Source organism: Choloepus didactylus, chromosome 2 (genome assembly GCF_015220235.1).
Source record: "Choloepus didactylus isolate mChoDid1 chromosome 2, mChoDid1.pri, whole genome shotgun sequence".
Classification (NCBI taxonomy): domain Eukaryota; kingdom Metazoa; phylum Chordata; class Mammalia; order Pilosa; family Megalonychidae; genus Choloepus; species Choloepus didactylus.
Window position 1 is genome coordinate 142,030,241 of NC_051308.1, and position 144,179 is coordinate 142,174,419.

Consider the following 144,179-nt stretch of genomic DNA (forward strand, 5'->3'; position numbering starts at 1 on the left):
TGTGCTGATGTGGCTTAGGCACCATGTCATATTCTTGTGTCACTTTTGTGATTTCTATTGAGAACATACCATACATGTCCTCTGGCTGACTGCCTGAACTAATTCCTACAATATCACTCACTTCTGTTTTCTACTTCCTTTTCTCTTCACCCAAGTGCTCTTTACCATGCTTTTATCTTAGGGAATGAATGGTTAGGTGGTTGTGGGGAAACACGAGGTTTATACTGGTCAACTGCTATTCTTCTAGCCCTTTTATCATGTAGGCATGGTTTTGTAAAGGATATTTTTACATTTCATCATTCATTCATTCATTTATTCACCCAACAAACATTTAAATATCTATTATGTACTGGCCACTGTTGACAATATAAAAGCAAATGAGGCAATCTCTGCATTCTAAGTCTAGAGAGTAATAAAAGGAGACAGAAATATAGATCAGTAGGTGCACTAAAGAGTCACAGATGATAGGGTAGATGTGTGCACAAATTAGAGGGGAAAACAAAGGAGGGGATGACTGAGTCTACTGGAAGTTTCATCAAAGACTTCTTGGAGGAGGTGACCTTTGAACTGGATCCTGACTCATGGGTTCAGCAGCATTCAATGCAGGGTTGGGAGTGGGCTCATTGCCAGAAGGGAAAACCGTGTAAACAAAGGTACAGAAGCATAATAGAGCTTAGTCGGTTTGAGGGAAATGCAGGTAGTTCAGTTTGACTGGTATATAGGTTGCCTAGGAGCAGAGAGAAAATGTAGATGGAACAACTAAGGGGATCATAGCAAAAAGACAGGTGCAAAATTTGGTCTCATATTGCAATAAGGACACTCTTTCCTCTGAAACTAGATGTAGATATGAAAACTTTGTAGGGGTAAAGGTAATTGTTGAGGGAGTTGACTCTTGCTAACATTCATTTTATCTAATTGCTAAGTGGAAGAAATTTGATGTAAGTCTGTGACTCTTTGTGTGTGTTTAGGGTGGAGGATGCTTGGAGCAGATGGAGTAAGCTTGAGGGATTTATAAAATCTCCATAACTTCATTCACTGGGTCATGTTTTTCTGTCTTTTGCCAGTAAGTTTGATTACTTCTAACTTTAGAATCTTTTTAGTTTTTGATTGTATGGTGGTTTGAATCTGATGGACCCCAGAAAAAAATTATGTTCTTAAAGTTAATCCATTCCTGGGGGTGTTGACCTATTCTAAGTGGGACATTTTGTTTAGGTTATTTCAGTTGAAGTGTGTTCTAGTTTGCTAATGCTGCCCGGATGCAAAACACCAGAAATAGATCGGCTTTTATAAAGGGGGTTTATTTGGTTACACAGTTACAGTCTTAAGGCCATAAAGTGTCCAAGGCAAGTCATCAACAACTGAGTACCTTCATTGGAGGATGGCCAATGGTGTCCAGAAAATCTCTGTTAGCTGGGAAGGCACGTGGCTGGCATCTGCTCCAAGTTCTGGTTTCAAAATGGCTTTCTCCCAGGACGTTCCTCTCTAGGCTACAGTTCCTCAAAAATGTCACTCTTAGTTGCTCTTGGGGCGTTTGTCCTCTCTTAGCTTCTCCAGAGCCTAAGTCTGCTTTCCACAGCCGTCTTCAAACTGTCTCGCATCTGCATCTCCTCTCTCAGCTTCTGTGCATTCTTCAAAGTGTCCCTCTTGGCTGTAGCTCCTCTTCAAAAGGTCACTCACAGCTGCACTGAGTTCCTTCTGTTTGTCAGCTCATTTATATGGCTCCACTGATCAAGGCCCACACTGAATGGGTGGGGCCACACCTCCATGGAAATATCTCATCAGAGTTATCACCTACAGTTGGGTGTGGCACATTTCCATACAAAAAACCTAATTGAAACATTCCAACTTAATCCCCACTAATATGTCTGCCCCACAAGATTGCATCAAAGAATATGGCTTTTTCTGGGAGACATAATACATTCAAACTAGCACAAGGTGTGCTCCAGGTGGGTCTTAATCCTCTTACTGGGTTCCTTTATAAGAGAAGCTACAGACTGGAAGCAACTAAACCTGAAATAGAATGGGGAGACCAGCAGACGTGCCCATGTGCCTTGTCATGTGACAAAGGAGTCAAGATCACCAGCAGCTGGTCTTCAGGGAGTAAGTGTTTCCTGTTGATGCCTTGATTTGGATATTTTCACAGCCTCAGAACTTTAAGTTGTAATTTAATAAATCCACATTATAAAAACTAACCCATTTCTGGTATCTTGCATTTTGGCAACTTTAGCAAACTGAAATAGACTGCTTGGAAGATACTATGGGGTTTGACAAGGAGAAAGAAAAATAAGAAAGGAGTTCAGCCCTTGTGCAAAAATGCGAAGGAGGCAGAATGAATGAGTAATTGATAGATAAAAAGAAATGGGAAGAATATACCTACAAGCCTGGCTAACTAGTTCCTTTTATGGGAAAGGGAGGGGAATAGGATCACTTAGCAACTCAAAATCAGGAGTTAAGAGGAAAAGTACAAGAGATGGGTACAAATGATTCATATACTTCTTGGTTATGTTGGGGCAGTGTTATGTATAAAATTGCAAGTTAAGGACATAACAAAATAATTGGCTTTGCTGCTAAAGTAGCAAGTGGTCATTTTGATGGATTAAACCTATAAGACAAAAAAATATGTAACTCTGTGAGTGCCCTACAATGTCTGGAAGGGTTGCAAGTATCATTATTAAACAGAAAACAATCTTAATACTATAGCCACTTATGATTCATACTCATGTGGCCCTGAAAATGTGGAAAACATTTATTTCTTTCCTTTCAGATCTTCTTAGGTCCAGGCAGAGTCAGCCTCAGATGGGCATCTTGGAGGTCTCTTCCTGGCCTCCTTTTCTCATTTTTCCCCTGCTTCTCTCTGCTACCAAAACCAGGCCCAACCCCTGGTGCTGACTCCATCCCACTGATTCTCTATAAGATCAAGCCTAAGGACACTGTCCATGGCATTGGATCCTTCCAGTCCTCCTAAGCATGAGCTGAGATCTTTCAAATAATTCTAATATTGGCAATATTTATAGTGTCTCATAGCAAAACTTTGTTGCCTTATTATGTGGAAAGATTCCCACCAGGAAAGAAGAATGGAAGGAACAGAGGGATCAGAAAACCCCGTAAAACCATAAAAAAATGAACTGAAATTCAAATAAAATTTTAAGAGGATTAACACAAAAGAAGGGTCTTTTTTATTTCTAGCACTTAAATTAAGTTAAAGCCTTAAATAAACCTCAAATTTTTGAGTTCCTAAAAAGAAGAAATGAAAATAATTACATAGTGTCTACCTCAGGGATTGCTTATAGTGAGTATGAATGTTCAACAATTGGTATTGGATTCTTGGAATAATGTATCAAGAAGGGTTCTGATGCCGTGTCTGGTTCAGTGGTAAAGAGCACTGCTTAATGATGACTGTTTAGGTGTGGATATACAGCTTTTGTAATGTGCATTTTCCTAACTCTAATATAAGACATTAAAGTAGTGTCATGAGCAAATTTTCAAGATCACTTTGGTGTCAGTATGATGAAATATATGTCATGAAATCATCACAGCAACACCTAATAGATGGGGAAAAAAAAAGAAATAAGGGAACAGTAGGAGCCATTGTGGAAAGATGGGAATGAGCCCTTGTGTTTAATGGCTTGGCTTAGCTGTATTTGCTGGGAAAGCAATGAGAATGTTGTAAGTGGGGCCGGGTGATGGAGTGCCCTAAATATCAGAAAGAGTATGGGTTTACTTCTATAAGCAATGGTAAATCACAGTACATTATTGATAAAAGCAATACTTTAGGAAATTAGTCTTATGTCAGAACATTGTGGGCAGGACTGATGGGGTGACGAGAGATGAAGTTACAAAGATTAGACCGCTACTACTACAGTTGAAAGATTTTCAGCATAGTGATAGTAGACACCTCTTATTCAACAATTTTTATGTTCATAATCTCATGAGTTCAAAAGTTTCAAATCTCATCATTAATATTGTCTAAATCATGTATGTATAAGACTCTGGGTATGATCCATTCTCGGGCAAAAATCTCTGCATCTTTGAAACTATAAAACAAGTTATTTGCTTCCAAAATGCAAAGGTGAGTAAGACATAGGTTAATAGACAGACATTCTCATTTCAAAAAGGAGAAAATGAAAGGAAGGAAAGAATCGATGGTCATACGTAATTTCAAAATTCAGCAGGGCAAATTCTATTAGGTTTCAAATCTTGGGAATAAGCTTCTATAGCTTGAAGCTCCACCCCTGGGACCATAGCTCTGTCCCCTGGGCCTGAGGTCCTACTTTCAGAGTTATTCTGCCTTTTTCATGAAGGGAAGTGCAGGTTTGCAGCTGGGCAGTTTTACCAGCCTGTTACCTGCCTATAAAATTATGGAAGCCTGACAGCCTTTCTTCATTTTGTTCTGTCTTTGTGCCTTCCTGTTCAAGTTGGTACTATTTCTGCCGATATAACATTCTTAAAAGTCTTGTGGGTCTCCTGTGGAAGTCATGGGGATTCATGCCATTATATAAGAGGATCCTCCACAGATCTTTTTGGGTAATGCCATCTCTACCCTTGGCTTCTGCTGAGATGGTTGAGGGGACTGAGTCACACAAGCTCTTCACCACTAGAAAAAGGTTGCTCAGCTATCCCTTGGCCTTCTCTCTAGAGCATGCTTTCCTAACAGTGAATCTCCTAATTTTGACATTATTTCTAATCTGGAAAGTCTGAGAATTTCCCAAATTATGAAGTCTTGGTTCCTTTTTCCATAGCAGTTCTTTCCTCTATTCATTTCTTTCTGTCATATTTTACTATAAGCAGCAAGAAGAAACCAGGCTGCATCTTCAATACTTTGCTTGGACTATATAGTGAACTCAGTTTTTGAATGGCGAGATGTCCAATTGCCTTGGAAGCGGCCAGGAAAATAGGACATACTTTATTAATATCTAAAAGGAGAGTCACATTATGTTGAGTAATTTAAGGATTAGGTTGTGCTTAAAAGTACATGTGAAGAGTCACTTGAACTGGTGGGCATGAAACTGTGAAGAAGAATGTTGCTACCACTAATCTAATGCTGAGAATGCCTTCATGTTGTCAGAGAACATATAAAAAATGAACTTAGTGAACAGTTTATTTTGGAACAATTACTTATTATTTACAGCACTGGGAAGTCAGGATATTTCATTTACAAACCACCACCATCAAAACATTTTTTTTTATTTGCCTTTAACTACCAATTAAATATTTATTTTGTGTCAGGCATTGTGCTTTACAAAGATTATTCCATTTAATCCTCATGAGAATCCATTAATATAGGAGGAGGAAGCATAGCATAGAGAAGCCAAATAATATCAGAACATAACAGAGCCAGGAGCAAGTTTTCGGACTCAGGACTGAGTCTAAACTTACTGTGCACTTAAATATTATGTTTCTCACAAAATTATTTGAGCAACAGACTCTTCAGTGTGGATGCTCAATGATGAATTTTTTTTTGTTTTAACTTATTTTTTATTAGAGCAGTTGTAGGTTTATAGAATGCTATATATATATATTTTAAACAACAATAGTTGGTTCAAGTTTTTGCCAAGTATTTATAAGCAAGTATATCATAATGCTCACCTCTTTAATTGTGGTGAATCTGAAAAAAAACAAAAAAAAAAACAAAAAAAAACCTTGAAGCAGTACCTTGACTATATTTCACATACTCAGAGAAATGGCTAGATCACAAAAAAGTGGTAACACCTTTCCATTAAGATCTGAGTCAAAGTAAATATCTGACATTGGCACAACCAGGAAACCCAGTGATTTCCCACTGCCTTCCCTTTCTTTGCTCTGTTTTCCCACATGTCTCCTTCCCATTGTCTCCCCTCCTCCTTCCTCTTTCCCCATCTAAGTTCTCTAGCTTTTGATCAGAATGAGTTATTCCCTGCTTCCATGGCCATCCCACCCCGGCTCCCCTAACATTTGTTTTCTTTTCCTTCAATCCTTTTTTGTCTCTGTTGCTTCTTTCAGTCCCTGATTTCTTGATCTTTCAATCCAGGCTTCTTTATTTCTTCTAATTCCCTTCTTTGCTTCCTCTTCATCTTCAACTTATTGTCCTGATATAAAAATCCTTCATAATTATGCAGCATATTCAACTTATTTTATTCAATCCTCAGATAACCCAGTGAGATATACAAGATGGGAATTATTTTTCTTTTTTTAGAGATGAAGAAAGTGAAGTTGAAGGAATCCAGTTAAGTGACTTGCCCAAGGCCAAGAAGTGGTGGAGCTGTGGCTTGAAACAAGGTTTCCTTAGACCACAAATCACTGCCCCTCAAGTTTCAGCTTAAAATTTTAAAATTAAATTAAATTGGATTTTTTCTAAGTTGATTGAATAGTTCTATATTATTAAAGTTGTGAAATATTTTCCATTAGCTATAAGATAAAAAGAATAAAAACCAAACTTTTTAATCATGTAAACAGTCTTTGATTTCCAGCCTCCATGTCTTCAATATATGGATGGTTTTTAATAAATCTCTTCAGCTAACAATTATGGAATGTACTTTCCTGGATACGGTTGTCCTATGTAAAACAGGGGTAATATTAGTCTACTTCTTGGTATAGCTGTGAAGACTGAGTTAATACGTGTAAATCACTTAAAGGCCATGGTACATGTTCACTAAATGCTGTTCATTATTACCACTAGGTGGTGTGGATTGGGCGAGATCACTGTCCTAAAAGAACTTTGGTCTTAAGGAAGTTTTTTTGGGGGGAATTAATTCCTAGTCAAAGACAAGAAGAGACACACTTCTTGCAGGGCCCTAATTAATACACTCCTTTCATAAGTCAGTGAACAAAAGATTTATAAACCTAAGTGCCTGACATCAATCAAATATTTTTCAACAAATTTTTTTTTCTGTTCAACTTGAGATGATAGTAAGATAGTACTAAGTAAATTTCTGATGATGCTTGCTCTGAATTTTCAACCCTTCTTCACTCATGTGGTTCTACTCTTTTGCTTTAAAGATTCTGGGAATGAAGATTCAGGGAAAAAACTGTCTGTCTAACTGTACATATCATGGGCAAGACCTTGCTTCTAAGGGTGAAGGTGACTCGAATCTTTCTAGCTAAGTGAACAAAATGTATTTTTTTGTGTATGTGACTTGGGGCTTTCTCTATTCTGTAACAGAAATATAACAAAGTATCAAGCATTTTCATTTCCCAGATTCAACAATTATCTCTGGAACTTGGAATAACCTGAATCTATCCAGGTTGCTTGGCCTGTGGGTACAGAATTTTACAAGGGTTTCCAAGCACAGGAAGATAAAACAAATAATCATCATGTAGGAAAAAACTGATGAGCTCTGCTGAAAAGAAGTTTAAATGCTGTCAGAAATGCTTAGAAAAATGAGAGATTATTTCTAGTTTGGGGAATACTAGAACCAGTGGTAGAAAAGATGATGATAGAACTGGATCTTAAAGACATTAGGTTTCTGAAAATGACTGAGAGTTGGAAAGAAATTCCACACAGAGAAAATGTTCACATAAAGGTGAGGTGTAGGGTGTGTGAAGAGGAAGAGTGGGAAAAAGGGTTGGGAAAATAGGTTGAAGCCAGACTGATAGCTCTGAATTTTGACAATCTGTCTACCGAATCAAGACATTCATCCATGCAGTCAAAAGTAGGTAAGTATGTCGGTAAAGATGTTTTGAGCAGTAGAGTTCATGATGGGAGTTATACTTTAGAAAGAGTAACACACTTGTGAGATGGCTCATCAGGTCTCCCAACTTGAAGTAGGGAGACCATTTAGTAGGCAATGACTACAGTCCAGCTGAGAATTAAAAAGGACAAAAAGACAGTGATGGTGTGGAGATGGAGAAGAAAGCATGAATTTGGCTGTTTGGATGAGATAAACCTAATTAAGGCTAAGTGAGAATAAGTCAGGTTTAGATGGTGGGTTTTGGACTTACCGAGTTGAGGCAAGGGTCTGTTCAATTGGAGAAGTTATATTTGAATATAATCTTTTATGAAATGCTGAGTATAATAGGAAGAGAAGTTTATTAGTTTGGCTTATCATACCTCATTCAGACTCGGCAATGAGGCTCAGAGGAGAGAATTAATAGTCTAGGTTAGAATCCTTGTCTCTGCCACATTTCTGTGCTTGACCTGGGGCAATTTATTGGCCACTCAGATTGTTAGCATTCTCAACTATAGAATGTATATAATAATACCTTTCTCCTGGAAATAGAGAAATGTGTATATAGAATGTGTATAATAATACCTATCTCCTTGGTGTGAGAATTTGATAGTATTAATACATGTGCCTTGGTCAGAACATGTGGTGAGTAAATGGTAATTTTGTTCCTTCTATACTTTACCTTATCCATTCTCATTTTCTCATGAATATACAGTGGCATTTTCCAGCAGCTACATGGTGTGTTACATGATAGTTCAATAATGAATGGAGAAGCAGATATGAGAATCCAGCTGTTTTAGATTAAACTAGGCATTGACACATTTTACAAAAATTTAAACAATGCCACTTTTCTTACTAAATTTTTGGAAAAACAATCATAAAAGCAACAATACAAAGTGTCTATTAAACTGTAATATGTTTTTGTTGTTTGAAAATGAATTCATGAATAAATATTTAAAAAGTTCTCAGTTTTGATTTTAATTTTTTTTTCCAGGGGCTGGGGTGGAAATAGGGAGTAGGAAGTATAACGCTTAAAATGTACAGAATTTCTATTTGGAAGGATGGAAATGTTTTGGTAATGGATGGTGGAAATGGCAGCACAATGTGATCATAACTAACAGCACTGAAATATATATCTGGATGTGGTTAACAGAGGAAATGTTAGATTGTGTTCTAGTTTGCTAATGCTGCCAGAATGCAAAACACCAGATATGGATTGGCTTTTATAAAAGGGGGTTTATTTGGTTACACAGTTAGAGTCTTAAGGCCATAAAGTGTCCAAGGTAACACATCAGCAATTGGGTACCTTCACTGGAGGATGGCCAGTGGTGTCCGGAAAACTTCTGTTAGCTGGGAAGGCATGTGGCTGGCGTCTGCTCCAAAGTTCTGGTTTCAAAATGGCTTTCTCCCAGGACGTTCCTCCCTAGGCTGCAGTTCCTCAAAAATGTCAGTCTTAGTTGCACTTGGGGTATTTGTCCTCTCTTAGCTTCTCTGGAGCAAGAGTCTGCTTTCAACTGCCGTCTTCAAACTGTCTCTCATCTGCACCTCCTGTGCATTCTTCAAAGTGTCCCTCTTGGCTGTAGCTCCTCTTCAAAAGGTCACTCACAGCTGCACTGAGTTCCTTCTGTTTGTCAGCTTATTTACATGGCTCCACTGATCAAGGCCCACACTGAATGGGTGGGGCCACACCTCCATGGAAATAGCTCATCAGAGTTATCACCTACACTTGGGTGGGGCACGTCTCCATGGAAACACTCAAAGAATTATAGTCTAATTAGCACTGATAAGTCCACCCACACAAGATTACATCAAAGATAATGGCATTTGGGGGAACATAATACATTCAAACTGGCACAGATTGCATATATGGTTCTAGAATAAAATAAAATAAAAAAATCCATGGAACCTCACAACACAAACAGTGAGTGAGCCCTAAGTTAAGCCATGGATTATAGTTAATGGTACAATTATAAAAATGTGGCTCCATCAGTTGTAACAAATGTGTCATACCAATGCTAGGTGTTCAGTATTTTATGTATGATTGTTCTGTAAACCCAGAAATTCTCTAATTAAAACAAAAACAAACAAAACCCCCCAAAAGTCAATTTATGAATAAATATTTAATTGTTTCTCAGTTTTAATTTTAATATGATAAGTATTGCTAGATATAACCTACTTGAACAACCATCTTTTTAGGGTGCACAATAATTTTTGCATTGTAGAGGGACCCTGAAACCAAACAGTTTGAGAAATGCTGATTAAGAGGCATGAGAGTGGGATCCAGTAGGATAGTTTCAACTTCTGAAAATCTGAGTGCCTCTGAGCAATATTAACAAATTTGCTATCCTTTGTGACAACTTACACAGTTGATGAAGAAAGAGCTTGGTAGAGGTGAACTTCTGGGAAGGAGTGATAAGGGGAGGATTATAGAAGAGGACTTCAGGGGAAATATCAGCCTGGAAAGGGTGGTTTTAGTTAGAGCCAACAGCTTCCTAAGAGTGCTTTAGGATGTGAGATTATGAAAATATATTCTAGGAACTATTTGTCTTATAGACTTTTGATCATGCTTTTGGCATGCCAAGTGTCCATTGGGGAATATTCCTGGATAGGTCTCATAATTATAAAAGCTATGTCAATGCTTGAGGGTTTAAATCGAAGGAAAGATCAGCTAACTTAGTTGAAATTCACATTCTAAGCAATTTTAAATAGAAAAAAAAACACTTCTGGATCATGTTTATTTAAAGGCCCCTCTTTAAAATAGTGTAGAGAAGTCTTTTTGTTTATTGTGATTAGTACTTAAGGAAAAAGATTACGGTGATGGCATTCTTTCCCTTCTCTTCTCTTTTTTAAAATGGTTTTAGTTTATTTATGAGTATTGGTTGACATTCAGACAGAGATCACAGTTCTAGGTGTGTGTCAGTCTGTTTTCCAGTCTGGGCACGTTACTCATGGTCTGAAGTGGACTGTTGAATGTTTTCAAATTCATTGTCTTTTCCTAGCCCTAAAATTTTTCTTTTGCCAAACAATCTTGTGAAAACCAAAGATTAATGCCTTAAAAATAAGCAAAAACAAACAAAAAAACCTCAAATATTTCAGAGTAAATTTCACCAACTAAAAGAAAGCTTTTGCATTATTTTGCAGTTACTTGCAATAGTTTGCTAATTACTGCTATTCTTTAGATAGGGTGGCTAGATAAAATAAAGGATGCCCGGTTACGCTTGAATTTCAGATAAACAAGGAAACATTTTTAGTATAAGAATGTCCCAAATACTGCATAGTACAATACTTATATTAAAAACAACAAATCATTTTAAGTAAAAGTATGTCTCAAATATTGCATAGGACAATACTTATTTGACAAAGTGATTCATTGTTTATCTGAAATTCAAACTTAACTGGGCATCCTGTATTTTAATTTGCTAAATGTGGCAACCCCACTCAGGTTGCCAACAAGGTTCTTTTTTTTTTTTTCTAATTCAGTTTTATTGAGATTATTCACATACCATACAATCATCCATGGTGTACAATCCAGTGTTCACAGTACCATCTTATTGTTGTTCATTCATCACCCCAATCTATTTTTGAACATTTTCCTTACACCAGAAAGAATCAGAATAAGAATAAAAAATAAAAATAAAAAAAGAACACCCAAATCATCCCCCCCATTCCACCCTATTTTTCATTAAGATTTTGTCTCCATTTTTCTACTCATCCATCCATACACTGGATAAAGGGAGTGCGATCCACAAGGTTTTCACAGTCACACTGTCACCCTGGTAAGCTACATTGTTATACAATCGTCTTCAAGAGTCAAGGCTACTGGATCGGAATTTGGTAGTTTTAGGTATTTCCTTCTAGCTATTCCAATATATTAAAACCTAAAAAGTGTTATCTATATAGTGCGTAAGAATGTCCACCAGAGTGACCTCTCCACTCCATTTGAAATCTCTCAGCCATTGAAGATTCATTTCGTTTCATTTCGCATCCCCTTTTGGTCAAGAAGATGTTCTCAATCCCATGATGCCGGGTCCAGATTCATCCCCGGGAGTCATATCCTGCATTGCCAGGGAGATTTACACCCCTGGGAGTCAGGTCCCATGTAGGGGGGAGGGCAGTGAGATCACCTGCCAAGGTGGCTTAGTTAGAGAGAGGGCCACATCTAAGCAACAAAGAGGCAGTCGGGGGACACTCTTAGGCACAATTATAAGCAGGTTTTGCCTCTCCTTGCAGCAACAAGCTTCATAGGGGCCAGCCCCAAGATAGACGTCTCAGCACATCAAGCCGTCAGTTCCCAGTGTTTGTGAGAACATCAGCAACAATCCAGGTGAGGAAGTCCAACACCTCTTTCATCCTCCCCCGGCTCTTCAGGGGGGCCCCCGAATATATATTTTTATTCTCCACCCAAAGCACTTTAAGATGTGCCAACAAGGTTCTTTTATTTGTCTTTACTTAGCATTATATAGTACCAGTATATATTTTCAAATAATCTTGTAGCTAAAGACAAAAACATAATTTTCTCAGTGAAACAACTACTAGTTGGCAAAAGTGTTCCTTTGTGTAAAACAGAACACAAAATTTGCAGAAAAGGAGTTCTAAAACTAATGCTGGTTGTGCAAATAAAGTTACGCTGCTAAGTTTCAGAAAATTTTCCTTCTGACTTCTAGGTAAACTGGCTCCACCCAGCTGCTGAAATGTGATACGAGTTGTAACAAAACCGGAAGTTGGCTAGGCTGCCTTTGCTTCTCAAGGTAAGTGTCTCCTGCTCTCTTTTCTTCAAAACTCTTTGAAAAGCGTTTGAAATTGGAATCCAGCTAAGAAACTGAATTGAGAGTAGGCGGCTGTGCTGACCAGGGCAGTCGGAGATCCAGAGCTCATGCTTTATTAACAAGTTATGTTCTGAAGCTTGCATTGAGCAAATGAGGGTTCGCTAACGAGTTATGTTAATAATGTGTTCCTGACTTTGACTAACGTGCTTTAATCCCAAGAAAAGCGTGTTAATAAGTAGAGACATGTTTCGAGATCCTGAAATCATCGACTTTATTCGTTCACGAGTGTTTTTTTTTAATTTTAATTTTATTTTAAAGTATGGGAAATTCCTTCATATTTTAAAGCAATATGAAGGTTACTTAAAACCTTACTTGTTTTTTAAATTGTCTTTTTATCTAGAAATGTTAGCTTTTCTCCTCTCCAACTCTGGTGTGCCTTTAGAAGTTCCGAAAGGATTTTCTGGTGTTTCAAAATGTTACCTCTGTCTGTAGGATTTTTTTTTTTTTTTCTTCAAATTGTTTTACTGCCTTAGGGGAAAGGAGAGAGCTCTATTTGTAAATGTGTTATCAACAGTGTTTTTTCACAATGCTAAAATTTTCAGTTCAGATATTTTCTTTCACCCCTCAATTAAAAAAAAAAAAAAAAAAAAAGTGAAGGATTCCAGTATTGTACTTGGGTAGTGGAGAGCTGGGAGCTTAAAGTTGGTTTATTGGTTTATTGAAAACAGTGAGCTAGACTATATATTTATTTATGTATTTGTGTATTTATTCTATGGTTATATAAATCCCATAAAATTTGCCATTTTAATCATTTTTAAGTGTACAGTTCAGTGGCATTAATTATTTTTACATTTTGTGTTACCATCACCACCACTTATTATAAAACAGAAACTCTGTATCCTTCAAGCAATAACTCCCCATTATCTCCACTGCCCACTCCCTCCCCCAGGCTCTGATAACTCTAATCTACTTTTTGTCTTTAGGCATTTGCTTGTTCTAGAGAGTTCACCTAAGTGAAATTATACAATATTTGTCCTTGTTGTGTCTTGCTCATTTCTCTTAGCATTTTGTTTTCAAGGTTCATCCTTGTTGTTGAGCTAGACTTTTAAAAGAATGTTTTTGTTCAAAAGCATGGGATCTGGTAAGTTCTTTAGTAAGCCAATATACTGATTCTTTTGGTTGTCTGTACCTTCTGTTTAACACCTGGTTATTTATGTAATGTCAGATTCCCTTGAAATTTGATTAAAAATCACATAGTGTGAGTGCTGTTTTCAAGGTTTTCCGCTTCAGAGGGAATCTATGTGTAGATTGCCTGTGTTGCTGTCCAGGAATTTGTCATAAGACACCAATTGTGGCAGAAAATGCAGTACATTTTATTAGCAAAAAAGGTTGTTAGTGGAGGTTCTGAAAACAGGGAGATTATTCCAGACTGTGAGAATTAGACTTGAAGGAAGGAAGGCAATTTTTATGGAAGACCTCGTCTATAGTGGTCACTGTGCTAGATGTTTTATATATGTTATCTTTTTTAATCCTCACAAAAGCCCTTGATATTGGTGACATTGTCTCTATTTAACAATGAGAAAACTAAGACTCAGGAAGATTAAATAATCTATCAGTCACTAAGGAGGTGCTAGCAGGATTCAAATCCAGGTCTCTGAGATTTTCATAGTTCACCCTGCATCATAGGGCACAGTAATTGATACCATTTTTTTTTAATTAAAGTTTTTTGAGATATATTGACAAACCATACAGTCATCTGCAGTGTACAGTCAGTTGTTCACAGTACCACTATATAGTTGTGCATTTATCACCACAATTTTTGCACATTTTCATTATCACACACAACAAAGAATAAAAATAAGTTAAAGTAAAAAAGAACACCAAAACATCCTCCCCATCCCTTCCTATTATTCATTTACTTTTTGTCCTCATTTTTCTACTCATCTGTCCCTACACTGGATAAAGGGAGTGGTAGCCACAAAGTTTTCACAATTTTCCATTTCTGAAAAAACATCTGGATTTTGATAGGGATTACATTAAATTGGTAGAAGGGCTTAGAGAATATTGTCATCGTAACAATATAAGTTGTCCAGTCTCTGAATGTGGGATAGCTTTCCATTCATTTAAGTCACCTTTAATTTTTTTCAGCAATGTTTTGTAGTTTTCAGTGTAGAATTTGGTTAAATTTATTCCTAAGTGTTTTATTTTCTTGAATTCTTCTATTGAATCTGCTTTCATAAGTGGAATTACTTCCTTCATTTCATTTTCAGGTTGGTCATTGCTAGTGTATACAGATATAGCTGATTTGTGCATGTAATCTTGTATCCTGCAACTTGCTGAATTTATTATCTCTAATAGTATGTATGTGTTTTTGTGTGGATTCTTAAGGATTTTCTATACATATGATCATGTTTTCTGTGAATAGCAATAGTTTTACTGCCTCCTTTCCAATTTGGATGCCTTTTATTTCTTTTTCTTGCCAAAATGCTTTGGCCAGACTTCCAGTATAATGTTGAATAGAAGTAGCAAAAGTGGGCATCAGTGTCTTGTTCCATATCTTAGGGGAAAGGCTTCAGTCTTTCACCATTGAGTGTGATGCTAGCTGCGGGTTTTTCATTAATGCCTTTTATCAAATTGAGGAAGTTCCTTTCTATTCGTAGTTTTATAAATTGTTTTTATCAAGAAAGGGCACTTGATTTTGTCAAATGATTTTTCTGCACTGATTGAGATGATCATTTGTCTTTGTCCTTTATTCTGTTAATAGAGTGTATTACACTGATTGATTTTCACATGTTGAGCCACTCTTGCTCTCCTGGGAAAAATCCCACTTTTAGTGTTCTGCTGGATTCAGTTTACTAGTATTTTATTGAGGACTTTTGCTTCAATATTCATATGGAATAAAGTTCTGTAGTTTTCTCCTATTGTCTTCATAAAGAGTTAATGCTGGCCTCATAGCATGTGTTAGGAAGTGTTCCCTTCTCTTATTTTTTTGGAAGAGTTTGAGAAAAATAGGTGTTAATTCTTTAAATGTTTGGTAGACTTCATCTGCGAAGCCATCTGATCCTGGGGTTTTCTTTGTTGAGAGGTTTGTCATTACTGATTCAATTTCTTCAATTTTATAGGTCTGTTCTGATTTTCTATTTCTTCTTGAGTTAATTTTGGTTGTTTGTTTGTACAGAGATTTTTGTGTGTTTCTTTGTTTTTCATTTAACACATGCCCATTTTTTTATGGGTGAGAATTTGATGGAAAATGGAGGTCCTAGTTAGAAGGGAGAGCATGAGTAGAAAAAAGAATGGAGCTTATTCTGGAAATTCCAAATAGTACATTTTCACCAGAGTATAGGGAAGCAATTCCTGAAGTGTAGGTTGGGTCATATAATACCAAACATTAAATGCCTAATACTTTTGTCCTTAATTTAGTAATTCCTAGGAAGCTGTTGAAGGTTTTTGAGGAGAGGGGTGATATGATGAGAACTGTGCTTTAGGAAAATGGTCATTTATGTTGTGCGGGACAGACTAGAATGCAGATACAGAATCAGCAGGTCCAATTGTGAGAGTGTTTTATTAATTTAGGTGACAGATAATGAAAGCTTATGGCTTGGAGGTAATGCTGGAATAGAAAGTAGAAGACAGATATAAGAGAAGGAATAGAAAGTAAAAGAGTGCAAAAGGAGTAGGTGAGTGTGTGGTTAGGTGAAGGTAGAATCTGCAGATTGTCTTTGGAAGTTGGGGTCCAAAAGAGTATTTGGAGCAAAGTCTTGAGTTTGGGGGTTCAAATCTTGCTGACTAGAAATATGGTGAGCAGACCACTATCAGGATTAGAAAAATCAGGTGCAAGAACTCTTCTGGAAGAAGAGATGAGTTGCATTTCAGACAAACTGAGCTTATTGCCATTCAAACAGATTCATACACAATTGGAGATTTTAAAGCATTGTGGAGATGTGGAGTGGGGCAACTGAAAGATTTGGGAAATATCCTTGGAGGTGATAACAGAGCCTGCTAAGAAAGGGGAAAACAAAGAAGAGGGCCAAGGGAACAAGTATTGGGGATTGTTACCTTTGTGTAAGGGTCATGAGGAGGAACCAGAGTTAAATAAAATATTTTTATAGTGACTATTTCTAATGTTTGACTTTGGTTCTAGTAGACTGCCCCTCACTTTTCCCCAAAGTCTGTTTTCACTTTTTTCTTACTACATCTGATCCTTATATCACTCCCATTCAAGTCATGCTCATTCTGATTGTATTTACTGTGTCAGCCCTAAGGGTCTGATTTGAAGCTGTGGATAATTTTGCGGTTAAAACCTCAGGAAATAGGCCTGATACCATAATTTCTTTACACCACTAATTTGCTGTGAGTTTGCTAAGTGTCTTCATCAGTGCCTCTTTTACATATTGGGATAATAATATCCCCTTCATGTGTTGTTGTGAATGCAGGAATCCGTTGACATTATGCCTGACACATTGTAAGCCTTCAGTAACTGTTAGGTTTTCCAAGATCTTTTCTCCCATCCCTCTAAATTACTATAATGAAATGCATTTTTTTTTTCTCTTTTGTACCTGTGTGAACTTAGGCAGTATTTTATAACCTTTTTGAGTCTCAATTTCCTTACCAGTAAAAATCTTCCAAGGATCAGAGGTCGTACATGTAAAACACCACTGGGTTGCCTAGAATAGAGCAGGCATTCAATAAGTATTAACGTCATTTTAATTACAGATTAATGGTACTTGCTTTGATTTCATCTATTAGTTTTGTGTCCTAGAGATGGGTCCATTTCCACTTAGTGCCTAATTTTGTTTTGAGGACATGTTTATTGTGAGAGCCATATGGCACGATCCAGATGAAAACTCTGTAACATGTGTTTTAGTTTTCTAAGCTGCTTAAAGCAAATATCATGCAACAGTTTGACTTGAACAATGGGGATTTATTAGTGTACAGCTTTGAGGCTTGTCCAAAACAAAGCATCACCAATGTGATGCTTTCTTCTCAAAGACTGGCGGTGATCTTTGGCTCCTCTGCCACATAGCAGGGCACATGGCGGCATCTACTGGACTTTTCCTTTCTTTTTGCATTTCTTTTTTTTTTTAATTCATTTTTATTGAGATATATTAGCATACCATGCAGTCGTACAAAGTGTACATTCAATTGTTCACAGTACCATTACATAGTTATGCGTTCATCACCAAAATTAATTTTTGAACATTTTCATTACCACACACACACACAAAATAAGAATAAAAATTACAATGAAAAAGAACAATTAAAGTGAAAAAGAACACTGGGTGGTTTTTTTTTTTTTTTGCCCCCATTTTTCTACTCATTCATCCATATGCGCTGGACAAAGGGGAGTGTGGTCCATATGGCTTTCCCAATCACATTGTCACCCTTCATAAGCTACATTTTTATACAATCGTCTTCAAGATGCATGGGTTCTGGGTTGTAATTTGATAGTTTCAGGTATTTACTGCTAGTTATTCCAATTCATTAGAACCTAAAAAGGGTTGTCTATATTGTGCATAAGAGTGTCCACCTGAGTGACCTTCGGCTCCTTTTGGAATCTCTCAGCCACTGAAACTTACTTCATTTCCTTTCACATCCCCCTTTTGGTCAAGAAGATGTTCTCCATCCCATGATGCCGGGTCTAGATTCCTCCCCAGGAGTCATATTCCATGTTGCCAGGGAGATTTACTTCCCTAGGTGTCAGATCATCATCTTGCTTCCATGGCTTTCCCTTTCTCTCTTTCTCTCTGTGTTTATTTCTAAAAGACCTCAGTAATAGTGTTAAGACACGTCCTGAATGAGGTGGGTCACACCTTAAGTGAAGTAGCCTCATCAAAAAGTCCTATTTACAATGTGGTCACATCCACAAGAATGGGTTAGATTTAAGAACATGTTTTTCTGGGGTACATACAGCTTCAGACCACCAAAACATGTAACATATTTTCCCCATCTATTTTTCCAGAGAATGAATGAAGAAAATAAAAAAGTTACTTGTTGATGATGCTGTGAAGCCAGGGAAACCAAGGTTAGATTATAGAGTTCCAAATTACTCTTTCTGTTCAGTGGCTTTCTCTAACTTTTCTTTTACTTTCTCTTGCTTTCACTCAAACTTAAAAAATCTTATTCCAAACTCTTCAACTACTAAGCTGTCAAGTCTGACAGATCTCAAATTGGTATTCAAGTTACCATTTTTTACGCTCTTTGTTTTTTTAGGATCTTCTCTGAAAATGTCATAACTGCATTTGTTAATTTAAAAAAATCATTTTTTTTTCTGTGTTTCCTGCTGTAAAAATGGAATCTGAAACATTTTTGTCTGGAGAAATGGAAATACTTGACCTGTTTTTCAGTTTGCCCATAATTTGAGATTCAGCTATCAAAGTCAATTTAATTCTTCATGTGGAAGGTTTCTGTGAAGGTAAAGTTAAATTACTGGAAAGAAGGAAAGCAAATATTCTGAAATATTTGAGAAGGCTTGAACAAACTAAATACAGGACAGATGCGAGTAAAATGTGAAAGTGTTAGTTGTCTACCTACAATGGAGTTCACAAGAAATTAGTACATACTGGTGATATGGAAAGTTAATAGTCTTGATAAGTAGCAGCAATGACCATTTCTTGACAAATTACTATTTTTAATCATTGAATTAGATACCTTTACATCCATTCTCTCTGGAGCTTTAGTTCTATGAACGAAATCTCTGCATTGCTACTCAGACTCTTTTTAGACTGGACTTAATGTTCTGAATTAGGTAGGCAACTTTAGATTTCAACCTTTGTCACAACATGCCCTCCACCTGTTTTGTTCATTGAAAAATTTGCATCCTTATTGGTCCTGTTTACTTTCCACAGACTTATTTCTCTAAGTAGGGAGCAATGATGTGGAGTGAAATGAACATGGACGTCAGAGTTAGATTTGGATTCTTATCTTAAAAGTATGCACATTTTATTGCAGATTCCTCAGCTTCAGTTTCCTCCTCCCTAAAATGAAGATAATACCTGCTTGTTGTAAGGATAAATCAGATGTAGCATTTAGATGCCAGGCTCTCACCAAATTAGTTTCTTTTCCTCTTTTGCCTTCTAATAACCCCTTTCCTCCCCCTCTGTAGTAAAACTAATTATTTCCTTTGTTTTTGACAGAGAAATTTCATTGCTTTCCATAATCACTAATGCTCAGTCTTAACTCTTCTAACGTTATCCATCTTCTCATTCTTCTGTGGTTCTACCTATTTTTGCAAAGTTTTTTTTCCACCTAACTCACACTCCTAATACTACTGCAGGGTGAACACCTATTTCCACCTTTAGCCCCAGTCCCTCTAGGTGTTTGGTTACAGTTCAAAGCCTACCAGATCTTAGCTTACAGATAGGATGGGGCCCCCAAATTAATTTCTAATTCAGTTTGGAATTTCAATTCTATTTTTTAATAGAAGCAATAGTATTCTAGGCCAAAAGCCTAGAGACAAAAGCTTGTTAACTCATATATTAATTAAAATACTTTATATTTGTAACAAAATAAAAATCTGATACCATTGAATTCTAGTAATAAAATAAACTTTAAAGCAATATTCAGTAAGAAGTAGTTTTTTTGCCTTGAACATTGTGGAAATCAGTTGGTGGAAATTCTGAAAGTAGTTTTGATATGCTTTAGTGATTGCAGTGATTTTATATTATGGTTAATAAAAAAAACAAACACCTTTTTCTATTCGGAAGATCACTGTGAGAATTCTAACTTACTTTTAGCCATATTTATGTTTTTCTGTTTAGCTATGTTTGTGTTTTTCACAAATGAAATGAAAAGAGAAAAGGCATTTTTTCTGTAGGATAAATTCATCTCTCATTTCCAGAAAGCCACCCTGTCACTTGGCCTGTTTGTTCTTTCTTTAGTTCTGAGAACTCTCCTTTTTGCCAAAAACCTTGATAATCCTAATTCAGAATATCATCCAAAGCTAAAATCTAATGATTAAGGTATGTTGTAGAGTAGTGCTTTTCAAACCCTGGGTTAAGATTGATTGGATAGTTGTGAAATAACAATTCTGAAGGATGTAACCAGCATTAAAAATAAAAATAAAGGAATGTATAGAAAATATATGAGTTTATCACGTGTTAAAGATAAATGTGATTTCATGAACTGTTTGTTGGATTGCAATGTGAAAATATTTCTTACTTTGGGTTGTGGTAAGAAAAATTAAAAAAACCATTACATATGGCAGCAAAAATACCCTTTTCCACCTTATTTAGATATTTTGTAGCTAACTACTTTGGGTAAGTTTTGTTTTTTGTGGCTTATTCTTCATAACTAAGAAAATGGTGTTTCTCATACCTATGGCCTAGAATACTATTGTTTCTATTAAAAAATAGAGTTGAAATTCCAAACTGCATTAGAAGTTAATTTTGGGGCCACAGCATATCTGTAAGCTAAGACCTGGTATGAGTCAGTGAAGACACTCAGTGAGTGTTTATGCTTATATCTTGGGTGACTTAGAATAGATAGTACCTGCCTGAGTCCCCACAGTTTTTTTGTGTTCATGTTAACTTTTAAGCTCCTTTGACACCTTAATTAAAAATTAATGACCAACAGTAAGATCTAGAGCTTGAATGCAAGATAGCTCCGCTTTATTAGTTATTTGCTAGAGTCACGTCCCAAGTGGGCCTTTGCTGCTGAGAGGCCAGAGGATGCAGGGTATGTTCAGAGGCCTGAGCTTTTTATTAGGGGCTTATTTACAAGGAAATGGAAGTCAGGCACGTTGCCTGGATTCAGGAGTGTTTCCTGGATTCAGGAGCTGCTCTGAATGGCAGCAGATTCAGAGCTCAACGTGAAGATATTCTGCAAAAGCAGGGGATCTCAGGGAGTAGTTTATAAGGGTTAGGACAAAGACATTCCAATGGGTAAGCAAAGGAGCAGGGGTCTTGTGACATTCTGACATTCGGAGGGACTGATTGAAGTCAACAGGGAAGGAGGATTATACGTTACCTAGGGGAGTTTCGGGGAGAAGGTAAGCTACCGATCACTTTTAGCCCTGGAGGCCTGATCCTACAAGGAGAGTAGGTCAAACCTTAACTGCCCTTGGTCAAGGAAACCGCTGTGTGCCCAGGCTTCAAGGCACTTGGGGAAGGCCCTGGGCCCTGGGCTCCCGCAGCTAGCTTAATCATTTGACATGGTTTTAATATATATGCTTTCCTCCAGATTTTCTTATTTTCATATTTTCTTGGGGTCACGTTAAAAAATATGTTTCATGATCAGTCTATTTTAAAAAATCCTTCATTAACACATACTCCCTCTTATTTATTTTATTTTTTTATATTCAATTTTATTGAGATATATTCACATACCATACATTCAAAGTATACAATCCGTTGTTCATATTAACATCATATAGTTGTTCATTCATCACCCCCATCTATTTTTTTGAGCATTTTCCTTGTACCTGAAAAAATGAAGATAAGAATAGGAAAAAATAAGAGTAAAGAAAGAATGCTCACATTGCCTCCCCCCCACCCTATTTTTCCTTTAGTTTTTTGTCCTCATTTTTCTACTCATCCATCCATACACTCGATAAAGGGAAGTGTGATGCATGAGGCATTCCTAATCACATTGTCACCCCTTGTGATCTATATTGTTATACAAACATCTTCAAGAGTCAAGGCTACTGGGTTGCAGTTTGTTAGTTTCAGGTATTTACTTCTAGTTATTCCAATACATTAAAACCGAAAAAGGGTCATCTATTGGTGCATAAGAGTGTCCACCAGAGTGACCTCTCAACTCCGTTTGAAATCTCTCAGCCACTGAAACTTTATTTTGTTTCATTTCACATCCCCCTTTTGGTCAAGATGTTCTCAATCCCACGATGTCGGGTCCAGTTTCCTCTCTGGGAGTCATATTCCACGTTGCCAGGGAGATTTACCCCCCTGGGTGTCAGGTCCCACGTAGTGGGGAGGGCAGTGATTTCACCCACCAAGTTGGCTTAGCTAGAGAGAGAGGACCACATCTGAGCAACAAAGAGGTACTCAGGGGGAGACTCTTAGCACAATTATAACCAAGTTTCATATTCCCTTTTAAATGAATTTTTTATATCTATTTTCAGTTGGATTTTTTTGTCTTATCTAAGTTCTAATCTGTTTTAATAAATACATTGTTCTGATTAGTATTACTTGCCTCTTTGGTCCACAGTCACTTATTAATTGTATATTAATCTGAATACAAGAATTTAATATATGCTTAATTACAAAAGTAACTGTTTTGAAGTTTTATTTTTATGTGAGGTGTATGTGGAAAATGGTGTAGATAATTTTTATACCCTTCTATTAAGCACCTGTCTTTGAGGGAAGAAAGAAAACTATATAAATCTCATGAAGTTTGGGAATATTTCAGTTAGAGAATCAGGATAACCTCTCTTTTAATCTTTCAGACTAACATATCTATCTTTGTCCTGGAATGACAAAGTGCAAGTTAAGATATCTTTTGTTTTATCTTTTATATTGGGTACATGGTGCAACATCAACATTGAAAACTTTCAAAAACTGTGCATTGCATAATTGGTGGAAGTTTTTCCTATGCTTAAAGGATGACCTCATAATAAAATAGCTTGTTAGGTGGTTTCCGTAATTTTAGCTTAAACTTTTTCATGAATAACTCCTTATTCCCTTTTCTATCATAATTAGATACAATTTATTACTATAGGTTGACTAATTAATTAATATGTTAGTTTGAAAACAGGTTGCTCCTTCAATCATTAATTGGAAAGCTGTCAGCTAGCCATTGTAATGAAAATGAAACTTCATCTTGAATAGTCAGCATTTGACAGAGGACAAAGAAATTGCCATTATCTACTTCTCTCTCTGACCTTGCTTGTTATATTTTCCTAATGAATGTCATGTGGTGGTGACTTAGTTACTTCTCCTTCCCAGCCTGTGCTTCTTGTTCTAATAATTCCTAATATGCATCTCCACTCTGCTTTCTTAGAACCATTAAGTTTTAGAGTTGAACATGGCCTTGAATTTCTTATGGTTCACCAGCTGTATTTTGCAAATGAAGAAACTGAGACTTCGAGAGAATAAATGACTCATTTGATATTATTCAGCTACTTAGTGCTTAGCAGAGACCTAGAATCCAATGTTGTTTCCACTGCCATCTGACAGGAAGTCAGTGATAAATAAATATTTGTTGAACTTGAACTAACACTTGCATCATACCATTCTTTCAGTAAGTGGCACATTATTGAATTTAGTCTTTGTAACTTGGTCAAGGTCACATGGTTAAAACTAAGACCTCAGTCCTCTCCAGTGCATCTTGATAGGTCCTGAAAGGAGGATCTGGAAGCCAGATGTGAATGGAAAATTCTGACACTGCTCCATGTTGGAAGTTCCATGTTGGAATACGGTGGGCTGATAAGACCTGTCTTGAGAGTACGGGTCGGGATAGTGGTGGTTCAGGCATTTGGGCAGAGGAATTCAGCTGCCTGGGTACCTGGAGTGTAGTCTAGAAGCACAGGCTCTGGATAGGCAGATCACCATGACCATAGTGGGTGCAGAGTGGGACGCTTTAAAGACTTCTCTTACCTGGGTCTAAAGACAGTACTGCCTTGAAGAATCAAAGATTTTGACTGGAGGTTGGAAGGAGTACCCCACAATGGAGTAGCACCTCGATAACCCTGTATAATTTTCATAAAAACTTAGCCTACATTGTTTCATTTTATCTCCAAAATAATCCTGTGAGATGGGTTGTTATCTTTTTAAATAAGGGAAGGAAAAAATCTTTTTACTTTGAAATATCAGCATTACAGAAAAGTTGCAAAATAGTACAAAGAATTCCTGTATACCCTTGCCAAGATTCTGTTAATGTTTGCCCCATTAGCTTTTTTTTTTATTATATTATATTTTATTTTTTTTATTTTTTTAATCTTCATTTTATTGAGATATATTCACATACCACGCAGTCATACAAAACAAATCGTACTTTCGATTGTTTACAGTACCATTACATAGTTGTACATTCATCACCTAAATCAATCCCTGACACCTTCATTAGCACACACACAAAAATAACAAGAATAATAATTAGAGTGAAAAAGAGCAATTGAAGTAAAAAAGAACACTGGGTACCTTTGTCTGTTTGTTTCCTTCCCCTATTTTTCTACTCATCCATCCATAAACTAGACAAAGTGGAGTGTGGTCCTTATGGCTTTCCCAATCCCATTGTCACCCCTCATAAGCTACATTTTTATACAACTGTCTTCGAGATTCATGGGTTCTGGGTTGTAGTTTGATAGTTTCAGGTATCCACCACCAGCTACCCCAATTCTTTAGAACCTAAAAAGGGTTGTCTAAAGTGTGCGTAAGAGTGCCCACCAGAGTGACCTCTCAGCTCCTTTTGGAATCTCTCTGCTACTGAAGCTTATTTCATTTCCTTTCACATCCCCCTTTTGGTCAAGAAGATGTTCTCCGTCCCACGATGCCAGGTCTACATTCCTCCCCGGGAGTCATATTCCACGTTGCCAGGGAGATTCACTCCCCTGGGTGTTTGATCCCACGTAGGGGGGAGGGCAGTGATTTCACCTTTCAAGTTGGCTTAGCCAGAGAGAGAGGGCCACATCTGAGCAACAAAGAGGCATTCAGGAGGAGGCTCTTAGGCACAACCATAGGGAGGCCTAGCCTCTCCTTTGCAGCAACAGTCTTGCCCAGGGCAAGTCCTGTGGTAGAGGGCTCAACCCATCGAATCACCAATCCCCTATGTCTGTGAGCACATTAGCTACCATCAAGGTGGGGCAGGCCAATACCCCTGCATTCTCCACCAGCTCCTCAAGGGGGCTCTGCATATTTTTTTCCTTGTTTTTTTTTTTTATAAACTTTTTTTTCTTTTTTTTAAATCAACTGTATGAAAAATAAAAAAAATAAAAAAATAAAATTAAAAAAAACATACAATAAAAGAACATTTCAAAGAGACCATAACAAGGGAGTAAGAAAAAGACAACTAACCTAAGATAACTACTTTACTTCCAACATGTTCCTACTCTACCCCAAGAAACTAACCTAATATAGCAACATTTCTGTGAACTTGTTCCTACTATACCCATCAGAAATTAACAGACCATAGTCATTCCTGGGCATTCCCAGAACGTTAAATTTACCCATGATAGCTTATCTGTTCTTCTTGGATTATTGTTCCCCCTTCCTTAATTGCTCTCTACTGCTAGTTCCCCTACATTCTACATTATAAACCATTTGTTTTACATTTTTCAAAGTTCACATTAGTGGTAGCATATAATATTTGTCTTTTTGTGCCTGGCTTATTTTGCTCAGCATTATGTCTTCAGGGTTCATCCATGTTGTCATATGTTTCACGAGATCATTCCTTCTTACTGCCGCGTAGTATTCCATCGTGTGTATATACCACATTTTATTTATCCACTCATCTGTTGAAGGACATTTGGGTTGTTTCCATCTCTTGGCAATTGTGAATAATGCTGCTGTGAACATTGGCGTGCAGATATCTATTCGTGTCACTGCTTTCCGATCTTCCGGGTACATACTGAGAAGTGCAATTGCTGGATCAAAGGGTAACTCTATGTCTAGTTTTCTAAGGAACTGCCAGACTGACTTCCAGAGTGGCTGAACCATTATACAGTCCCACCAATAATGAATAAGAGTTCCAATTTCTCCACATCCCCTCCAGCATTTGTAGTTTCCTGTTTGTTTAATGGCAGCCATTCTAATTGGTGTGAGATGGTATCTCATTGTGGTCTTACTTTGTGTCTCTCTAACAGCTAGTGAAGCTGAACATTTTTTCATGTGTTTCTTGGCCATTTGTATTTCTTCTTCAGAGAACTGTCTTTTCATATATTTGCCCATTTTATAATTGGGCTGTCTGAACTATCGTCATTGAGTTGTAGGATTTCTTTATATATGCAAGATATCAGTCTTTTGTCAGATACATGGTTTCCAAAAATTTTTTCCATTGAGTTGGCTGCCTCTTTACCTTTTTGACAAATTCCTTTGAGGTACAGAAACTTCTAAGCTTGAGGAGTTTCCATTTATCTATTTTTTCTTTTGTTGCTTGTGCTTTGGGTGTAAAGTCTAGGAAGTGGCTGCCTAATACAAGGTCTTGAAGATGTTTTCCTACATTATCTTCTAGGAGTTTTATGGTACTTTCTTTTATATTGAGATCTTTGGTCCATTTTGACTTAATTTTTGTGTAGGGTGTGAGGTAGGGGTCCTCTTTCATTCTTTTGGATATGGATATCCAACTCTCCCAGCCCCGTTTGTTGAAAAGACCATTATGACCCGGTTCACTGACTTTGGGGGCCTTATCAAAGATCAGTCTGCCATAGATCTGGGGGTCTATCTCTGAATTCTCAATTCGATTCCATTGATCTATATGTCTATCTTTGTGCCAGTACCATGCTGTTTTGACAAGTGTGGCTTTATAATAAGCCTCAAAGTTAGGGAGTGTAAGTCCTCCCACTTCATTTTTCTTCTTTAGAGTGTCTTTAGCAATTCAAGGCATCTTCTCTTTCCAAATAAATTTGATAACTAGCTTTTCTACGTCTGCAAAGTAGGTTGTTGGAATTTTGATTGGGATTGCATTGAATCTGTAGATGAGTTTGGGTAGAATTGACATCTTAATGACATTTAGCCTTCCTATCCATGATCATGGAATATTTTTCCATCTTTTAAGGTCCCCTTCTATTTCTTTTAGTAGAGTTATGTAGTTTTCTTTGTATAGGTCTTTTGCATCTTTGGTTAAGTTTATTCCTAGAAACTTGATTTTTTTAGTTGCTGTTGAAAATGGTGTCTTTTTCTTGAGTGTCTCTTCAGTTTGTTCATTTCTAGCATATAGAAACATTACTGACTTATGTGCATTAATCTTGTATCCTGCTACTTTGCTAAATTTGTTTATTAGCTCTAGTAGCTGTATCATCGATTTCTTGGGGTTTTCCAGATATAAGATCATATCATCTGCAAACAATGACAGTTTTACTTCTTCCTTTCCAATTTGGATGCCTTTTATTTCTTTGTCTTGCCAGATTGCCCTGGCTAGCACTTCCTGCACAATGTTGAATAACTGGTGATAGTGGGCATCCTTGTCTTGTTCCTGATCTTAGAGGGAAGGCTTTCAGTCTCTCACCATTGAGTACTGTGCTGGCTGTGGGTTTTTCATAGATGCTCTTTATCATATTGAGGAAGTTTCCTTCAATTCCTACCTTTTGAAGTGTTTTTATCAAAAAGGGATGTTGGATTTTGTTGATAGCTTTTTGGCATCTATTGAGATGATCATTTATTTTCCCTTTTGATTTGTTAATGTGTTGTAATACATTGAGTGATTTTCTTATGTTGAACCATCCTTGCATGCCTGGAATGAACCCCACTTGGTCATGGTGTATGATTTGCTTAATGTGTTTTTGGATTTGATTTGCAAGTATTTTGTTGAGGATTTTTGCATCTATATTCATTAGGGAGATAGGCTTGCAGTTTTCCTTTTTTGTAGCATCTTTGCCTGGTTTTGGCATTAGATTGATGTTAGCTTCATAAAATGAGTTAGGTAGTGTTCCATTTTCCTGGATGTTTTGAAAGAGTTTGCATAAGATTGGTGTCAGTTCTTTTTGGAAAGTTTGGTAGAATTCCCCTGTGAAGCCATCTGGCCCTGGGCATTTATTTGTGGGAAGCTTTTTGATGACTGATTGGATCTCTTTGCTTGTGATGGGTTGGTTGAGGTCTTCTGTTTCTTCTGTGGTCAGTCTAGGTTGTTCATATGTTTCCAGGAAATTGTCCATTTGCTCTACATTATCCAGTTTGTTGCCATACAGTTGTTCATAGTATCCTTTTATGATTTTTTAAATTTCTTCAGGATCCGCAGTAATGTCACCTTTCTCATTCATTATTTTGTTTATATGGGTCTTCTCTCTTTTTGATTTTGTCAGTCTAGCTAGGGGCTTGTCAATCTTGTTGATCTTCTCAAAGAACCAACTTTTGGTGTTATTTATCCTATTGTTTTTTTGTTCTCTATGTCATTTATTTCTGCTTTAATCCTTGTTATTTCTTTTCTTCTACTTGGCTTAGGATTGGTTTGCTGTTCATTTTCTGGCTTCTTTAGTTGATCAATTAGTTCTTTGATTTTGGCTCTTTCTTCCTTTTTAATATATGCATTTTGTGTTATAAATTTCCCCCTCAGTACTGCTTTTGCTGCATCACATAGGTTTTGGTATGTTGTGTTCTCATTTTTCTCTATATATTTAGCAATTTCTCCTTTAGCCCACTGATTGTTTAGGAGTGTGTTGTTTAACCTCCAGGTATTTGTGAATTTTCTAAGTCTCTGATGGTTATTGACTTCTAATTGTATTCCACTATGGTCAGAGAATGTACTTTGATTAATTTCAATCTTTTTAAATTTATTGAGCCTTGTTTTATGTCCCAGCATATGATCTATTCTGGAGAAAGTTCCATGAGCACTAGAAAAGTATGTGTATCCTAGTGATTTGGGATGTAATGTTCTATATATGTCTGTTAAATCCAATTCATTTATCAGATTGTTTAGGTTTTCAATTTCCTTATTGGTCTTCTGTCTGGTTGATCTATCTATAGGAGAGAGTGATGTGTTGAAGTCTCCCACAGTTATTGTGGAAACAAAAATTGCTTCCTTTCGTTTTGCCAGTGTTTGTCTCATGTATTTTGTGGCATCTTGATTGGGTGCATAAACATTTATGATTGTTACTTCTTCTTGTTGAATTGCCCCTTTTATTAGTATGTAGTGGCCTTCTTTGTCTCTCAAAACATCCCTGCATTTAAAGTCTATTTTATCTGAGATTAATATTGCTACACCTGCTTTCTTTCAGCTGTAGCTTGCAGGAAATATTTTTTTTCCATCCTTTCACTTTCAATTTCTTTGCGTTCCTGTGTCTAAGATGAGTGTCTTGTATGCAACAAATTGATGGTTCATTTTTTTTGATCCATTCTGTGAATCTGTATCTTTTAATTGGGGAGTTTAATCCATTTACATTCAACGTTATAACCGTGAAGGCATTTCTTGAATCAGCCATCTTCTCCTTTGGTTTATGTTTGTCATATATATTTTTCACTCTCTCTATTAATACCCTTTAATGTACCCATATTGAATCTCTTTAGTACTGAACCTTTCTCCATGTCTCTCTCTCTTTTCTTTGTTTCTCTGTCTGTAGGGCTCCCTTTAGTATCTGAAGTAGGGCAGGTCTCTTGTTAGCAAATTCTCTCAGCATTTGTTTGTCTGTGAAAAATTTAAGCTCTCCCTCAAATTTGAAGGAGAGCTTTGCTGGATAAAGTATTCTTGGTTGGAAACTTTTCTCATTCAGAATTTTAAATATGTCATGCCACTGCCTTCTCGCCTCCATGGTGGCTGCTGAGTAGTCACTACTTAGTCTTATGCTGTTTCCTTTGTATGTGGTGAGTTGCTTTTCTCTTGCTGCTTTCAGAACTTGCTCCTTCTCTTCCTTATTTGACAGTGTGATCAGAATATGTCTCGGAGTGGTTTTATTTGGATTTATTCTATTTGGAGTTTGCTAGGCATTTGTGGTTTGTGTATTTATGGTGTTTAGACGTTTTGGGAAGTTTTCCCCAACAATTTCTTTGAATACTCTTCCTAGACCTTTACCCTTTTCTTCCCCTTCTGGAACACCAATGAGTCTTATGTTTGGACATTTTATATTATCTATCATATCCCTGAGGTCCATTTTGATTTTTTCAATTTTTTTCCCCATTCTTTCTTTTGTGCTTTCATTTTCTGTTCTGTCATCTTCCAGGTCACTGATTCATTTTTCAACTTCCTCTAGTCTTGTACTATGAGTATCCAGAATCTTTTAAATTTGTTTAACAGTTTCTTTAATTTCCATAAGATCATCTATTTTTTTTTATTTAGTCTTGCAATGTCTTCTTTATGCTCTTCTAGGGTCTTCTTTATGTCCTTTATATCCTGTGCCATGCTCTTCTTCATGTCCTTCATATCCCATGCCATGGTCTCATCGTTCATCTTTAGTTCTTTGATTAGTTGCTCTAGGTACTGTGTCTCCTTTGATCTTTTGATTTGGGTGCTTGGGCTTGGGTTATCCATATTGTCTGGTTTTTTCATATGTTTTAAAATTTTCTGTTGTTTTGGCCTCTTGGCATTTGCTTAACTTGATAGGGTTCTTTTAGGATTTGTAGACCAATTGAAATCCTTATCTCTAATTTGTCAGATCTACAGCTTCGTGGAGTACACTTTCTCTAACTAACCAGCAGGTGGCGTCCACGAGCCACCTGTTCCCCTCAAGCCAGTTCTCCCCTGCTTTGCCTTTGTGGTGAGTTGGGGAGTGCGTCTTGTGGGGTCCAATTCGTGTACCAAGCTTGCGTGTGTAGTTGGTATTGCCCGCCCTGTATATGGGTCATGTGTCTGGGCAGTCAGGGATGGGGGGCGGCTCTAACAATCAAATCTCCCTGGTGTTCCTGGAGATTTAAAGCTGCCGCAATAGTCTAATCCTTCGATTCAGTCCTGCCACAGTTTGTCTCTGCCACTGACCCACAAGTCCTTGGTATGGCCCCTGAGACTTGTGAGTGGGTCCCTCTTCCAGGCCATGTGCCCCCTGGTACTCTGTTGAGGGATGACTGTGCTATGTCACAGGTGAGTGCCATCCCCCCAGGGCGGTTCTGGGCTACAGGGCTGTGTAGGGAGGCTCCCAGTCTGCTGAGCAGATGCCCCCCTTTTCTTGGGAAGTTGTGGTGTTTAGTGAAGTTTCTCAGCCACTGGATTATTGCCTTTTGTCTCAGAGCTCTCTTAGTTCTGCTCTTGTCTTGACCTGCCCAAATTGCAAGTCTTTGAGGCTTTCTATATTGGGCTTCTTAGAGTAATTGTTTTAGAAAAAAAAAAAAAAGGGCCCTCCTCACAGATCTAATGGGTTATTAAAATGCTAGCAATTAGGGCCATTAAGGAAAGGTCCAGGGGGCAGAGAGATCAGTTTTTCTTTGGGATTTGCATATGAGCCTCAGGGCCTGAGCTCTGCCCTTTCCCTTTCTATGTTCACCAGAACTCCAAAAAGCCTCCGCTTTTCTTTTTGGGCTTTTCTTGCTGTTTTTTGCTAGCCCTATCTCCTCTCTACTGGGCTGGCTGCTCTCAGATTCTCTGGTGTCTGGTCTCAGTCTATCTGTGGTTGGAGTTTGGATCAGTAGAATGAGTTTCTGATAAGAGACGCCACTGCAGTTCTCCCTCCTCGTTCCCAGTGCTGATGGCCCCTCCTCCTACAGGACTGAGCCTGGCAGGGAGGGGTGCGGGTCCCCTGGCCACAAAAACTTACAGATTTTACTGATGTCAGCAGTTCCACGTTTTCATGAGTGTTGTATGAAGTATGCCCAAAGTCAAATTGCTCTGAGGTGTCCGGTCCACACAGTTCCTGGCTTTCTACCTACTTTCCTGGAGGAGTAACTAAAACGTACACCTCACCAATCCACCATCTTGTCCCGCCCCCCTCTATAATCTTAATTATCAGGAGTAGTTTCTGTTATCATTGGGTATTTATTATCTTAATTTGCCAGGACTGTTCAGACAAATACCTAACACTGATTGGATTAACAACAGGAATTTATTGGATCACAGTTTTGGAGGCCAGAAGTACAATATCAAGGTGTCAGCAAGGCCTTGCTTTCTCCTCAAAGTCTGTAGTGTTCTGTTGCTGGCCTGCTGTAACCTTTTTGGTTCCTTGGCTTGCATTTCTGCCTCCCATCCCATGGCAATCACTCCCTTTGCTTGTGTCTGCTCTTCCAGTTTCCACTGACCTCTGGCTTCTCCCTTTGGCCTTCTCTTTATAGGGCTTCCGGTAATATGGATTAAGGCTCACCCTGATTTGGTTGGGCTTCACCTAAATTGGATCTTAGAAGATCTTATGCACAAATGAGTCCACACTTTAGCTGATAATATATCTTCAAATGGTACCATTTACAAATGGGTTCACACCCATAGGATGGGGATTAAGATTAAAACATGCTTTTTGTTGGGTACAGAATTCAATCTATACCACAGGTATATTTCCTTCCACTGTTTGCTAGTTCACTTTACCCCATATGTTAAGTATACTCTTTCTCCCTCTCTTTCACTCTTTTACTCTTGGTGGATGCATGCTATGCACATCCACATACAGTTGCTGTATCTCTCCACGTGTGCATACATGCACAGTTGTCTAAAACTCTTTGGGAGGATGTATTTTATAATTCATCATATGTATATACTATATACTACAATTTAATGGTTCTGTAATTACTAGAGACTGTGTTTTGTTTTTGACTTTTTACAATTATACATAATGTTGCAGTCAATATATTTGTACATGACTATTTTTCTGCATTTTATATTATTTTCTTGATATTGAGTCCTAGAAATGGAAGTACTGGATCAAAGTTTATGAGCTTTTTAACCTTTACATACTGTCCAGTTGCTTGTCAGACAAGTTGTACCAGCTTAACTAGCCAGTGTGTTGAGAGTGCCTATGTCACTGAATCCTCGTCTGTGTTAAGTAATATCATTTTAACAGTTGCTAATTTGTTACATGAAAATGATATTTCAATTCTTTGCTTACTGGCAAGACAGTATTTTTCTCCTTATGCTTATTGGTCATTTATGGATCTAATTTTGTAGCTTGTCTGTTCATGTCTTGTGTCCCATTTTAAACTGGAGTGAAAGAATTTATTTTTAAAATGATATAGATACTTGTGGATATTTTAAAAAAGATATATGTAGAATAACAAAATTTTTGTATAGTTAAAACTTACCAGTCTTTTATTTTTTAAACTGATTTTTGAATTATTACATTTAGAAAGTCTTTTCCTAGTCATTGGTTAGAGAAATATTCATCGGTATTTTCTTTGCTATTAATTGGTTTGATTTTCTCTTTTAATTTACATCCTTAATCAAACAGATATTTATTTTAATATATTCATGTTAAGTGATGTGTGCCAGTTTTTTTTTTCCTTTCAAATAACATGTTTTCTCAGCTTTGTTTGTTGAATAATTCTTCTCTTTATACAGATATAGGATGCTTCTTTCCTTTCCCCTATGATCTTTGACATATACTGAAAGTTTATCTATTTATCTCTAGGTTTTGTTTTAGGGCTGTATGAGAGTTTGAAGCTGTATGTACCCCAGAAAAACATGTTCGTAAATCTAATTCCTCTGGGTGTGAACCTATTGTCAGTAGGACCCTTTGATAAGGTGACTTCAGTTAAGATGTGTCCCACCTCAACCAGCATGGGTCTTAATCCAATTCCTGAGGTCCTTTGTAAATGGAATGAAGAGAGAGAGAGAGAGAGTGCCCTGGAGGCAAGAAGCTGCAATCAGTGGAACCCAGAAGAGAAAGGAGAGACCAGCAGATGCTGCCATGTGCCTTGCATGTGACAGAAGATCCCAGGATCGCTGGTAGCCAGTCTTCAGGAAGACTATGTTCCTATACCACTCCATCCCCTCACCTTTATTAGTTCTTGTCAAAAATTACATGCTTATACATTATGAGTCCCAAAGCACTGGTTTGTCATTACATTTTATGCATTTGTCTTTTAGATGCTTTAGGAAGTAAAAAGTGGAGTCTCAAACCACAATATGATAGTACTGGCATTTATATATACCCATGTCATTACCCTCACTGGAGAGCTTTATTTCTTCATGCAGCTTCAATCTATTGTCTACTGCCCTTTCCTTTCTACCTGCATAACTCCCTTTAGAATCTCTTGTGGCAGCAAATTCAGGTATTTCCTTCTAGTTATTCTAATACACTAGAAACTAAAAAGGAATATCTGTATAATACATAAGAATAACCTCCAGAATGACCTCTCGAATCTATTTGAAATCTCTTAGCCACATTTTTTGTTTCATTTATTTTCCCCCTTTTGGTAAAGAAGACTTTCTCAATCTTGTGATGCCAGGGCCAGGCTCATCCTGGCAGTCATGTCTCACACTGCCAGGGAGACTTACACCCCTGGGAGTTATGTCCCATGTAGAGGGGAGGGTAGTGCAGAATTGGCTGAGAGAGAGACCACATCTAAGCAACAAAAGAGGTTCTTTGGGGGTGACCTTAGGCACAATTATGAATAGGCTTACCTTTTCCTTTGCAGGAATAAGTTTCATAAGGCAAGCCCCAAGATTGAGGGCCTGACTCAGTAAATTGGGTGTTCCTAATGCTTGTTAGAATACCAGGAATTCCCTAGGTGGGAAATTTAATGTTTCCACATTTTTCCCCAGTCCTTCAATGGGACTTTCCCTATACATATTTTCAGCCCAAAATATTCTGGGATGTATCAGGGTATTATGTTAACCTGTACAGAATAACAAAATCTCATTCCCTATTCTAGATTCCATGTAATTGTGTGTTGTTTAAATAAACTGACCATACAGGTTAAACTAGATAGTGTTCTTCAGAGAATATAAATTTTGTTCCAAATAAACATCTCTTAAATATCAGTTAAAACTCAGAAATAGATGTGACTGCTGTCAGAGCTTACAATCTATGAACCTTTACAATAAGCCTTATTGAACATTCTGTACTCCTGCATCATTGATGGCCCAATCTTTGCTCATGTGCTATCCCTTGATAACCTATGCTCTCAAATTCAATTATCAGCATTGCTCATTATAGTTAGTTTATATTAGTGAGGACTTACAATATTGTCCTTCATTTCTGGCTGATTTCACTCAACATAATGTCCTCAAGTTTCATTCACCTAATTGCATGCCTCACAACTTCATTCCTTCTTGCAGCTGCTCAGTAACTCTGTTTGTGTGTACACCATAGTTCACCCTTCTGTTCATCAGTCCGATGTACCCTTAGGCCACCTCTATTCATTGCACGTCGTGAATACTGCTGCCATAAACACTAGTGGCAGCACTTACTGTTATTGGATCTTCCTTGTACATGACACGTGGCTTCTTGCAAATTTCAGAATTCTTTCAGAATTCTTTATCTTGACATTCAGTAGTTTGATTATAAATATGCCATCATGTGAGTCTATTTGGGTTTATTCTCTTTGGTGTTCATTGAGCATCTTAGATGTGTAATACTCATGTCTTTTGTTAAATTTGGGGAAGTTTTCAGCCATAATTTCCTTGAGTATTCTCTCTGTCCCTTTCTGCCTTTCTTCTCCTTCTGGGACTTCCACAATGCATATATTGGTGTGCTTGATGATATCCCACAGGTTCCTCAGGCTCTGCTCACTTTTCTTTCATTCTTTCTTCTTTTGCTCCTCAAGATGGAATGATTCCAATAGTTTTATCTTCAGTTCACAGATTTCTTTCTTCTGCTGGCTTCAATCTGCTGCTGAACCCCTCTAGGGAATTTCAAATTTCTGATACTATGGTCTTTAGCTCTGTTTGTTCCTTTTCATAATTTCCATCTCTCTGTTGACATTCTTTGTGTTCATCTATAGTTTTTATGATTTTCTTTAGTTTCTTTGTCATGTTTCCATTAGCTATTTGAACTATTCAGGACCATTTTTAAAAAGGCTTTGATATTTTCAGGTCTGATTCTCCTCTGATGGGTTCTAATGGCTTTAATCTTCATCTTTGCCTGGGTCATCATTTCCAGTTTTTTTTTTTAATGTTTTGAAACCTTTGTCCAAACCTGGACATTTGGATGTTTTAATGTGTCACTGCTAAAATTTAGACTCTGCAGGGTCTGGTCCTTAAGCTTGTATCCGGTTAATTTTAGGAACAAGTTTTCCTTGAATGCCAGGAGCTAAAAAAAAAAAAAAAGGAAAATGCCCTTCCTGGTCTTGCAGATTGACCTGCACACATGCTCTCCTTTATGGCTTATTCATCCATGGGTCATATGAGAATAGCTTCAGGGCCAAAGTGTTGGGGGGCCTTCCCTGATCTTTTCTGAGCATGCACCTAGTCTGGGGCATGCATCTGGACTGGGGCATATGCATATGTGTAGCCCTAGGAATTCCCCCATTGTACCCTGTTACAAATGTTCCCTCTTCCCTAGGAAACAGTTTTCCCTCAGCCCTCAGACTGCACAGGCCATCAATCTCTGCTCCAGGCAGTACTGCTCTCCCACAGCATTCTGTAGGGAGCTCTGTGTGGTGCCTTTTAACACACAGAGCAAGTTCTAGGATGAGTCCCCTCAGGCCACCACCAAGCAGATTGGACCAGACATACATGCTCCCTGGATGTGTACAAGGGCCACTCTGCTCCCTCTGGAAGTGGGACCAGGAATTCACACTGGGAGCACGGGTGGGCTCTGATGGGGGAAGGTCCACCCAGTGCCCACAAGATCCTATTGTTTTTTTTTTTAAATGCAGTTTTATTGAGGTATATTCACACGCTGTACAAACCATCTGAAGTATAGAATCACTGGTTCACAGTATCATCACATAGTTGTGCATACAACCCCATGATCATTTTTAGAACATTTTCTTTACTCCAGAAAAGAAATAAAAATAAAAAACTCAAATCCTCCCATACCCCATATGTGCTCCTATTATTGACCTATAGTATTGGTTTGGTACGTTTGTCACTGTTGATGAAAGAGTATTAAAATATTACTTTAGCTATAGTCCATAGTTTGCAATAGGTACGTTTCCCCCCATATATTCCTCTATTATTAACTCCTTGTAAAACTGTTGTTTAGTTTGCTAATGCTGCCAGGATGCAAAACACCAGAAATGGATTGGCTTTTATAAAGGGGGTTTATTTGGTTACACAATTACAGTCTTAAGGCCATAAAGTGTCCAAGGTAATCAGCAATCAGATACCTTCACTGGAGGATGGCCAATGGTGTCTGGAAAACCTCTGTTAGCTGGGAAGGCATGTGGCTGGCGTCTGCTCCAAAATTCTGGTTTCAAAATGGCTTTCTCCCAGGACATTCCTCTCTAGGCTGTAGTTCCTCAAAAATGTCACTCTTAGTTGCTCTTGGGACCTTTGTCCTCTCTTAGCTTCTCTGGAGCAAGAGTCTGCTTTCAATGGCCATCTTCAAACTGTCTCTCATCTGCAGCTCCTGTGCATTCTTCAAAGTGTCCCTCTTGGCTGTAGCTCCTCTTCAAAAAGTCACTCTCAGTTGCACTGAGTTCCTTCTGCTTGTCAGCTGGTTTTTATGGCTCCACTGATCAAGGCCCACCCTGAATGGGTGTGGCCCACACTTCCATGGAAATGTCTCATCAGAGTTATCACCTAGAGTTGGTTGGGGGTGCATTTCCATGCAAACAAACTAATCCAAACATTCCAACTTAATCCGCACTAATATGTCTGCCCCCACAAGATTGCATCAAAGAATATGGCTTTTTCTGGGGGACATAATACATTCAAACCAGCACAACTGTTGTACATTTCTTCTAGTTCATGAAAGAACTTTTTTATACTTGTGCAGTTAATCATGGACGTTGTCTACCACAAGATTCACTGTGTTAACATTCCCATGTTTTAACCTACAACTTTCCTTCAGGTGACATACATGACTCTAAACTTTCCCTTTTACCACATTCACACACCATTCAGCACTGTTGATTATTCTCACAATAATGTGCTACTATTACCTCTGTCCATTTCCAGATGTTTAAGTTCAACTTAGTTAAACATTCTGAACATATTAAGCAACGTCATTCTATATCCTGGTAGCCTATAGTCTATATTTATGTCTATGAGTTTTACGTATTATAATTAGTTAATATCAGTGAGATCATACATTATTTGTCCTTTTGTGTCTGACTTATTCATGGAACATAATGTCCTCAAGGTTCATCCATGTTGTTGCCTGCTTCAGGAATTCATTCTTTCTTATTGCTGAAAAATATTCCACATTTTATTTGTCCATTCATCTGATAATGGACACTTGGGTTTTTCCATCTTTTGGCAACTGTGCATAATGCTGCTATTAACGTCAGTGTGCAAATGTCTGTTTGCATCCTGCTTTCAGATCTTCTGGGTATATCCCAAGTAGTGGGATTGCTGGGTCTTAAGGCAAATCTACACTTAGCTTCCTGAGGAACTATGAAATTGTCCTTCACAGCAGCTCTGCCATTTTACATTCTCACCAGCAGTGAATCAGTGTTCCAATTTCTCCACATCCTCTTCAACACTTGTAGCTTCCTGTTTGTTTAATAGAGGCCATTCTAATAGGTGTGAGATGATATCTCTCATTGTGGTTTTGATTTGCATTTCCCTCATAGCTAGTGAAGCTGAACATCTTTTCATGTGCTTTTTAGCTATCTGTGTTTCCTCTTTGGAAAAATGTCTGTTCATGTCTTTCACCCATTTTTAAGATGGTTTGTCTTTTTATTGTTGAGTTGTATGATTTCTTTATATATTCTGGTTATCAAACCCTTATCAGATATGTGGTGTTCAAGTATTTTTTTCCCTTTGAGCACTAAAGTATTCACATTTGAGGAGTCCCCATTTGTCTATTTTTTCTTTCGTTGCTTGTGCTTTGGGTGCAAAGTCTAAGAAACTACCACCTATTGTAGATTTTGGAGAGGTTTCCTTACATTTTCTTCTAGGAGTTTTATGGTACTGGGTCTTATATTGAGGTCTTTGACCATTTTGAGTTAATTTTTCTATAGGGAGCGAATTAGGGGTCCTCTTTCATTCTTTAGGTAGGATATCCAGTTTTCCCAACACTGTTTATTGAAGAGACTGGTCTGTCCCAGTTGAGTGGACTTGGGAGCTTTGTCAAAAATCAATTGACCATAGATCTGAGGGTCTGTTTCTGAACTCTTGATTCAATTCCATCGATCAATAGGTCTATCTTTATGCCAGTACCATGCTTTTTTGATCATTGTGGCTTTATGGTATGCTTTCAAGTCAGGAAGTGTGATACCTCCCACTTCATTCTTCTTTTTCAAGGTGTTTTAGCTGTTTGAGGCCCCTTACCATTTCAAATAAAATTGATAATTAGCTTTTCCATTTCTGCAAAGTAGTCTGTTGGAATTTTGATTGGTCTTGCATTGAATCTGTAGAACAATTTGGGTAGCATTGACATCGTAACAACATTTAGGCTTCCAATCCATGAATATGGAATGTCTTTCCATTTGCTCAGCTCTTCTTGATTTCTTTTAGCAATGTTTTGTAGTTTTCTGTATACAAGTCCTTTATATCCTTGGTTAAGTTTATTCCTTGATATTGGATTCTTTTAGTTGCTATTGTAAATGGTTTTTTTTTTTCTTGATTACCTCCTTTGATAGCTCATTACTGGTGTATATGTACTGATTTTAAGAAGTCTTTTTCTATTTTTGGTGCTCATTTTGTTACTGTAGTCCTTTAACTGTTTTCTGGAGCCCCAAGAAAGAGGTTTCTGCTCATTCTTGTTGGTTGTTTTAGTTTTATTTTGTACTTTACAGAAAAGTTTTATTTTTTTTATTGAATAGGATTCATATTTTACATGTAAGATTAATCCTCTTCCTTTTTGCATTGTTTTTTTACTTTTTCCTATTGTTTTCTGAGTTGTTGCTGTCATACAGAAACACTATTTAGAAAATTTTTTGTTTTAATCAATTCACATTACTGAATTATTTATCAAGAGGTGATCTGGCGATATAAAGATGTCAGTTGTTCAATGAAATAGCATATTTAGATATACAATTATAGTGTCTGCAGAACAATAATTTTGTTTACTTTCTATTAATTGTTCTTCTTGTTTAAGCTTCTTATATTGGCCAGAACTTTAAAATCAAAGTTGAATAATAATGGCAGCAGTAGGCATGCTGGTTTTTATTCTTGCTTTTAAATGAACTGTTTCTAATATATTGTCATGAGTTATAATGTTGATTGTTGGTTTGATCCCTGCATTCTTTGTGTGTGTGTGTGTGTGTGTTCCAATACAATTTTATTTATGGACACTGAAATTTTAATTTTATGCACTTTTCAAGTAATGAAATATTATTCTTTAGATCTTCCCCCCACCCATTAAAACATTCTTAAAACATGGGCTATATGAAAACTGTCAGTAGGTTGGATTTTGCCCACAGACTGTAGTTTGCCAATCCGTATCTTAGACAACAATTTCCTACTAGGCATTCCCAGACTTGTCCACTTAAAATCTCACTTAACTATTCGCCCCTCTTTCTTCTGCATTATCAATATCTCCCCCTCTCTACTGGATCTCTCCATCAGCCCCCAAACATGATGTTATTTCTTCCATGTTAATAACAAAACAAAACAAACCCCTCTCCTCCCTCCAACTGATACCCTATTCTCTTTAATAACAGAAAACCTCTTTCTTAAAATAATTTTTTATTGTAGAATATAACATATATACATAAAAGTGGTAACTTTCCAAGTGAAATTTAACAAGTTGTTAGAGAACAAATTTCAAAGAATATTGTAGGCTACAGTTCCACAGTTTCAGTTATTTCCTTGTTATGAAATATAACATATATACAAAAAAGGTAGTATCTTTCAAAGTATGCTTTAACAAGTAGTTATATGGGAAATTTCCGAAGTTGTTATGAGTTATAGTACCATAGTTTCGGTTATTCCCTTATTATGAAATATAACATATATACAAAAAGATGATAGCTTTCAAATTACAATTTAACAAGTAACTATAGAACAAATTCCAAAGGATGCTATGTGTTACAGTTTCACCATTTTAATTCTTTTCTTCTAGCTATTCTAATACCCCAGCAACTAAGCAAAAGCAAATTATATAAAGATTCAGTATTCATAATCCTTTGATAAATTCCACCATGTCTGTTGCTACCCCTTCCTGTAGGTTAATCACTTTTCCAATCTTCAGGGATATCTGGGCAGTGACTACCCTAAGTTGTTCATGTTAAAAAGGGGTGTTAATGTCCATGATTAACTATACAAATATTAGGAATCTCTCTCACAAACTAGAGCAAATGTGTGACACTATAACTAGAAGTTAATAATAGGCATATAGGAAAAAATGCATACCTATTGCAAACTGTATACTACAGTTAGTAGTATTTTAACATTCTTTCATCAACAGTAACAAATGTACTATACCAAAACTATGAGTCAGTAACGGAGGGGTGGTGGTTAGGGGTATGGGAGGATTTGAGTTTCCTTTTTTTGTCTTTATTTCTTTTCTGGAGTAATGAAAATGTTCTAAAAATTGAAAAAAAAATTAATTGTGGTGATGGATGCACAGCTGTATGATGGTGCCATGGGCAATTGATTGTATACTTTGGATCTTTGGATAGTTGTATGGTATGTGAACAATCTCAATAAAATATATATGGGGTGTCAACTTTCTGAGAAAAGGGGATGTATCTAGTGATGTTCTTTGAAGAGGCTATTGCCTCTGGGTTTTGGGACTTAGCTGGCATAGGAGTTCTTTGGAGAATTTAAATTTCTAAGGAATAAACTTAGTAAGTGAAACCTTTATAGAGTTTCAAAAGGGATCTGTGTATTCCTTTAAGGTTTTTGGGACTACTGTTGACTTGGGCTTATCATATTGTGGTCATTTGGCATATCTAGATGAGGCTTGCATAGGAGTAATCTCCAGATTGCCTCTTGACTCTATCTGAATTCTCTTAGCCACTGACACCTTATTTTGTTGCTTTTCTTTTCCCCCTTTTGGTCAAAAAGGCATTCTCAATCCCTTGATCCCAGGGCCAGGCTCATTCATGGAATCTGTGTCCCACATTGCCAGGAAGACTCATTCATCTGGGGGGTCGGGGGTCGTGTGATGAATTTATTTGCAGAGGTAGGCTTAGAGAAAGAAAGTCCACATTTGAGCAACAAAAGAGGTTCTCTGGAGGTTACTTCTAGGCATAATTATAGGTGGACTTAGCCTTCCCTTTACAACCATAAGTTTCACCCAAGTAAGCCTCAAGATTGAGGGCTTGACTTATAAAGTAGGGAGTTTCTAAGTTCACATAGTATATGTTATGTCCTTGATAATCCATCCATACTCACAATATCATCACTTAGTTATATAATCCTCTTCACTTCCCAAAACATCTCACAGCTCTTGTCAGCCCTTAATTATTTGTCCCTAGTATTTGTGTAGTACTAGTATGGTATTCCTATTAATTGTAGCCCCTAGTATACAATATGTAGATTTTCCCCATATACCCTTCTGTTGTCAACTGTCTGTGCTAGTGTCATACTTTAGAAGTATATCATGCAAGCCCCCATCTATATATGTGGGAAACATGCCCTTAAACAACCCCTTTCAATCTCATTTGCCTTCTATACGGCTCTTATAATCCCATTAATAAACAACCATCATCCCTATCCATTACCATACTTTTGAATTCACTATTATTAACATATCGGAACATATTAGCTTATCATTTCCCTTAACTAGCTACTGTCTATCACTAGGTTGCCAATATTCTATATTATAAGACATTGATTATACATTGTTCAGAGATCATAGAAGTCATAACATACAATATCTTTCCTTTTGTGTCTGACTTATTTCCCTCAGAATTAGATCTTCAAGGTTCATCCATGTTGCCACATGTTTCAGGACCTTGTTGCTTTTTATTGCTGCATAGTATTCCATTGTATGTATATACCACATTTTGTTTACCCACTCATCTCTTGAAGGACACTTGGATTGTTTCCATCTCTTGGCAATTGTGAACAGTGTTGCTGTGTACATTGGTGTACTAATGTCTGTTCATGTCACTGCTTTCAAATCTTCTGGGAAGTGGAATTGCCAGATTGTAGGGTAATTCGCTACCTAGTTTTCTGAGAAACCGCCAAACTATCTTCCACAGTGGCTGTACCATTATACATTCCCACCAGCAAAGAATGAGTTCCAATTTCTCCACATCCTCTCCAGCATTTATTGTTTCCTGTTTGTTTAATGGCAGCCATTCTTATGGATGTGAGATGGTATCTTGTTGTGGTTTTGATTTGCATTTCCCTAATAGCTGGTGAAGATGAACATTTTTTCATGTGTTTTTTAGCCATTTGTATTTCCTCTTCAGAGAAATACCTTTTCATATCTTTTGCCCATTTTATAATTGGACTACTGTTGTTGAGTTGTAGGATTTCTGTATATATGCAGGATATCAGATATATGGTTTCCAAATATTTTCTCCCATTGGGTTGGCTGCCTCTTCACCTTTTTGACAAAGTTTTTTGAGGTACAGAAGCTTTTGATTTTGAGGAGTTCTCATTTATCTATTTTTTCTTTCATTAATTGGGTGTAAGGTCTAAGAAGCGACCTCCTAATACTAGATCTTGAATGTTTCCCTACATTACCTTCTAGGAGTTTTATGGTACTGTCTCTTATATTGAGTCTTTGATCCACTTTGAGTTAATTTTTGTGTCCGCTGTGAGGCAGGCATCCTCTTTGGTATGGATATTCAGTTCTCCCAGCCCCATTTGTTGAAGAGACTGTTCTGTACAGTTAAGTGGGTTTGGGGGCCTTATGAAAAATAAGTTGACTGTTTATCTGGGGGTCTATTTCTGAACTCTCAATTCAAGTCCATTGATCAATGTCTTATCTTTATGCCAGTACCATGCAGAAAACCCCTTGAAAGAGTTGTTTATGCTTACTCTTTCTAATTTCTCTTCCTATTCTCTTTTAAACTTCCTCCAATAATGTTTTTACTCCACCATTCCTATGAAACTGTCCTTATTAAGGTCCCCAATGGCTTCCATTTTGCAAATCTAGTAAATTCTCAGTCCTCGTCTCATTTGCCCTAACAGCAAGTGAGATTTGGCCAGTTGAGCATTCCATATTGTTTGAAACATTTTCTTCTCTTAGCTTCCAGGACATTCTACCATTTTGGTTTTCCTCCTACTTCACTGACTTTTCCTTCTTAATATCCTTTGCTGAGTCTTTCTCATTCTGTATGGTTCAATTCTTAGACCTCTTTTCTTTCCTATCTTCACTTCCTTACTTTCCTTGTGATTTTATTCAGCCCAGTGGTTTTAAATACAATCTGTACACTGACAACTTCTCTATTTATATCTACAGCCTGGAACTCTTTCCTGAGCTCCAGGCTCATATATCTAATTACCTACTACTTGGATATCTAATAGGCACCTGATACTTCATCTGTCTAAAATTAACCTCCTGATCTTCCCCTCAAACCTGATCCTACTGTAATCTTGTGTATCTCAGTTAATGGTGACTCCATTCTTCTGGTTAGAATTTTGGGTGATTTTTCAGTTGCGAGTGATGGAAGGAAGAGTCAGAAATCGGAGTCCATTTCTGCTATCATCAGCACTATGCCCTTTCCTTCCTTAAGTTCAGGGTAGTTGTATAAAACCAGCTGGCTGGCTGCTGCTTCTCTGCAGGTCTGAATATTTATAAGTGCAGTGAAGTTCAGTACCATCGTGCTCTGCATCTACCAAGCTTGCCAAGGATCCCTGCATTCTTGGACATATATTAAAAGTATTCTTGTATTAATAGTTTGGAAAGAATTAAAAAAATGAAACATCAAATTTTAGTAAATTCAGATTGTTTTTAAAACCATGGGTTTTAAAAATCTTGCTACAACTTTCTACTTTTACTATATCACCTATGAAGTTTTTGCTTTTAAATTTTCTTGTGGTTTTCTTTCCTTCTTCCCTGTCTTCCTCCCTCCCTCATTCCCTTCCTTCCTTCCTTCCTGTAATCAGTTATTGCAGACACATTTGAGACCTTCTTATCTCCCTCCTTCAAAGGTAGCTACTATCTTTCATTTAGTCTTTATAATTCTTGTGCATGTCTTAAACTTTTACTACATAGTCATATAACCAGACACATTAAATAGTATATTGCAGGCTTTTAAATTTTCTATGACTTGTATAATGCTGTATGCTTGGTTAACATTATGTTTTGCATATTTATCCATGATGGTAGATGTAACTTGAGTTCCTGCGTTTTAACTGCAGAGTCATATTCAACTCTGTGAATATCACACAATTTATTATTTGCTTCACTAGTTTATGAACAGTGCTGTTGGAAATTTCAGTAAGATGTGATGTTAGAGTCTTGAGACAGAAATTATTCTGAATGCTGGAACCCTCAGTTGTTGCTGTTAGGATTTCAAATTGGTTAGATGAAGGCCATCACATTATGGAGAGAAATCTTTATTTAAGGTCAATTGATTGTAGATGCTAATCCCTTCCATGACATACTTCCACAGTAACAAGTAGGCCTTGATTTGATTAAACAGCTGAGTACCATAACTTAGACAAGTTGACACATAAAATTAACCATCACAACATATTAATCAAAATTTACTAATTACATATTGTACAGGCCATTCTTTTTTTGGGGAGGGTGGAGGGGCATCTTTGTGGATCACAGTATTGCCTTCCAGTACCATTGTATTCTTATCTTGTTTTTGCTTTATCTGTCTTTTGTGCCATGTTGTTTAGCCCATAAACGTTTATGGCTGTTGTTCCAGTTTGCTAATTCTGCTGTTATGCAAAATACCTGAAATAGATTGGCTTTTATAAAGGGGGTTTATTTGGTTACAAATTTATAGTATGAAGGCCATGAAAATGTCCAAACTAAGACACCAACATGAGTATACCCTCACCAAAGGAAGGCCAGTAGCGTCCGGAAAACTCTGTCAGCTGGGAAGGCACATGGCTGGCATCTGCTGATCCTGGGTTGTGTACCAGCTCCTTTCTCAGCTCCTTTGCATTCTTCAAAATATTGCTCTTGGGAGTTTTGTTCTCTCTTAGCATCTTTGGAGCAAACACTGGGCTAGCATCTCCAGAGTGTCAGCAAAAGTCTGCTTTCAGTGGCCACCTCCAAAATGTCTCTCTGAGCTGCTCTGTAAAATGTTACTCTCAGCTGGTCTGAGGTCCTTCTGTTTGTGAGCTCTTTTATAAGACTCCAGTGATTAAATCAAGACCCACCCTGAGTGGGCGGAATCCATAGCTCCATGGAAGTAATTTAATCAAACGTGTCATCCACAGTTGATTGAGTCACATCTCCATGGAAACTGTCAATCAAAGGAGTCCAACCTAATCAACACTAATATATCTGCCCCCACAAGATGGCATTAAAGAACATGGTGTTTTGGGGAACATAATACATCCAAACTGGCACAGCTATTATATCTTCATTTTGGATTTTATCTTTTATTCAGTTATATTCTTTGTGCCATTTAGTGTTGTGCCTACTTTATCTGATAATAATAGTATGGCTGCTTTCATTTTTTTTGTTTTGTTATACTTTTGTCCTACCTTTTATTCTTATTCAGTCAGTTGTTTTTTAAATATCTCTTGCAAGAGGTATATAATTAGAATTTTTTCTTTTAAATTCTGTTCAAAAGTAGAATATTTTCATATATTTTCTCTGCCCTTGCATGTCTGAGAATATTTTGTTGCTTTCGCCTTGAGAGACAGTCTGTCAAAGAAAATCATGTACACAGTAAACCGTGCATCCACTACACACACTCTCTCATATAAAGCCTAATGTTTATTGAACTCTTAATATATGCCAGGGAAGTACTCTCTTTCTCTCTCTCTCTCTCTCTCTCTCTCTCTCTCTCTCTATATATATATATATATATATATATATATATATTTATATATTTATATATTTATATATTTATATATTTATATATATATATGTCCTCAAAAAGGAGAGACAAGGTAGGTATTATTCTCATTATTCTCATTCCCACTTTACAGATAGGGAATGGAAACATCTCGAAGTGAGTTGATCCCACTAAGGCTCACTATCTAGTTGTAGGTAGTGGGTCCTGGGTTCAGATCTAGGCAGTCTTGCCCCAGAGCCCATGCTCTTAACCGTTGTGCTCTGCTGTCCCCAGGCATAACCACAGGTCACTATATATCTTTCCAGAACTTTTCCCTTGACATGCAAATATTTACATATTTCTTCTTACACCAGATTGGGATTATACTATACATAATATTCTGAGGTTTCCTTTCTGCGAACAGAATTCCCAAGTCATGTCCTTTCTACCCTCAGGTTTCTGTGTTGCTGTTTTGTTTCTGGTAGAGACTGAGGCTGGCCTGATTTCTATGCCTTGTAATTAATGGATTATGATTATTATTTTGGCCTAAATATTTATAGTATCTTTTTTGTTTTGTTTTGTTCTTGAAATACAAATATTTTGCCAGGAAAGATTTGAGTATAAATATTTTGTTTTTCCTGAAATATGATGACTTCTTTAGTTAAGTAGACTAAGGCCCATTTTTATCTCTAATGAATGTTTTCATTTTACTTTTGATTCTTATTAGTTTCAGGTGTTCTGACTTCTTTTTCAGGCATCTGTGTTGCTCGTAGTTTGGTGTCTACTATTTTCTGTTTTTACGCCTGAGTTCTAACTATTTTCTCCTTTGACTTTTTTTTTTGTGTAATGAATTCTCAGAATTCTCCTCAAGTTTATCCTGTACCCAGTGTTCCATCTCCAATGTGCATTTCAGTTTTGCTTTTGCACTTTTGGGTTTTCTGAAGTCTTTTCTCATCTTACTCTGTTTTTTCTTCTTAATTAAAATGATCTCTCCTTATGACCCTCTGTTCTTATTTCATAGAATCAAGAAAATATGGCTTTTTATTGAAACTCTAGCAGTTATTTTCTTCAATATTCTGTTTCCCATAGCAATGAACCTTTTTCAAAGTAATGTTATCCTCTGAGTCTGCCGAGAAATCATGAGCTTCTCTTATGCTGTAAATGTTTTTCAGAGGTTCTTGGTTGTATTTCTTCCATTTGTTTGTCCTAAAATGAGGAGAATTCTGCCCAGCTTCGAGGTTTGACAGAAGATAGAAGTATATAATTCTCTTGGACTGAATGCTATCTTCTTGATGACTCCTGGTATAGATGAAGGGCTGGTTAAAGTCTGCAGTTCAATTTCTGGTGTCTAGCAGGAATTCCTGTAGTGTAGCTCTGGTCCAATGTGGGATCTTTTCTCACACCACTATCGATTTACAGGAGTATAAGAACGATAATTTGTTCTAGTGATTCTATGGCTGTTTTTGTCTATGACCAGATGTATCAAATAAACAATTTCCTTCCTATGGCAAATGATTTGCTTCTTGGATTCTTCCCATCTCCAGTCTATCTACAGTGTTGACTTTATTACTACCATGTCATGTGTCCCTGCCCATCTACCTCCAGCCTTGTTGTATTCTATGATTTGCAGGTGCCAAATATATATGCGTGAAATGAAGTGGTTATGTGGACTAGAGGAGGGTGGGACTGACATAAAGTAGTTGGTTTTCTAGTAGGCAGATGCTAACAGGCAGATGAACTGTGTGGGAGGAAGAAGATTTTATGGGGTGACAGCTGTGTTTTTTAATGCCGATGTATCTGGGATATAGATAAAGGAATATTTCACCAATTCCAAAGTTTTACTGTTGGTAAATGGTAGAGCTGAGATTCAAACCCAGGTCAGCCTTTGCACATCACATTCTTTTTTTTTTTTAAAAATACATATTTGAGAACATGGTTAGCTGAAAATGGAAAGTAAGTAATTATCTAAAATTACTGCCAGATGATACGAAACTTTTATGTTTTGTTTTAATTACCTTTGAAAATAATGTGCTTTTTATCCTCTTTTTGAGATGGCAGTTCCTGGATTTACCCTTAGCGTCTTCATACTTCTTTTGCACATTAGTTCTGTGGCTAATTATCCCAATGGAAAAGTAACAGAGTCATGCCATGGAATGATTCCTGAACATGGTCATATTCCACAGTCTCATCCTGTTCACAACATTTCGGTAAATCAGATGACATTCCGACCGGGAAGTCAGCTCAAAGGTACTATGTTGGAATTAACTAATGACATTTGTAGTTTCACTCCTTTACTCTTCATTGAATCTTTATTTTTATTATTTGGACTATTTCATTTAAATGTCACCTGTTTTTTATAGGATACCATTATCTTATACTTCCTATTTTTGTGTTCAAGTTCTACAGATGACAGTATTACTTAAATAGTATGCCAATTCCCCATTCAGAACAGGTTTTAAAATATGTTTTTGTCATTATTTGGTATATCTTTATCAACAGTACTATTAACATAATGGAAAAGGAAAACAAGGCTTATTTTATCTGGTTTAAATATAATAAACTCTTGTCCTTTTCAATATGGGGTAATATCCTGTGTTTCCCTGATTATTATGGTAGGATATAGATGTGTCTATAACAGCATTTAACAAACAGTATATTGTGCAACTCTAGGAATGCAAAGTATTGATAGGTACTCTCTAACCAAAAGGGTATATAGAAAATAAGTTTGGAACCCTCTGTGTGTTATAGCTGTCTTTTTGAATTTCACTCTGCATGGTAGGATATTAAAGACCTTGAGGAGTTTGTGGTAAAGAAACAAGTATTTACTTTCATCTAGAATTTTCCAAACTAATTGGCTTCATGGACTGCTGCCTCACAGTCAAGCATCGTTTATTCCTGTGGAACAGCCATTAACATCTCCCGGAGTGAGCATCCTATGTATCACGGCTTAGAACTTGCCTATAGAGTGATTCCTACTGTTTTTTCCTCCTGAAATAGTTCTGCATATGTGCACCGACTTTACCTGTGATCTTTGACAAATAAGTCCTTTTGGAGTGATACTATAGATGCTGTTGTCTACAACTTGTGTTTCTAGCAAATTTGTTTTGCTGGACAGTAAATCTATATTGCTTTCTTCTAGCTTTTGTTTTCCTGAAAATTTGTTACAAATCCTTCTTTGTTCATTTCAGCATGCACATTTTCAATTACAGAATTTTAGAGCTGGAAGTGATTTTATTTGTCATTTAGTTCCCCTAGAGATTAAGAAACTTATCAAAGTTAATGCATTCAGAACTGGGTGAATCCACATCTTTAGAGTCTTCACCCTGTACTCCCTCTATATTTTTCTAATCCATAAGTTTAAGAAGGGCCACATTCATCCCTAACTTTAGTATCATCACCTATATAATGTTCTGTGCTATTTATAAATGGCCAAGCAACTCCGTTTAGGTTAGCACACTCCCCATTAACACGTCTGAATCCTTCAAGCTGAAATGTAGCTTATTAAATGCTTCCCTTTATTTCATTTATTCTCTAGTTTAATTTATTTTAGGGAATAATAGGATTTGTAATGACTTACAATTGAAAGAGATTTGTGGAATAATGGGGAAAATGGGAGGTTGGAATCAGACCCTTCTTTGAATCTTGGCCCCACCACACACTAAGTAAAGCCTGAGTCTTACTTTTCTTATTTGTAAAATGAAGATAATGCCTCCTAAGTGTGTGCTGTAATGAATGGTTACCGTAGCATAGAGGCTAGGATTTGGTTATCAGTAAATAAGTGGTAACTAGGATTATAAAGTGACATTACACTGTAAATATTCCCTGGCCATATTAGACTAGTTTGTACCAATTGTTTGTTTAAAAAGAGTATTATTCTTCCTCTTCTTTAATATTAAAGGATTGCATCTGAGGGCTCCTTCTAAGAATTTATCAGAAATCGAGTTTAACAGTGTAACTAATGGCCTAAAAATGTAATCCTGGAAAATTTAGTACTGGTGAGGGATAGATTAATAAAATTTATATGTACTGTATTACATTTCAAAGAATGAGATTTAAGTAAAATTTACTTGATAATAAAATCCTATTCAATTTCAGTTGAAAGAATGCTAGGCATACATGATGAATACACAACAACCAAAAACATCCCTATAGATAGTACCAGTAAAGAACAAAGGAGTATTATTTTAGCCCGGCCCTTAAATATTTTCTAGGAGGTATATAATTTCAAATTTCATATGGAATTTAAATATCTTCAATCCATGCTTGTTGTTAGTTGGACAAATGTGACCTCAAATTACAATAGTCTTAAAAGTGTAACTTCTTTGACATGGTTGTGACTAGTGGTGAGTGCCTCTTCTAAACAGTCCTTTTTGGAATGTTGCTAAACTTCTTAACCCATCTTTTTGTCTGTTTATCAGTTACTTTGTCAGGGTCACAATTTAAAGGCTTTCTCTTAGAAGCTCGTGATGTCAAAGATTTGAGTGGCCCTCCTATTGGCTCCTTCACACTGATTGACCGTGAGATGTCCCAGCTTCTTACCTGTGAGGATAAACAGGTTTGAGTTTAGTTTTTTCTTTTTTTTTGTCTTTTCATTTCTTTTTTTTTTCACTCAACATACTGTTCTCAAGGTCCATTCACCTAGTTGCATACCTCACAACTTCCTTCTTGTAGCTGCCCAGTATTCCAATGGATGTATACTCCACAGTTTGCCGTTCGGTTCATCAGTCAGTGTACCCATAGGCCACCTCCATCCATTGCTAATCATGAATACTGCCGCCATAAACACCAGTGTGCAAATGTCCATTCGTGTCCCTGCTCTCAGTTCTTCCAAGTGTATACCTAACAACAGGGTTGCAGGACCCTATGGCAATCCGACACTTGGCTTCCTGTGGAACCACCACAGTGCCCGCCAAATGGGCTGCACTGTTCTACTTCCCCACCAACGGTGAATAGGTACATCCCTCTCTCCACATTTTCTCCAGCACTTGGGTTTAGTTTTACACTGATTTCTGTCAGTTTCCTTAGGTCTTTTCACTACTGCCTGCAAGATAAGCAATGAGATTGCCCAGGTATTGCAGACATCGAAATAGATTTACAGTGATCGAACTTTTACCTTAATTTTACTCCTCTCAAAATGTTTTTTACATTAGCATCCCAGAAAAAGACATGGCAGTAGTTTGAAGAGTTGATAACTTTTTATGTTTTATATCATATTGGCTCTTATAATATTGATTAAAAAAAAGCAACTTTTTTAGAGCAGTTTCAGGTTTACAGAAAAGTCATGCAGAAAATACAGAGTTCCCATATACCCCCACCTCACATACACAGTATATTGATTTTTGAGGGGTGTTAATATAGATGATACAGTTCAAGAGTGGACAGGGTTCTAATTTTTGCCATTCATTCATACCAGGAACTGTCCTGAGTGCAAGAGATATGGTGATGAATAAGACTTACTCTTGTTGCCTGAAGAACTCATAGCCGAATAGGACAGACACATAAGTAGAAAAGTATGATAACTTAGGTTTAGAAGTATATACGAGGTGAATGGAGAGCATGGCAGGGAGTACAGTACCAGACTGGAGGGAGTTGAGAGAGAGCTTCTTGGAGGAGGTAATACCCAAGCTAAGCCTTGAAGAATAAGTAGGAGTTTGTCAGGTCAATCAAGTGAAAGTGAATTACTGTAATATAATACTACCTATTTGGAGGTAAGGAAAATTTTTTTCTTTTGACAATGCTTATCCATTCCATTTGTATCTATTAATGGAAAAAATATAAATTTATAGTTGAAATGAAATAATGAGCAGGGTTTATATTGTATTAGTACAACCTGTATTCATTTTTCTCATCAGTTCTTAAATTTCCACCAACTCCAATTTATTGAGGACTGGTGGCTAATCTGTTGTCAAACCAGTCAGTGTGGATATATTGAGTACCCAAGTCCTTCTTTTAAATGAAATAGTCTTTACCAGAATGCTGAAGTCGTACAATGGTAAAATACTTTGCAAAAGTGTGGCAGTTCCAGCCGTGCTGAGCTACTGAGTTTATGAACAGTAGTTCTTTTCTGTTTGTTTCAGGGGTCAGCTGTGAGTCACACAAGTTCATCCAAAAAAAAAGTTATAGAAGTCTACTGGAATGCTCCAAGCAATGCCCCAGATCACATACAATTTCTGTGAGTAGAAGAATTTGTAACTAAAAAAGAGGTTGTTTTGCTTATTTTTTTGTTTTCCACCTGGCACCTAATAGGCACTTAATAGGCATTTATTGAGTGAATGAATGAAGTATTGTATTGCCTTCATACTAATGAGTCATCAATTAATATTTTAGTCTATTTGGTTTATAGACTAATAATTTTTAAAAGATTGGCTCCTATATTGGTATGAGAATAAGAATAAAACAGTCCTGAAATTTGGATTTTTTTTTTACAATTTTTTTTACAATGTTACAACTTGCAATTAGAATGTCAGAAAAGTAAGACCCTGTATGTCCCTCAGAATTGTGAAACCCAGTGGAATTAACATAGTACTTCTCAATCTGACGTGCAGGAGGAAATAAAATATCATGAAGCCACATAACGATTCCTGAGGGGTGTTATAGAGTTATATATGTAAGGGGAGAATTGATATTCTATCACATCTCTGTTTTCTACTTCACTTTGTGCGTGGGTCTCTAGCACACAGTGTAACACAGCTTTGTACCTGTATGTTATGTGGGATGTGAAAAGGGGAACATGGCCCTAGTAAGAGCTAGTGGTGCTTATGCACTCTTGATTCAGGTTCTTGATGTAGCTGCCTGATATATATGCCTTTTAGATAATTTGAACATCCCACTATGAAATGCATAGTAGTATGTTCTTTATATGTCAGGGAGGCAAAATCTGTGAAGTTAGCCCGAGTCTGGTGTTCATAGCTGTTATGAATATGCCCAAAGGATGGACAGGTGGAAGAAAGAAGAAAGGGAAAGTGACAGTGAGAGAGCATGTGAGCTTTTGTGAGGGACTGAGTGAGAAAGACTGAGAGAGAAAGATTGAGAGACAGAGAAAGAGGGAGAGAGAGACAGAGAAGTAAAGTTCATCTAGTGATGAGGTAAAATAGTAATTAGAAGTTTGCCTTACTCATGCTGTTAGGTACTATTAAGTTGTGTGTTCCTAGTTCATTCCTGTTTTTTTTTTTTCCTTTTCAAGTTTTAAACTTGATTTGGATAAGTCAAAATCAAAATTCTGTCTCATCTCACTGGTTTTGCATTTCAGAGCCACAGTTGTTGTGAAGTATAAAATCTATTGGGTGAAGATTCCCGGTCCTATAATTTCACAACAAGATGCACTTCCCTTTACAACACCCAGAGCTACAATACCACCTTTACCAACGTTACCTCCAGTCTTCCATTTAAAAAAATCAGTAAGTAACATTTTCATGGTTTCAACAAATGCAATCTAAAATAACAACTTCCTTAGAAATTGTGGTTCTGTGCCTGGTGAAGTGCTTAGTAAGTAGGTAGCCTCACTGGCTTGTTTTTGGAATCTCTGTAGGAAATCTGGAAGTCTTTATTGCAGCATTGTGATTTTGAAATTCAAGACCCTGCATGTTCAGGATGTGGTTATGACATTCACATGTAATCTGCACTAGGAGTAAATATGTTTCCGTTTGAAAATAAATATGATGGAATAGCAAACACTGCTAAGTTTCAAACATAGGGAGGGATTGTAAGCAAGTTTAAACAAGATTGGAGGAGAATCTTGAAATGATGATATAACACTTAGAAAATTCCATTAAAACTCTTGCAGGCTCACCAGTTAAACTTCCATGTAGACCCTGTAATTCAAAAGAATTACTACTGAATAAACATATCTTGGAAAGGGTAATACATATTGGAAACATTAGGAAGAAAGATTTTATTGATGGTATTTCTCATAAAATAGATTTCTTAATTCAGAAGTGGCTATAATGAAAAACATCTTGAGGCAGATAATTACAGTAGAAAGAAAAAACTTGGGTTTGAATCCTGACTTGTCCAACTCTGTGACTTTGGACAAAGTACTTACATTCTCAAAATCTCACTTTCTTCACCTGTAAAATGAAATATCTAGTTCTTAGTATCACTATGAGAATTAAATAAAATAATGAATGTAAGTTTTCTAACTGCCTTGCACTTAACAGATAGTAAACATTAGTTCCTTTTCTCTTTGCTTGCCATTCTTGTCCTTTTCTCTCCTTGTCATATAGAGAAGACCAAGTAAAGCATTCATGCTGCTACTTAATGTCTAATTTTGTGTCCCCTCTCTTCTACATTTTGTAGTCTTTGGCCTTTGTATTTGATTAGATGATTATGAATGGTGTATTTTTATTTGACCACACAATTAGATCTATTATTTGTACTAGTTCTCAGTTTAGCCTTAATGCTTATTTATTTAAAAGCTGATTTAAGGGTGTCAGAAATCAGATTGAACCTGAGCTTCTTAGTAGGAATCTGTTGGCATATCACTGTCTTTCTCTATATTCACATAAAAGACATTAGCTCTTGGAGTTTTCATTGTGTTTCTGCTGCTAAGTTTATAGTCTCTAAGTTCTTGCACAGTTGTAGGATTATAGCATTTTTAGGGCCAGAAGAGACCCCAGGGTCTGTGTCATTCAGTTCCCCTGTTGTATAGTTGAAGATAAAGGGACCCTGAGAGAAGTCCTTTGACAAATATGAGGTAGTAGAAGAGAGAGCAGACCAAAACCCAGGTTTCCTAGTTCCTAGTGGCTTATTCTTTCCACCCCACGGTGAATTCTCTTTAAATTTCCATTCAATCTTGTTGTATAAAAATTAACGTTCAGCTCTCTTCTGAATGTGCTTTAACAGTCCATTCTAACAAGGTCACTTTTCATTTGTTCTGTCAAATTGGAGAGGTGATGCTTTTTGAGATTTGTCCTCTTATTTACCTTACCCAGAAGCTCTAAATTAAATCATTGTAGATTGTGTCCTATTTTTAGTCCCCCTAAATTATTATTATTATTTGGAATGGTGGTATACATGGGGGTAACCATTTTTTCTTATATTATTTTAGTATCAAATTTGAATCTGAATTCCAGACGCAGAGTCCAGGATCTAAGTATAAAAACTTGCTAAGGGTTTGTTTGCTTTTTAAAATTCCTTCTCTGAAAACTAGAGGATACCCTTTAGGCAAGAATGTCAATGTGGACTTAAATATTCCCCAAGAAGTTTTTCAAAATTTACCAGAAACTTTGCTCCAGACCATAACTAATCTGAAATATTTTGTGTGTCAAAAGGGACTGTAATACTCTTGCATAATTGCAGTACAATTAGTGTTGTGTTTTCCAAATTTTAATTAAAATTAATTAAGGTTAGAAGTTCACAACCTAACTATTACTCTGATGGAATGTGTCTGTTTTTCCCTTATTCAAATCTTTAATATGAAAAGGTACTCATTAAAACCCATGCTTCAGGGTAGGGCCTCTTCTATTATTGGCAATGAACTGCTTGTTTGATAATTAAGATTTATTCCCCCTCTGTCATTTTTCTAGTTCAGTGCTTCAGATTGCGGGAAGAAGAAGTTCTGTATTCGAAGTCCGTTGAACTGTGACCCAGAGAAGGAGCCTGCCTGCTTCTTCCTGTCTTTCACACGAGATGACCAGTCCTTGATGGTTGAAATGAGTGGTCCCAGCAGAGGCTATTTATCTTTCGCATTTTCTCATGACCGTTGGATGGTTTGTACCTCTCACTTGCATAAGTGGTAATGGAAGGAGAAGCTCTGGAATGAACTCTAATCAATGGTAGATTAGCTGTTTGTTTCAGAGAAAAATTATACTTAAGGGTGATATGGGAAAGGGAGGGCAGGAGAAACTGACTTAGAACAGATTCTAAGTTAAACTGTTTGAGTGCTTCATGATTTTAAACAGTTGGGCAATTATATACTTCCAAGAACAGACTGCCCTAAAGAAAGTTGTGAAAATCATTTTATTTCAAATGGAATTGCCACTTCATCTATTCATCTATATGTATCCATCTATCAGCCTCTGTCTTTCTCTCTCTCTGATAAAGCAGGAAGTGCAGTTGTAAAAAGTTGCTCTGCAGAAAATCCTATGTTGTCTTTGATGCTTTTCAAACCATTTTTGTTTAGTCAAATGATCAGCAACTAAAGCACTTATTGCTGCTCTAGGTTCCTCATTTTGGTAGGCATCCATATGTTTCCCATATAGGGAATTCAACCTTCTGTGTCCAGACAGAAATGTATTGCTTAATGTAAGGCTCGTTTGTCAGATCCACAGAAGCTGGTATTTGTTTTAAGCAGATTCTAGCTCTTCTAGGGTGGTGCAGAATGGATTAAATGATTCTGTAGGTGGCAGCCTTGTGCTGCGGTGTAGAAGAGCAGGGTGCTGCATTTACATTCTGATTTTCCGTGGAGAAAGAAGAGTGCTGTGGCCAGGGCATGTGTAAGTTCTGTCAAGCAGAGTTGGGGGCTGGGGGTTTGGATGACCACAAATGGAGAAAGCCCCTTATTTCCAAGGGTAAGAAGTCTTTTCTTGAGCGTTTTCTTCCTGTCAGGATTTAAACTTAACACCACTTCTTTAGGGTATCATATTTCAAAAAAAGAAAAGGAACCCTTCTGAGGTGACTGTGGTAGAAGAGTTAATGATTTCCCTGAAAATGCCCTCTGATCACGTTAGTCCAGGTGAACTCTTTGCAGTGATTGCATGAAGCCAGGTGTGGCTTTTTTTAGGGGGTGACATTTCAGTATATGCCTGTAACCTGCATATTTTACTATATAGCTACAGAATGCACTTGCTATCCTCTTTTGTTAAGCAAAAATGTACCTAAAATCTATGAGATTGAAGATATGTTGTGTGCTTTTAAAATAACATATAAGAAGTTGCATATCTTCTCCCTTTTAAGTTGCCTTTATGGGAAAGTTTATACTTGTTCAGATGCTCAAAACATTTTCCCTACTTCCCTTTTGTAATTGCTTTCAGTGCTGGCAAAAATGAACCCAGTTTGGTGAATAAGATGGATAATCAGGCTGGGTAAAACGATTGTTGATTAAAAATAAAATGTGACCAACCATAAAGGACTAAGGAAAGTGAGTGGGCATTCTTGTTATGTGAATGTGATGAAGGAAATGCTGAAGGGGGGTCGACAGGTTTTAACAATGATAACCTTGCTGGAATAAATGAATAATTTCTTTGGGCTCATCTCTGAAGTGCAGTACTCACTGGGATATAAGTTCTAGTCACTTAGGAAAGCAAAACATATTCCGGTCACTTTCCAGACGAACTTCACACAAAATATATTAACATTTCCTTTACCACTCAGATAAAATCTGTAAGGAAGAGGGAAAGACACTTTTATTGCATTGAATGTGGTGATAAGTAGCCCATAGGAAGGCTACTTCTTTTGATTCTAAGTTGTAGCTATAGATGGCACAAAAGCATTAATCTCTAATTCCAAATATATTTATCTTACTTAGAAATCTTATCTGTTTCTAGTACAGTACTCATCAAAATGTTTATAAAAGAGAGTTTAATTATGCAGGTGCAGTTGATTTTACAGAGCAATTCTATTTAATGATTAAAAATCATCTGTACACCTGTTTGCTTAAATTGGAGGAAATGAATCATCCTCAAAACATATTTTTAAAGCGGTATTTCTATTTTTAAATTTTTAGGGTATTTGTATGACCTGCTGTCTCTTGATTTAAATATTAAATCTGTCTGATATTATAAATACAACTAGATAACCTAAATTATACCTTTTAATAATTTGGCTTGTAAATTAATTATAGCAATTGTTTTGGTATTAGATCTCGTCACTAAAATTGATTGAAGAGTCTAATTTTCCATATTTTGCTTATGACTTGCTAATGTCTGAGTGTTAACTGAATTTCAAGTTACACATATGTTGCCCATTTCAGATATTTTATTAAATGATACAAAGTATACTGAGGACACAAGCTAATTATATTGGTTTCTGTCCTTCTTCTTCCCCTGCCCTGTTCATCTGACTTTACATAATCTCTCACTGCCCCTATTCTAGGAAACTCCCAGTCCTGACCTCTCCTGGACTCCAGATGGGATTTCCAGCTGCCAGTAGGTCTTGTCCAAATGAATGTTCCATGGACAACATAAGTCAACATCTATAACTGAACGTTTTCTGTCCCTTCTTGATATCTTCTTGATATCTTCTTGTGTTCCCCATTCTTGGTGATCAACAACCAGAAGAAAAAAGCATCTACCATTATTGATTTCTTGCTTCTTGTCAGGTACTGTCCTGGGCAATTTATAGAACATCTCATTTAGTGCTGCTGCCATCTTCTCCAGTATTCAGAGAAATTTTGGTTATGCTTAGTTACCTCCTTTTTATTCACCTCTCACGTCCTTCTCTGTCCCCTGGCCCCCAGCGCTTTTTGATTTGAAAAGATTTTAGCCTACGTAAAGGTTAGAAGAATAGTGCAATGAACACTCATAGTCCTTCACCTAGATTCCCCGCCTCCCCACTTCTCATTAGATATGTACATGTATCCATATTTTTGTGGTGTATATTTTTTACCTGAACTATTTGAAGGTAATTGTATATGCTGTGACATTTTATCCCTATATTTTTTCGCAAGTGTCTCCTAAGAACACTCTCCCATATTTACCACAACATCTTTATCACATAGAGAAAATTCAGCAGATATAATGATTTTATGGAATATGTAGTTTATATTCTGATTTCCCCAGTAAATCCTTTACTGTTTTTTTTTTTTTTTTAATTGCTGATTCAGGATCCCATCAGTTATCACTCATTGCATTTATTGTAGCTCTTTGATCTCCTTTAATCTAGAATGGTTACCCTACCTTTTTTCTTGATTTTTTTGTCAGGCCAGTTATTTTGTAGAGTGTTCCACAATTTGTACAGTAGATTCAGGCTAAGATTTTTGGCACAACTACTACTAAGGAATGTTGTTTCTCACTGCATTGTATCAAGAGGTACACAAAATCATATTGTTTCATTATTGGTGACATTATCTTTAATCACTGGTTTCTGTCAGATTTCTCCATTGTGACGGTATCTTTTCTCTTTGCACTTAATGAGTAATCTGTAGGGTGATACTCTGAGTCTGTTTGAATATTCTGTTGCTCAGTAACTGTTACCAAATGTTTTTAGCATCTATTAATGATCTTTGCCTAAATCAATTTTACATTTGGGGATTTATTAGCTGGCATTTTTCTGCAAAGAAGTTTCTTTCCTCTGTAGCTCCTTCTTCCTTTTGGAGTAACACTTTATGGACTAATGGATTCCTTTTATCCATCTTGTTGTTCATTCTTTTAGATGCTCATATTGACCTGAATGTGGCTAATGGGAGTTCCTTCAGGCTGGTTTCTATCTGCTCTTGATATGTCTTCATCAGTTTTTGAGCATGATCTTGTTTTCTGGTGTAATAAGATGTTTTCCATTCATCTTATACCTTCCTGCATTTCATCATTTCTCAAAGGTACTCTAGTTCCCTTTAGTAGGAGTAGTTTTTAGAAATCAGGATTTGGATGCTAGGAGTAGTTTTTAGAAATTAGGATCTTGGTGCTTGGTCTAGATTTGATTAGTGAACCAGATCAATGAACCTCAGCTTGCTAATCATTGCTACTGATCTCCCAGGTCCTTGTGATTCTATCTTTGACGTATCTCTTTCATTCTCTTTATTGCATTGCTGTTATCTCTGACTTGGCTTATTCCTTTATCCTCTCCTTCCTGTACTATTGTAGTAGCCCCCTCACTAGTCTTCCTCCTTCCATGATTTGCTCTCTCCATACCATCCTTCACTCAGCCATTGCAGTTCTCTTTCCAAGTCGCAAGTGAGATCGTTTCAATTCTATCCTCAAAATTCTTTGGTGAAACTTCAGTATTTATGGAAAAATGTTCCATTTCCTTAGCATGGCTTTCAAAACTCTTCAAAGTCTTTGGAATAACTGTTGAAATTTCCAGCCTTAGAGCCCTCTCTGCACCCTGTATATGCTTTAGCTAACAAAACTGTTTACTTATTAGTATTTTAGTATATTTTTACATTTTGAAGAAGTTCATCAGCTTAACCTTCCCCTTAATCTCAGCTCTGTATTACATCCATATAAATATTTTTATTTGCTATAGCCTAGTCAGTTGTTATCTTTTATGATAAGCCTTTCCCAACCCTCTGGCATAGGAAAGCATTTTCCCTAAATCTCTGTTTTATTGTATTTCATGTACTATTATAGCCATCTATCTCCTCTGTTAAATCATAGTTTTTGATTTTTAGAACCATATTCTATTCATTTTTATTTCTTCCACAGTATCCATAATTTCTCATGGAGTGCATTCTAAATACTTGATTTGAGAGAGATAAACTGTGGAGAGGGCTCTGTCTACTTCAGGGATTTGGTGGAACTTTTTATGCTTTATGCTTTCATGCTCCGTAATTGCGGTTTCTAAAACTGCCTAGAACCTAAGTTTGTAGTAGCACCTTTTCTTATCCTTCCTTTATTTTATAGTAGTGAGAATGGAGAGTTTCCTGTTCTCCATCCTTATTATTTTAACCAATATTAGGGAGGACAGCCTGTAATGATTTAGTTATGTATTTGACTTCTTGTCATCAATTTGCCTCAAAATCAACCATTTTATTGTATAAAAATTTTTTTTTTTAAGTAATGAATTCCTGTGCCCAGTTGATTATAGACATTTAAGAAAACACACATTGTTTGTTTAAATCAGGGATCAGCAAACCTTTTCTGCAAAGGACAAGATAGTAGCTATTTTAGATTTGTGGATCATACAGTCTATGTTTGCAACTATTCAACTTGTAGTGCAAAGGCAGCCATAGAAAAATGTAAATAAATGGACATGGCTGTGTTCCAATAAAACATTATTTATGGACCCTGAAATTTGAATTTCAATGTATGCACTTGTCACGAAATATTCTTTTATTAAAAAAAATAATTTAAATATATAAAACCCTTTTTAAGCCCATGGGCTGTATATAAAAACAGGCATTAGATTAAATTTAGTCCATGGGCAATTGTTTGGAGACCCCTGGTTTGAATCACAACTAAGTACTTCAAATTTCTTATCTTTATTTGGGCTAATTGTGATAAGATGTGTGACAGTGAATAATTGTTTTGCTAATTTATGTCCTTGAGAGTTCTCAAAAGTGGAACAGTTTTAAACAGATTTGATTCTGAAAGTATAGATACATATTGTGATTTCATGTTGGTATTTATAGCAAAGTTTATTATAACTGGATAGTCTTGGATCTTGTTCAGTTTAGTGACTAAAACAAAAGACCTTGTGGTATAGTTTATGGAGAATTATTTAGAATAAGCAAAATAACTTAACCTATAGACAATAACTTAAATCCAGATTATTCATTTGTTTCATCATTTAAATGCACATTGAAGATGCTGTCTTCCCTCTGTTAGCCACTTTAAATAATAATATCCAACATTTTGAGCTTAGGCATATTGAAGACTAAATGATAGATAAGAATTAGGATATCTGACAAAAGTGCCTCCTTGAGTTCAGATATTTTGGTCTCAATTATATAATACTAAATCTTGGAGTGTGTGAAATTTATAGCAATATTTGATTATAGTGTCTTCCATCTTGAAAGTTACAAAAAATGTCAATATATTGTAGTATATCCACAGCCTTTAAAATATACAGGACATAGATATTTATTTACAAATAAATATTTGGAACAATGTTCATGGTAAGTGAAAAAAGGCAACGAAACAATTTCTGCATTTGGGGAGAAAAAAATAAATATAAATACAAGGTCTGGATGAATATAGTATTAACACTGGTGTTCACTTTTTGGATATAAAAACATCTATATGTCTATTTTAATCTAATTTTTTTACATTGAAGTTTTATTGCTTTTGTAATTATAATAAAATTATTTTTCATAAATAAGTTGGGCAGGTACTTCCCTAGAATTCATGATATCATTTAAGATTGAGTCAATAAATTATGTTTAAAAGCATCAAATATTATTTGATTTCATTAGGGACTCCTTTTTTTAAAAAAAAAAAAAAAAAACCACCAGGAAAATGTTGAAATTTTTAAAAACTTCTCACTTACAATGTTTTTCAGGGTGATGATGATGCTTATATGTGCATCCGTGAAGACCAGGCTGTGCACACACAGCCTTCTCATTTGACTGGGCGAAGTCATCCTGTGATGAACTCCGGGGTAGGTATGAAAATTCTGGGAGTGCCCTTCTGGCTGGTCCACCTTCTGGCTGTGTAGAAGGCACTGGCAGGGCTGTGTTGCAAGATAGCCTCAGAGCCCTGCAGTTAACAGCAGAGCCTAAACATGGGTACTCTTAATGATCTGGGAGAAAGTTTTCTATGCTAAGCAAAGTTTCTTTTGTAGGAAAAGATGACTTCTTGTTTGTATCACAAATGTTTTTGTCACATCTTATACAAAAGTATTTTATTGTTTTCAAAGATGTTCCTGGTATTAACGCCTTTCTGAAAGCTTACAGACAAGTTTTTAAGATGAAGCTGTATCAGTTACGGAAAGAATTTCTTGACTCTTGAGACTGAGGAATGTATGTAGCAGGGACTGGTTCAGTGCCTTGGGCAGTTGTCTTAGGGGCCCTTTGTTGGCATCTGTGCCAAAGGTGCCCTATTTCTGATAGAGAAACGTCTTTTTCACATGACATTTAACAAGCAAAGGAGCTTTGACAGAGCAGTAGCTATCACTTAATGATGTGGTATATTTTCAGCTAAGCTTTCCCATGGGGTTGACTCCCATAGCTGAGTTGGAACATCTCTCCAGTTGCACGTTGTGTTTAGGCCACCAGCATATTGCTTGCTAAGTTAATTCTTTAATGGTTTTGATTGTGTGCTAGGGACCAGATGGAGTCAATACATCTGCCAACATTTCTAACCTGAGTAGAGGAATTGTGGGATTCTGGCCCCAAGTAAAAATAATATTTTTGCCAAGTGGGAGAAAGACAAATAAACGGGGAGAAACTGTTTCTTGTACTTTTCAAAGAGGAAGTGGAAAAACAATGACACTGCAGATAAAGCATGTGCACACCATTTTAGAGAAAGGAAATTGAGCAGGTCAAGATTTTGATCATATCTTATTTTTAGCAAATCTTTGAAAAGTGCTGAGAAAACCCATTGTGTGTGTTTTGTAGGATGCTCTTGAGGATATGGCTTGGAGGTTGGCGGATGGTGTTATGCAGTGTTCTTTCAGAAGAAACATTAGCCTTCCTGGTTTTAAGAATAGATTTGATCTAAACACAAGCTATTACATTTTTCTAGCAGATGGTGTAGCTGATGATGGTAAGTGTACTGATAAAAATGTCTTTTCAAGGTTTTTTTTTTTTTTTTTTTTTTTTTTTTTTTTTTTTTTTTGTCTTTCTTTCTCTTCCTTTCTCCCTTCTTTGCTCTCCTGGAGAGATACTGCTGTAACTGCTCACACATGTGTCGATAAAGTTATCAAAACCCCCTTCCATTTTGCCTGAAAATTTGACTTTTTTTTAAATTTTCTAGCTTTGTTTCCCTGGAAACTAAATAAAGGTAGAGTATCACTTGTGTTATAAGGCACTATTGTTTATGAGAGCAGTGACATCTGATTGATAAATTGCATTTGGACCAGGAGAACTATAAATACCTGGTAAAAGCCATATCTTTGAAATTCCCTGAGTGCAGTGGCATTGGGCAGGTACCTTGCAGAGACCCTGAAAGCAGTGCCTTTAGGGTGGTGAAAAGAGATATTGGCTCCTATGGGGCAACCTGCCCAATATGAGTCTCATCTCCTTGGATCTGAGCTGTCTCTTCGGAAGTGGGGAGGGGGCAAAGAAAATAGCTCCCGGAGAGCTGACTAAACTGCTGCAAAGCCTCGCATTGAAAAATGTCTTGCTGGCATGCTGTGTTTCCTGCCCCATATCCTTCTAACTGAATGTGATGCCAAGTGTGGCCTTAAAGATAGTTTTATGAGTCTGAATGTTCAGTTTATCCTTAAGAAGCCCACCCTGGTGGGTATTACAAAACATATTAAAAGGAATAATTACATTTTGTTTAAGGTTTTGACTAATGATGTTTTGAAGAATTGCAGGAAATGCCAATTTATTATTTAGTGTTATCTCTTTGGCGATAACACTGTCCCCAAACTTTGAAAATATGGTCTACTTTGAAAGAGGTGAGAGGCCTGAGCCTATAGATTGGAGGGGTGGAGGGTGGGCTAAAGGGAGAGGAAGAGCAGGAAATGTGGTGCTGTCAAGATTGTGAAAACCCTTCACTATCCTATCACGGGGTTTAGATTTTATTCTATAGGTAAAGTGAAACCCCAAAGGTTTTGAAGTAGGGTAAAAATCTCCTCAGTGTTAAAAACAATTTAGGAGCATTTGTAGATTTTATTGTAGGTGATATGTGTAGTAATCTGAGCCAAATTATATAAATTCTTATTTGCAGCAGCAAACATGGCTTGCAAATCATTTCTTGATTAAAGGATAATAATGGATAAAAATTCCTCAGGGTTTGCTGAGTATTAGTCACAGGCTAAGCACTTTACGTAGATTCTTCATTATTATTTTAATAAAATCAAGATGGATAGTATTATTATCCCATTTTATTTATGAGAAAACTGAGGCTTAGAGTAATTTTCCTAGATAAGAAAATGGTAGAGTTGGAATTTGAGCCCAAACTGTTTGACCTCAGAGCCTAATCTTATACGTTATTCAGTACTTAAGAGCATGGTAAATGTAGGATATTAATTTTTAATGAGGAAAAGGTAAAAATATTTGTGTCTTTAAACATATTTCTAAAGTGTAGGGAAGTATGTTATTCCTCTTATTATTATTGTTGCTGCTATTTTTACTGTCAATGTGGTTATCATTATTACAATGTTACAAATACCTCCTTTCTCACCAAGGCTTTGTAAAATAGGTATCAGGTTGCCCATTTTAGAGATGAGGAAACTGATACTCAGAGAGGCGAAGTAACTAGCTCTGAATCAAACAAGTAGTAGAGTCAGGATTTAAACCCAGGTCTGTTCCCATGACAGAAGCCTGTCCTTTCCATCATACCAAACTGTTTCCTTTGGTTCCCATCATTTTATAGGTGCTTAATGAATGATTATTGACTCAACTGGATCTCTTAAATTGCAAGAGGATCTACCAGTTTGTATTTGTAGGTCACTTTTTAATTTTTAAAAAAGCAATTTCATGTAAGTGGGTGAATTGCAATAAATTGTGTGTGTAGGGAAATATGACCATGCTGAGAGATTATTATTTGTCAGCATTTTAGAAATTGGAACTTATTTTTGGGAGAAACAGTGTTATAAGTGAGAAAAACCTAGTTAATGGATAATGTAAGTGAAGAAGAGAGCATTGTTTAATGTCCCCTCCTGCTGGTGTCTGGGTGCTGATGGCATGGCAGGGAGAATCTCACCTTGTCTCTTGTAGAGTTTCTCAAAGTGAGGTGGACAAATAACCGGTTACAGAATCACCTGGAATGAACGCTAAAAATGCAGATTCTTCAACTCCATCCCAGACCCACTGAATCTCTGTTGATCGTGCTTGGAATCTACATTTAAACAAGTACCCCAGGGAATTGATATGTATACAGTACTGTAGTTTGTTAACCTACTGCTTTGTGATGGGCATTGCCTAACTAGGGCACACATTGCAAGATACTCCAGAGGATTCAGGGAAAAGTACTAGAACTTTCTATTTCTATTTATTTTTATCTCATTAAAAATTCTATTTTAATATATTTACAGTGTTCATAATATATTAATACAATAGCACATGTTGTTTACTAACAACAATATATATGTATTGGGGGCACATGCTCAGTTTTTTTTTAACTGGTGAGGTGAAAAGCAAAAATAAGTAAACAAGCAAACAAACAGACAAACCTGGAGATTGCTGCCCCAAGGAATTAATTTTCAGTTTCTTATATTGGGGAAGAAAGGATCACATAAACTGTTCTCTTCTTTTATTCATAAATATGCAGACCATTTATAAGCTGAACTCTGCTTAAAAACAATGAGACTTTGTAATGTTGAAGCTGTTTTTCAAAGCACCCTTATAACCTCTGTAACCCACATAAATGTAAAATGTACCCAATTTCAGTAGTCTTGGAAAGATCTATCCATTTAAAAACTTTTTGTAACTGCTGTTTTCCAGCAAGAATGCTGACGTTGTCCTAACATGAGAAAAGCTGTCATGTGAAATGCTGAGTGTTTTAACTAAGAAATTAGAACTCACCTGAGTGAATAAGTAATTTACAATTAGGAATTCTACCAATTTAAGTAGTTATCAAAGTAGAGACCCTGTTATCACATGACCTGTTATTTTTAACAATTTGGGGATACTGTATGTCAAATAATACTGTGGACACTTGTACTAAACACAAACTCAACCTTCTTTAGAGCAGAACTCCAAAATTATAATGGTACTGTACAATGGAATTCCACAATCATAATGGACTTCTGCTTTAATGAAGGTTAAATTCATGCTTAGTCCATGGCTTCACAGTGATTCCGAGCTTAAAACACTTTTTCTAACAACTTGTCTCTGATGCTCCTTGGGAATGCAGTCTGTTTTTCATCACTCCACTCCACTAATGCAGTATTTTTAGAATCTTCAGTGTCTTTGTCATTTTCAATAGTTTTCTTTATCCCTTTGACATTTTTGTAGAGCCAGACAGTTTATTGTCTCTTTCTTCTTGAAAGTGTCTTCTCTAGGCATTCATTACATAAAACTCTTCTGGTTTTCTACTTTATCTCTGATCTTCTCTGATACAACAAGCCCCGGGGTGAAAGATGAGTAACCAGGTGTCTTAACAACATTTGTTGAATAGTCCACCTTTTCTCCATCACTTCAAAAGCCTATTTATCATATATTAAAAATCTGTGAGTAAATCAAACACTTTCTAGTCCATTTATTTTTCCATTGATCTGTTTGTCTATTCCTGAAATAGTTGGAATTTTTATAGTTTTCTTATAGGTTGTGTAATTTGGTACATTGTTTCCGCTTCACAGGCTTTTCTTTTCAAGAATTCTGCATTCTTTGCTGTGTATATGTTTTTCTAGATGAACTTTAGAAAAAATCTGTCAAAATTTCATTAAAAATTCTATTGGGGTTTTGATCAGAATTACATTAAAAATTGTATAATTGGGGGATAATTTACATCTTTGCAGTAATGGGTCTTCTATCCAGGAAAATTTGTGCTGTTCCATTTATTCATGTCCTGTGTGTGTAAATTTCAGTAAAATTTTCTGTTTTTCTTATATCTTATAGGGCTTATATAGTTTTTGCTAACTTTTTCCTAGATATTTTAAAGTTTTTTAAAGACAGACTAATATAAATAGAACTGTTTTTCTTACATTTTCTAAATTTGTTAGTTTATAGAAAAGTTACTGATTTTTGAATATTTATATTGAATTTAGCTACCTAGCTTTCCAGCTGATTATACTGGAAAACCACACCTGTAACTGATTTTGATAAGACTTGTACTTACCTGTTGTTACTGAAATAATTTAAGCTTTTGTGATATTGTGATGGAATGAATGTATTTTGCATATGGAAAGAACATGTCTTTTTGGGGTCCAAAGGGTAGAATATGCTGGTTTGAATCTATTATATACCCCACAAAAGCCGTTTTCTTTTAATCTAGTCTTACGGGTGCAGACGTTTTGTGGGTGGGATCTTTTGATTAGATTGTTTCTGTGAAGATGTGACCCACCCAATTGTGGGTGGGACCTTTTGATTAGATTATTTCCATGGAGACGTGACCCTGCTCATTCAGATTGCGTCTTACTTAGCTTACTGGAGTCCTTAAGAAGCCGAGGAAGAGAGAGAGAGCTCAGAGCCCAGAAAGACCCAGATGCTTTGAGATGCAGACAGAGAGACATTTCGGAAACAGTTGTAGAGACCAGAACCAGGGGAGAAGCAAAGAGTTGAAATATAGGAGTTTGCTCCAGAGAAGCTGAGAAAGGATCCCCAAACACTTAGAGAGAAATGCTCTGGGAGAACCAACAAGGACACACAGGAGCTGAGAGAGAGAAGCTAAGATAGAAGGCCAGAGACGTTTTAGAGAAAGCAATGGAAACTAGAAGCTAACCCCAGAAGAGGCCCAGCAGACTCTGGCCATGTGCCTTGTGGCAGAGGAACCCCAGATGCCATCAGCCTTTCTTCAGTAGAGGATGTGTCTTCTTGTTGATGCCTTAATTGGGACATTCTCATGGTCTTAGAACTGTGAATTTGTGAACTGATAAACCCCCTTTGTAAAAACCAATCCATTTCTGGTATTTTGCATTTTGGCAGTTTTAGCAAACTGGAACATTTGACCTTGTTTTATTATTATTTTAATATACAGCTGGTTTGACTTGCTAATATTTTAGTTAAACTTTTTGCATTTATATTCTTAAGTAATTTTGGCTTGTGGTGGTAGGATTGTGTGTGTGGGTGCATGCACACACACACATGCCTGGTTTGGTTCAATGTTATGTTAATCTTATCGAATGAAGAATTTAAATAAAAATTTTAAAAGTATTTGTTCCTTTTTAAAAAATAGTGTGATAGAACTCACCCACCAGACAGTGTGAGCCTTTAGGGATGGAAATACTTCACTATCTTTTAAACATTTCTTCTATTGCTGTTGCTCTCCAGGGTTACTACTTCTTTGATCATTTTTTATAATTTTAGATTTTCTCAGAAATTCATTTATTTCATTTAGATTTTGAAAGTTTTTTGACTGACTTGAAGTTATTTATAGCATTTTCATATAATTTTAAAGAATACCTCCTTTATCAGCAGTTATGTCACCTCTTTCATTTTTAACATTGTTTGGTATTTCTTTTTATCTTGTGGGCTTTACCTTGTTACTTTCTACCTTTATTTTTAATCAGTCCCACTTTCTACATTCCTAGTTTGTGTTTTGTTATTTTAAATGCATCTCTAATTAAATGATTACTTCAATACTTTGCCTTTCCTTTCTTTTTTTTCAAGGAAATGCTTTTAAGTTGATAAAAACTTCTTTTGAATAGTACTTTGATTGTATCACAGGTGTTTTGATATGAAGTGTCTTTGTTATTATTCATCTCTAAGAGGATTTGTGATTTTAATTTTGATTTCCTATTTAATCCAAGGATTATTAAGAAGAATTGCTTTGTAAATATTTGGGTGGCCTTGTTTTTCTTGCTTTTTGTTGCGTTTTGGACAGAAAATATAACCTGCATAATTATTTGTTTTTGGAAATTATTGAGATGTACTCTGTGGCATAATACTTATTATTTGTTTGGGACAAAGGTCCATGTAAATAAATTTTATTGAATTTCTTAATTATTTTTATTCTTCTCGACACTTGCATAGTATTCCATAATATATATGTTCTATTATTTGTTTGGGGCAATGGTCCATATAAATAAATTTTATTGAATTTATTAATTATTTTTATTCTTCTTGACACTTGCATAGTATTCCAAAGTATATATGTTCCATGATTTATTTACTCATTCTCATACTGATAGACATTTAACTTATTTACTTTTTTTGGTGAGGGGGCAACATAAAAAATGTTGCTGTGAACACTCTTGTACACAGAGCTTTGGTTAAAAACGATGTCTGTAGGATAGATTGCTAAATTACACACATACATGCATGCACACAAAATTGAAATAATTCTATATATTCAACAGACTTAATTTTATACATAGTAAATAGCAAGAATACATAATAATAAATCCCGATTTGTTAATATAACCAATAAATGGGTTTTTGGATTGGCTAGTAAAACTCAATCTGAACTGACCATATGCTGAATAAGATAGAATCAAAATGCTTTTCTTTGTCCTTCATTCACTCAATATCTTTTGGTTTAATCTAGGATTCTAGATGCAGGCAGTGGTTACTAGCATAATTTTTTTTTTTTTTTATGTATTCTCTTTCAAGAATTATATTTGACATATTCAGTGTTTTGTGATCGCATGAACAATAATTATTTTGACTTACTGTTGCTTAACTGGTCTCTTGTCTATCACCAGTTCTTATGCAGTAACTTCCCATTCCTAGTCCTTATTTTTACTCATCTCTTAGTTGGCTAAATTATTTTTAAAAATTTTTCAAGAATCCCATGTGTCTTGCAGATATCTTTATGTTACTTTTGCATATGAATGACATCTTTGTTGATATTTATTTATTTTTTATTACTTTAACAAATTTTTTTGCCATTCCATGCAGCTGTTTCTCGGTTCCCGCTGTCTTGAGGAAGTAATTCTCTTCTTTGTTTTTTACTTTTCAGGTCGAATTTATAAGCACTCTCAGCAACCCTTGATTACATATAAAAAACACAATGTGTCAGACTATCCAAAGAACATAGGAGGATCGCGTTCTTCACTTCTACTGAAGGTTCACGGCAAGTTACATGTGTAGTATTATTACCACCTTGTGGAATAAACTTACCTCATGACTCAGTGCTGGCAGGATAGGAATGGTGGCAGGTATAATTTAGCAAATGCTCATAAATCTCATATATTGAAGCATTAAAAATTGCAGGTAGCATTAAATATATTAATATCTGCTAATTTTTATTAAGAATGGAGGGTAGGGCTAATTCAGTGGTTTTAACTCTGGCTGCCCATTAAAACCACCAATGGAGCTTTTAAAACATCTGTAATTTTAAAAAATGTCCTTGGGGATTCTAACATGCAGTTAGGTTTGAGCATCATTAGGTTAACTAATTTAACTTTTTGTGAAGTTTTTAATATGCCATTTATTTAAATAAATGCAAACAAAAGACAATGGTTTGTGATTTTCCTTGTCTGGTTATAACAGTAGTTTGGTTTAAAAAATACAGTTTTGTTGTTGAAAGACAGATCAATGTACAAGTGTTTGGATACACAAAGTACTCAGAGCTATATTTGGGTATCGTATATTTAGAAGAGGAATGGAGCTAAGTTGGAAGAGCAGTAGCCTAAAATGGGGTTCTAATTTGCTCTGGGTTTTACTGATGAAAGTTGATTCCATTAGAAAAATAGCCTGGCTTATTGGTAAAAAGATGGGATTTAAAAGTAGGGGAAGAATGTGCTATATATATATATATATGTATGTATGTATTTGTTTTAGTCAGGGTTCTCCATAGAAACAGAACTGACAAGTGTCAAGTCCACATTCCATAGGGCAGGCTGCAAGTTGGGAACTGCAATGAAGGTTTTGATGAATTCCCCAGGAGAAGACGGCTGGCTGAAGCAGAGAGAGAAATTCTCCTTTCCGATTGCTGAAATCATCAGTTCTTTCTTTAAGACCTTCATCTGATTGGATGAGGAGGTTTCTCTCATTGCTGATTGTAGGTGTAATCAGTCATGGATGCAATCAACTGACTAATTGACTTAAATCCATCCATGAAATACCCTCATAGTAACAATCAGGCCAGTGCTTGCTTGGCCAAATAACTGGACACCATGACCTAGCCAAGTTGACACATGAACTGATCCATCAAACACTTGTAAAATATTAGTATTTTGGGGAACCTTCCTTATTTTGCACATTTCCTTTATATTCTCCAGAGTTACCCTTTCTTGTAGAGTTTCAACAAAATGTCATCACAGTTAAGCTTGAAAATAACTTTATTGCTGTTAAATTTGTTTCTATTCATGTTGCAGTTTTAGTTTAACAATAATCGGAGTGAGAAATAGTATGGTTATTTGTTTTCCATTGTTTTGGGAGTGAGGTGTGAGATAATTTTGAAGTTACTGCAGACAGACAATCTGTGGTAGCACCATGGTTAAGGGCACAGTTGCTGAAGACAGACTGGGTTTGAATCCTGACTTTGTAACCTTGGTCAAGTTACTTAATTTCTCTGTGCTTTAGTTACCCCATCCAGTAAAACTGGAATAATAATTGTAACTGCTTAATTGGACTGTGGTGAAGGTAAATTATATTAATACATGTAAAGCCCTTAGAGACAGGGCCTGATACATAATAGGAGCTTCTAATGTCAGTGATTATAAGTAGTAATAGCAAAAACTGTGATTATAGGGCCTTTATAGGTTTTACTTATGCCCTGAATGAATTTTGCTGACCTTTTATATTTTCTGAATATTAGACTTTGCCATTGAATGAGTTATTTTGTGATTACAATCAATCAGTATATATTCTCATCTGCAGGTGCCTTAATGTTTGTGGCCTGGATGACTACTGCTAGCATAGGTGTACTGATTGCCCGGTTCTTCAAACCTGTTTGGCCAAAGGCTTTCTTGTTTGGTGAGGCAGCTTGGTTTCAGGTAGGTGGGGAGAAAACCTTTAATGCAATTTACAAGTTTTTTGAATTTTGCAAACATGAAAGTATATGAAGTATGTGTTCTTTTGTAGTTACAGTTGTAGGTTTGGGATCCTGATTGTTTCTTCTTTCTCTCTGGTTTCCTAACCTATTGAGAACAAACACACAATGCTTGATGAAGATCAAAATAGAGACAACTTTGTGAAAGGTCAAGTTGGATGGGAAAATGCTTCCCATTGTCCCATTGTAACAAAGACTTTGGGACCCAAATGATCCTGAATTACACATCCAGTTGTGAGGGAAGATGCTGGAAGATCATTTACCCACTGCCCTGAGTATATCTGGGTCCAGGAAGCGAGAAGAAAGAAAGTGGAGACTTAATGCATTTCATACTAGGGGCCTGCCATCTGGTTGGTGGACCATAAAGTATTGGACTATTTCTATCTCACCAATCAAGGTCATTTATTTCCTGTGTAGGCAGGAAGAGAACCTAGAAATGTTCCTTTCCATGCTGCCCCTTCCCACGAGGTGGGGATGCAGTCTTCTAATAAAAACATGAGCAGGAGTCAGTAAGTTCCCTTCAAAGCAAAGCAAAGCAAACCTTATCTTTCATGTGTCATAGATATAGATGTTTGCACATAGAATGGAAAATCAAGGAGCATGTACTGAGATAGAATGTGGGCCTACTTGTAGAAAAAAAAAACTTTATTGGAACAGTTTTGGCTTTATAAGAGGGTGTCCCTGGCATTTCATATTCATACACATTTGCAGTTTAAAGGTTTACCATATCTAATCTCATTTCTCACTGTTGGCTGGCAACCATTCTCACATGATTGTAACCATTCTGTTATATTTATTCTCTCCACTGCTATATGCCTTGCTTCTGTCTGGTTCTGCCTCTGCCCTCTCTCTCTTGTTATCTGCTCATGTGCTCTTTTTTATCTACTCTTCTTATCTGTTAAATGGAAAACTCTTATGTCTCCTCTTTATCAATTCAAACCCTCCCCTGCCTTTAGAACTATGATGTATGTAGATGGTGACCGTATATCCTGCTTCCCCTAGGATAATTTTGGTTTGCACCAATTATCCTGGCATAATCAATTAATAGTGCTTATTTTCACTGTCAGTATTCTCCTGATGTGGACAATTAATTATACAGTCATGCTCCCATCTTTGTATATATGATTTTTGAGGGATTTCAATCTGCGCTTAAATGTTACTCTCCTGCTTTAATGATTCCCTTAAACATTAGTTTTTAGTTCTTTCATGTATGCTTCTCTTGCCTACTCAATTATATCCCAAGCTCTTCAGAATGTATTTTCTGTTTCTTTGCTGTCTCTTTGTATATGGTATAGCTCTGTGCATGGTGTTGGAGCTTAATAAATTTCTTTGGAAAGAAATGTAGTACTTGGCAAGTAAGTGTGCTCTGTGTATAAAATATCCATTTCTGCTGCCCTGTGCAGGTGAAGCCTTGACAAATGCTTTTGAATGATGAGGGTGGCAGCTTAGGGTGTTCTTTGAAGTTCAGTGGTATACTCAGATTATTTTTTAACTGACCACAAACTGTGAATAGGTGTCGGTTGCATGCATTCCTTTAGCCAAGTTCACCCCAGGATCGTTTTCGCATAGTAACACCAACTCCTTTGTCTTACATAGTTATCTGTCTTCTCACTTTGTCATTTCACCCTTGCAGATGCATCGGATGCTCATGCTCACTACATCTGCCCTCACCTGCATTGCTTTCTTTCTGCCTTTTATCTACAGAGGAGGCTGGAGTTGGGTAAGTATATCCTAAACAGGGTGTTTATATATAAATCCATTTATATGTCATTATATTGCTATTTATTATTCTCAAATGATGGATAAAGAGATATTTCTGGGCATATCCCTCCTTTCTTTTTTGAATTATGTGATGTCTGTTTTACACAGTTGGGGCTCAGGAATGGGAGAGTCAGGGATGGAGTGAGGATGTCAGTGCAGATTACTTGGTAATAAAGTGTATTTTTAGGCTGCAACAAAATGTTACTTACTCATAGCTTTAGTGAGTTTTTCTCACTATAGAGTGGTGAAAATTCAAAGTGCAATGTATGAAGAACATGAACAATGTAAGTGGTTTTCTCCAACCAGTACTATGATTACAACTAAGCCAACATTAGTTGCATTTCTGCTGTGACCAACTGTGCTAAGTGCTTTACATGTGCTACCATATTTAAACCTCAAATGAAGTACATACTAGTAATAATCCCATGTCATGTCATAAATGAAGAAACTGAGGCTTATACCCAAATGTTTATTTCCAGCTCAGATGTCTCCCCTGACTTCAGACTCACGCATCCAGCTATCTACTCAGAATCTCTGTTTGTGTTTCTAGTAGACATCTCAAACTTAACATGCCAAAAGTGGACTTTATGATCTTTCCTCCCACTTCTGTTCTAGCAGCTGCCATCCCATATTAGCAGTTGGCAGTTCGATCCTTAGGCCAAAACCTTGGAATTATCCTTAACTCCCCTCTCTTGCACACTCTTTATCCAAACCATCAGGAAATTCCATTGGCTCCAGATTTAAAATATATCCAGAATTCAGCACTTCTCATCACCACTGATTGATCCTACCACCTGGGTTTGAGCTACCATCATCTTTTTTTTTTTTTTTTTTAAAAATCTTCATTTTATTGAGATATATTCACATACCACGCAGTCATACAAAACAAATCGTACTTTCGATTGTTTACAGTACCATTACATAGTTGTACATTCATCACCTAAATCAATCCCTGACACCTTCATTAGCACACACACAAAAATAACAAGAATAATAATTAGAGTGAAAAAGAGCAATTAAAGTAAAAAAGAACATTGGGTACCTTTGTCTGTTTGTTTCCTTCCCCTATTTTTCTTCTCATCCATCCATAAACTAGACAAAGTGGAGTGTGGTCCTTATGGCTTTCCCAATCCCATTGTCACCCCTCATAAGCTACATTTTTATACAACTGTCTTCGAGATTCATGGGTTCTAGGTTGTAGTTTGATAGTTTCAGGTATCCACCACCAGCTACCCCAATTCTTTGGAACCTAAAAAGGGTTGTCTAAAGTGTGCGTAAGAGTGCCCACCAGAGTGACCTCTTGGCTCCTTTTGGAATCTCTCTGCCACTGAAGCTTATTTCATTTCCTTTCACATCCCCCTTTTGGTCAAGAAGATGTTCTCCGTCCCACGATGCCAGGTCTACATTCCTCCCCGGGAGTCATATTCCACGTTGCCAGGGAGATTCACTCCCCTGGGTGTCTGATCCCACGTAGTGGGGAGGGCAGTGATTTCACCTTTCAAGTTGGCTTAGCCAGAGAGAGAGGGCCACATCTGAGCAACAAAGAGGCATTCGGGAGGAGGCTCTTAGGCACAACCATAGGGAGGCCTAGCCTCTCCTTTGCAGCAACCGTCTTCCCAAGGGTAAAACTTATGGTAGAGGGCTCAACTCATCAAACCACCAGTCCCCTATGTCTGTGGTCATGTTAGCAACCATGGAGGTGGGGTAGGCGAATATCCCTGCATTCTCCACAGGCTCCTCAAGGGGGCACTACATCTTTTTTTCCTTGTTTTTCTTTTTTTTTCTTTTTAACTTTCCCTTCTTTTTTAAATCAACTGTATGAAAAAAAAGTTAAAAAGAAAACAAACATACAATAAAAGAACATTTCAAAGAGACCATAACAAGGCAGTAAGAAAAAGACAACTAACCTAAGATAACTGCTTAACTTCCAACATGTTCCTACTTTACCCCAAGAAAGTTACATAATATAGCAACATTTCTGTGAACTTGTTCCTACTATATCCATCAGAAATTAACAGACCATAGTCATTCCTGGGCATCCCCAGAACGTTAAATAGCTTATCTGTTCTTCTTGGATTATTGTTCCCCCTTCCTTAATTGCTCTCTGTTGCTAGTTCCCCTACATTCTACATTATAAACCATTTGTTTTACATTTTTCAAAGTTCACATTAGTGGTAGCATATAATATTTGTCTTTTTGTGCCTGGCTTATTTCGCTCAGCATTATGTCTTCAAGGTTCATCCATGTTGTCATATGTTTCATGAGATCGTTCCTTCTTACTGCCGCGTAGTATTCCATCGTGTGTATATACCACATTTCATTTATCCACTCATCTGTTGAAGGACATTTGGGTTGTTTCCATCTCTTGGCAATTGTGAATAATGCTGCTATGAACATTGGCGTGCAGATATCTGTTCGTGTCACTGCTTTCCGACCTTCCGGGTATATACCGAGAAGTGCAATCGCTGGATCGAATGGTAACTCTATATCTAGTTTTCTAAGGAACTGCCAGACTGACTTCCAGAGTGGTTGAACCATTATACAGTCCCACCAACAATGAATAAGAGTTCCAATTTCTCCACATCCCCTCCAGCATTTGTAGTTTCCTGTTTGTTTAATGGCAGCCATTCTAACCGGTGTTAGATGGTATCTCATTGTGGTCTTAATTTGCATCTCTCTAATAGCTAGTGAAGCTGAACATTTTTTCATGTGTTTCTTGGCCATTTGTATTTCCTCCTCAGAGAACTGTCTTTTCATATCTTTTGCCCATTTTATAATTGGGCTGTCTGTACTATTGTCATTGAGTTGTAGGATTTCTTTATATATTCAAGATACCAGTCTTTTGTCAGATACATGGTTTCCAAAATTTTTTTCCCATTGAGTTGGCTGCCTCTTTACCTTTTTGAGAAATTCCTTTGAGGTGCAGAAACTTCTAAGCTTGAGGAGTTCCCATTTATCTATTTTCTCTTTTGTTGCTTGTGCTTTGGGTGTGAAGCCTAGGAAGTGTCCGCCTAATACAAGGTCTTGAAGATGTTTTCCTACATTATCTTCTAGGAGTTTTATGGTACTTTCTTTTATATTGAGATCTTTGGTCCATTTTGAGTTAGTTTTTGTGTAGGGGGTGAGGTAGGGATCCTCTTTCATTCTTTTGGATATGGCTATCCAACTCTCCCAGCCCCATTTGTTGAAAAGACCATTATGACTCAGTTCAGTGACTTTGGGGGCCTTATCAAAGATCAGTCGGCCATAGATCTGAGAGTCTATCTCTGAATTCTCAATTCGATTCCATTGATCTATATGTCTATCTTTGTGCCAGTACCATGCTGTTTTGGCAACTGTGGCTTTATAATAAGCTTCAAAGTCAGGGAGTGTAAGTCCTCCCACTTCGTTTTTCTTTTTTAGAGTGTCTTTAGCAATTTGAGGCATCTTCCCTTTCCAAATAAATTTGATAACTAGCTTTCCAAGTCTGCAAAGTAGGTTGTTGGAATTTTCATTGGGATTGCATTGAATCTGTAGATGAGTTTGGGTAGAATTGACATCTTAATGACATTTAGCCTTCCTCTCCATGAACATGGAATATTTTTCCATCTTTTAAGGTCCCCTTCTATTTCTTTTAGTAGAGTTATGTAGTTTTCTTTGTATAGGTCTTTTGCATCTTTGGTTAAGTTTATTCCTAGGTACTTGATTTTTTTAGTTGCTATTGAAAATGGTATCTTTTTCTTGAGTGTCTCTTCAGTTTGTTCATTTCTAGCATATAGAAACATTACTGACTTATGTGCATTAATCTTGTATCCCACTACTTTGCTAAATTTGTTTATTAGCTCTAGTAGGTGTATCGTTGATTTCTCAGGGTTTTCTAGATATAAGATCATATCATCTGCAAACAATGACAGTTTTACTTCTTCTTTTCCAATTTGGATGCCTTTTATTTCTTTGTCTTGCCGGATTGCCCTGGCTAGCACTTCCAGCACAATGTTGAATAACAGTGGTGACAGCGGGCATCCTTGTCTTGTTCCTGATCTTAGAGGGAAGGCTTTCAGTCTCTCACCATTGAGTACTATGGTGGCTGTGGGTTTTTCATATATGCTCTTTATCATGTTGAGGAAGTTTCCTTCAATTCCTACCTTTTGAAGTGTTTTTATCAAAAAGGGATGTTGGATTTTGTCAAATGCTTTTTCGGCATCTATTGAGATGATGAATTGATTTTTCCCTTTTGACTTGTTAATGTGTTGTAATACATTGATTGATTTTCTTATGTTGAACCATCCTTGCATGCCTGGAATGAACCCCACTTGGTCATGGTGTATGATTTTTTTAATGTATCTTTGGATTCGATTTGCAAGTATTTTGTTGAGGATTTTTGCATCTATATTCATTAGGGAGATTGGCCGGTAGTTTTCCTTTTTTGTAGCATCTTTGCCTGATTTTGGTATTAGATTGATGTTAGCTTCATAAAATGAGTTAGGTAGTGTTCCATTTTCTTCAATGTTTTGAAAGAGTTTGAGTAAGATTGGTGTCAGTTCTTTCTGGAAAGTTTGGTAGAATTCCCCTGTGAAGCCATCTGGCCCTGGGCATTTATTTGTGGGAAGATTTTTGATGACTGATTGGATCTCTTTGCTTGTGATGGGTTGGTTGAGGTCTTCTATTTCTTCTCTGGTCAGTCTAGGTTGTTCATATGTTTCCAGGAAATTGTCCATTTCTTCTACATTATCCAGTTTGTTGCCATACAGTTGTTCATAATATCTTCTTATAATTTTTTTAATTTCTTCAGGATCTGCAGTTATGTCACCTTTTTCATTCATTATTTTGTTTATATGGGTCTTCTCTCTTTTTGATTTTGTCAGTCTAGCTAGGGGCTTGTCAATCTTGTTGATCTTCTCAAAGAACCAACTTTTGGTGATATTTATCCTCTCTATTGTTTTTTTGTTCTCTATGTCATTTTTTTCTGCTTTAATCCTTGTTATTTCTTTTCTTGTACTTGGTTTAGGATTGGTTTGCTGTTCATTTTCTAGCTTCTTCAGTTGATCCATTAGTTCTTTGATTTTGGCTCTTTCTTCCTTTTTAATATATGCGTTTAGTGCTATAAATTTCCCCCTTAGCACTGCTTTTGCTGCATCCCATAGGTTTTGGTATGTTGTGTTCTCATTTTCATTCGTCTCTATATATTTAGCAATTTCTCTTGCTATTTCTTCTTTAACCCACTGATTGTTTAGGAGTGTGTTGTTTAACCTCCAGGTATTTGTGAATTTTCTAAGTCTCTGATGGTTATTGACTTCTAATTGTATTCCATTGTGGTCAGAGAATGTGCTTTGAATAATTTCAATCTTTTTAAATTTATTGAGGCTTGTTTTATGTCCCAGCATATGATCTATTCTGGAGGAAGTTCCGTGAGCACTAGAAAAATATGTGTATCCTGGTGATTTGGGATGTAATGTCCTGTATATGTCTGTTAAATCTAATTCACTTATCAGATTGTTTAGGTTTTCAATTTCCTTATTGGTCTTCTGTCTGGTTGATCTATCTATAGGAGAGAGTGATGTGTTGAAGTCTCCCACAATTATTGTGGAAACATCAATTGCTTCCTTTAGTTTTGCCAGTGTTTCTCTCATGTATTTTGTGGCACCTTGATTGGGTGCATAGACATTTACGATTGTTATTTCTTCTTGTTGAATTGCCCCTTTTATTAGTATGTAGTGGCCTTCTTTGTCTCTCAAAACATCCCTGCATTTGAAGTCTATTTTATCTGAGATTAATATTGCTACACCTGCTTTCTTTTGGCTGTAGCTTGCATGAACTACTTTTTTCCATCCTTTCACTTTCAGTTTCTTTGTGTCCCTGTGTCTAAGATGAGTCTCTTGTATGCAACATGTTGATGGTTCATTTTTTTTGATCCATTCTGCGAATCTATATCTTTTAATTGGGGAGTTTAATCCATTTACATTCAACGTTATAACCGTGAAGGCATTTCTTGAATCAGCCATCTTATCCTTTGGTTTATGTTTGTCATATTTTTCCCCTCTGTCTATTAATATCCTTTATTGTACCCATACCGAATCTCTTTAGTACTGAACCTTTCTCCAAGTCTCTCTGTTCTTTCTTTGTTTCTCTGTCTGTAGGGCTCCCTTGAGTATCTCCAGTAGGGCAGGTCTCTTGTTAGCAAATTCTCTCAGCATTTGTTTGTCTGTGAAAAATTTAAGCTCTCCCTCAAATTTGAAGGAGAGCTTTGCTGGATAAAGTATTCTTGGCTGGAAATTTTTCTCACTCAGAATTTTAAATATATCGTGCCACTGCCTTCTCGCCTCCATGGTGGCTGCTGAGTAGTCACTACTTAGTCTTATGCTGTTTCCTTTGTATGTGGTGAATCGCTTTTCTCTTGCTGCTTTCAGAACTTGCTCCTTCTCTTCTGTGTTTGACAGTGTGATCAGTATATGTCTCGGAGTAGGTTTATTTGGATTTGTTCTATTTGGGGTTCGCTGAGCATTTATGATTTGTGTATTTATGTTGTTTAGAAGATTTGGGAAGTTTTCCCCAACAATTTCTTTGAATACTCTTCCTAGACCTTTACCCTTTTCTTCCCCTTCTGGGACACCAGTAAGTCTTATATTCGGACGTTTCATATTATCTATCATATCCCTGAGGTCCATTTCGATTTTTTCAATTTTTTTCCCCATTCTTTCTTTCAGGCTTTCATTTTCCATTCTGTCATCTTCCAGGTCACTGATTCATTGTTCAACTTCCTCTAGTCTTGTACTATGAGTGTCCAGAATCTTTTTAATTTGGTCAACAGTTTCTTTAATTTCCATAAGATCATCCATTTTTTTATTTAGTCTTGCAATGTCTTCTTTATGCTCTTCTAGGGTCTTCTTGATTTCCTTTGTATCCCGTACTATGGTCTCATTGTTCATCTTTAGTTCTTTGAGTAGCTTCTCTAGGTGCTGTGTCTCTTCTGATCTTTTGATTTGGGTGCTTGGGCTTGGGTTATCCATATCGTCTGGTTTTTTCATATGCTTTATAATTTTCTGTTGTTTTTGGCCTCGTGGCATTTGCTGAACTTGATAGGGTTCTTTTAGGATTTGTAGACCAATTGAAGTCCTTATCTCTGATTTATCAGATCTACAGCTTCGTGGAGTACACTTTCTCTAACTAACCAGCAGGTGGCGTCCACGAGCCACCTGTTCTCCACAAGCCAGTTCTCCCCTGCTTAGCCTTTTTGGTGAGTGGGGGAGTGAGTCTTGTGGGGTCCAATTGGTGTACGAAGCTTGCGTGTGTAGTTGGTGTTGCCTGCCCTGTATATGGGGCGTGTTTCTGGGCAGTCAGGGAGGGGGGGTGGCCCTAACAATCAAATCTCCCTGGTGATCCTAGAGTTTTAAAGCTGCTGCAATAGTCTAATACTTCAGTTCAGTCCTGCCACAGTTTGTCTCTGCCACTGACCCACAAGTCCTTGGTATTGGCGTATGGCTCCTGAGACTTGCAAGTGGGCCCCTCTTCCAGGCCGTGCACCCCGGGTCGTCTGTTGAGGGATGACTGTGCTATGTCATAGGTGAGTGCCGTCCCCCCAGGGCAGTTCTGGGCTGCTGGGCTGTGTAGGGAGGCTCCCAGTCTGCTGAAATGATGGCTGAATGGGGCTTTATTAATTCACACTGCTCCACCTTCCCAACTCTGGGACAATCAGCTGAGGTTGCAGGGAAGGCTAATGTCCACGCCCAGTTTTGTGGTGTGTGCCTGTTATTTGAAGCACTTCTGTCACACTGGGTTGTCTGGGGCAGTTCTGGGCTATGGGGCTGGCGATGGGCAGGAGTGTTTCCTGTCCACCAGGATGATGGCTGTGAGCGGACACCCCCCTTTTCTTGGGAAGTTGTGGTGTTTAGTGAATTTTCTCAGCCACTGGATTATTGCCTTTTGTCTCAGAGCTCTCTTAGTTCTGCTCTTGACTTGACCTGCCCAAATTGCAAGTCTTTGAAGCTTTCTGTATTGGGCTTCTTAGAGTAATTGTTTTAGAAAAAGAATAAAGGATTAAAAAAAAAAAAGGGCCCTCCTCAGAGATCTAATGGGTTATTAAAATGCTAAGAGACAAAGCAACCAGGGCCATTAAGGAAAGGTCCACAGGGCAGAGAGATCAGCTTTTCTTCGGGATTTGCATATGCGCCTCAGGGCCTGAGCTCTGCCCTTCCCCTTTCTATGTTCACCAGAACTCCAAAAATCCTCCGCTTTTATTTTGGAGGTTTTCGTGTTGTTTTTTTTCTATGCCTGTCTCCTCTCTGCTGGGCTGGCTGCTCTCAGATTCTCTGGTGTCTTGTCTCAGTCTATCTATGGTTGGAGTTTGGATCAGTAGAATGAGTTTCTGATAAGGGCTGCCACTGCAGTTCTCCCTTCTCCTTCCCAGAGCTGACAGCCCCTCCTCCCACGGGACTGAGCCTGGCAGGGAGGGGCGCGGGTCCCCTGGCCACAAAAACTTACAGATTTCGCTGATCTCAGCAGTTCCACATTTTCATGAGTGTTGTATGAAGTATGCCCAAAGTCAGATTGCTCTGTGGTGTCCAGTCCACGCAGTTCCTGGCTTTCTACCTACTTTCCTGGAGGAGTAACTAAAACATACAGCTCACCAGTCCGCCATCTTGCCCCGTCTCACCCATCTTTTACCTGGATATTGCAGTAGCCACCTAATTGGTCTCCCACTTCAACCCTGTCCAGATATAGTCTATTTTCAACAAAGGAGGCAGAGTGATTCTATAAAAATGTAAATCAGATCATGTAATACCTGTGTCCCAAACCAGTTTTTCCAGTGTCTCTCCATTTCACTCAGATAAAAGCCAAAGTGTTTACATGACCTGTATGGTTTGGCTCCCAGTCATGTCTCTGGACTCATCTTCACCTGTGTGTTCTGGTTCATCTCATTCCATTCTGGCCTCCTTGCTGGTCTGCAAATATGCCAGGGATGCTCCTGCTGTATAGTTTTTGCAAAGATTCTTTCTTCTGTTTGGAACATGCATCTCCCACTCCCTCATCTTCTCAGTCTTTGCTGAAATAATATCTTCTCAATGAATCCTGCCCTGTACTGTTTTTTCCCTACAGCATTCATTAATTTATGATTTACTATGTTTCTTCATTTGCCTTGCCACACTACTATGTAAGCTGTATGAGAGTGGGTATATTTATAGGTGTGTTCATTGATCTATCACAAGCATTCAGAACAGACTGGTACATAGTAGGCATTCAGTAAATATTTATTGAATGAATGAATAAGGCTTATTGAGAATAAGTGACAGAACCTGTGCTTCCATTGTACCCTTCCAATATCATGGCCAGTCAGAATTTTATATCAAAATTTAATATTTCAAAAATTGGGCTGGGTTGCAAGGGATAAGATTGATGAAACTCAGGTCACAGATATTTCTAGGAACACTCCCTCCTTTTTGGATAGTTTATGGGTGGATAATCTTAACAGCTAAAATTTTTCCCATGTGTAACTGAGTCCATGGTTTGAAAGTATTTTATTATACTCTTTTGTCAGCGTAGAGTTCCTATTTACAAACATTTCCTATCATGACTTTAGAGACGACCAAGTCCTTGTTCTAGATAACAGATCGAGAGTAATGAGCATGAGAGCCAGTGACAACAGACTGTGATATCATATCCCTCCATCTAAAAATGCCGTGAATCACAACATCTTCTTAGCTCTTAAGTTTTTAAGTAAAATCATTGTGCAAAGTGCTCTAATCCAACAGTCTGCAGTTTGAAGCAGGCACACAAAACTATGAAGGAAGGGGAGAACCTAAGATGGCGGCTAGGAGAGACAGGGCGAAAAACACCTCCGTGAAAAATACTAGATAGAGGCCAGAAAGTGACCCAGAACACCAGTTCCAGTGATGCACCAGCTGGACAGGGTCTGCTAAATCCACAGGGACCATGCACTTGGTGAAACCAGGAGTCTGCATTCTGAAACAAGTAAGTGAGTCTGCTGAATGTCTGGTAGCCACTCTGCGGTGTAGGGAAACCATGGGTTGGTGTTTGAAGGCAGACTAGTTCTTTTTTTAAAAAAACCCCAAAGCGGCTGCAGATACAGCAGCGAGAACCACACAGTGAAGCGCAGCAGGGAAGGGCTGTGCGAACGCCTCAATATCTGGCATGGAAGATAGCCTTCCACGCACCCACTGCTAGTTGTCTCTGAGTGAGGAGGGCAGAGGTGAGCCAAAAGGGGAAAAAAAACCAAGTCCCTTGCAGCCATCTTCCTGGTGGGCTGGGAACACTCCTGCCCGGCGCCGGAGCCACAGCCCAGAGCCATGCCAAGGGACCCAGTGTGGCAGAAAGTGTTTCTGGCAACACCGCACATACATCACAATATCGGGCGTGGACAATAGCCTTCGTGCACCCATGGCTAATTGTTGGAGCTGGGAAGGCGGAGCTGTGCAAAAAGGGGGAAATTAACACACCACATTCAGCCATCTTTACAGCAGGCTGGGAACACCCCTGCATGGCCCGGCAGCCCAGGGCTTCCCTTGAGGGATAGTGCGCACTTGTGATGTAGCACAGCCTTCCCTCAGCAAAGGCCCTAGAAGGGCACGGCTGGGAAGAGAAACCCACCCAGAAATCCCAGGGACCTACACTAATACCAAGGACTTGTGGGTCAGTGCACAGACAATCCGTGGTGAGACTGAAATGAAGGTTTAGACTCTTGGAACAGCCTTAAATCTCCAGGAACACCTGGGAGGTTTCATTATTAAAGTGGCCCTGCCTCCCTAACTGCTCAGACACACGCCCCACATTCAGGGCGGGCAGCACCAACAACACACCCAAACTTGGTGCACCAATTGGACCCCACAAGAACCAGACCCCTACACACCACAAAGACAAAGTTGGGGATAACTGACTTGAGGGGAATAGGTGACTTGTGGATGCCATCTGCTGGTTAGTTAGAGAAAGTATATGCCACCAAGCTGTAGATCTGACAAATTAGAGATTGGTGTCTGAATAATTCTTTACATCCTAAAAGAACCGTATCAAGTAAAGCAAATGCCAAGAGCCCAAAAACAACATAAAATTTTAAAGTATATGAAAAAACCAGATGATATGGATAACCTAAACCCAAACACCCAAATCAAAAGATCAGAGGAGACACAGTACCTGGAGCAATTAATCAAAGAACTAAAGACAAACAACAAGAGCATGGCACAGGATATAAAGGACATGAAGAAGACCCTAGAAGAGCATAAAGAAGACATTGCAAGAGTAAATAAAAAAATAGATGACCTTATGGAAATAAAATAAACTGTTGATCAAATTAAAAAGATTCTGGATACTCATAGTACAAGACTAGAGGAAGCTGAACAATGACTCAGCAACCTTGAGAACCACAGAATGGAAAAATGAAAGAACAAAAGAAAGAATGGGGAAAAAAGTCAAAAAAATTGAAGTGGATCTCAGGGATATGAGAGATAAAATAAAATGTCCAAATATAAGACTCATTTGTATCCCAGAAGGGGAAGAGAAGGGTAAAGGTATAGAAAGAGTATTCAAATAAATTGTTGGGGAAAACTTCCCAAACCTTCCACACAACATAAATACACAAAGCATAAATGCCCAGAGAATTCCAAATAGAATAAATCCAAATAAACCCACTCCAAGACATATTTTGATCAGACTGTCAAATACTGAAGAGAAGGAGCAAGTTCTGAAAGAAGCAAGAGAAAAGCAATTCACCACATACAAAGGAAACAACATAAGACTAAGTAGTGACTACTCAGCGGCCACCATGGAGGTGAGAAGGCAGTGGCATGACATATTTAATATTCTGAGAGAGAAAAATTTCTAACCAAGAATACTTTATCCAGCAAAACTCTCCTTCAGATTTGAGAGAGAAGCTTAAATTTTTCACAGACAAACAAATGCTGAGAGATTTTGCTAATAGAAGACCTGCCCTACTTCAGATGCTAAAGGGAGCCCTATCAACAGAGAAACAAAAAAAGGAGAGAGAGAGATAGAAAAATTTAACAGACATATATAGAACATTACATCCCAAATCACCAGGATACACATTCTTCTCTAGTGGTCACGGAACTTTCTCCAGAATAGACCATAGGCTGGGACATAAGACAAGCTTCAATAAATTAAAAAAAAATTGGAATTATTCAAAGCACATTCTCTGACCACAGTGGAATACAAATAGAAGTCAATGATCATCAGAGACTCAGAAAATTCACAAACACCTGGAGGTTAAAAATGAAGGGGAGATGAAAACATTCCCAGATAATCAAAAGCTGAAGGACTTTGTCACCAGTAGATCAGTCCTATAAGAAAGGCTAAAGGGAATTGTACAGGCTCAAAGGGACACTAAACAATTGACTGAAACCACATGAAGAAATAAAGATTTCCAGTAAAGATCACATGGTAAATATAAATACAAATACTACTGTATTTTTGATTTGTAACTCCACTATTTACTTCCTACGGGATCTAAAGTACGTAAAGTGTAATGATAAATCAGTGGTTTTGGACTCAATGTAAAATATGTAATTTTTCACAAGTACTACATAAAGTTGGGGGAATGGAGGAGTATAGGGACATAGTTTATGTGTCCTATTGAAGTTAAATTGGTATCAAAAAAAACAAGATTGCTATAGACTTAAGATGTTAAATTAAGCCCCATGGTAAACACAAAGAAAGTATCAGAGAATATGATCATAGAGATGAAAAGTAGAGTATGGGTTATGAGAAGTGGGGGAAGGGGCAATGGGGAGTTAATAAGAAATGAGGGTAGGGTTTCTGTTTGGGGTGAAGGGAAATTTCTAGTAATGGATGGTGGGAAGGTGATGGCATTGCAACATTGTGAATGTAATTAATCCCACTAAATGGAATGCTTGGGAGGGGTTGGAATGGGAAGGTTTATGCTGTGTATATGTTTCCACAATTAAAAAAAAAGACAGTCTAAATAGATAATGACAATTAAATGCCATAGATGATCCTGGATGAGATCTAAGAATGGAGGAGAAAAGGCTCAAGAGGACACAACTGGTACATAAGGAAAAAAATGAAATATAGAATGTAAGCTTTATATCAATGTTAAATTTCTTGAACTTCTTAACTACACTTAATGTGATTACATAAATGAATATTCTTGTTCATAGGAAATGTATATGTAAATTATATTATTTGTTCAAGGATGTGTGCAACTTGCTCTCGTATGTTCAGAAGACAGAGCAATAGGTGATGGATGATAGACTGAGAGGGAGGGAGGGAGGGAGGGAAAGAAAGAAATGGTACAATGACAAAATATTAAAGTTGGTAGATTGGGGTATCGGTGGAGGCGGGTTGGGATATGCTGGAGTTCCGTGTATGGGGTTTGTATTAGTTTTGCAACTGTTACTGTAAGTTTGAATTTATTTCAAAATAAAAATAAAAAAACTCATCACTTAAGATTTGCATATTTAATTGTATGTAAATATTAAAAATGAATAAACTAAAAATATTGAACTCCAAAAAAAAAAAAAACTATGAAGAAAAGAGTATAGCAGAAACCATTGAGATACTGTGCTGATGTTTTCTTTGGCTTAGACCTTCATTCTGAACAGGGAAGATAAGATTTTAATAATACAGTGGCTATATAGGTTATTCACTTAATCAACAGCATTTATCGAGTGACTAAGACTTTGTTATGCACCATGTTTACAGGGAATCATATAGAACCCACAGCTTAAAGAAACACAGGGTCGAAACAAGTAATTACGATATATTGGGTTGATTGCTTCTGCCACGAGGCCACTAACTGGTTTGATTTGGACTACAAATGATTGTCCTGGTCTTGGGGTCATCTAACATCCTAATGGGGGAGAAGCAGCATTTTGTACATGGCTGCCACCACACAGTGTGGCCTTACACTTGACACTTGATATTTTTGATCCTCTGTTCCCCATTTGTAACATTGGGATATTGGTAACCAACTGTCAAACATTGTAGTGAGGGTTGGTGAAAATGTATATAACATATGTGCCTGGTACAAAATAGATGCTCATGAATGATGCCTATTATTATTACGGTTGTTGTTATTATTATTAAATGTTTAAGTCTATGAAAAACACGAAGAATTGTGTGTATGTGTGTGTTATTTTTTATTTTGAGAACTTAAATTGATGGGAGAGATTGAGACTATAAAAATAATGTAACTTTGTTTAGCATGCAGGTTATCACCCATACCTTGGTTGCCTAGTGATGACTTTGGCAGTTCTTCAGCCTCTTCTGGCAGCCTTCAGGCCATCTTTACATAGTCCAAGGTACTTAATAGCTTTTAGAGATAAATATTCTTAAAATGTGGATATCATTAGTTGGTAAACTCCCTTTTCAGTCAGTGGAAACACTTTGCATTTTATAAAACTTAGTGACAAATTTTTTTTTACTTTAACATGCTTTAAAATATGTTTCCAATAGCTAATTCCTAGGCAATAAGGGAAATTGAATGCTTTTTATTCTTTTGTGAATTAATTGTAATTCCTTCACTTTTAAAAGTACTGACTGGTTCTTTACTTTGGTAGAAGGCAAATATTCAACTGGACTCATTGGAGTATGGGAACAGCTGCTAGAATAATAGCAGGTAGGTAATTGTGATGCCACTTATTCATATATAATTGCTGGTTGTTTATATTGCAAGTTGTAATTTGGCTTAAATGATTTTTAGATGCATTAGTAATTGGAGTAATTGCTTGTGTAGGAGAAATCAGCCTTAAACATTGAATTCCACAAAGTAATTTCTGGAGGTAACTAAGTCATTTCAGTTTTAAATTTAAGGTTTTTTAAAATGACTTTAAAAACTGCTTTTAAGACTTTTTAGCATTTGCCTTTGCCAAGTATAAACTATGCTGTTAGCCAAACATCTGAGCAGCTCAAATTACAAGTTGCTTATGAGTTGCTTATGGCAGGAGTTAGCTGTTGGGTTCAAGCCGTCCACCTCCAGGTCCTTTCCAATTGGCAGTTTCCTTCCAGGGTAAGGTGAGTTTCAAAAGTTAAGCATGATTATCCAAGTATATGTTTCTTTTTCATTCTTTGTTATCAAGTTCAAGAAATTTAACATTGTTATAAAGCTTACATCTATATTCTAGTTTTTTTTTCATATGTTCCAGTAATGTCCTTTTGGAAACATTTTCTCCTTTATTAGTTTCAGTACAAGATTGTGGATTGCATTTAATTGTCATTGTCACTTTAGTTGCTATATATATTTTTTTAATTGTAGAAACACATATACAGTAAAAAATTTGCCCCTCTCAACTACTTCCAAACATACCATTCAGTGGGTTAATGACATTCACAATGTTGTGCTACCTTCACCACCATCCGTTTCCAGAACTCTCCCATCACTCCAAACAGAAACCTTATACCCATTATGCATTAACTCCCCATTCTCCCTCCCCTTTGCCCCGGTAACCTATACTTATGCTCGACTTTCTGTCTCTATGAATGTGTATATTCTAGCTGTTTCATGTGAGTGGAATTGTACAATATTTATCCCTTTGTGTCTAATTTATCTCACTTAACATGTCTTCAGGGTTCATCTTTGTTGTAGTATGTATCAGAACTTCTTTCTTTTTTAAGGCCAAATAACAGTACATTGTACCTGTATACTACATTTTATTTAATCATTCATCCAAGGATGGATATTTGAATTGTTTCCACCTTTTGGCTCTTGTGAATAATGGTGCTCTGGACATCAATGTACAAATATCTATCTGAGTCCTGGCTTTCAGTTCTTTTGGGTATATACCTATAACTGGGGTTGCTAAATCATATGGTAGCTCTATGTTTAACTTTTTGAGGAATTGCCAAACTATTTTCCCACAGCAGTTGCACCATTTTATATTTCCCACAAGCAATGTACTAATATTCTTATTTCTCTGCATCCTTGCCAGCACTTATTTTCCATCTATTTTTTTCTTTTAATAGTAGCCATTCTAGTGGGCATGAGGTGGTTTCTCATTATGGTTTTGATTTGCATTTCCCAAATGGCTAACAATATTGAGCATCTTTTCATGTGGTTTCTGGCCACTTGTATCTCTTCTTTGGAGAAATATCTATTGAAGTCCTTTGCCTATTTTTAAATTGGGGTTGTCTTTTTGTTGTTCAATTGTAGGAATTCTTTATATATTCTTAATGTTAAAATCTTAATAGATATATTGTTTCTGAATATTTTCTCCCATTAAGTTGGTTGTGTTTTCACTTTCTTGATAATATTCTTTGGTGCACAAAAGTTTTAATTTTGATGAAGCCTCATTTATCTATATTTTTCTTTTATTGCCCGTGCTTTCAATGTAAAGTGTAAGAATCCTTGCCTAATACTAGTTCTTAAAAGATATTTCCCTATCTTTTCTTCTAACAGTTTTGTAGTTTTAGCTCTTATATTTAGGCCTTTGATTCATTTTAAGTTAATTTTCATATATGGCATGAAGTATGGGTCCACTTTCATTTTTTGCATGTGAATATCCAGTTTTCCCAGCATCATTTGTTGAAAAGACTATTCTTTCCCTCTTGAGTGAATTTGGCACCCTTGTCAAAAATCAGTTGACCATAGATGTTGTGGGTTTATTTCTGCATTATCAATTCTATTCCATTGGTCTATAAGTCCGTCCTTATCCAAATACATTTTGCTGCCTTGTATAATAAATAGCAAAGCTTGTACCTCCTACCTGAACATCTCTTTAGTCTAGGGGGATTCTTTGTAGAAGGAAGACTACAATCAGCAATAGTTGCCATAACGTTTCTTCTTTCCTTCTTTGCAGACTTAAAACTTTTTGGTAAGGTTGAGTGCCTTTTTTTTTACCCATTGGTTGATTATAATTTCCCGTCTTACCCTATATGGCCTTACAATAAAAAAGCTTAAATTAACTATGTGGTTTTAAATATTATTCACCTAATTCTTTTCATCTGTTTTATTTGCTATAATACATGTATATACGAACAAAATTACCTTTCTTGGTGGAGACCAAATCTGAATATAATTTTTTTTTATCTTAGTGGCAACAATGTTCCTGGGAATGGATTTACCAGGACTGAATCTTCCTGATCCGCAGAAAACATTTGCAATGATTGGATTTGTAGTTTGGCATGTTGGGACTGAGATTGTTCTGGAGATACATGCTTACCGACTCACTCGGAAAGGTAACCTGCACAAAAAGGCATGCTATGCGGAATCACTTTTATATAAACTATTGAAATATAATTAAATAGGTTCCTGGTGCTAATAGTTGAATGACACATGGTAGCTCACTAAAAATCTTTGTTGTGATTACTCAGCCAGTTTTAGAAATTGTGGATATTTTCTGCCTTTGTTCTTTACATTCATTAGTATTGGTATTTGCGAATAAATATAAGGGAAAGATTTTAGGTTTTATGTCTTAGGGAAGAAGCCTTTCCTCGTAAGTATTTTTTATTTTGCATACTGGTCTGAGTTGGAGCTGGCACATGCTAAGTACCCTGAATGCCGGAACTGAGGGAACTCTGAGAGAGGAAGAGGAGATACCCAGAATCAACCTACTAGAGATTCAGGCAAATTTTACCTACTAGACAAATTAACGATGGGCTGTCACTTTGATTGCCAGATGCACAGATGCATAGCTAGCTAGCTGTCATGCTAGATGGAAAAACCTGCTTTGCCTGTGCTCTCTAGTTCCAGGCAAGGTCAAGATACCTATAGCCACCATTAGGAGTGGAGAGATTAGTAGAGAATGGATTGCATTTTTAATGAGCTTGGATTCTAGGCTAAGTGTCCTCTGTGTCCTTTCAAGTTTTTAGCCTCCAAATTGGTAGGTGAATGTGGTCTTCGAAAAGCAAAAAACTCTTTGTTGTCTAATGTCTATGTTATGAACCCTGGAATGAACCTGGGTGGCTTTTAGAAGCTGCGGTAGTAAATATCTGTCCTGTCATTTTTGGTTCTTGATAAGGTTACATATATGGGCCTTTTGATGACCACTGAATTATGGCTTGTAGTTTAAAATACATACATATTTAATGCTTGGATTGTTGGGACTTTGATGTGGTGTTTATTGAGTAGAAGAGGAGAACATATTTTTAAGTCCCGTGACAGGTGTGTGCTAGAGCTAGCTTGTCTCAATTTGTGAGAGCCTTAAATATTCAGGAAGTGTGCAACAATTAGTAGCTTGAAATTGGCTATGGTAGAAGAATTTACACCCTGGAAATCAGCAAATGCTACAAATCAGGGCTTTTGCTTTTTTGATGGTTAGTTTACCAGTAAACCATCAGCCTTGATAAACTTATGTTGTTGTTCTTGGCAGTTGAAATATTGGATGATGCTAGAATTCAGATCCTCCAGTCATTTGCTGCAAATGAAGCAGAAGTAAGTCCCTTTTTTCTTATTTATTGACATTAACCTTAATGGTGGTAATTTCTTTTTTTTTTCATGTCTCCATTTTTTTTTCAGAGCCATGCATTTAAAAAGGTGGTGTTTGCAATTTATGTCTGTGGAAATGTGACTTTTCTCATCATACTCTTATCTACAATCAACCAGCTATGAGCAGGGAAAGGCCTTGGCTTTTGCAGACCAGGTGATAATTATCATCAGGCCAAAGACACTTGAAGTTTGTACTGACTGCCTTGAGCATATTCTTGAATTCTAACTTGGAAGACCAGGAACACATTTATGGAGGAATTCTGAAGTCTGGTCTTTAGAGAACAACATTCAGAAGGGTCATACAGACTGCAAACTGATGGCAAGCTTTTGGGTAATTTTGGGTCTTAAAAGGAAGGTTGTTGCTTGATGAGAAATTACTCTCAAACATTTTCTGCATTGAGAGTTTTAAGAATGTTGTTATCTACAAAAATAAACAAGAACCATTTGGGAAAACAACAAATAAATATGTCAGTAGGATAAAAAGAAGATTTTATTAATAAATACATTTTGGAAAATGAAAGTGCTGTGATACTTTAAACACTAATTTTTACTAGTTTATCTGAAGGTTTTCTCGTAGATTTGTGTAAAGTGTTGCTTCTTTAGATAAGGTGGTAGCAGGGAGGTATCGTGCGTTTTATTAACATTTAAATATACTACATTTAACTACATTTAAATTAGCATTTAATATCACTTAAATATAATATAAATATTATCATTTATTCCTTAGCAATGAAGTACAAGTATGCACTTTCTGCTTAGAGACCACATGTATTCAGCTACAGAGCTGAAATGACATTTTATATGCTAATTGCTTTGACTGTAAGATTTAAGTCCTAAAGCATTTGGAGATTGTTGACTTCCATTGCAAAATTAATAAAACTTAATCCTTGCAAACATATCTTAACAGTTGTTCTCTCCTTGCAGAAATAGAATATGATTGATTCAGTTTATCAGTTCTTGATGCTCCAATAAAAAGTTATCAGTGTTATTTTCCTTCCTAGTCCAATAATTTATCTTCTGTTTATGGCCAGGTCTTATATTTGCTTTGAGGCCTTCTAGTCAGGGGGTGGTGCTCTAACACCGAAGTACTGCTATAATCCTGTATCCTTGTGCTGCAATTCATTTTTAGCACTTAGTTAACATCATGAGATGGCATTTCTCTTAGATTTCACCAAATCTTCTTCATCTTCATTTTAAAATTTTTTGCTTTTTTTTTGGGGGGGAGGGGGTAGGGGTTGTGCAGCAGAAACACAAACTAGGGATCATAGTTGTTATTTTCTGATTTCATTTCTGTTGCTCGTTTGTTTTCTAACCATGATTATTTATAAAAATTGTTTGTTATTTCCCTTTACATTCCCTTGACCCTGTTAACAAATCACTGTAACTTGTTAGGCAAAGGAAACAAGCAAAACTTAGACATTCTTAAAATAAAAAAGTTTAAGCAGTCATACTTAACTGTTTCTTTAGGTGTTCTTTCTGATTATGTTATAGTTTCTGTTTGGCCCAAGTACCTCATTTCTATTTGGTATAAATACTGGCCTCAGCCATGTAGCGTACCTTTTTTACTGTGTAAAATCATTTGGAATTTCTGTTTTTGGTCCTTTTATTGGTATTTATCCAAAGAAGCTTAGAGTTTAAATGTGAACATTTGTGTTCATCTTCTATAAGTGCCAGACTTTACTACTACAGTCTAAGTTTTCCATTTCAGTGTCTTTATTTAAAAAAAAAAAACTTTTAATATAGCAAATCAAGTGTATGCTAAAATAATTTCCTCCAGTTTTTCATTAAAAGGGATTTGAAAGTTAATAAATTTCTCTTAATATATTTTATTCTATTTATGACAAGGAAAAATTCTTTTAAGGGAAAAGTGTGTTTGGTTTTCAAAATATGTGAACTTGTGGGATTTTCCAGTGCTGAGCTTAAGGTGTTTTAGCTTTTTCATTTTCACTGATTCATCTGTTGGTACTATTTTGATATCTCATCCTTTGCCATACAAAGTTGTCCTAAGAAATATTTTGTTTCCCAATATTAATAAACCAAATATTTTCTTTAGGTCCAAATTAGAATTCTTCTGTTTATTGGTGGTTGATATCCAGAAATTGAACATGCCTATCCTTCACTCCTCTCGGTTTTTCTTCTAATTTCTATAATTAACAATCTTAGTGTTTTCTTTTTATTTCTTGTGATAGGAATGATTGTTAAATGAAATGCCTTTATATCTTTAGCAATGTTGCCAAAAATGGTGAGCAAAACCATACTTTTTTTCTATAAAATGAAAAGTATGTTTTTTGAAAAAATGGAACAAATTCTAGAAAATTGTGATTAGGGTAGCATTTATAACTGAGACCATTTTTGCTTTTATTATTTTCTGTTCTGTGGAAATCAATCTGCAGTGCATGGGTAGCCTGTAGAATAAGTTATGAAATACATGAATCAAATTCACTTTAGTACTTAGTTGGTTTTTATCAGGATTTTAAAACCCTTTCAGATTATGTTTTGTTCCAGTGTTGACTTGGCTCTAATGTGTGTTAAGTGATACCTCATCCCTTCTACATCCTGCCCCTGTCCAGGATGCAGTGGGAAAAGACGCAGCAGATGCCAGCTAGGAAGCTCTAGGGCACATGTCACTTTTGGATGAAATTTTATTTATCTATGTACTCTGCTGAAACAGGAAAAGAAAAAGAGAACAAAGGCTCCGTTCATGATAATCCATTATAGATGGGAATGAAAGAATGGGTTTTTCTAAGCTTTTCTCAAATCAGGTAAGGATACACACTGTTCTTACCCAATCCTGCTTCTTTCCTCCTTGCCCAACCTCCACTGGGCTCACCCAAGTCATAGATAGTCACCTGCCTGGAATGCTTTCCCTGTGCCTCTCTTCCTAGTAAAAGCTAGTTTATCAAGTTCTGGCTCAAGTTCTTCCTTCTACCGAGACCCTTCCCCTATTCTCTACCTAACACAGTCTCTCCTTATCCTTACCATCCTTGGGTGGTGTTCCGGTTTGTTAAAGCTTCAGGAAATGCAAAATACCAGAAATGGATTGGTTTTTATAAAGGGGTTTATTAAGTTACAGATTTACAGATCTAAGGCCATAAAAGTGTCTAAACTAAGGCATCAACAAGAGGATGCCTTCACTGAAGAACCAATGTCATCTGGGCTTCCTCTGTCACGTGGGAAGGCACATGGTGATGTCTGCTGGTCCTTCTCTCCTGGGTTCCAGTTTCAAAATGGCTTTCTCCAAAATGTCTCTGGAAGTTTTCTCTCTAAGCATCTCTCTGCTCTCCTCAAAGTGTCTCTTCCTTTTACCCGCTCATAGAGGGAGCCAGTAAACTAATTAAGACCCACCTTGACTGGGCAGGTTCAGGTGAAAATAATCTAATCAAAAGGTCCCACCCGTCATAGATCTGCACCCACAAGATTGGATTAAAAGAACATGGCTTTTGTGAGGTAAATAAAAGATTCCAACCAGCATAGGTGGGAGGCAGCTGATCTGTAAATAAAAGCATGTTTGCTTGTTCATTTAGAAGCTGTGCATCCTTGGGCAAGTCACACATTTTCTCTGAGCCTTGTTCTGACATCTGTAAAGCCCATCTTACAGGACAGTTGTAAGGACTGAATCAGGTGATACCAGCAAAAGGTGCTTTGTTCATGTCATAATACCTCATAAATGTCAAGCAATATTTAAAATACCTGTCAGCACCAAATCATTGGCATTTGATTGTAGTGTTAGAGTATAATAATTTTTGCATATAAAACATGGTTTTTTATTTTATACAAATATTTGCCTTATTTCTGCTATTGGATTTTATGTTTGGGTGAAAAAGCTCTGGGGTTTTACTGATCAAAAACTTATCAGCTTAATTTCTTATTTTGTTGTCGAAGAAGTTAATGTGATTTTATATATCTTTGGTTTAGTGGAAAGTCCCTAAAGCATACTTAAGAAGAAATATATCTTTCTCATACGATATCTTACTCATATGCAAAAGAAATTGTTTTGAGCTCTGGGTTCCTTGTGAGAACTTAAATTTCTTGATTCCCAATCAGGCATTGATATATGGTAATCAATACACACGAGATAAGATCTTCCTAAACTATAAATTCTAAATATGTGTTGTCCACTGACAATAATGACTAAGATCCTGCTAGACTGACCGTCCTCCAGTAAAGGGTCTTCTACCATAAACTTTAAAAAGCAGCTACTTGAAGGTCCTAGATAGTGAACAAAAGTAGGAAGATTCTGGAGAGTCCTTACTCAGAGGAGGGCAGTTGCATGGAGTCAGTCTCCTGTTTTCACTCTTTTAGCTTCAGAGCAGAGCAGTTGCAGTCAGTGTGATGCAGGGTGGCAAGGGAACCAGTGGAAAAACTGCAGGGTTTCTCGCGTAGCAAACCAGAGGACTGAGGCTAGAGCAACTGCAGCCTTGAAAGGAGGAAGTTAGGAAGGGGATCCCAAATCTTGTTTGTCCACATCTCTGGCTGACCCATGAACCACACATCCATGGAGCAGACACAAAGCAGCTCAAGCAAATGCAAAATTTAATTGAGATTGGAGTTGCCATGCAAGAAACAAAGTTTGCTGTTGTTTTAGTTTCTCTGTTGCTAAAGTAATACCATGCAATGGGGTGGCTTAACCAATGGGAATTTGTTGGCTCATTGTTTTGAGGCTAGGAGAAGTCCAAGTAAAGAAGTTGTCAGACAATGCTTCTTCCCAAAGACTGATGTTCTGGTGCTGACTGCTGGCAATCCTTGGCCCCTGGTCCTGGTTCTGCAATGCACATGGCAGCCTCTTCTGGCCTCTCCCTTCTTTCTAGGTTCTATTGACTTTCACCTTCTAGCTGTGCCCTCTGAAGCTTTCTTCCTCTCTCTGTGACTATCCCTATAAGGCCTTTAATAATAGGATTAATACTCATCCTGGGCCACAATTTATATGAAGTAAATTCATCAAAAGGTCCTGTTTACAAGGGTTCACACTCACAGGAGTGGATTGAGCTTAAGAACATGTTTTTTCTGGAGTATGTATCTCCATACCACCCTAGCAACCCAACTCAGTTAACTGCCTACTAAAACAAAAGAAATAACATCCATTGAAGGAAAAATAAGAGAATCCAGAGTCTTTACAGTTTAATATTTTATAATATGTAGACGACTATCCAAAATTGCCTGACATGAGAAGAGGCAGGAATCTTTGACTCACTCTCTAAAGCAGGAACTGGCAAGCTTTTTCTGTAAAGGGCCACATAGTAAATATTTTAGGCTTTAAAGGCCACATATGGTCTCTGTAGCATAATCTTTTTTTTTTTTTTAATAACTCTTCAAAAACAAAAAACATAGTTTTCCAACCCCTTCTCTAAAAGAAGGACAATCAGTGGAGACCAACCTTATAGATTTCTCAGATGTTAGAGTCAGGAGAAAAGGATTCGTAACTGTCCTTGATGAGTAAAAGAAAATATGTTGCTATAAATGAAAAGATGTGGTGAAATAGAAACAATACAAAAGAATCATATGGGAATTGAAAAGCTGAAAAAAAATTTGTGAAATGTTCAGTGGGTAGACTTAATGTTCAGATAGAGGTGACAGAAAAAGGGACATTGTACTTGAAGATAGATCAATGAAATTAGCCAATTTGAAGTGAAGAACGAAAAAATTTTGGAAAAGAATTGAGTAGAGCCTCAGAGATCTATTACATGATTGTGTCTTTTGGTATTATATCCGAAGGAGAGGAGAATAAGAAGAAATAATGGCTGAATATTGGGTGAAAATCCCCAAATTTGATAAAGGTATAACTCTACTGATTCAGGAAAATATCCCCAAGCAGCAAAACACAAAGACAGTCATGCCTAAGCCTTGTGAGCCAAAACTACAAAGTAGATCTTGAAAGGAGAGAGAAAATCAAAACATTCCATATAAGAGAGCAATGATTTTATGAACATCTGATCTCTTGTAGAAATCTATGGGGGCAGAAGAGAATGGAATGACATCTTTAAAATGCTGAAAGAGAAAAAAAAAAGTCAATGAAGAACTCTATATACAGAAAAAATACCCTACAAAAAATGTAGGCAAAATAAATTAAACATTTCAGAAGAAAGACTAAGACAATTTGTTGCTCACAGACCTGCACTACAAGAAATACAAAAGGAAGTTCTCAGGCTGAAGAGAAATGACAGTAGGAGGGTTATAGAGCCTCAGAAGGGAATGAAGAATATCCTGACAATGGTAAATACTGATACATTTTTTACCAAAAATATGGTAAATGGTTAATATCTGTGTAACTATAGAATTTTTTTTTGCCTTTTTTGACTTAAATTGCTAATAATAAATGTCTGTTAAAAGCCAAAAAAAGAAAAAAAAAGAAAGAAAAAACCCAACCCATATTGTTTTGTGGGGTTTATAATGTATGCAGTTGTAGTATATATAATAATTGCAGCAGATAGGATGGGGAGAGATAATGGAACTATATGTTTGGAAGGTGTCTACATTTTTTATAAAGTGGTACAATGTCAATTCTAAATAATTGTGAAAAGTTTAGGATGTATATTGTAATCCTAGAGTAAAAAATGCAAGAAATATAGGTAAACTAATAAAAGTTAAAATGGAATTCTAAAAATATGCAAGGACAGGAAAGGAAAACTAAAGGAGCAAAAACCAGAGAGGACAAATAGAGAGCAAATAGTAAAATGGTGCAACAAAATTCAACAATATCAATAAATACATTAAACAGTAGTAGATGAAATACTCCAATTAAAAGGCAAAGATTGTCAGAATGGATAAAAAATATAACTAAAATATGCTGTCCTTGAGAAATGTGATAAATACAAATTAGACAGGTTGAAAGTAAATAGATGGAAAAGGGTATAATACTAAGCATGAGAATGCTGAAATGACTATGTATATGAGGTAAAATCATTTCCAGATAAAAAGTATTTTTTAATGATAAAGTATCAATTCATCAGGAATATGTGGTAATCAGAAATATGTATGTGTCTAATAACAGACTTCAAAACCACATGAAGGAAAAGTTGACAGAATTAATGAGAGGCACACATTCATGATTAAAGCACTCATCAGATGTAGAATGGAAGGGGATTTCCTCAACCTGTTAAAGAACATTGACATAAAAACCTACAGTTAACATCATAATGGTGAAACACTGAACACTTTCCCTCTAATATTAGGAACAATATAAGAATGTCTGTTCTTGCACTTTATTTTAACATTGTACTGGAAGATATAGCCAGGAAAATTAAGACAAGAAAATGAAATAAAAGACATTTAGATAGGAAAGGAAGAAGTAAAACTAGCTTCATTGTAGACAACGTGATCTTTTATACAGAGAATCCTAAGGAATCCACTAAAAACTACTAGAATAAACAAGTTCAGCAAGGTTTCAAGATATGAAAGCATTATACAAAAATCAGTTGCATTTCTAAACACTAGCAATGAAGAATCTGAAAATAAAATTAAAAAAAAAATTCCATTCACAATAGCATCAAAATGAATAAAAGAGGAATAAACTTAACAAAAGAAGCACAAGACCTGTATACTGAAAACTGCTAAACATTGTTGAAAGAAATTACAGACCTAAATAATTGGGCAACATCTTATGTTCATGGATCAGAAAGTTATCACTAAATGGCAACACTTCCCAAATTATCTACATATTCAACATAATCACTATCAAAATTCCAGCTGGTTTCTTTACAAAAATTGACAAGGTGGCCCTAAAATTCCTATGAAAATGCAGAGGATTCAGAAGAGCCAAAACAATCTTGAAAAAGAAGGACAAAGATGGAAAACATCCCAATAATGAAACCCCCAAAGCAACAGTAATGAAGACAGTGTGATATTGGCATAAAAATAGACATATAGATCCCTGGAATGGAATTTAGAGTCCAGAAATCAACCCTAAAATTTATGATCAACTTATTCTTGACAATGCTATCAAGACAATTCAAACGGGAAAAAATCGTCTTTTCAACAAATTGTGCTGGACGCTGGATATTCACTTGCGAAAGAATGAATTAAGATCCCTACCTCACAGCATACATGAAATTTATAGACTTAGTGTAGGAGCTAAAACTATAGAAATTTTAGAAGAAAAACTAAGAGTAAGTCTTTTTGTCCTTGGGTAAGCATTGATTTCTTAGATATAACATAAAAAGCACAAGTGACAAAAGAAAAAATATCTTGAACGTCATCATAATTAAAAACATTTGTTCAAATTACACTGAGAAAGTGAAAAAGATAACCCATAGACTAGGAGAAAATACTTGCAAATCATATAAGGGACTGGTATTTAGGATATCTGCTCATCATTTATGTAAACTTAAAAATGTTCTTAAAAATAAAGTCTAAAAGAAAAAAAAAAAGAGACAAGATTGGAGGACTTACCCTTATTTGATTCCAAGGCTTATAATAAAGAATGTAAGTAAAGTCTGTTATCAGCTTAATGAGAGACATATAGATGAATGGAAAGGAATAGAGAAACCAATGAGACCCATAATTATAAGGTCAACTGATTATCAACAAAGGTGTTAAGTTAATTCAATGTGAAAAATACAGTCTTTCAACAAGTAGAGCTAGAAAAACAAAATATCTAGGGGAAAAAAAAGATCTTTAATTCTTAAGTCATATACAAAAATCAACTCAAAATGGCCCATCGGCCTAAACATTAAGTACTAAAGGTACAGAACATCAAAATGTGAAATAATGAATGGTGTAGTGGCATCGAGTTTGATTTGTGACATCTCAGTCAAATTTTTCATTCATTGACAAAATTGGATCTTCAAACAACTGTGTGAGGCATGTGGCATTTATAGATAAGGGAAATAAGCTCAAGCAAGTTGTTTTTTGCACAAGTTTATACAGCTGGTGTGGCAGCCACTATTGGTGCCTGCATCACATCCCCTTGGTCCACTTCTGCAGAGCCTTAGCTTCAGTGGACAGTTCTAAGTTCCCTTATGCTGACACCATCCCATCAGAAGCATGTCCTGTCTTCCTTTCTTCTTTCCATCCTGGGTTTTAGCTACGGGAGCCTGTGTGACCCTTAGGCCAGGGCAACCTGGAAGTGTGGGTGAGTTGATATCCCCGGGGGCAACCTTCAATCAATGAGGGATGGGAGTTGTTAGATCAATGACGCAGCATATTGTCTTTCAGATAGAGAATTTTGGGTAGCATGCGGTTCACTCTTTAGAAATTCTGGTGGAATTGAGCCCCTGTTGCTTAGAGCATCAATCTTAATTATGCACATTATATTGACTTTTCTTCCTTTCCTGTCCTGTCCCTTTCTCCCTGCTCCTTGGAGCACCTCTCAAATAAACCACTTGTAACCAAGTCCTTCCTTGGACTCTGCTCCTTGTTGGTACTCAGAGTTGCCCTAGAAATCAGACACTCAGAATCAGATTCTGGAATCGGACCTTCTACTCACTGGTCAGATGCAAGGAGGGCTGTGTGACAAATGGATGGCAAAAGCCCTTGGCTGTCCTTAGTGTCACAATTACTCAGACTCTTAATTTTAGTGCACTGAGATGAGGTAGAGATCTCAAAGGAGTTGAAAAGGGAAGAGTTAGTTTCTGCAGTAGCTCTGCATTTGGGATAATGGCATTGTCAGGACTATGAAGTTAGCTGTTTTTTATTTGCCTTAGAAGTCTTGAAGAAAAAGAATTAGTCTCAGGTCAGTTGACCATCAACTCAGAACATACTGGAAAGCCAGACAGTGTCCATGGCAACTCTCATCTCCTGCAGTCAGAGGGTAGACTGCTGAAAATAACCCCCATACTTTAATCATAAGGGTGGCAGAGTCTAGTGAGGAATGTGCAGGTCTGACAGGCCACTTTTGGTAAAGTCAGAGCCATGGTAGCGAGGGAGTGGAACCCTTGGCCTGGGATAAAGACATCTGTGTAAATCTACCTCAGGAATTTGAACCTCCAGATTTCCCAGAACATTCTGGGCCAGTAGAAGCAGTCCTCTCCCCCTGGAGAACAGCCACCCCTTGAATAACTCATCTAAGGCCGATGCATCACAGGTTAATACGTTTCTTCCACAGGATGGGCTTCTTTCACCTCTCATTGCCACCAGACTGGTAATCAAGTTTAGGTCTCCAATCGTAAACCAAGCAGGGAAATTCAGTTTCTGCCCCAGGAGGAAACAGACTATACCTCAAAAGACTTGCAGTATCTGGGTAATATGTACTGTCAAGATCCAAGGGAGCACGTGTAGGAATGGATCTTGAGGATGTTGGACAGAGGGCAATATAATGCAGAGTAAGAGAATTTTTTGGCATGGAAGTACTATACAAACCAGGATTTAACATCTTGGTAAGAACACCTAGAGCTGGTTTTAATGTGATGCTATGATGCTTCCTGAAACTTAGCACCAACGATGACCTATAGTAAATTAGGGGGGATTTTGGAACTACCTTGAAAGAGTATTGAGGAAGGGGTCAAAATTCTCAAGAAAGTGGGAATGTTAGAATGATTTTTTTTATCTGTGACCAGAGACCTTAAAACCAAAGTTTAAAGGATGCTCCCTTAACTAAAGCAATGGAGGAACATACTGGTGAGGGAGGAATTCACATCTTTGAGAAGTTCAGTGGTGGCTGTCTTCTGTAGACCAGGGTTGACATTGAGAAATGATGCTGTGCAATTGGGCTTTCCAGTGCCAATGAGGGTAACAGGTTTTGGCACAGCAGTAGCTAGTGGTGTCATTTGACCAAGAGAAGTAAGAAAGCCATAATTCTGTAACAGGAAGCAAAGTCAGATCATGGCAAGAGCAAATGGACTACAGTATTCTTTGGATAAGATAATTGGGCAGCTGACTTTGTATAACTGGCTTTGTGTAACTGGAAAATGTCAATTCACAATTCCACTCTATTTTCCAAACTATCCCGAGTCTATTATTTGATGGCATATGAGGGTACAGGGTCAGAAGATAAACATGCTGCTGCCGAAGAAAGCATATTTGGGGGATGCAGACATTTGGTGCTATTTGTTATTATAGTTGACATTTATGAAACATCTATTTTGTGCTAGACAGTGTGAAAGTCCCGTGGGTTAGTACACAGATAAATAAGGGAGTGTTTGTCTTTAAAGGAGTTTAGTGTCTAGTAGTGGAGAAAAACATATAAATGCAACATTGTATATAGAAGAAATGGATGGGAATGGGAAGATAAGGGGGGATGAGAGGAAGTGCTGGATGTTGTTTGACCATGGAATTAGTTACACTCAAGATTCCACATTTGTACAGCAAAGAGAAAAGCAAAGCAATATAAATATAAGTTAATAAAACAGTACATGTTGATGTGAGCATAGTCTTTTGGACATTACTCCATCTCATTCTTTTAACTGACACTTATGCATGCTTACGATTGTGGTGCTTTTGTAGTTAAAAAGTTTTGAATACAGTCAATTTGATACAGTTCAACAAATAGTTCCCATATTTGGAGGAAATTGCTTTTTATCCTTATTAGAAGTATCAGTAGCACCAGATCTTGGGCAAATGGATTGTTCTGAATGTGGTAAGTTTTCACTGTGGTTCTACCATTTGGGCTAGGAGAGGAAAGGCTACTATTGCTTCAAGAAGAATCATCAACTGAGGACCAGAGAACAGACATGTCATATACTTGGAATTTAAGTTAAAAAAAACTCCACAGGTAGGTAGAAAACAATGAAGATTTGAAGAGGAAAAAAGAGAGAGAAAGAGAGAGAGATTTTCTCATATCTGCACTATGCCCATGCTTGGCCCTAGCAAAGACTTCTAAGACTTCTAGTCCATTTCTCTTCCTGGCCAATTGCTAGTCCTCCTCCAATATTGAACCTAAACATCACTACCTGTGAATCTTTCCTAGATCTTTTAAGGCAGGACATCTTACTATGTTCCCATAGCAATTGAATACCTTTAATATTGCTGTATAATTGTTTATGTATTTGTTTCCATTGCTAAAGGTAAGCTCCACAAGACCAAAGAATGTTAACTCATTCATGCTAGTGTCTCTAATGGTTAGTGCAGTGCAGGGAATAGAGTTGGTCCTCAATAAATGTGTACAGAGTTGGATTGCATTTATCAAACATCTTCCTAGAATTCTTTCAAGATGGTGTTGAGATGTTGCTATTTATTACACTGGCACATAGGAATACTGACCTAGGAATGAAATGCTGTACACATTCTTAATTGTATTAATATTAGGATGACTACTGTAACTTGTTCACGTGACCTGGTCAAACATTAGATAGACATATTTGTGCTCTTTGAGAATATGGGAAATTGGCCTGAAGCCCTTAGGTCATAATCAGTTCAGACCATGGGGTTCTTTGGTTCAATGAACTGAGTAAAAGAAAGGATGATCATTCAAGAGAAATGAACATACTAGTTGTCATCTATAAAGTTATATAAACTATTGAGATAATCCAAACCCAGCACTAAAATATGAGGATAATTACTGCCTGCACCCTTCAGGGTTTGAAGCCTACCAAGCCAATTGAATTGGTCCTCAGCAGGAAGATGCAGTTGTCTTAAAGCCTTATTGATTTGGGATGACGTGTTTACTTGTTGGAGTTGAAAATGAATATTTCTGCAAAGAAGTGCAATGATTTCCTATGATCTCTGAATCTATGTATTAGCAAAATTACAATGCCAGTTAACATAATATAGTCAGACTATGTTAAATAACTTTATTCTTAATTTTAACAAGCTATTAGAAATGCTTTGGTATCAATACATTAAAAATATGCTAGTCTCCTCCTCCCTCCACTGAATCATGTAAAGTCACTGGAAAAGTCAAGCATTTCTTCTCTCCAGTCTTTTCAGAATTTTTCACAAATAATGACTACTGCTTATTCACATGACAATATGGGTATATAGCATAATACTTTGGATTTCAGGAAAAAAAAAACACAAAAATATCCAGAAGAGAAATTTGCAAACTTTTCTTAGTTTCTTCACCAAAGGATGTTTATATAGATGTACACTTCTCAAATCACTTTTTTCCCGAGCTTTGCCATTCTCATCCTTAAAGCTGCAAATTAAAGGGGAAAAATATACAGAGAGTTATACAAGAAGCTTTAATTTTCATTCTAAATGACCATTTCATAGAATGCAGGAAAGTTTGGAACATACCTCAGATGGTTTTATCCAACAGTGTGAGCATTGTTTTAGTAGCACAAAAAGATAGTAGAAATTATAAGCTATGGTTATCTTAGGGCAGAAGCAGGTTCAGAACTAGAAGGAACCTATTTCTATAAAGATTAGAAAAATTAGTAGAGCAAATACAGCATTAGTTGAGTAAATGTAGGATTAGTGTAGCAATTTCACTATTAACCACAGATACATTCCTGTAAGTCAATGACTGTTTTGTGTCTATTTCTGAGCTATGCACTACTGAAAAATTAAAAAGAATTTGGCACTTAAATTCTATGTGATGGTTAGGTTATGTTTTAACTCATCAAATTTAGTAATCCCCAGGGGCTCTCTCCTGAATGTAGAATAACCAAAAAAAAAAAAAAAAACAAAACTTCTTTATGAATGAAACAATGTGAACCAATAATTAAGAGTTGAAGTTATTATAAAATGTATTTGTCAAGATATATTCTTTCATATGCTAAATATATCTTTTTTGAGCATCTGATACTGCTAATGATATAGTGAATGTAGAAAGCATTTTTTAAGATGTAGATTTAGAATTCATAACACTGTTCCGATGTTCTGGTATTATGCACCGAATATTTAGGACTCCAGGGTGTAACTGCCTCAGTCATATTCCAAAGTTGAGAGATGCCTTCAAGGCACTAATCATTACATTCTTGTGTAATATGGCCCAAGAAGCAGCTATTTAAGTGACTGCACAATTTTGTTTAATGAAAGGGAAAAAAAAAGAAAGGAAGCTATATTCTCTCATTTCTCTGCCATGTATTAGGTTTCTATTAACAAAGGAAATGACCTTATCTCTAAGATGCTCTTTTTCACAAATAACTCGTTTATTGAACAGGATCCAAAGACTGTAACAAGACAAGGATCATTTTCGTTGTCACTCTAGTTATATGAAATATTTTCATGTAAATGAAGTTAAGAAGCATTTCCCTTGAGACCTTAAGAGTAATGGATCATTTCTAGAGGCAGTGCCAAGAATGTTCCCTTGAATTTAGGGCCAGCTGAGAGAATTTCCTTTGCTCATGAGCAAGGAAGAAGATTTCTATTGCTGGGCGATGTTGGATGGCGAACGGGAGGAGAGGATAGTTCCGTGGCAGGAAGTGAAATGAGGGCAGGAGGAAAGACTTTGTAGTTTCTACTCTTCAATTTCATGGACCCCTACTTTTCCCATCCCAAAAATAGAGAGTGGGGGCAAAGACTATCTTTAGGGAGTTTTGAAAGCTCTATTTTAAGGCAGGGCAAAGTCCTATTCCCTGCAGTTACTTCTCACCTCAAGATTCAGTAAGTCAAGCACATCTGGGTGCCATAGACAATCAGTGAAGTTCTTAAAGGGTGTTCTGTGTGTGGGCATCCTCGGGACTGGGGTAATCCTGTAACTCACTGTCCCATTTCTTAAGGGAGAAAAAGAAGAGTTCTGGATTTTTAGAGTCTGCTATTCCTTTCTTTCATTTCTTGAAGCCTATTACAGGTAGATGGTATGGGTCACAGGTAGATACGTGAGGTGAGAAAATGTTGGCAATTGGAAGGCCCCTAGTTGTAGCAGCTAAAAAACCAGCCATCCAGCTCTCCTTTACATTTCTTCATTCTGTCCCTCTCTGATCCCTGCCTCCTGTCCTCATAGTAATTCAGACCCATAATTTTAGTTGGTTGAACTTGGTGAAAGACAGCTTGCCTTCTTGCTTTCAGTATTCCTTGGCTCCTAATGGCTGCCACAGGTTGGCAATTTCAGCACTGGTAGTTTGTGAATCTCCCAGATGTGAGGTCTCCCACCTCTTCATCCTGAAATGCCACCAACATCTCTAAGAGGGGAGAATAGAGCTGGAAGGAGTACACGATTAGGTTGGTGAGGAAAACTAAAGAAACCCAGCTGACTAGTTGGTGGAGGTATTAGTGGGTTCCCAGTAGAAGCTTGCCAAGTGTGTCTGGCATTGGGCTATACCCTAAAACCTGACTTTGTTATGTTTACAGTAGCAGCTAAAAAACCAGCCATCCAGCTCTGCTAAAAAACTTCACCTACTTTTTTTTCTGTGATGTCTTAACCTATGCAAAGTTTTGACTAAAAAATCTTGACTTTAGGATCTCCAAGCTTCACCTTTTCCACTTTTCTTCCTCCTTCATGGTGTTTTCCAAATTAAAAATAGCTTTTAGGTAAGGCTTTTACAATCGTATTTATACTAAGGGAAAAGAGACTAATATTTATTAACTATTATGCCTAACAGGAATATTACATTTAATAGTGGTCCTATACCATAGACAAAGAATTGACTGAAATGGTGGATTTTCAAGTATCAATAAGCAGTTTTTTTGGACAGGGAGCTCAGCCTACCTGTGAAAACAGTGCATAGGTGGCTATATGCTTTATTTGTATGGATGGCCCCTGAGGGTATATGTAAATATAATTTACTGATTTTTAAAATCCGGTTTTAAAAAAAATTCTCTTTACTGTAATCTATGTGCTGAATTGGAAAACAGGATTGTAAAATAATCTCATGATGGAAGGCAGGGAATTTGGAGCATTCTGTTTGTAAGATGCTTTGATTGATAACATGGAATTTTGTATTGTTACTTTGTCTGGAATAGGTCTTCCTGTTTTCATTATTTTAGTTCAGTGGCACAATTAGTGTTGTCTACAAACATTAGTCACTTCCTGTCTTTTTCCAGGGGGTAAATGTGTTGACAAGGTTAAGGGAGCTCAGAAGGAGCTGGCTATCTTCCAAGTTAAAAGAAGGCAGGTTTTTTAGTGGGTAAAGAAACTGCTCTTGTCCATAAGTAGTGCATTTCTCCTTTCCAAGTCTTCTGTTTTCATGTTTTAAAAATGAATTTAAGGTGCAAAGTTTGACCAGCAAACAAAGCTCATTCTCCAAATAGAAAGCAATTTTTAGTTTCTACAGGTTACCACTGTGGGAACATGCCATTCTACTCTGATTTAAGAAGATAATATAAACACACACTTCCCAAGAGGTTAGGAATTCTTCAGATAATTCAATTTGTATTTGGGTATGTCTACTTTAACTAGTTAAAATAATGGAAAATGGTCATTTTATTGTATTATTTGAAGCTCAAGAGTTGGGTTTGTAGGTAGCAAAGAAGGAGACCTTCCTGAATTGGGCAGTTACAGCCACACTTCTGTGGAATAATTAAGTTCTGTTTGCTGGATTGGCTGGGTCCTAATTATTATTGCTTTTTAAAGAGAATTTTTCCATTGGAGACATTTAAAATTACTATCCCTTTCAAACATCCATTACATGTATGTCTGGGTAAATTGATTTATGTCTTTAGCCAAGATAAGTGTTATCTATTATAATTGATTTGTCTGGTGCTTACTTATTCTTATAAATGATAAGTAGAATAAAATATTCCAGTGATAACAAGAAATTTAAACTTGATGAGCTATCACTTTTGTAGAAAAAAGCGTTAGTTATTTTTCAGTCAGTGTTTTAGCTATAAAACGCTATGGAGAATGAGAAATGCAAATATATCAAAATAGAAAAAAATTGCTAAGCTGAAGAAGATCATGCAACATTAAACATTACAGATGTTACAAGGAAAACTAATATTCTATTTTAAAGTTAGAAAAATTAAAGAAATAAACTCAATAAAACTATAGAAGTATAGAGAAACAAGGCATAGCAAAGTAGATAAAATATCACTCCAAAAATAAAATTTTTGCTTGTTTTTTTCTTGTAAAATTAAGGCAATTTGTTATTTGTTAACTTACGTAGGAGGTTTAAATAATAATGAGGCAGAAACAAGTAGTTACCATCAGATTCTAGTGGGAAAAAGATATAGATTGATGAGCCAATATTTTAGTGATGTAAATACATTCACATGCAGTTCCATATGACAGAAGAATTCCAAATTCTAAGGTAAATCAATGTAACAGCCGATTAGGTAGCAGTTGATTTTCATTTTCTTCATCTTTTGAAGTGACAATCACTCAGGGTGATAATAATTCAGATCGGCATTATTAAGAAATGTCAGTGTGGATTAGTCTATGAAGTGGTCAAAGAAGCTGGAAGCAAGAGGGTTTGTTAACACAAAGAGAAGATCGTCACATGACTAAACAGCAGCGGCATGCCTTGTCATTTTTATTACCTGTTAAGGATGGATCTTCAGTCCCATCTCCTGCTATCTGAACATCAAGCTGAGAATGGCGGACAGGGCTGCCTAAGCGTTCTTCTTGCTCCTTCAGGGATATGGAATTTTTGTGGGGAGATTTATGGTTTGTGTTTTCCTGGGGACTAACATCTGGTCTCTTTCTAGGAAGTGGTGTTGGTTTGGCAGGCTGATAAACCTGACTATAGGGGCCCACAGGGTGGTAGGATGGCTTCTCAGCTTCTTCACTCTCCTCTCCCTCATCATCAATCACAACCAGCTCGGCATGGATGATCCCATCATATCCCGTCAGAAGCTTCTTCTCTTCTTCATTATCGTCTGCCTGCTGATACCCCATGAAAATCATTGTCACAGGTTCTGAATCATCCATGTCAGAAGGCAGGGAATGAACAATATTGTATCTAACATCTTCCTCATCCTCCTGGCAAGTCAGTGAAGAGCCCTGGGGTTCCAATTTCCCAACTTGTGCTTTGCTGGGGCTCAGTCTTGCCTTTGGAGAGGGTGCATATTTGTCCTTCATTTCATTTTGTTCTTTCCAAGGAGTCATCAGCCTTTTTTGTGGAGCATGAGGTGTCTCCGCTGCTTGTTGAATCATTGATCGGGGTTGAGGTATTGGCTGAATGGGACTGACATGATTGAAGCTATTGCCTCTTTCCTTTGAAAGTCCATTGTCCATATTGTGTATGGATTCATTTACATTATTGCCTAATCCGTTAGCTTTAATCTTCATCCTTTCTTGAAAGTTTGGTCCAGAGGTTACCTTCTCTCTCTGTGGAGTTGTAGGCCCACAAAATGGGTTGGCGTAAACAGGCTCATGGTACTCTGTTGGAGATTTAGAGTTTCTCTCTGATGCTTGTCTTAAAAGTTCTTCTACCTCAACTGGGGCCAGGTCATCAGTGCCATTGAATGTGGCACTGGGATTAGAGCTTACTGCATATACTGACTTTTGCCCGTCATCATAAACTTTTATTCCTGTACCTTTAAAGTCATCTGAGGGGAGAGGTATTGAAGATAGGACTGTACTTTCTCCAGTCTTCAAATCCTTTTCAACTTTAATTTCCATGGTATACAAAGCTGTTGAGAGACAAATTTGGTCTTTGATTTACTTCATGTTTAGTCTTTTAAACAAATGCTTACTTTTGTACTAAGCATACCCTTTGCTGTTCATATTCAGTTAGGAGGAATGTGCTGTACTTTGCATTGCAGTGGGTAAAACATCTAGCAAAGTATGTTTTATTGAGTTGCAGTCTTGATCCACAGGCTAGTAGTCTGCTCAAACTATAGAGAAGTGTTCTAAAGCTTTCACAATGTGTAAATGTAGAACTGGTACTGAAGAGGAAGGGAGAAAGGTAGAATCAAATGCTTTTCCTTTTGCCTTTTGTTTCCTTCAATTTTCACTCCCATCCTCCAGTAGAGGGCCTGCTAAAAATGGAGCAGTACTGAAACAACTGGACTGGGGAGAACTGGTTGATTTTTGGGGAAGCTGAGATTTGCTTCATGGCCCGGGAATGATCTCTATGACTGGAATTTTTAACTGGCATAGTAAAGCTAATAGGATTCGGGGCAAAAGTACAATGTGGATAGTGCTTGTTTTTTTTGTGTCCTTCTACCTCCCATTTTGAACCCATCTTGCATTTCATACTTTCTCTATAGCCCAAAGGATAAGCATTAGCTTCCTAAGTGTGGGATAGCTTTTCCTGGCCACGCAACTAAAATTGCAATACCTCTCTTCATGCTTTCCCTTTCCCCCTTCTCTGCTTTTCTCTTCTCTTTGGCATTTTTCTCTCTAACATGATATATTTCATTTATTTATCTTTTTGTCTGTCTCCTCCTCTAGAATGTTGACTTCATGAGGGCAGGGGTTTTTGCTATTTTATTCACTACTGCGTTCTTAGTTCTAGAACTGTAGCCGGCAAATAACAGATGCTCATTAAAATATTTGTTGAACGAATGACCACTGCCTGCAGATAGAGAGTAACTTCTCTTTCCACTCTACAATTCAAAGTTTCCCTCTCCGCCCTAATATGAACCTTCATTTTTCCAGAGGCATTGAAGTATTGGTTTTTTGGAAATCCTTCCCAAATGGGTATAAATAATCCCCAACCTTCCCAAGGGGGAATATTTTCATTTTCAAAAAGGATGTTGGTAGAACAAAAGAGTATCTACTAGATGGAATTGTTGGGAGAGATGTTTTTGAGCAGGGGAGATTTTAAGAGCGCCTTGTCTTGTTAAGGGATTTACCTTCCTTCTCCTTACCTGCTTTGTGAGGAAATAAAATACATGGATACACACTGTTACCCCATTATCCCTACCTTTGCAAGTGACCCTCATACCTCATGGAACTCTGTAAAATGGGATCATTGTTTAAGCTGGAAGCATAGGATATCATAGTAAGTCGTGAATATCTGATATAGCAAAATCTGAAATTGAGGACCTGCATTGAGCACAGATTTCTCATATACCTTTTCTGTTTTGTTCATCATCTTCTACTCCTTCATTTCTTTCCTTCCTTAACCTGGAAGGTATGTAGGATTTTGGAAGATCTGGGATATTGGCATAGATGTCTTCAATTGACTCTGAAAAATTAATGTTAATTCAAAATAAATTTAGAATATATTTACAATAATGGGAAAACTTTCAGTGGGCTTGCTGAAACATTTTAAATAGAAATAAAAACAAACTCAGAAACATACCTCCTGATGTTTCTTCCTTTTCTACTTTCACAGACTATAAGAAAAGAAGGATTCTCCATGATTAATACAGTTTTAAAAAATAAATCCTAAACTTGAATATACTTTAAAGAATTATATAGTTTGTGGACTCACTTTGAGAGAGAATCATTGTTTTAAAATCAGTCAGTACTCACCCTTATTATGTCTTCTGTTGTCCTCTCAATTGATTTTAGTTTCTTTAAAATTGTCTCTTCATTGGTTGAGATTTGCAGTTCAGCCTTTTCAAGATCTTGGATCTCTTTCTCAAGCCTGGGAACATAAAGGTATACTTTTTTTTCGCCTAACTCTGTAGAAATGTAAAGTTCTCAAATATATCTTCCCCACATATAAACTTTGCCTGAAATATTGCATTTAAGTAGCCAGATACCTTGTAAAAATGTATACTATAGCACTAAGCATCACACTTAATACATAGACTTTGACTTTAACATTTTCGTTTTTGTTTTTTTTTTTTTTTTTTTGACCAAGGGAAGTCTTTACCTAAGCATTTGACCCTTGCCGCATTTTCTTCTAACGTTACTTACAAATGAAACGGTTCACTAAAGAACTTAAGCTTAAACTTGGAATCTTTTTATGTAGTTTACCAATATTTCTTATCTAAGTCAGCATATCAATTATTTGGAGAAAACATTATAATTATTAAACTTGATTTATAATTATAGCATTTAACTCTTTAAGAATTCTGCATATCCTAACATTGAAAATAATGTTTCTACAGTTTCCTATGAGTTGAGCCATATTATAGTGAGCAGGTGAAGAGATGGACAAAATCCAGCACAATGACTTCAACTGCTGCTGTTTATAGAGACTGCATTTTCTGGAAAAGAAATCGACACACCTGGCCTGACAAAGTACAAGGGAACTTACAGGGACCGTCATGAACATTCTGAGCTGGTGTCTTCACCAGTGAACAGCTGCTGCATGTCAGATTTAAGTTAACTTCAGGGGGCAGCATCAGTCCTTTTATCGATATAAGGGCTGTAAGCTTTTATTGAGATCTACTTGACCATTCTCCTACTCATTGCTTCAGTTTCAATCTTCCATCTGTAGGTGGGCATTTATAGCTGAGGAAGTTTTCTTGCATATCATAGATCTCCAAGTAAAATGACGTGTCCCTGGTTTCTTAGAAGTTTCTGAGGCATCACTACCATTCTATTAAAATTCCACCATGTCCATAGTGACACATTTGTCCATCATCGATGTTGTGGAGATATATGTTGGTTCAGTTAGTAGAGTGGAAAGTCTCTTACTAAAAGTAATACATTTGGATTCTTTTCTGTTTTTGCTACTTACTATATCTGAGGGCCAATTCTCTTAACCTCTCTGAAACTCAGTTTTTAACATCTACAATGAGAATAATAATACTTGCTTATCTTCTTACACAGAAATTTGGTGAAGCTAAGAAGAGATGATGTAAATGAAAATACACTGAATATGGCTGATACCAGATGTAAATGTTATTATGGTATAATTATGAAAGGTTCTCTGCAACATGCTGTGTGTCTTTCTCCTTTCTTCCCTGCTCCACATTGTCCTTAACTTGATATGCGTGTTAGGGGCAGTCTATAGCAGGGAGTTCTTTGGTAGAAAAGGAGATTCAAACCATTGCTGCAAGCAGCCCCTGATCTTCAGGATCCAGCTGTGGACTCCAGTGGACCTGGGTTCAAATTTGATTCATCTGCCGACATCCTATGCAACTCTGGACAAATCATTAGAACTTGTTATGTCTCTTTGTCTTCATTCATTTAAAAATATTTATTTAGCATTTACTTTTAGCAGGCACTGTTTTATGTGTTGGGGCAATCAGAGTGAACAAAACAAAGTTCCTGTCCTCAAGGAATTTACATTCTAGAGGAAGGACACTAATACAATATAATACAATATATGATTACAATAAAAGTTGTCAAAGTTTTTCTGTAAAAGGCCTGATAATGAATATTTTAGGCTTTCTGGGCCACAAATGGTCTTCCTTTTATATTCCTCATTTTCTTTTCTTTACTTTTTTTTTTAAACAATGGTTTAAAACTGTAAAAACCATTCCCAGCTCATGGGTTGTATAAAAACAGGCCGGGGGGCTGGCCCATAGTTTCTTAGGTCCTGCATTAATAAATACTTACAAATTATATATAAAAATTATGAATTACATAATATAAATTTATATATAAAATATCTTTATGAAGAAAATATTTTTCTATGAAAAAAGCAAGATAAGGGGACAGAGTGCTGAGAGGGGGCACTAATTTATATCACATAGTCAGAGAGGGATTCTCTGATGGTGTCATTTGAGCAGAGACATGTAGGAAGTGAGGGAGTGATACATATGGTTTTGGGGGAGTGTGATTTGGACAGAAGAAAAAGTAACTCGAAAGGTTGTAAGAGCCTGCTTGGGAAAACCAAAGAGGCAGGTGTACTGGAGCAGAGGGAGTAAGGAGGTGAGTGGTGAGAAATGAAGTAGGAGAGATGGCAGGTGTCCAGATCATGCAAGGCCAGGTAGCATGGAGAGGACTTTGGGAAGCCCTTGGGAGTTTTGAGCAGAGAAGTTAACATGCTATGACTTGAGATTTAAAGAATTATGTTGACCACTGTGTTGGGAATAGACTGGGGGGGACAAACACAGAGATCAATTGCAATAATCTAAATAAAAGACAAAGAAGGCTTAATCCAGGTTTGTTGCTGGTAGAAGGGTGAGAAGTGGCTAGATTTTGGATATATTTTTAAAAGGAAGAGCTTCCAAAATTTGTTGATAGGTTACATGTGGGGTATGAGAGAAAGAGTTGTCAAGAATGATCCCAAAGTTTGTGGTCTGAATAATTGGAAAAATGGGATTGCAATTGGTTGAACAGAAATTTGGGATAGAGTAGGAAGGAGATTTGTGGGATGTGTGAAACTTGAGACAGTCGAGATAGAAAAGGTAGTTGGATATAAAATTCTGGAACTTTCAAAAGTCTGGGTTTGTAGGCATAAATTTGGAAATTGGTATTTGTAGTCATGGGAATGGATGAGATTTCCTAGATTGTGTAAGAGGTAGATTAAAAATTCCAAGAACTAAACCCTAGGGCAATTCAACATTTAGACATCTGGTCAATGCTAACTACTTGGTAGGATTTTAGTAAGGAATAAAAAGATAGAGTGAACACTCAGTAAACGCTAATTTCCTCCTTTTTATTCCTAGGGTACACTGCTAGAGCTCCTGGACAACAACATTTCAGAGAATTATGAAATGCACTATTATTTGCAGTTGTTTCCCTCTGTAAAGAGAGCCAGGGATGAATGTAATAACATAATGATTCTCATGAATGTCTTTAGAATAATGAAGAATATGAAGTTGAAAGCCTGCTAACCTTGGCAAAGTGTCTGCTAATGAATGTTTTTGAAGGCTTTCACTTGCATGAAAGTTGCATTAATATGAGTCTACAGTCAAATGACAGATCATGACATGTTTGTGAAAACCACACATAAACAAACAACCCCCTCCTGTTCTATATTACTTAGTTCCAGCCAACTCTTGGTTAAACAGAATAATAAGGAAATATCTTGGTGCTAATTACCAAGAATCATAAACCTCTGACGGGAGATGCTTCCTGATTTACAGCTTTTCTTAAAATTTCTGCTTCAATGCAAAGCTCAATTTCTTATTTTTATATGTTGATTTGACGCTTCTCTATATTATTTATTGACAATATAAATATCATTAAGAGCTAAGTGTTAAAGACTTTTTACTCTAAAAGAGCTTTCTGAAAGATCAGAATGCCAGTGGAAATAGTGAGAGACCTAGAAAATAGTAACTGAAAGTAAGGAACTGGATTCTCCCCCATTTACTGCCCTCCTCTCCCCCAATCTCCAGTTTGGTTAGAATTCAGAGAAGAAGGCACCAAGGCAACTCAGCAATGTAAAGAGAAGAGGTCTGATTATCTCCACACTAGACAATATACCAAGATTTTGAGGACTGTCTATTCTTAAGGAAGCATAAATAAAAATTGCAACTGGTGGGCAGGGACTACCTTTGTATGTCTAGCACAGTGGCTCTCAACCAGAGGTGGTTTTGCTTCTTTGCTTCCTGGATGACATTTGACAATGTCTGGATACATTTTTAGTTGACACCACTTGGGAGGCCAGGGATGCTGCTGAACATTCTATAATGCACAGAGCAGTCCCTTGCAATGAAGAAATACCTGCTCCTAAATGTCAGTTACTACTCATTATTATGAGATAGAGAAACTCTAGGCACCTAAAACAATGCCTGGTATAGAAGAGGTGCTTGATAAATGCTTTATAAGGGATTTGTTTGTATCTGTCTCTCTGATGTTTTAACTTTTTCCTCATTGTTTCCTACCTTTCTAATATATATCTTCTATTTAGCCATAATAGAGAATTCAAACTTACTACTTTTTGAATGAAATTTGATCATCCTTATTTTTATTTAAAATTATCATTTGAGTTAACATTTTCCAAGACTCATTCTCTCTCTCCCTCCCTCCCTTCCTCTCTCTCTTTCTATGTATCATATATCTATCTAATCATGTATTTTTTTTTCCTGGTTCAGTGACCATTAATAGTTAAGAAGCTACTCAACCCTGATTGAAGCTCAAAAAAATAAATCCAAGGCTTAAATTAGGGACTTTTATCTAATCCATTTCCAAAGGTAGTTATGTATGGAAGTAAAAATTTACCAACTATAAATGGAGTATCGCGGAAATATATATATATATATATAAACATTTATATATATAAATATATATATTTCCGCGATACTTCATTTATATATATACATATATGCACACATATATGTACATATAACTGTGTGGATATATACACACAAGTATGGATGCATATATACACATACATATACATGTATACAGGTATTTTTTTATATGCATATGTATAGTTAATTTTTTTACACCAAAAACTTTTGGGAGGTCACTGGGGGAGAACATTCTAGCCTTCACATGCTTATCTCTCAGCTGATGGGTTAGAATTGCCATAAGTGCTGCCATCTCCATTTTTAGAAGGTATTGCCTTTCAGAATGGGAATTGAGCTCCCAGAAATGCTGATTCAGTTTGGAGAGCAACAGCGACAGAGAAAGAGAAATATCCTCTTAGGTGCCTCCTGGGCTGTTAGGTGGGGCCTGATGGATGAGTTAGTACATCTCACAATTTCTGCGAGATGGTGGCTAGGCATCATGTGTCAATTTAGATAAGCAGGGTACATGGAAAAGGATTTGTAATGCTATCCATTATTGGAAACTTTCTTCTCCTTGACTATTTGCTGGGGAAAAAAAAGAGGGTTATTTTCAAGAGCTCCCTAGGTGAAAGCAGGTAGCTTTCACTGAATGCCCTGCTTCCAGTAATAACCTCCCTTAATCATCAGGAGATAATATCCCCAATCCAATTCCAACATGCAATTTTTTTGTCTTAGAGAAAGGACAGCGCATAAATGCTGGATGTGCCAAAAAGAGGTTATTTCAGAAGGCAATTTTTCTTCTGGTTGGGGTTCATTTATCTCTTTCAGTTTTTGGTGGAGTTAACAAGGAGTAACAACCTGATGGAATTTGCCATTTGGGGCCAAACTGACTGGAATTTAGAAAGAGAAAAAAAAACAAATTCAATAGTTTACGTCCTACCTTATCGCACTTGATTGTTTGCAATTATAATAACAACATTTTACATGTATTGAGCATTTACCCTGTAGCAGGCACTGGCCCAATTAGTCCTCATAACAACCATCGTGAGGACTGTTATTCATTCCCTTTGACGGATGAGCAAGCTGCACACCTAGAACGGCAAGTGACCCAGAGTTGCACGGGTAGCCTGTGGCAGGACAGAATTTGAAATCAGGTCTCTGCCTGCAGAGCCTGAGCAATTAATTTCTTTCCAATTAGCCACAGGGAACAGAACTTTTAAAAATGGACTCTTGTGAACTTAGAAACAACATTCATTTTGCTCAGCAGTATTAAAGGATTTCTTTTTTTTTTTCTCTGATAATAAAGATAGTGAAGATTGCAATCCTTGCTGGGATCCACAGACATGCAGAAATACTGACTCATAACACATAAAGGTAATAATTTTTTAGGGTTGTATTATTATCCTTGGAATTTTTCTGTTCATTGGACCAGTTAGTCTGACCAGGATTCAAGTCCAGGCTTTTTCTCCTTCTCCTTCTTTTTCATTATTATTATTATTATTATTATTATTATTACTATTATTACTATTATTTTGGCTGTATGACTTGAGTTCTTGGTAGAAGTTCCTAGGACAGTGTATTTCAAACAGTCTAGGGTTTCCCAGGCATTCTAGTAAGACTTTCTTTGCCTGGACACTATACTGTCCCTCAAAGTAGTTAAAGCTTTAGGTCTTAGATACAAATCTGGCTAATGCAACTGGACTGCATTGCATTTTGAATATAATCATCAATGGTATGTTTGCAATTAAGTTTATGACTGGCTTTTAGCTATATACTTTGAAAAGATAGCTGAATTACTTGCATCTCACTAGCCCAAGCTATCTTAATAAAAGCCAGGACTATACACGAAGACAGCACCCAGTGACTATTTTTCTGGATAGCCAGAGTCAGCAGGACTTAGACCCAGGCTGTGCCACTACTGATCACCTCTGAGACCTGCTGATGGAAGTACTAAGTCACCACCGAGCTAGACGAAGAAGGATCTGATTTCTTTTGAGACTTGCAGCCTCTCAGAAATCTTTGCCGTCAACGTGTGTTGAATTCTGCCTGGAGTGGTGAGCAAATGAAATCCTTGAGTTGGAGATTCTCCCTTTTCTTTGCCACCGAATCTTCGGAGAACAGGAGGTGACTGATGTTTTACCTATATTTTGTCAGTTTTTGTATGAGGGTCCATTCGTTTAGGAGAGGAAAAGACCCCCCTCCCTCCCCAGCTCTACTTATGAAACCAGAAATTAAGCCTGTATCAGAGCTAACGTTCTTGGCTTAATTATTTAACTGCTTGAAGCCTCAGTTTCTCATTTGGGGATAATAATAGTATTTGCAAAGGATTGTCTTAAGGATTTAAATGGAGTGATATTTATAAGCACCTGACACAGGGCTTGACCTAGAGCAGTTTCATCAATGAATATTAGTCTCTAACTCAGTCTGCTAGGGAGAACAGGTCCATCTGTGGTAACAACAGTGGAATAGAAAATCTACCTGGCTTATTTGGGAATTTGATCTTCAATTTTAATATCAATGATTCTAGAACAAGCATAGCTTCAGGGACACAACTCTTCTTGAAAATACTCTTCTAGACAGAAAACTGCAACAGTGCTCCAGCATTCTCAGAAGAATTACTATAATTTTTATGGGGCTGGTGTTTATTTAACAGATGTTGGCAGAAAGTACATGCTAGCCCGGTGTGACAACATGCTAATTTCCCTCTCACATCCATTCCTCCTGTTCTTTTTAGGAATAGAACTCCCCGAGTTTTAAGAGTTTCTCTGACTGCCCTGCTATAGGCTATGTTTCTGAGTCTGCTTTCCATTTGGATGGTGCCATGTGACTAAATTCTGGCCAATAGGATTCTAGCAGAAGTGACCTCTGCAACTTTAGGTCATTCCCTTAAAATAGAGCTGTGTGCCCTCTACTTATCTTTCCCTTCCTATGCTGGAATGCAGACGTGGTGGTAGTGAGCTAACTTTGACCATACAGCCAAGGGCATCACCTAAAGGGGGTAGGAAAGCTAGAAGGAAACTGGGTCCCTGGAGAATCTCACACAAAATTGCTTTTGCTCTCCTCTTGAACATCTACCAGTTAGGTTTTCATGTGTGTGAAAGAAATTATACTTTCTAAAACCAATTTGCTAGCCATTATATAACCTTATGGGGTATGAATCTTAGTGTGGCAGATTTTATGAGATTATCCAAAATTGTTTTTCATTGATTTGCAGAATTACTCATTGGTCACTTGTATTTAAGGTAGTTAAATAGCACAACAGAAAAACAAGTCTTTGCTTCTAGGGGTTAATGAATTTACATATTTCTAAATTATATTTTAAATCTGACATGGTTTAGGTTGATATTAGCTGGCTAATATTTAATAGCTAAGGTTTGAAATGAAAAAGGAAAGGTGTTCTCAGTTTTTTTTTTTAACCATAGCTCATCTAAGTGAATAGCTCTGGAAACTCAATGGATACTACAGAGTACAAAGAGTTGATTTTAGCCAGATAATCTCGACTGCAGTGTGTTAGTCATATGTAATAAGCAGATAAGTTATTACAAATGGGTCAAAGGTTAAAGATAATTTATATTTATATATAATTTGGCCAATGGTAATGCCAAACCATATTTTCTCTATAAAATTGAGAGCATGTAATCTAGAAGAAGGTGAGTCATTTTGCTTATTTGCTTTATTTTTTAAAGTTGGGGCTCGATAAATTTCATTAAACATTTAACAAAGCTTTATTAAGCAACTATTACATGTCGGGCACATTTTATTCTCTAAAAAAAAAAAAATCAAAAAACATGAAGAATACTTTTATGCACAGACACGTAGGTAAGAGCAAGAACTGCCTTAGAATCAGCCTTGCCAAAGGGCATGTGTATAACAATCACATGCTACGGGTAAGCATGCCAGAGAATTAAAGGGCATTTGGAGTACAGCAAATACTAAGTTTCCCCTGAGCCAGATCTGTTGCCTCTAATCCTGAGCATTTAAGAATAGGACAAGCAATATAATGCAGCAGTTTCAAGATAGCTAGAAGCAAAGAGTCAGCCTAGCCGTGACATCTGCTCCAACATTGAGAACAGAGCAGATGTTTAGAAAAGCTGAATAATTTATAGTTACTTGAGAACAGCTTTTGCATGGGTGACTCTCATCTCCTGAGATAACTGTAAATATTAATAATTATATTATGGTCAGACAATACTATCATGCTTTGAAACTGCTATATAGGCAGATAATGTTAAAATAGAAGAGTTTATTAGAAAAGCAAAATCTCTTAAACAGAATAGTATTTCATAAATTAAAGGTTTAATTTGTCATGAAAGAAACCAAACTAGTATTCAGAGAATCACCCACTGTCATGTGCAGGTTACAAATGTAATTTTCAAATGCTTTCAAATGAATGTGTACCTAGCAGGTTGGTGTGGGTATGGGCAATTGGTTAGTTTGGGGATTTTCAAATGCTCTGGCAGGACAGAAGCTGAGTGTGTAGTGATTTTTTAATTAGGGCCTTTAGTGAACCTTATAGTACATGCCAAACATTTAATAAGAGTTAAATAATTGTAACAATAACTCAATCTGACCTGCACCCAGATTGCATGAGTCTACCAAGCAAATTTGAAATACTGTTCTAGCTAAGACATGGCAAGTTAACTGAAGATGTGATTATTCATGATTTTGAGAACTTTGTGCTTTTAAAAATAAGTCATAGAGAAAAAAATTTCTAGTGAATTAAGTACTTGTAACCGTGTAATGAAATGACAAATTATATTTAATGATGTATACAGCCATTGACTCTCTCCACTCAGAAATCACTGGCATTTTGCCTTGTAACCCTTAACATTTATCCCTAACAGTGTTATAGAGCATTCACTATATTTTCTGTTTTCTATCCACTTCATCTTTGCTCTGTTTCTAGTGTTAATTGTTCATACTTGATACCAAGAACAGGACTCCATTATTTGAAGACCAGTAAATATAAATTCCAACTGTGATATAACATAGAATAACCAACATGGTCATTTAATCTCGAATGGTCTAAATGGACAAAGTCAATTTTGCCTTCAGAAGACAATTGCAAGGAATGGGTGCAGAAGTTTTCTGAGATGGGGAATGGGGAAGCTTAGGCTCGATGGCAGCATAGATCCTTTCTCTGATACAGTCAGTCTCTGCCCTTGAACATTCTCTCTTTGTGACCAAGACCCAGGTGAGGGGTCACTAAAGCTTGCTGCCTTCCTACTTTCTGGATCGCTTAGTTATGCCTCTGTTCCTTCTTTACTCATGTCAACACAGCCAAAGATTTGTGACATCCCTGTTAATGGTCTTAACTTTCTGTTTCCAAGTATGGAATATCATTTTGAATGAGACAATTAATGTAAAAGCACATTGAAAAGCTAAAGGATCTAAAGAGAGATAAACACAAATAAAATTTTGTTTGGGAGAGTTTATGATTCTGGAATTTCCTCCAGAAGATCAGGAGACTTATATGCAGAAGATCCTCAATACATGCTCACTGAAATGGATCAAGAAACAAGATAAGGCATAGTGGAAAGGTTCTGGAGCCAGAAAGACCTATGTGTGACTCAGGGCTCAACTTTTAGTAGATTAATTGACTTTCTGTGCCTTAGTGTTGTTATGTGTAAAATGAAGCTAATTAGATTCCCCTCAGAGAGCTGTCATTCTCAGAATAACACTTAGTACATAATATGTACTCCATAAAGGATAGCTGTCATCATCGAATTGAAGTGGGGTAGAGGAGACTTTGGGAGGTTATTCTAATCTACCTTTTAGCCTGTCATGGTGTATGTGTATGTGTAAGGTTGCTCTGTGTCAGTAACCATTTAATCCTATTGCCACTGAGATATAGATTACACTGGCAGGCATGAGCAAGAGATAATGGTAGAGGATGGGGAAAACAGTGCTGGTGATATGTTAAAACATGCAACCAATAATTGCCTCAAAAACCAGGGGCACCACTGACATAACTTGGCTCTTGACTGATGGATAGCTGGGTGTTTATACTTTTTATTTTAGGAATTTCAAGGCTTTTCTTTTTAGTTCATTAATGTTCAAGTCTTTACCTAGGCTTCTTCAGCTGGTCCAGTTAAAAAGATAGCATTTTCAAGTCCCTCTCCTCATCCATTCACCCATCCATCCATTCATCTATCTATCATCCATATTTTCGCTCTTCACTACAGGCCTTTTTTGTGTTTTGTAGTGGGGGAGGGGGTTAGATTTCTTCCCCCTTTTTGCTAGAAGTTTGATTTACTTAGCTCCTTTTGTTAAATTAAAAAAGAAGCTCCTGAATTAAAAAAAAATCAGATTATCTGGGGAATGAAAAACAGCAGATGAACTATTATAAATCTGGTAAACCAATTAGTCAAATATGGAGAGTGAAAACCATGTTTGGAATGATTTTGACTCATATAATTGCCTCACAATAATTTCTTGAGTGTTTCTAGGCAACAGCAAATTTAATAAGAAGAAACAAATGGTGGAGAGTTTTTTTTTTTTTTTACTTTTTTCTTTCGACTCTGTCTTATGTTGTCACAGGAGAGCAGCTTGTCTATCTCACTGCAATGTGATATTAGCTATGAATGGTTGGGTCAAAGCAGGAAGGCAAAGATGTTTAGAAAGTGACCCTTTTCATGCAGTGTACCTTGCCTGTGATTGATGAAACATTTGTTTCATTAAAGTCAAATTAAGGTACTATAGGGCTGCACATAAGATAAGAACATTAGGTAGAGGTTAAAGTTGGATAGAAATCACAATGAGCTGAACTTCGATAAACCGTAGCTAGCAAAAAAAGCATTTAACCTTTATACTTCTACGTCAATGCTTTGGGTTCCCTTTTGAAATTGAACCTTGCCTGCTATACTTTGAGTATGCTAAGTAGATGATTGCCTTATATATTAGTTAGAATGCATTTTAGGGGACACTAAGTATTCCATCTCCATTTGTGGAAGAAATTTCCACAAGAGCTGCTGTAATGGCTCACTCTTTGGCTTCTCTCATGCCATGCAGTCACATGTAAATCCAAGGCTTCACATGCAGCTTTACACGTTAGTGCCATATGCAGAAGGCAGCTTCTAACTATCTGGGGACAAATGAAAGTTAAATTCATTAAAAGCAAGGCAGAGGGTCAGAAGGTACTTTGGAATATTAAAAAAAAATCCTTACTAGAGAACCTTTAATCATAAGTAGATTATCCTTCTCAGAGGGAATGCAGTGCATTTGCATCATTCTCCTTGGCAGTTACCCTTTTGCATTTTATGCTTATGACATTTTTGTCAGGCACTCTGTGTGCTCCAGTTAAAGTCAGAGGTCTTTGGACAAAGTTCAAGAAGGAGAAGGTATCTGGAGGGGAGTTTGATGCAAGGCAGTTTGGCCAAGGGAGTTCATAGGGAACTGAGGGGCAGCCAGATAGTAAAGAGAAATCTGGAATGTGAACAGTAAGTCTCTGGGAGCACAGCTCCTTTGGACACTTCTTGGGAGTGTGTGGGGTGTCATTTTGGGTGTAGGCTATTTGATGGAGGAGAGGGATGGAGGTGTCAGAACAGGATTTCTAAGCCAACCTATAAATTTGTGCATATGGATGCATGGACCGAGAAGACAGAGCTGGAATTGCACCTGGGCCTGCAATCAGGGATGCAATGGCTCAGTGGTCACAGTAATAACAGGGCTCATTTGGGAGGCAAATTGAAACTCTATTTAAGCAAAGTGATTCAGAGAGAGATTTTCAATATTGCTTTCCTCCTGGGAATATTTCCTCCTAAGGTATTAATCAGGGTGCAAAGCAAAATTCTCAATAATATTGTTCCAAAGCTAAGAATGTGACTCTGGAACAGAAACCATGGAAACCCACTTATTTTCTGAAATGTTGTCTTTCATTGGAAGAAAAGAGAAGAAGATGAATAAGCAGACATGCTTTCTTTCAAGGTTACATGTGAGTCAGGGGACCCCGTTAGTGTTTTTAGTATGTTAATGATTCACATAAGTGTCTATACAAAGTGATGCGTATAAGAATGAAATCATAGCATGGGCTAGAAATAAAAAATATCACAAAAGGATAGGATTTAACTTTTATAAAAGGTTTCTGCAGAATTTAAGGCACAATTTTGTTTTTATGATCAGGACTCTTAATTAGGTTTTAAAAATTGGCTCTGCCGTTTTTACCTTATGACATGGGGCAAGGTAGCTTCTATATATATGTCAATTGTCTTACCTGTTAAATGCTACTCACCTTATGGGGTGGGTGTTGGGAGTCAATGAAATAATATATAGGAATACACAGGAATATATGTATATATAGGAATATATAGCACAGTGACTGGTCCATAAAAAATGAATGCTCTGTAAAAATTAGCCCCTGTTATTAGCATTCTAGCCTTCAAGCCATAAAGAATATTCATCAATATTTCCAAATGGAAAGAATCCTAGATGGGTGGTAATCTCAGTTGATTCCAAAAAAGAGTTCTTTGTACTAGCATAAAGAAGTGAGTGATCTTGGTCAAAAAATAAAAATCACCAAATAAGGCTCCAGGCAGCACCCTTCTTTTAACTATTTTTGTCTCTCAATAAAGAATTGGCTGTAATGTTTTTTGAAAACCTACCACGAGTCAGGCACTCTGAAAGTTGCTTTATTCAGAGCGGTCCTGTGAAGTGGCTATAAATGTGCTACTATCACAGGCAAGGAAATTGAAGCTCAAAGAGATGGAAAAATATGGTCAAGCTTATGCACTAGTGGTTGGCAGAACAAGGGTTTGAATGCCAAAGGCCAAGCTCTTTGGTTTGTTCAAAAAAATTATGGAAGAAGAAGGAAGGAATACTTCATGGGCAAAGTCTGGCCCTGCTACAGACTCTGAGGTAATAGAAATGTTTCTATTGTGATGCTCCCATTAAAATCTTATCCTCTAGCTAAGAGGCCTGGCAGAATGGCAAATGTCACCCTTGAGCAGGTACCTAACTCAGGTGACAAACCATATTCAGGGTTTGGGTTTCTTTCTCAGCTGAGGGAAGGAAGATGGTACTGCCTACGTCAACTTCATCAGTTTAGGCATTTTACTACTTCCAGAGTTTTTCCTTCTACAGCTCTCTTTAGATTTTTCAGCAAGAGGGCACTGGGTCTAGATTGCTTTGAGACCCAAGTCTATCCCTTACTGACTCTACGACCTTAATTAAGTCCCTTGTCCTCTCTGAGCCCATCTTCTCATCTATGAAATGGAGGTGTCTATGCTTTCCTTCTCAGATTGCTGTATCAAATGGCACTGTAAGTTCAAGTGCTTTGTAAATTGTACAAGGCCATTTAAAAATAGACCATTTGTATTTGGGACAGAAATCATTTGGTATTATTACATAATGATAGGCTAATGGCATCCTGAAGGTCTAGAATAATGAGATGCCAGAAAACAGATAGTGAACAAACATATAACTGGTAACTTAACAAAGAGAACAAAGGGGCATGGAAGAAGATCCCCAGTATGGTAGAGCTGTTTGGAGAAAGGAGAGCTGTTTGAAGAAAGAATATGCTTCAAATACTTCCCAAAAGAGACAATGCATTTTGGGTCCACTGGGGTTTCTGTGTGCCATTGTTTTACAGGCAGCATAGGGCTGTAAAATGAATTAGCCCCTTGTCTGCCACTTCCTGGTTGTGTGACTTCCTTAATCCCTCTGAAAAAGGTGAAGATAATACCTACCACACAGGGTTTTGAAGATTAAATAGGATAATATTTGTAAGATACCTGGCACATAATATGCCTCATTAAATATGTTTATCTTCTTCTCCCACTCCTGTTCCCCTTTCTTTCTTCTCTCTCTTTCTTTCTTCTTTTTCTTTCTTTCTTTCTTTCTTTTTCTTTCTTTCTTTCTTTCTTTCTTTCTCTCTCTCTCTCTTTTCTTTCTTTCTTTCTTTCTTTCTTTCTTTCTTTCTTTCTTTCTTTCTTTCTTTCTTTCTTTCTCTTTCTCCCTCCCTCTCTCTCTCTCTCTCTCTCTCTCTCAGGAGGGGTTGGGGGACAGACAGGAACTCTAACAAGGCAGGGCATTATCAGTATACTGAAAGCTCAGGTACTTCACTTAGCATTCAGGCAAGGTCTAAAAACAATCAGTAGAGCCCTAGTAAAAGTTCCAGGATTACCCAGAATTTTGCCCTTACTTTTTAAATGGAGTTTGACTATGTGTAGTCACTTCACTTATCGTCAGGTGCAGAGAAAGTTGTAGGTGTTCAGTATGTGGAAAGACTAAAGAAGAGACTCTGAGGGAAGCAAGGAGGTGTTTGTGCAGTATGAAGGGTTTAAAGGGATTAAATTCAAGACTTCTTCAGAGACAAGGGTCTGTGTTGAGGAATGAGGGAACTAATCATCAGCTAAACCGGACTGTTAGTAAGAAGCTCTTGCTAAGGGATGCTGCACAAAGAATCAAGTTTTCCAAGCTGTGTGAGAGTAGGTTTATTGAGTTGGTTTTTTTTTCAGCATTTATTATCTCCCATTCAGAAGCACTTCAAATCTTTTAGCAAACAATTAAGGAGTTTATAAATATGAGATATAACCTTTTAAGAATTGTTAAATAAAAAAAATCCTAAATAAGGATAAGTGGTCATTGATTTTATCTAATTAAATATACATGTGCAGGCAACTAAGCAAGTAAATGGAAATCCATTGAATAAGGAAACTTTTTGACAAAATGTCAGTTTTAGCTCTAATATGATATGATGTATAATGTGGAGAGTTTGGCAAAATGTGAGCATAAAACACCTACTGAACACTGTCCCTTCTCCAGGTCTTTCCTATAGTCTTCAATTAAAAATAAATTCATAATAAGGGAAGGTTATCTATGTTTCAAAGATGGGTAGGCTGTAAATTATTGTCATTATTAAACCTCAAGAAACCCCATCCTCTTCCCATGTGTAGGTCAGAAAATTATTCTGACTTTTCCCACAAATTCTGTTTCTTTCATGCAATCATCTGTATTTTGTGATAAAACTAATCTCACTTTGTATTTATCTTTCTAAAGTTCTTTCATGTGTACCACCTCCTTTTAAGCAGAGGCAATTTTAAATATTACCCGTTATACCAGAAGCTGCCTGGGTCTGTGCTGATTGTGCATGATGGACAGGGAAGGACATCTGGAAGTGAGGTCAGCATAGTGACCAGGTAATCAGGGAAGTAGAGAGGGAAAATGTTAGTAAGGTATTCCTATAATGTCTTCTCTTCCATACTATCACGGCTTAGGCAGGTGTGATGGGTAAAGTCTAAACTCACCCATAGACCTGTCACCTGTCCTAGGCTGAGAGTGGGGAACGGAGCTGTGCAGGACTGATTTTTTTGAGCATTGTGGTAGCTTGAATTATGTACCCTCCCCCAAAACACATATTCTTAATCTACATTTCTGTAGGTGTGAACCCATTGTAAATAAGACCTCTTGGAGGTAAACACGACCGCTTGAAGGTAAATAGGACATCACAAAGCTGTATTTTTAGATAAGGTAGGCCCAACTGAATGAGGGAGGGTATTAATCATATTACTCGAGTCCTTTATAAGCAGAAGAAATTCAGACATAGAGAAAGAAAGCCACAGGGAGGAGCCTGAAGCAGGAAGCTAGTGGGAACCAGGAAGAGAAAGTCAAGGAACCCAAGGATTGCTGCCCAGCCAGAACTCCACCGACCCCGGGAAGAAGCAAGCCTTCTAGCTTCTGACGTGGTGAGCCAATAAATCCCCATTGTTAAGTCAATCCATTGTGTATATTTGTCATCAGCCTGGAAACTAAGACAAGCATCTACAATGTGCCAAGTAGGCAGTAACAGCTTAACACATATATCTTCAAATATGCACACCAACCCTGTAAGAGAGATATTGTTACTACTATTTTGTAGGTGAGAAATAGGCAAGTAGAGGTATGGATAAACCACCAATATACATTTTTAAAAATAAGTACCATGCTGCTATGCTCAGGTGACATTTGGAGTAGAATTTCTGTTGTGGCCTTCTGGTATGTTTCTTAATCTTTATTAGAAATTCAAATAAAATATCTAAAATTCAGAATGGCTCTTATGCATGCAACATGGGATGAAGCCAAAGTAAAGGTAGCTCTTGAGTACCACAGTAGTAAGGGCCATACCTGAGGATACTTTGTTCTAGAACTTGGATCTGATGCTGGTCTTGTTGATTTTGCTTTTTCATCTCTTCCTGTTCTTTTCCACTGCTGATTCCATCCAGAAGCCATTTCTCCCTCAAGGCCTTTTTCTGATATCAGGAAACATAAACATGTGTTCTAATAAGAGTCAATAGTTTCAAAAATCTTTTACTTCTTTTATTTTTTATGAATTTTAATAGTGGATATGTTAAAGAGGAATTCTTTTCTCTCATTGCCTTGCCTAAGTAAATCTGATATTTTTTCTTCTTCTTTTCACCTTTCTTGACCTCCTTCTGAAGCCAGTTTCTATGTATCTAAATCCTATCTATTCTTAAGATCTGGGTCAAGCCCCTCTTCCTCTTTGAAAATCATCCTCTTGCCCCCATCCTCACCTTCAGAGAGTTCTCTTCAGAATCATGCAACTATATATGTTTATAGCAGTCATATTGGGATCATGGTTATTTGTCTGGTTGATGGATATATAACTTGTGCCCTTAACAAAGTAAAATCCACTTGGACCCATCTTGATATTCACACCATTGACAGCATACAGTGGTTGATGCAAAAAATCTTTTGCAGGGTTGATTGGAATGGTGGACAAAACAGGAGGTTGTTATTATATCCTAAACTAATTCAACATTAGTCGTCGCTGTGTGGTGGACAGTTATTTTTTTGCTTACTCAGTACCCATCTGTGCCAGTTTGAATGTATTGTGTCCCCCAAATGCCATTATCTTTGTGGTCTTGTGGGACAGACGTTTTGGTGCTGGTTAGATTTGCTCGGAATGTGCCCCACCCAGCTGTGGGTGGTGACTTTGGTGGGATACTCCCATGGAGGTGTGATCCCACCCATTCAGGGTGGGCCTTGATCAGTGGAGCCATATAAAACATGCTGACTCAAAGAGACTGAACAGAGTGCAGCTGTGAGTGATGTTATTTGAAGAGGAGCAAGCTTGCTAGAGAGGAATGTCCTGGGAGAAGCCATTTTGAAACCAGAACTTTGGAGCAGATGCCAGCCATGTGCCTTCCCAGCTAACAGAGGTTTTCCAGACGCTATTTGCCATCCTCCAGTGAAGGTACCCGATCATTGATGTGTTACCTTGGACACTTTATGGCCTTAAGACTGTAACTGTATAGCCAAATAAACCCCCTTTTTATAAAAGCCAATCCATCTCTGGTGTTTTGCATTCCACAGCATTAACAAACTAGAACACCATCCTTTCTTCCGGAAACCTTCCTGATTCTAGACATTCTTTAAGCTTAGCTCCTTACCAGTTCCAACAACATGATCCACGAAATTCACTGATATGTTTAAACACTGGTGAGAAGAGCTTTTGTCAACTTTACACTGAAAAAAAGTCTCCTTCAGTTTGCCTGAAAGAACTAGACTCTTCGACCTAAACCCAAGAAGACCTAAAGCAAATGAAAGAGACATGTACGTTTTGGAGCAGTTTTAGCTAGCACCAAGTCCAGAAACTGTTAGATATACGGTTAAATTATTTTCAAAGAGTTTGAGTTTCTCCTTTTCTTTCTGAAGAAAAATTCTATCACTATGTATCTAATCTATCTTTGCAAATTATTTGTCCAATAATTATTTATTGGTGATTCACTGTGTCTAAAATGGTGAACAGAGAAGAATGGAAACTTTTATTTTTGGGACTTCTTTCTTTTACCCTATAATTAAAATGAGAGCAATTAAAATGAATTATGTGTGTTTTTTCAAAGGATGCTAGAATTAAAACTACTGAAATGCACAGAACATGGCTTGAAAACCACTAGGTTAAGGGAATAACAATCTCACCCGTCTGTAGCCTCACATAGACCATTATGAATTGTGAAGGGATCATCATGTGTGTATTGGACTTTTCAGAGTCCCAAGCAATTGTGTTTGGACAACATGCACCACAAGTGCAGTTTAGATTGTTCTGGCCTGTGGTCAGATATCCTTTCCACCAGTTTTATCTTAACCCTTAATTATAGTTGTTTAGCTGTTTGCAAAAACGTTTCCCCACAGATCCAGTAGATATCATTGAGGAATGTCAGGATTTAGCTCCTGGGATCAAAGAAGTCAAGAAAATCTGAGTATATCAGCATTTCAAGGATTTACCTTAAATTTAATTTAGTTTCATTTGCTGGAAATTGAAGATAGCTAATGCATAGTAAAGAAGATAGATGACGTCTTCCAAGCAAATCACAGGCACAGTCCTTGCAAACCATCTATAAGGATTGTTTCAGTAAATTACATTCATAGCCCTATAAGGAATAGTCAGATGGGATGGTCTTGTAGTGTTATGATGCTGCATTATGGAAGGCAGAGAATGATTCTTGTGACCTGATTAGGTTAATTTGCAGCTACATTCTTGGTTAGTAGTGTGGTTAGGAATAAGAATAATTTTAATTTTAGTCTTATGAAACTCTGTTCATGTGAGAACTCTTTGCATTTAAATGTAAAATACAGAATTTGGATGTGTAATACGTGCAATCATTTATTGTAGTAATCAAAACACAGTTATTTTCCTTTTATGCCACAGATTAGATTTTTGCTTTAGTTTATGAAGCTAAAGAATATTACAAAATTTATTTCACAGCAATAAAGTTTAAAATTAAAAGCCACATGATCTAAATGAAAACTTAAGTGGCAGGCAGGTGATAGAAGACCTTTTGGCAGTTTTTTAGGGAAAGGTTTTTTCCTGAAGCACATCTGTAATTCATTCTATATGGCACACACTAGAATTTATAAATTGATTAGGTTTTATATGATGAAGTAAATGGACTTCCTGAAAAGAAAAAAAAAATCTAGATTGGTATTTCCTGTTGACATGAGATTGTGACATGTTACTAGGAAAGAAGAATAATAGTATACAAATCTCAGAGTTGTTTGGATTTTAGAATGCTAATAATATCTCCAGAAACATCTTTTCCAGCATGTCATCTGAATGATTGTCAGGCTCAGGATCTAAAGAATTTTAATGCAATTGTTTTGTAATGTGTTCCACCGACAGAGGAGGAGCTCTTGGTATATGTTTATATTTGTGTTTAAAGTGAGTCGTTGAAGTTTAATGAAATAGTTCCCAATCAGGAAAGTGGTGGGTATAGTCAGTGGAACTGGAACAAGTGGAGGAAGAAGAAAAATAAAAGAAAAGCTGATAACTCTAGAGGCCAATAGAGCTTTCTTGACTTGGTGAACATATTGTGGAATTGATTTTTGAAATATTTCTTTACTTTTTGAAGCCCATTCTGGTATCATGCCTAGTTGCTACCGGTATAGCCAACTATTTTCTGCATAATTTGGAAGAATGTACTCTATTGAAACTAGCAGGCAGGGAAAACATTTGCATGTTTTCTTTTAATTTCTCTTTATACTGTAAGTATAAGTGGTAATCTTGGTTATAAATCCCTCCCTCTGTACAGGCAGCTTTCACTAGTGTGGCAGGAAGAAAAGCTTTACCATTTAACCAGTACTGACTTTGATCCAAACACCTTGTTTAGATGCTTTACACATAGTTTCTCATTTAACCCTTATAATTGTTCTTTCATGTGGGTACTATCGTGTTCATTTCACAGAAGAGACCAAGGTTCAGAGAGGTTAAGTAACATGTCCAAGGACATTTGAATAGCACTGTGGGAGCAAGGGCTCAAAATCAGGATCTGTCTCACTCCAAAGACCTCACTGCACCATGCTATCTTCTGTGAATCTTTTGAGCAACACATTCCAGCAAACTACCCTAAGGAGCTAAATTTTACATGTTTTGACAAGCTTTACAAATCCCCTTTTTTGCCTATTAGGTGTTCAAAACGCAGACTCAATGAAGAATGTACTGTTGTATGACAAATGTAAGAAATAATGATAACCTTAAGAATACAAGCCAATCCATTCCCAGTGAGGGATGAGGGAATCACATAACTAAAAACTGTTTTCGATAAATAAATCTGATATTCTACTAATATGAGATATGGCATCAAAGTGAAATTTTCCCCTTCCATGTTCTGTAGGACTACTTTGCCTATATATATATATATATTTTTTTTTTTTTTTTTTTTTTTGCAGGGTGTCATATCTAAGTTGCCATTGTTTTGTTTATAGTCCTTTTTTTTTGGCCTAAAAGAAACAGGTTCTTCTGGGTTGAAATACAGACCATATTTTAAATGTTACTTCCAAATTACTCTTATCACAGAAGATATGTTGGAAAACAGTCTCATTCATATATTAATTTTCAAAATGTCCCAGGAGACTTTTGCAGTATTTAAATGCATTGGCAGTATTTAAATTTAACTTTCATTTATGAAGTCATTTAAAAAAACACAGCCCCGGTATAGAACTGTTTCTACATGCCCGAGTCCATACCTCCAGGGTTTGGGTTGGCTCGTGTGTTACCCGATCTGCAATATAGGGGTTCTCTTGAAAACCCAGGCTAATGGATGCCGAGCCTCAACTCCAGAGGAGACAGTCTCCTGGGCCTTTCCTACCTGCATCTCAGCATTACTGAGAATGAGCCCACCTGGAGCCTGACCTTTCAGCCACACTCTCCATCCGACCTGCCTGCTACCCGCACATGCCTGCAGTGACTGCCCCGCAGCCTGGTCCTGTGCATTCCCACCTCTATGCAAAGGCTCCCAGGCATCTTTCCACCCCATGTTATTCCCACCCAAAGACATGCTCTACCTCTCCTTGTGCACTTGCAAAACTTCCTGTTCAGCTTTCAAAACTCAAAGGTCGCCATCTCAGTGGGCCTTATTTTAACCTCTCCTCCAGACAGACGTTCTTTCTTCCATGTCCCATTTGCAGTTTATGCCTCATGTATGGTGTATTTTCTTATTAGTTTCTATGTGTTATTTTAAGGACAAAGACTAAATTTTATTTTGTATCATTAATATTCAGCTCAGTACCTTATACATAAGTGCTTAATGTTTATTGAATGAAAGGCTGTATGTTCCCCTACACAAATTCTACTTAACATTTAAGACTCAGCTTAAACTGCACACGTTTCAAATAGCCTTCTGTTAAACTAAGAGGTTAATTACAATTCATACTTTTATTTAAATTTAAAAAGTCATCATTTAATTTTTCTTAATTATCTATGTAATCTTGAATTTCCTACTAGTTGAAAACTGAGGGCTAAAGACCCTCCAGGGCCATTGCTAGCCTCTGTGATAATGAGATGAAAATTAGGTAAAGGTACCCTCTTTGGGCCAGTGTGCAGCTTGGGATAGGGGACAACGCCTTTATGCAAAGACAAAGGCACCTCTTCCTTCAGGCAGAAGCAGCCCTGTGCCAGGGTGCATGTTTGACAAGGGACCATGGACAGGATTTCAGCACGTTCCCTCCCCCTAGCTACTTTTGTACAGTGCACCTGTGTACAGCAGCCCAGAGAACGATAAATGTTTTGATTGTATTGGATTATAAGAGGTCTCCTGGGTTCCAGAAAACAAATATATAAGGAAGATCATATATTGCTTTCTGGTCTGGTTTTGTCATGTATTGAAATGAGATGCCACCTCAGAAATGGACCTTTTAGTGAGTCATTTTTCCAATGTGAAATATTTCCTAGAATGAACTTAGGAGATGTTTATATGTTTTTTTCCATAGGGAGCTTTAATACTGCTAGGTTACCTATTCTGCAATAATAGCAGTTGTGGAATGCTAGGAGAGCTATCAGTTTACTCAGAAGCAAAAGTTACTTTTCTGCAAAACCCAGATTGTGTGTGTGTGTGTCTATGTGTGTGTGTGTGTGTGTGTGAGAGAGAGAGAGAGAGAGAGAGAGAGAGAGAGAGAGAGAGAAAGAGAGAGAGAGAGAGAGAGGAAGAAGGAGGAGGAGGAAGAGGGAGGGAGGGAGGGAGGGAAAAAGAGATAACAAGTGCCAGTTTTGGGGTTAGAAATGGCTTATCTCAAAATTCTTCCAGATTTTACTTCATTTGAATTGAACTGAAATAACTTGGTAATACACATATTTTTTTAAATATGTTTTTATTTCATTTATTTGCTGGGAATATATACTGCATTGCTTGGCTATGCCCACTATTCATGTAAATTCAGTGTAACTTATACTGTAAGGATAGCAGGCTAAGTATACTTTGAAACTGTCTATGAAATGTCTGAAATATCAGTTAGTATAGAGGCAAAGAAGAGAAGTAGAGTCCAGACAACTAAGGCTAATTAGAATCTTAATTATGTTTCTTTTCAGAATTAGTTACTTGACCCATTAGAGGTATAGATTTAGCTGAATTTGGCAAGTTTAACTTTAAATTTGTAGACCCCACCCATGAGTGTGTGGCATTGAAACATTTCATTGATGGGATTCATTAAATCTATGGATAGCAGCCATCCCAGATATGTACAGTTTCCTGCTTGGGCCTGTTCACAAGGAGCTCCTGTTTGTTATTTGGTTGCATCCTGTGACTAAGCTATGTAATAACATGTTGAAACCCAAAGTGCTTTAATTAAAAATGACCACACCCAGTGAAAGATGTAAAGTCTGATTTTAAAAATGGAGGTTTATTTCTGGCTATGATCTCATGCTCAGCCAAAACAAAATAAAACAAAGATCTTGGCGATACTCAAACAACATTGGATTCATTGCATTGAGCTTTTAAATACAAGCATCCTTGACCAGGCCAGACACTTGTCTGTTCTGCACCCCCTGGGGAACGGCTGGCCTTTCATTGATTTCAAAAGGGACTTCCTAGCTGGATCTGCTCCCTAGGGATATTAAGCAACACTGTATTCGGGGCTAAATTCCAAGGCTGAATTCTCAAGGTTACTCAAGAACATGAGGAAATTCAGTAATAAAGAAGGCACCATGTTTTTAACTTTGAACATGTTGCCAGAAGGTTTAATCTCACATGCAAATATTACTAGCTTGTTGGTCTCCCACAAGTAGAGCTATGTTGGAATTTTTTCCTTCTTAAAGCATCTTTACTATTGAAATTTTAGTGCCATTAGGATATTTGAGTACAGAGCCGTTGAAATTAAAGTCATAAATTACCTTCAAATACTGATGCTTTAATTTTTCTTCCTCTATTTTCAGACGCTTCTGTGAGATTTCTTCCTGTATTTTTCTTTTATCCTGAAATAAAAAAAATTCTGGCATAATTCATTTTTTCAATTTGATTAAATATGTTTCCTGGGAATTGTTATCATTATCTGAATGGACAGCCAGTGATATGCTCTTGGCATTGGTATGAAGCTGCTTTAGAAACTCATATTTCAAAGTAAAGGAGAGCAAAGTGAGACATTCAAAGCATTTTGTTGATGGAAAAAATAAAGTGGTTTCTCAAAAAGAATTTGAAAATATTTTTATGTTTCCTCTCTCCACTTCCCTTTTCTTTCCTCCCCACTAGTGTAGTGAGATTAAACTACTGAGTGATGCAATGGACAAGTGAATTTTAAGGAGAGAGTTTTGAAAAAGGCATGAGGAAATGTGAGGTGAAACTATTCTGGCAGAAGGCTGAAGAAGCTCCTGGGTGAAAGGCCAATTTATGTGGGAAAACAAGATAGATTATGGATCATTAGAAAACTAGGAAGCTAGAAAGTGGAGCTGTTTCCTCCTTGTATAACTTGCCCTGGTAAGATAGAGAAAAAGAGTTCAGATAATGTTTAACGCTAAGACAACTTTTAGCAGAAACAGAAAAAAAAAAAAAAAAAATTCATGGGGAAATAGAATATCTTTCACCAAGTTTAAATTGTACTGCTTCAAAACAAAACAAAACAAAACTCAAAAGAGAAGGCGTGACTATTAAGGCACAAAGGTCTTATTTTTATTTTTTTAGAAAATATACCATCTACTCACTAAAGAGCCTGGATTTGATTTCTGATTCTGGCATTTGTGAGCTGTGTGTAATGAAAAATGGGGATAATAATACCTTCCTATTAAGTAATGAACAGTAAATGTAAAAGTGCGTAGAACAGTGCTCGACACAATGTACTCTATCAGTATTTGTTTTATAGAAATAAGCATATAACCTGTTAATCACACAGAAAGTAACACATTAATTCTGATAACACTTCCATTGGTCCAAAACGTTTTAGGGATTCCCTGTCTGAAACTGTGTGACAGCATTTTACAAGCCACACTAAAAGGCCCTTATTTCTTTTTATTTTTGACCAAAAGTGACATTATATATCATAATCCTCCATCTTATTTGTGAGTTGGTTTTAAATCTGTGTCCCATTTTGAAACTTCCCAAAGGATAAAAATGTGTTGCCAATGAAGTCATCTGCAGGAATTTGAAGCAGGCTCAGAAGGTAATTTAGAAGGAAGAGTTCCAGAAATATTTGGCAGCATTGTTGAAATAAGTGCATGGCTTCCTGATGTCACTGCTTTGAAGAGAATAATTCTTTTTTGATGTATAAGTTCAAGTACATTTGTTAAAATCAAAACAACACGTTGCTCTCCAACTTTATGTAGTGTTTCTCTTTGTGTGTAAGAAGAATATATGACTTCATTGGTATTACTTTTTAAATTTCATAAGCAACTCTTTTACAAAAAAACCAAAACTGGGCAACAAGCCTGAGTTTTCAGTGTCACTTCTTTCCTCTGGATGAAATCTGGTGACGAGGAACGACAATTTGGAAATCCTCTGCAGGCCAATTCTCCACTATGTCTACAGGCATTAGTAATATTTAAAATTTATTGTGCCAAACATTTTGGCATTTTACATGCATTATTTCACTTTATAGTCATAATAACAGAGATATTATAATAATTTTCATTTTACAAAAGAAGAAATGAAAGCTTAGTGAGATTAAGTCATCCAGACTCTCACTGAACAATAAGCCAGGATTTGAATCCAGGCAGTTAGAGTTCAGAGTCCACACCCCAAACCAATTCACTGTCCTGTTTCCCTGAGTGGGAAATGAGTGAATATCATCACAATTTTCCTCCTTGCTCTCTCCATCATGAAGTGCTGTGGCTTGAAGGCAGTGCCAGGACAGAGTACAAGAGGAGTGGGGCCACTCACTAAAAGGAAGCAGCACAATTTCAATTCTCTAGAAGCTGGAGCTGGTAACTGTCCACATTCCTCCATGGATATTCTACAAAAGAGCATCTTATATATGTGCGACAGTGATTGCTAACACCCCATCCTCTCCCATCCCCACTGATTGCTAGTTTGGGATAATTTCTTCTTGGGGTTAGTAATAAGATAGCGCTATGGGTAGAGGCAGGGCATTCCAAGTGTTTTCGTAACACCTGCCTTATAAAAAGGGTCGCTAAGGAATACCAGTGTTTTGTCACTTAATGGTAATCTGATGCTTCTCTCATATCAGTCTAGGTAGGTAAGCAGGTACTTTTATAGTGTTATAGGTGCAATCCTATTTTAAGACAGGAGTATTTTTTTTTCATAAGATATTCAAAACAGCAAATTATTATCCTTGCCCCCAATTTTATAGGAATATATAAGTGCTACTGAAAAATAACGTAGCAGCATTTTAATTTAAACATGGCAGAATAAACAATAAGTCTACCTGAAGTTTTATATCTAGTTCCATTGTTAGTGTACCAAGCTTATCATAGACAGCTCATTCCTTCCCAAATTATCATAGGACAATAGACACGACATGCCATTTGCTTTCCCAAATTTCTACTGGAGCTTGAGCACCTCTATAGACAGCTGTTGTAATCTGGCACATCAGATATTTATTAATTTAACCATTGTGAAAAACTCATATTACTGTTTACGTCTTCACTGAAGCATGAGCAATTGCCTGGTTGTCTAATTCTCTGACTTAGTCAATTTTATTTTATTTTATTTTGATTTTTTAAATTCAGTTTTATTGAGATATATTCACATACCATACAGTCATCCACTGTGTACAATCAGTTGTTCACAGTCCCATCATATGGTTGTGCATTCACACCACAATCAATTTCTAAACATTTTCTTGCTCCAAGAAAAAAAAAGATAAAAATAGGAATAAAAAGAAAAGTATAAAAGACAACTCAAAACATTCCATTCCTCCATCCCACCCTATTTTTCATTTAATTTTTGTCCTTATTTTTCTACTCATCTGTCCATACATTGGGAAAAGGGAGTGTGAGCCACAAGGTTTTCACAATCACAATGACTTAGCCTATTTTAGCAGTTGATATCCACAAACTCCAATTCTGTAAAAGGCTACCTTTCATTCTTTGGAAAATTTATTCATTAATCCTTTACAAGTATAAAGTTATTCTGACCATCTACGATCCAATGATATCATTGCAACAATTTTTATCAATACATGATAAAAGTAAACACAGTGCTTAAGAGTGTGAGTATCTTAGAGATAGTGTTGATTAAAAATGAGATAACATTCTAATGTACCTATATCTGTTGAGAAGATGGGCTTGGTCTTGGGTTATATAATTGTTAATTTATCCAATAGTTTGGTACTGTGTACAAATGCTATATTCCAAGAGCTGTTAGGAATTGTGCAGTGTTTAAAATTATTCAGAAATAGATGCTTTCTACAAGGAGCTTAAATTCTAATAGGGAAGGTAAATCATATGTGCAAGTAGCTACAGTCTAAGAAATAAAGTGATAAATGTCATTCCTAAGGGACAGGTAAGGTCCTGTAAGAGTTGACGGCAGGGAGAGGTTGCTTCTTCCTGATATGGTTAGGAAGGCTTTAAAGTAGCATGAGATTAGAGTATGAGTTCCTGAGTAGAGTTCCAGAAGGCTGCGGAGTGGGAGACAAAGGGCATTCAAGCCAAAGGGATCAATGGGATCAAAGGCATGGAAGTAGGAAATTGGAACATTATATGAAGCAGCAAGTCTGGAACCAAAGTTGCACACAGGGAGTAGTAGGAAATAAAATAAGATTACAATGCAGTTAGATACTAGAGACTATTGAATATCAGGACAAGGAATTTGGAATTTATTTATGTACTGAAAAAGGGAGCAATAAAAAGTTTTGGGTGAGAGAAATGATGAAACCTTTTTAAAGAGATTTAATGTAGCCTCATTGTATATAGTAGATGTTGAAGGGAGAGAGCTCGGAGGGGATAGTCAGTTAGGCTGTTGAAACTGCCCATACCAATGGACATGAGAGCCTGAACATGGAGAAGAAGAAGATGGCATGGATGTCAGAGATATCCTGGAGATAACACTGGCAGGGCATGGCAACTGATGACAAATGGAGGTCAGGGAGAAGAAGAGGTCAATGTGACCCCAAGGCTTTTAAGCCTGGGAACTGAGAGGAGGACAGATATACTAATAGAAATAATAAATAATAGAGAAGGAAGAGTTTGGGAAGGAAGATGATGGATTCACACCAAGTTTGAGAAGCCCTTGGGACAACCAGTGGATTTTCTGGTAGGCAGTTGGAATAGCAGATGGAGAGAGACCAGAAGAGGGGTCACAGGTAGAGATAAAGATGTAGGTTTGGGAAGGAATAGCTGAGGCCCAGAGTCTGTGTGAGAGTGTAATGGAAAACATATGTTTTGTAAAAAGAAGGGAAGTTTGAGGACAGGTCCTTCATGAAGCACCTGCATTTAAGGGGCATAAGGCAGAAGGGAACTCACATGGAAGTTTATTTGGGGGTCAACCAGATAGCATTTATAAGAGAACTCAGTGAATTGGGACATATGACTGAAAGGAGCAATGGAAGGGCACATCTAATTTCAAATAAACATTATTTGTAAGGAGCAAGAAGACAGAACTGTGTGAAAAGAATCACCATATCATGATATTTCAGAGTTGTAAGAGATTTAGTGATGCAATCATACAAAGACTTCATTTTACATAGAAGGGTTTTAAAACCTTAAGAGGTTGAGTGACTTGCTTAATGTCTCACAGCTATTTAGTGGTAGAGCTGGAACCAGTAAGCAGGTCTTCTAACTCCCAGTTCAGGGCTCTTTTTATTTCTCCTCAAAACTTTCACAAAAAAAGAAAAAGTACTAGGCATTTAGGTAAGCATAACAATAAAGAAAAACAGCAGCAATTTTACGTTACAATACTAGATCCATCTGATCAGAAGGAGGGTAAAAATGCTGTTTTCCTAAATCAATTGACAAAAGTAGTAGTGGCAAGTTATGGCAATGAGGAGATAATTCAATTAGTCAAATAACCGTTTTCAGATTAATTTTGCTAGGACCAGAGTATCTTAGAAATTCCTGCTAAGCTTATTGACATTCCATTGCTCAGGGTCTCTAAAGAACAAAAATAGAAACTGTGTTCTGGATTTAAATACTACCAACAAGGCAGAGGAGGCTGGAGATGTGCAAGTAATGGTAATCTAGAACCTTGAAAGAAGGGGTATGATACCACAATATTCCTAGAAAAGAATGCTAGGCATAGGTGGAGGTAGTAAAAATTCTTGGGAAAAATAACTAGAATTTTAGGGGCAAACATTTCAAGAGGGAAGCTAGATGATGGGTCACAGGAAAGTGGGATACACAACTGAAAGTGATCTCAGGTAAGAAGAAAAGAGGGCCACTATAAATGAAACCAAACCGAACATTAGCACAGAGAGCTCCCCGATGAACTCATGCAACTAAGAATGAAGATAATAAGGCGGTATCTATTTGTCTATTAGTATAAATAAGGTAAAAATTCAGGGTGATGTGAGATGTGAAGCATGAGAAAAACAGAAAGGGCACAAAAAGCATATATATATACACATATATTTAAGTTATGCTGAGAGCAAAAAGATAAAAAGGTAGTTAAGACCACTGCTGAAATAGATAGTGTGATATTAACACGACAGAGATAAAACAGAACTATTCCGCTCCTGTTTTGCTTCTTTATTTTTGATTTAGGAGAATAATCTTGATCCTGGAATGGGTAGAACAAATATGCTTAAGGGGAAATTGAAGCCCAAGAGGAAATAAAACACAGAAGCCAGAGCTACTCTAGTCTTCAGTCTCTGACAGATTTTATTTCAGAGAGTAGAAAAGTGAATAGACATGACAGAAAATTATTGTCAGGTAATCTCCGTGGAATGTTGGATGAAGTGAAGAGATAGCAGAAGACCACAAGTGGCACATGCTCAATTTTTTGAAGATAGAAAAAGATGAATTATGGATAAAGACTTGTGAGCTGATTTGGTTAATCCCTGGCAAAGTTGTGTAATGAATTAAAACAGAGTGTTGTGTTTGGATAAGGAATGTCTAGAAAGTATCATCAGATTACTAAATCATTTAAAGTGACTATTTCTTTTTGCTTAATTTTTCAAGGTCTACAGATGATGATGATAATGATGGTCATAAACATTTATTGAGAACTTTTCTTGTGTCAGGAACTATTCTAAGCACATAAATATATCAAAATACTCAATCTTACCCAAATCTCTGTGAGGTAGGGACTGTGTTTATCTCTATTTCCTAAATGAAGAAGCTGAGAAACAAAGAAATCTAGTTCATGGGAATTTAGTATATCTTCATTTAAGCATGGCTTTGGACAACATTTCTCACTTTATTCTTTTGGAATTTTGTGGAAATGTAAACAGAAAGGAAAATTTACTTGAAGGTGATTGTTCTAACATTTTAAAAGTCAGTGCCTTGTAAGAAGAAAGATAGAAATCCTAAACTAAACCAAAAAACCCAAATAAACATACAAAAACATGCTGAGACATGAAAACATTCTGAATCACGATTTTAAGGGTGGGGTGAGGGTGAGATGGATGATAAAAACCACTTCAAGCAACTTTAATGATTTGCCAGGTTTAGGAATCTCTGTAATAAAAGATGACGAAATCAAGATTTTAAAAACATCTTGACTGAGAGGAATGCTGGGCTCAAATTAATGATTAATTTTATTATTAATAAATGTAAATTATTAAACTTTATAGGATATATTAATTGTAGAACATTTGGAAAATCCAGACAATTTTAAAGAAAAGTGTAAAAATCACCTGGACTCCTATTCCTTTAGAAATTACTATTGTCAACAATTTGGTGCATCTTATTCCTATCCCAATACACCCAAACCACAGATATACTTGCCTTTACAAACACTTACGCACGTACCACAAGGACGCCCATACCTACAGTTTTGTGTTCCATCTTTTCAACTGAATATTATGTCATGAGCATTTCCTATGTAATTACATTTTAATAAACATTTAATATATAGCTGCTTGATATATTGTAATTTGTGTAACCATTCTCCTTTTTTTTTCTGCCTTTTAGGTTGTTTCTATTATGTTGTTATTATCAGTAATTGAGTAATAAATTTTCTTATATGGAAACTTTC

The 144,179-nt window shown here is 36.9% G+C and overlaps 2 protein-coding genes across 4 annotated transcripts in view; one reads left to right on the forward strand and one right to left on the reverse strand.

Moving 5' to 3' along the window:
* Positions 1 to 12,369: 12,369 nt before the first annotated feature.
* On the forward strand, positions 12,370 to 94,678 carry FRRS1 (ferric chelate reductase 1). Of its 3 annotated transcripts, none has more exons than XM_037826560.1 (16): positions 12,370 to 12,391; positions 48,834 to 49,029; positions 51,201 to 51,337; positions 52,860 to 52,954; positions 54,032 to 54,179; positions 56,307 to 56,489; positions 62,875 to 62,973; positions 63,932 to 64,079; positions 71,046 to 71,159; positions 72,911 to 73,026; positions 74,716 to 74,802; positions 89,010 to 89,107; positions 89,366 to 89,424; positions 91,836 to 91,979; positions 93,113 to 93,174; positions 93,259 to 94,678. In XM_037826560.1, exons 2-16 carry the CDS (start codon positions 48,834 to 48,836, stop codon positions 93,349 to 93,351), a joined length of 1,779 nt encoding a protein of 592 aa, XP_037682488.1. In that variant the 5' UTR covers positions 12,370 to 12,391; the 3' UTR covers positions 93,352 to 94,678. The 3 variants fall into 3 exon arrangements, with proteins under 3 accessions (XP_037682488.1, XP_037682490.1, XP_037682489.1); XM_037826561.1 differs by lacking the exon at positions 12,370 to 12,391 and adding an exon at positions 18,383 to 18,431; XM_037826562.1 differs by lacking the exon at positions 93,113 to 93,174.
* Positions 94,679 to 105,816: 11,138 nt separating this feature from the next.
* Positions 105,817 to 144,179, reverse strand: part of PALMD (palmdelphin) — a 47,715-nt gene continuing 9,352 nt past the window's right edge. Inside the window, exons 2-8 of the mRNA XM_037826563.1 lie at positions 136,991 to 137,071; positions 129,994 to 130,118; positions 113,348 to 113,462; positions 113,175 to 113,208; positions 112,944 to 113,057; positions 110,461 to 111,555; positions 105,817 to 106,234 (exon numbers count right to left, since the gene is read on the reverse strand). Of these exons, the coding sequence (XP_037682491.1) occupies positions 106,191 to 106,234; positions 110,461 to 111,555; positions 112,944 to 113,057; positions 113,175 to 113,208; positions 113,348 to 113,462; positions 129,994 to 130,118; positions 136,991 to 137,071 (1,608 nt within the window). The 3' untranslated portion in view covers positions 105,817 to 106,190. The remainder of the gene's footprint in view (positions 106,235 to 110,460; positions 111,556 to 112,943; positions 113,058 to 113,174; positions 113,209 to 113,347; positions 113,463 to 129,993; positions 130,119 to 136,990; positions 137,072 to 144,179) is intronic.

What these genes read in the sequence shown, in the direction of transcription:
- FRRS1 (XM_037826560.1), top strand. Translation starts at nt 48,834, where the DNA reads ATGGCAGTTCCTGGATTTACCCTTAGCGTCTTCATACTTCTTTTGCAC. An exon ending in ATCCTGTGATGAACTCCGGG is followed by an intron (nt 62,974 to 63,931) that starts GTAGGTATGAAA and finishes TGTGTTTTGTAG; the next exon opens with GATGCTCTTGAGGATATGGC. An exon ending in GTGAGGCAGCTTGGTTTCAG is followed by an intron (nt 73,027 to 74,715) that starts GTAGGTGGGGAG and finishes TCACCCTTGCAG; the next exon opens with ATGCATCGGATGCTCATGCT.